We start from the raw sequence: 144,179 nt of genomic DNA on the forward strand, positions 1-144,179 counted from the left end.
GGATGCTCCGTTCTCTCAAAAACTCGATTTCTATTTTCTGCACTCTTTGCTCCTTATCTCCGTAACTGTTGGACCTGTCTTTGCCAAAAACTAATCAGCTCTTCTCCTTATTAATAGGAATCGAATGTTTTTTAAACCATTCAAATCGGTTGATCCGTACGCCCGAAAACGTGGACGAAAATTTGTATCCATACATACATACACACACACACACACGCACACACACACACACACACACACACATCCATTTTTTCTGAGGTATGCCAAAACGTTCAGAAACCTTCAAAACGTCGAGAAATGTAAAAATTTTCAATTCCGATTTTCGGCCCATTACAATAACTTACCCTACGGGAAGTTAAAAATGTGGTTTACCAAAGAGCACTTCAATGAAACGGATAATTTGCGGATTCACTTTCATTTACTTAGAGAAGTTCAATTGAAAAACACTTCATTTTTGTAATCGAAATAAATTCATTACTGTTGTATAATAAAATCAAATTTTTCCTTTTCAAATATAAAACAAACAAAAAATTTCTTCATCTTTCTCACGAAACCATCTGGTGGCGAAACGGAGTTTGTCGGGTTTGCTAGTATATATATAAAGTTATGGTATTTATATATAAATACTTACAGAAACTAGTGGGGTGGGTGGCATCGTGCCTTAAGGCAAATTGCTGGAACTTCCCATACCGTAACGAAATGTTCGAGGAATACTGAATGTTTTCAAATAGATTATTATAAATATTGTAACATTGTCTAATATTTATAAGAATTATATAAACTGAATTGCAGAGTTGAAATTATTTGTTTAAAGTATATTAGAACTATAGTCAGAATTAAAAATAAAATCTGAATTATTTTCGATATACAAAAAATTAAAAAAAAAAAAAAAAAAAATTGAGACTTTTTTTTTCCAAAATCAATTATTTTGTTAAGACAAGCAGAAAGTTCTTTGAATCAATTGAATCGGACGCTTAGTTCTCTCAAAAACTGCCATTTTTTGTACATTTAGCTCCGTATCTTCGAAATGGCTGGGCCTGCCTTTGCGAAAAACTAATAACCACTTCTCCCAATCATTACTAATTGAATGTTTTTAGATCATTCAAATCGGATGCTCCGTTCTCTCAAAAACTCGATTTCTATTTTCTGCACTCTTTGCTCTTTATCTCCGTAACTGCTGGACCTGCATTTGCCAAAAACTAATCAGCACATTTCCTTATCAATAGGAATCGAATGTTTTTTGAACCATTGAAATCGGTTGATCCGTACGCCCGAAAACGTGGGCGAAAAATTGTATCCATACATACATACACACACACACACATCCATTTTTTCTGAAGTATGCCAAAATGTTCACAAAAACGTCGAGAAATGTAAAAATTTTCAATTCCGATTTTCGGCCCAATACAATAACTTACCCTACGGGAAGTTAATTAATTATACAAAAATACACTACACTATCACACTGTGATAAACTAAGCTATTATTAACTGGAACATTTAAACTAATTATTTTTTGACAATATGTATATATATATATATATATATATATATATATATATATATATTGAATTGAGTAAAACAGCCAATGCGTCGAACATAGAATAGTTTATTTTAATTTTTTTATACGTTTTGAGACTAGATGTGTCTAGTCATTCACCTAAAAGAAATTTACAATATAAGGAAAAGAATTAAAATCAATACATTAGACAAATTAATTAAAAGAACCAAGTTATACACCAGACGTCTAAGCGCCGTGTAGGAATAGGGATGTAAACAAAATTTATACTTATTGTTAAAATCTCTATAAAATATCTGATAAAATTCGATGTGCATATGTCTAATGACCATTTTTGACCGCCAAATGGCATTTTTTACCCCTTTTTTTTACTAGACCTCTGAAACCGCTAGACCTGCCACCATAAGTTCTTCATGTTGTTAATACAAGTAAAATGTTTTTTGAATTATTCAAATCAGACGCTCCGTTCACTTAAAAACTGAGTTACCGTTTTTGGCACTTTTTGCCCCATATCTTAGGAACGGCTAGACCTGCCTTCGCCAAAAACTAATCAGCACGTCTCCTTATCAATACGAATCGAATGTTTTTTGAATTATTCAAATCGCTTCATCCGTGTTCCCGAAGTCGTCGACGAAAATTTGTATCCGAACACACACACACACGCACACACATACATCCATTTTTTCTAAGGTATGCCAAAATATTCAGAAATCTCTGAAACGTAAAGATATATAAAAATTTTCATTTTCGATTTTTTTTCGATTACTATAACTTGCCCTACGGGAAGTTAATGAACAGAACTTAATCAATTGGATTTAAAATGAAGGACATTTTCTAATATTTATAAGAATTATATAAACCGAATTGCAAAGTTAAAACTATTTATTTTAAGTATATAAGCTTCAGAACTTTTGCTAGAATTAAAATTAATTTTGAATATGAAATTATTTTCGATATTTCAAAAAAATATTTTTTGAAAATTAAAATAAAAAAAAAATGATACTAGTTAGTATTGGTATTTTGCCTTGAGATAAGTTACATGAACTTCCCGATTTGTGTAAATAATCGACTTAATCAATAAAAAATAAATTAATTTATGAGTGATTAAGAGTGGATTTATTATACATAATTGAAAACGAATGAACACGTTAACTCGGAATATATTTTCTAAAAGCAAATTTTCAAAAATCAACCATTTTTATAGTTTTTTTATATTTATTTTTGCTAATTTTAGCAATCAGATTACAATACAATCTATAAGTTAAAAGTTATGGTATTGAAATTCAAAATCAAGAACAAAAAAAATAGAACAAAAAGAATTAAAGAAAAGAAATAGAATAAATAAATGAATAAATAATAATTAAAACAATAGTATTAATAATAAAAATAATAATCGATAAAAAATAATAATTAAAAATAACTTGTTTAAAATTTTCCTGTGCAAAACAGAGAAAATTATGTTGTGGACGGTAGATCACTGGGCCATTTTCTTTTCAAGCGTTTTAATTTTTCGGCTGTCTGTACTATTTGCATTTCCAGATTGACGTGTGCATCAAATTTGTTTTGAAAGATTAATTTTCTGTTTTTGATAACTTTCGCTACTGTAGGAATTTTTAAGTCTTTATGGATCATGTGGTTGGTCATAAACCACGGACCCTGCAGATCATTCTCAGAATTTTGTTTTCGACACTCTGGATTATTTGAGTGTTACTCTTAGCCCCATAGCTCTATCCCATGAGTTCATATTGGAATTATTATCGCTTTGTATAATAGAAGTTTATTTTCTAGAGACAATTTGGATGATCTTCATTAGCCCGTTTATTTCCTTTAGTTTCAAATCTATTTGTTTTTCTTTTCATTAAAATATGCGTTTTCCAATTTAGTTTACTGTCTATATGTATTCCTAGGTATTTTACGGATTCCTAGTTTGGTATAATTGTCTTATTCAAATACAAGGCAGGTCTTGTGTGGATTCTCAGTGAAATGATGAGGTGTTGAGATTTCTTAACGTTAGTTTTTATGTTTCATTTATCAAGCCATAGTTCTATTTTCACCAGGTAATTTTGAAGTATAGAAGTAGCTGTTGTCACATCTTTATGACCTGAGATAATAGCAATGTCATCAGCATATGTGCTTATTGTTAATGTCGAATCGAGTGGCGTATCACTTTTGAATAGCAGATATAGTATTGGACTGAGAGCACTACTTTGCGAAACACCGGAATGAATTGGTTTTGGAGAGGAGAGTTCTTCATTTTCTTTAATTTGAAAAGTTGTATTAGATAAGTATGATTCCAAAATCGTGAAATATTTGGGAAATGTTTTCTTTAATTTGTATAATAATCTCATATGTCAAACTTTGTCGAAGGCCTGGCTGATGTCAAGAAAAACTGCTACACAAAATTCTTTTTTATTCAGGGCTGTGAGGGCTGAGTTGGTTATTCTGTTGCATTGCTGAATTGTTGAGTGATGTCTTCTAAAACCAAATTGGTGGTTAGATATCCAGGATTCTTCGGGATGATCTTCTAATAGTCTTTGTAAAATTAGTTTTTTGAATACTTTTGATAGGGATAGAAGAAGGCTTATCTTATATATAAAATTCTTCTGTAAGTTTATATGAATGGTTAATCCTCCTAAACTATAATTCGAATTTTCATCAATCTGAAGTTTGTTCGGGAAATTTTCTAGAATTTTTAGATTCATAGAAATATAGTTAGATTGTAGAAATAAATGGAAAAATTACATAAAACCGCTTATCATGGTTTGCCCTTGAAAATATAAGCATGATTTGACATTAAAACAAATGAAGACTGTCATTTGCCAAACATTTCCATTCACTTATAGGCTAAGGCAATATTAAAATATAATATATTTATGATTATTAATAAGAAAAATGTAATGACTACATTATTATTGCCAAAAAGCAGCTGGGATGTGCTAAAAATGAAAATAATATAAGATTTGCGCCTGTCAGTAATCCCACTTAAAACTTATAATTCACTTTGACTGATTATTATTTTTTAACTTTTAAATGCTGTCGTGTTTTGCCTTACTTTACTAAATCACGATACAAAAATAATTTACTTATTCAAACAATTATTTAGAAGTTTCATTATGTCAAAAATTCATATGTTTGGCATTGGATACGAAATATTTACTCTCAAGACAATGGAGCATTTTCGTCTTAATATTTTTAATGTGCTCCAATTTGCATGAAATTTTGGAATTAGGTTCATCTTACTCTCAAGTTTAAAAGTAAAAATAATTTAGAATCATTTGCCACTTCCCGGGGGAATGACATCCCTTTTCAGTGGTGCAATTGTATCTCTTTCAAACTAACGTCGGATATCGATAAAAGAACTAATTAGAAGAGAAAAATGTTTAATAATGTTTTTCAAAAAAGAAATTACTTTTCAAGTTACTGGCTACTGAGAATTTGTTGTTTTTTGCGTTTTTCATCGTTTTTTGCAAATATTTCTAAAAATATACATTTAAACGAAAATCAATTATTGAACAAAATTATATCGGTTTTATAGTACTCAAAATAAGCTTTAAAATGAGTACTTCTGCGTGTAAAATGAGTGAGCTATCATGCAGATAAAAGACGCATACCATAGTTTTTTCATTTAAAGCAATTAGTTTTTGAGTGCCATTTCCACCAAAATTAAAAATAATCGTATTCCCTCTAGAATCAACTTGGTTTAAGATATCTTGACGGATTCTAGAAAATACCATAACTTTAGTGCAAACGATTTCCAAAAAGCTCCTGATTTCATGAAAAAAATTTAAAATTTAAAAAAATAAGATACGTATAAAGGTATATAAATGAAATTTCAAGGTCTTTTACTGACCAATTATTGCTTTTTATTATTTTTCTGTTACACAAATATTGATAGTGTCCAACCAGATTGTCTTTCGAGTCCTTCAATCCTTTGCCATTTCAAAATAAGAGAAGTTACGGTAAAATTTATGATAGAGAAAGTTGTAGCTCATTTAATTTTCTTTAAAATAGTGTATTGCAAGTACTGATCAAATCAAAATTAAAATAGTTATAATTCAATTAATCCGGTGGGTGGTGACGAAGTGCAAATTGTTTTCACTTCTGAACTTAAGATAAAGATTAGCCTATTTTCGACACACGCTTTTTTCCTCTCCATTTTCTGCAATAATTTTGTTGATTGTAGGTTGAATAGAGCACATGTGAACAGGATTTGATAAATTAATTCACTTCAAATATAAACTAAAAGCCAGTTAAAATATGGTACAAAATTATAAAAATTGTAGGCAACATTATTGAAGTAATTATTTTGGGTAGAAAAATCCAAGGTGATATTGTACCTTTACCGCGCATGCTATATATTAATTTTTTCTGAATTTGTTATACTTTTTACAAGATTTCAATTTTCAACAAACAAAAATCAGTCATTTATACATCCACATCTACAGGTATGACTAAAAATACTATATAACCCTTAAATGCAATAATAATAATAATAATGCAAATAAAATAAATTGAGCTGTTGGAAATAAATTTGTTCTATAAATGGCAGTTTATAATTTTTAATATACAATTTTATTGAACATTTTTTAATATTTGTTAAATGGATAATTCAAGTGTTAACTGTGGGAATTGAGAATAATCATTTTATTTGAAACAGTTCTACATTCAACATCACTCATATATTGGTGTAAATAGTAATTCGAAAACCAATAATGATTATTTTTAACTGAACGGTGTGAATATTAGTATAGGATATTAAAAAAAAACGTAGACGTGGTTACAGGACAACGTCTGTCGGGTCATCGAGTAGGTCTATAAGATTTTACGTCAGATGAATATTTGTTTGGGTTTGGAATCATTATGATTTTTGTATTCTTTCAAACAGATGGCCAGTAGTTAAATTGAAGAATGGAGTTGAAAATGGTTGTGATAATTAAGAAACATTTTGGTGGAAGTTCTTTTAGCATTTTAGGAGAGACTTGATTGTTACCGGGGGCTGATTTTAATTTGATAATTTAGATTTTGTTTTTGATTTCACTTCGGTTAAAAGGTCTTATGGCAGGTGTTTGGTGATTTCCTTGAAGGTTATTCAATATTTCAATATCGGCTGACAAGTTTTGTTTTTTGAAAACTTCAATCAAGTATTCTACAAATGCTTTGCACTTTTCAGCGTCACTTTTTACCCAAGTTATGTGGTTCTGAGAGCAAACCTTGAGAGGCGATTTTGACTTATTTCAAATGGCGATAATTTTCTTTAATTTATTGCTAATTTGGTTAAAACTACTTTTGTTCTCCGGCCAATGAGTTTGTTGCCATCTCCGCCTGGCCTTCCTCTTTGCAGCTATTAATCTTTTTATGTCGGATGGTATTACTTGATTATCTTTTTGTGGTGGATTACTTGGTGTTGCTTCAACGCATGCATCAATGAAAGTTTTATTCAAAAACAAAACTTGACTGTCAATTTTATCAGCGAGTTTGGGGCATTGAATTAGCTTAATTTTTGTATTCATAATGTTTCTGTATTTGTTCCAGTCAGTAAATTTATAGAACAAGCTGCAATGACGATAAACAGGAATCGGACTTGAAAAAAGAATTAGGGAATGGTCGGAAGATAAATCAAATGTTCAATAATGAATTGCGAAGTTGGAATACCTTTTACTATGAAGAAATCAAGCTAATCTGGAATTATGTTAACAACGGTTGGCCAGTATGTTGGTTCACTAGTAGTTATATGTGAAGCATTTATTTGATTTATTGATGTTAGTAGTTCTTTTTCTTTGGCAGTGGTTAGTCTAGATCCCAATGATGTGTGTTTGCAGTTAAAATCGCCTCCGACAATGAATTTATTGCCTAAACTGTTGAAAAATGAAGTATAATCAGCGGATAAAATTTTATGTCTTGGCGGGCAGTAAATAGTGCTAGTGTTATACTATAATGTTTGGTTTGCACTGAGATTAATTAAGCTTGCATAGTCTCTGATTGAACAGTGGGCAGGGCGTGGTGTTTAATATTGTTTTTTTATAAGGATTGCTGCTCCTTCATGACATTTCCCATCTGGGTGATTTGCAGAATACGTTACGTAATTGTGTATGTTGACATATGATTTTTCATGGAACTGAGTTTCGGAAATTAGTAGAATATCGACTAGATTGAGTTTCAGAAATATTTCCAGTTCGTATTTACGTTGAATGACGCCGTTTGCGTTCCATTGACATATTTTAATTGCTTCTACCATTATTTAAGTTGTTTACTAAAATGGCTAGCATATTTAGAATAGCTGAATTTCGTTGGTACATTTGTTGGAACATAATTTTGAACGCGGTTAAGAATTCATTTATTGGAGTGGAAGAATCTGGTGATGAGTTTTGAAAGGAACGATTATTTTTAGTGGCATCGGCGTAGGATGCCTTGTTAAGATTTGAACGATTGCCAATTGTAGGAAATGTTTGTTTTTTATTTGTTTCGGTAGCATGTTGAGTGTAAGTCGGATTTGAGTAAACCGCATTTCGGTTTGTTTACTAAAATGGACCTTTTGTTTATACTTCTGAGCGTATAAATTTTGATATACGGGACAACCTTTGTAACTCGAAACATGGTCTTGATCACATAAGGTACATTTGGCTGGGGGGCAAATGACCGCATTGGCTTGTTGGCAACGACCGCATTGTACTATTCGTTTGTGAATTCTAGGTGGTTCAATTTTTATAATTGAGTTTTTAAATTTAGTTATGTTAAATACATACTAGTTATTATCAGCTGGTTCTAAGTCAATGTAGAACACGTTAAGTGATTCCTTATCAAATTTACTTTTAATATTAGTTATGTTTCTTACTACGTGTCCTGATTTGAGCAGTTCTGATTTGATTTCTTCGATGGGTGTTGAATGGTGGATATATCTGTGAAACTCGGCTTTCATGGTTATTAGTAGCTTCACTAGATGTCTATATGAGTCAGAATTTGAACACTGGATTTTAATTGAATTATCAAGCATGCATTTATAGTAATATTGTTTTTTGTTTAACACTTTTTTATGTCGTTGAACATGTCGTTAATATTGGAAACGCTTGAAACAAAGATCGGCGAAGGTTTGACAGTTTTTTCGGGTTCATTCGACGTGTTTTCCAATACACTGAATCTATTCCTTAGTTTTATGGGAGTTCTAGGATCTTGTGTTTTTTCGATTTTGATGCTATTTGCCAAGGAATATTGTTTTCTTCCATTGTATTTTGGTTTCCTCTGTATTCAAATTAGTTGACATTGTGGTAGATTGGATTTTGTTCTTTAATTGGCCTTCATCGAATTCGCAGTTTGAACTTGACATATTATTATTTTCTTGAAGTGTTTTCATAAATGGAAACTATAATATCACTTAACGTACCCCCATATGTGGATACAATTAAAAAATATTTATATTGTGATTACTTTTGTGGATTAATTTCACTTTTCACGGTCAATCCATGCGATCGAAAACGTCGAAGAAAAATTGCGGGCACCCAAAACACACACACATAACCATTTTTTCTAAGGTATGCCAAAATGTTCAGAAACCTTCAAAACGTGAAGATATGCAAAAAATTCAGATTTAGATTTTTTGACGATTAAAATAACTTACCCTACGGGGAATTTAAAACTAAAACAATTGAGTTGTAAAAAATTATAAAGAGTAAAAAGTACTCATAATTTGTTAATCTTAGTGTTAAAACAGAAAATTCAATAACCATGGATTATTCATCAGGATATGGTAATGCACTACAGTCACTACACTATGTAATATAAACATTAAACTTGTAATTAAACACTTCATTATTTAAATTAGTATTTTACAAAATACTAATTTAAAAAATCACACATAGTGTGCAATATATGTATTATATGTAAACTGGTTGAAGACATAATAAAAAATGATTCTTCAAAAAAAAAATACCAAGTGTGGTACTTCTTGCATATCCTTTGCACACATTTTTTATTGTTTTGTAAGAAATATGGAAGTACTATTTACAAAGAACATTTGTGTAATACAGCATGTTGAGTTTATTGCGTTTATTTATTGTTTTATAAAAGTTCTTAACTTTTTTTTAATAAACTTAATAAATTATTTTGTGAAAATACTGGTACGATTACATATATCATGTACGTAGTTGGCTTTTAAATTTTTGAAATCGGCCAGGCCATTTTTGAGAAAACGTCGACGAAAGGTCAAAATCGGTTCACACATTCCAAATTTGGTCTCGTTTGGTTTAGAGTAATTTACAAATCACTTAGATTTTAATATTTGCACTGCCAATTTTCTATTCTATTTATAATGAAAAACTGTTTATTGTTAAAAAAAGAGGTGCAACTGAAGACAAAGCTGATGGCATAGTTGTTGTGAATCCTGATGAAATGGAAGCAAACAAAACGAATTTAGTGCCAGGTTTAGCCCTCCAAAAGCTTCGAAATGAATTGCAATTTCGTATGGCTCAAAGACGTTCAGAAGAATTTAATAAACGACTAAAACAACAGAAAGTAGAAAAGACAGGCTATGAATCAGGTTAGCTTAAGTTTATTAAAGTTATAAATACCACAACAATCCATTATTTTGGAAAAACTTTGAACATGGCTTTAATCTAATAATTGTAATTGATTGCAAGGTATTTTATTCTGGATCAACAAAATCTGATTTGAATCAACTCGAATAAAGCCTATATATGGATAAATATAAGCTGAGACAAAAACCCATTGATATATTTATTTAATAGATGTGATTAAAATTTACAATAAGAATGATTGAGTTTAGTCAATATACTCTACAAAGTATAGATTGTAAACAAATTTAAAAAAATTATTTAATTTTGAGTTAAAATATATTTGCAAATTAATTTGCAACAATAGATAATCATATAAAACTCAAGCATATAAAATAATACATATTTGTAATGTTGGTTCTATTGATCTCGTAATTTATTGTTTTTTTTATATTTATTAAATTTTATGCTCATATATTTTGTTTTTTTTTCGGCATAATGTGAGTTAATTCGAATCAAGTAAAATGTGATTTGTATCAGGTTTGATTTGAATGATTCGAATCACTTGATTTGAGTTGGCACATTACTATATATTTTATACCATCTTACAATTGTATGAGTATTTTCTATTCTATGAGTGTATAGATAATCATTCACTTTTTGTTAATTGTTGTTCACCTGTTAAAATATGCTAAATTTCTAATACATACTATTTGTTTTTTTTTTTTATAGACATTCTGGATGATAAATTACATGAGAATGAAGATGAATTGGAATTAGAACTAAGTTCTTCAGAAGATGAAATTGAATCAGAAGTGGAAAAAACAACACCGAAAAGGTTTATATCATTTTTTATCTTAATTATTTCATACGTCACATAGAGTGAGTTGTCAGAAAAGATAAGGTCAGCCGAGAGTATTTAACACTTGCACATTGAATTACCATATATTTATAGAGGTTGTACACACATGCCCACTTAAAAAAAAATTGCTATGAAGTTTATATTTTTACTCAATTATTAGTATAGTACTGAAACTTTTGAGTGATTCTATATATATTTATATATCTTCAGGATTTTTTTGTTAGACGCTGATACATAATGAATTGAATAAAACATTCAAAGTGTCGAATGTAGAAATGTTTATTTTAAAATTTCATACGTTTTGAGACTAGATGTGTCTCATCATTCAGCTAAAAGAAATTTACAATATAAGGAAAAGTTTTAGAATTAAAAATATAACAATTAGACAAATTAGATTATACATACCAGATCAGGATAAAACACATATTACTATCACAACAAACATAACAATCATACATGTCACTTCTGTAGGAAAACAAAAACAATTTGAAAAAGAACAGAAAAAGGTAGACGTAATAACGAATTTTAAAACACATGATGTGTTTAAACAATGTCGTGTGAGTCATACATACCACTTGTCATTGTCGTACGTTGCTCGTGTTTGTTGCGAGTTATGCGTGGAGACACTTGTGTTTTAAAATAAGTATATCAAATATATATATATATATTATATAATATATATCTTTGAAGTATTTTGCAGCCCAATCGTCGAATTAAAAAAAGATTAAAATAGAAGTTTTATTCTCTTAAATGTTGAATGATAACCCTGATATTTTAGTCACTAAAGCTGATAAAAAAAACCTTACAGTTGTGATTGACAGGTCTGATTATATTTCAATAACTTATGATTTACTGAATAGAAAAACACACAAACTTATCAGTAATTTTGTTTCTAACAAACAAATCTCCAAATCTTTAGGTTTTTCTCTTACAGTTTTCCATCCTAGCTTCCCAAAACTTTACTGTCTTTCTAAGGTTCACAAATCAAATTTGCCCTTTAGACCTATCGTTTCTGACATAAATTCTTATTTAAGCAAACTCTCAGAATATATTAAAAGTATCCTTTCAAAAGTTTCGTTTCCAATTCTTTTAATTTAGCTAAAATTTTAAACAATTTTAAAATCCCCACCAACTTTTCTTTTGCCACTTTTGATGTCATCATAATATTCCTTGGGATCTTGCTTTACAGGCAGTCACTTGGAATGACATCCAACCACACACATCTTGATTTGGTTTAAAACTATTTTAAATTTCATTTTAAATAATTTTTTTTCGCAGATTTTTGGTTTGCCCATGGGTTCTAGTATTAGTCCTCCTGTGGCTGATTATTACAAATTTTAGAAAACTTTATTTTGACAAATCTTCCCATTTAACCTTATTTTTGCTATAGATATGTTGATTACATTCTCTTGTGTTTAGATAAGGATTATTTATCACACACTTTAAATTCCTTTAATTCGTTTAATAAGCATATGCAGTTCACTTGTAAACTTGAGGTTAGTAACTCTATTAGTTTCCTATACTTAAAAATTATCAGAAACAATAAGGTCATCTTCACTGACTAGTTCCAAAAGCCATCTTGGTCAAAGTGATATTTAAATTATTAACTTCCCGTAGGGTAAGTTATTGTAATGGGCCGAAAATCGGTGTGTGTGTGTGTGTGTGTGTATCTATGTATGGATACAAATTTTCGCCCACGTTTTCGGGCGTACGGATCAACCGATTTGAATGGTTTAAAAAACATTCGATTCCTATTGATAAGGAGATGTGCTGATTAGTTTTTGGCAAAGGCAGGTCCAGCAGTTACGGAGATGAGGAGCAAAGAGTGCAGAAAATAGAAATCGAGTTTTTGAGAGAACGGAGCATCCGATTTGAATGATCTAAAAAACATTCAATTAGTAATGATTGGGAGAAGGGGTTATTAGTTTTTCGCAAAGGCAGGCCCAGCCATTTCGGAGATACAGAGCTAAATGTACAAAAAATGGCAGTTTTTGAGAGAACTAAGCGTCTGATTCAATTGATTCAAAGAACTTTCTGCTTGTCTTAACAAAATAATTGATTTTGTAAAAAAAAATTTGTTCCTTTTTTTTTTTTTTTTTTTTGTATATCGAAAATAATTCAGATTTTATTTTTAATTCTGACTATAGTTCTACTTTAAACAACTCTGCAATTCAGACTACTACTATACTTTAAACAAATAATTTCAACTCTGCAATTCAGTTTATATAATTCTTATAAATATTAGACAATGTTACAATATTTATAATAATCTATTTGAAAACATTCAATATTCCTCGAACATTTCGTTACGGTACGGGAAGTTCCAGCAATTTGCCTTAAGGCACGATGCCACCCACCCCACTAGTTTTTCCTATCATTCTCGATCTATCAAAAGTTAAGTTATTATTTCTTTAATAGACAGAGCCATTTTGTTAAGTAAGGACATTTTTTGGGAAAAAACCTAACTTTAATTCGTTCTGTTCTGAATAATATTTCAGTTTCGTCATATTTAGTTAATAACTAATTGGTATTGGTATTTTGCCTTGAGGCAAGTTACATGAACTTCCTGAAATGTGTAAATTATCGACTTAATCAATAAAAAATAAATTAATTTATGAGTGATTAAAAGTATTTCGAGTGGATTTATTACACATATTTGAAAACGAACAAACACGTTAACTCGGAGTACTTTTATAATTTTATTTTTTATAATTGAACCATTTTCCGTAGGACTTTAATGAATAAGTATGTTATTGTTATACTAAGTAAATCATCTAATTAACTTCCCGTAGGGTAAGTTATTGCAATCGTCCAAAAATCGAAATTGAAAATTTTTACATTTCTCGACGTTTTGAAGGTTTCTGAACATTTTGGCATACCTCAGAAAGAAAGGATGTGTGTGTGTGTGTATGTGCATGTATGTATGGATACAATTTTTCGTCCACGTTTTCGGGCGCACGGATCAACCGATTTGAATGGTTCAAAAAACATTCGATTCCTATTGATAGGGAGATGTGCTGATTAGTTTTTGGCATAGGCAGGTCCAGCCGTTTTGGAGATACAGAGCAAAGAGTGCAGAAAATAGAAATCGAGTTTTTGAGAAATCGGAGCATCCGGTTTGAATGATCCAAAAAACATTCAATTTGCAATCGTTAGGAGGTTATTAGTTTTTGGCAAGGGCAGGTCCAGCGGTTTCGGATATACAGAGCTAAATGTGCAAAAATTGCAGTTTTTGAGAGAACTAAGCGTCCGATTTGAATTATTCATAGATCTTTCTGCTTGTTTTAACAAAATAATTGATTTTGGAAAAAAAAATTTTTTTTGTATATAGAAAATAATTCTGATTTTAATTGTAATTTTGACTTAAGTTCTAATATACTTTAAACAAATATTTTTAACTTTTCAATTCAGTTTATATAATTCTTATAAATGTCACAGTATTTATTTATAACTAGATGACCCGACAGACGTTGTCCTGTACCCATGTCTACAATTTTTTAATATAATATACAAATATTTACCGTTTACCTAAAAATAATTTTTTTTAATTTACTTTTTGCGCAAAAATGTATATACATTTACAATATGAGCGATGTTAAATGTAGAGCTGCTTAAATAAAATGATGAGTCTTAATTTCCACACTATATTGGAAATTGAAGTCTTTTAAATAGTATAACATAACCATAACCACTACATAATACTGACATTTCATCTTGGATTAAATTAATTTAATTTTTGATTATTTAAGATATCCAAAATTGCATCTTAAAATTCTCCTAATCGATATCGTGAGGGCCGAATTCATCTTTACTTTCCCATTTGTTGTTATAAAGTAAAAATTTTACGAATTTTAAAAATATTGTGGAAAGATTAGTCATACATCGCATTAAAAGTAGGACCGGCGCTGATTAATACTTAATTTCATATTTCAAGTAAAATAATTTGTCATATCCTGTTCATATGTATTGTGTATCATTCAATATGCCATACATATACAATATTTTATATTATTTTAAATTCTGGCACATCTCAGCTGCTTTTTGGCAATAATAATATAGACATTTCATTTTTCTCATTCATGATCATAAATTTATTATAAATATCCCAATATTTTCTAGGTTCATATGTAAATTGAAAATTTTGGCAGATAGTTTTCATTTGTTTTCAATGCAAACAATAACATGTCGTTTTTTACAATTTTTTCCATTTATTTATATGTACAATATTGCACATAAATCACAGTACACTATAATCAAATACATCCTAGAAAATTTCCTGAACAAACTTCTGTAAGATTTATCAAAATCCGCATAATCGTTTAGAAGCAGTATACAATGAGTGCTTGCAATTTAATATGAACTTTATATAATAGCAATAAAGCTCAAATTGATTCTACGTTTTAGTTAGAAAACGTTTGCATGAAAAAAATAAAAGGGCTGTTTTTAGGGGTTTCCCGACGATTATTCGATTTTTTTTCGCCGTAAGAACCATCCTTGGACATCAATGAACATTTTAAAAAAAGAATTGGCCAAATTGGTTCAGGCGTTGTTGAGTTATGCGCTTACCAACACATTTTGCGATCCATTTTTATATATAAGATAATTTATTTGAAAACATTTAATATTCCTCGAACATTTCGTTACGGTACGGGAAATTTCAGCAATTTGCCTTAAGGCACCATGCCATAAACACCACTAGTTTATATTTTAACAAACGTCAAAAAAACTACTCATTTTCAAACGTTGATGAATTTTTAAAATTAAACTACTTATATCGTAAGGCCGTAATATTTCAGTAAGTTCTATAAGACCATGATATATATCGCCAAAGAAAGTTCTATGGAAATCGGCCTAAATTTTTTTTCAACAGTTAATTACAAGAAAACGGCTCGGTAGATTTTCACCTAAAACTAATCAATATCATTCCAAATTAATATCTTTCGAACAGTTTTTGATTTTTTACAATCGATTCGGAGCTTGAATGCGGACGAAAAGTTTAACACTTTTTTCCAAATTACAAAGAAACGGCTCGTCCGATCATCGCACAAAACTGAGAAACGATAATTCTCATCGAGATACATTAAGTGGTTTTTAAATTTTTGAAATCGGTTTAGGCGTTTTGGAGCAAACGTCGACCAAAGGTCTAATTGTCAAAATTGACAAAAAAGCGATACTAATTTTTGCAAACTTTGACGAATTTTTAAAGCTAAACGAGTAGTCGTAGGGCCGTAATATTTTAGTATGATCTAGAAGACTATGGTATATATACCTTATACCAAGGGCGAGCAACCTTTTCAACCCACGGGCCAATTTAAATTTTAAAACTTCATGGCGGGCCGCACGTAATTTAATATATATATATACTAGCTGACCCGGCAAACGTTTTGCCACAGGAAATATTTTAAGAAAATCATTAGTATAAAAAATGGCTAACTAATTCTGAATGTATAAATATATAGTATATAAATGAAAGGGGCAGCTAACACAAATTACATTGATAATTTAACCAACGCAACGCTAAAATACTAACATACATATTTGAATTATGTTAACCTTGAAAAAAATCCATTTTTTAAAAAAACAGTTTTATCTTCAGATTTTAATACTACATTTCAAAATTTTTATTGCTAAAATTGCCCCTTCTGCAGGGCATTCAAGGGATAAGCCTGCAAATCAGTTAGTTTTATCGGAGGTAACCATTTTGTTGCCAATATATAAGAATTGTTTTTAAAATGTTGCAGCGGATAGAGCGGATAAATTTACGCTTTTCTATAAGCTCAGAAAAATCTTGATCGAATTTCAAATAAAAACGTACACAAAAAGGATTGTTAATTGATCGATTATCGAGCTAAAATGACTATTATGAAATAAGAGAGTGAAATTTGGAGCTATATGTAGTTTTCCATTCCGCATTAAAAAAATTAATAAAGAACAAATATTAAAAAAAATGTTACGGTTGTACAACCCATGAAAAAATTAATTTTTGCTTTTGCTGCTTTCATGCTTTTTCTTTTTGAATAAAATTAGAGATTTTTCATAAACTCAAAAGGTTGAACTAATATTAAGTCAAAAAGATTCATTGACTGAGCACGAAAATAATATTATTGCAACAAAATTAATTAATTGCAACAAGAATAGAACAAATATACAAATTTGAAAAAAGTATATATTTTATATAATTACGAGTGTATATTATAAGTGTATATAAATAATACAAAATGAAAATAAATAATAGTTAAACAGAAAAACTAATTTACTTTAAAACTTTAATGAGCAATTTGGCACCGCTTTTTTTATAAGCTGATCAATATCAACCGTTTTTTTTTAATATTGTTCTTCATTTTAATTTTTTTAGTGCGGAAAGTAGCAACATGTATGCTGCTTTGATATGTTACACTCAATTTTGATCGGTAATTTTAGTTTAATTTTAATTTAATTTTTAATAAATTTTTCTAAATGAAATAATTATTTTCCATCGACTTTTCTTTTGTAGATCTGTGTATGTTCGCACGCATACGTACTTCCAAAAAAAAGAATTTATCGTAATTGTCTTTGCGTTTATTTCAAAAGCAAAAAATTCTCAGAGCTGACATGAGTGTTATAAAAAAAATCGATGTTTAATGAAAAAATACATTTTTTAAATCTGTATTATTTTGCATGCTGATCACTTTCTGTGATGGTTTTTATAAAGTGTACCTACATCGATGTTAAATGGCAAAGAAAACACCTGTCTTGCTAGCTTTGAAGATTTGGAATCACAATTTGGAAAAATTTGTTCACATTTCCTTTTTCAAAATATGGAAAGTGAAACACAAGATTCTGCAGAATATATTATTCTTCATTACCAAAATGACGAAAGTTCTATAATCATCGCCATATACACGCTCTAAATTGTTCACTAATTCTTTAAATTTACGGTGATTTAACCCTCGCGAATTTATAAAACATACTTATTTAACCATTTTAAATATGGAAATGCGTTATTGCTATGTTCTCGGAAAGTTCTCAATTTTTCTTGCAATATTGTTAAACTAATATTTAAATTAATATTTATTTTATCGGAAAATACTATTTCTGCGAACAACAGTTTTCACCAGTCCTTGACTGACAACAAAATTAGCCTTTACAGTCGTATTTGATAAAATATCTAGAAAAATAATCTGTAGTTGAGAAACGCTTGGCGGGCCGCAGAAAAACATCCGGCGGGCCGCGGGTTGCTTCCTTGCTATATACCATCAAAAAAATAATAATAAAAATCGACGAAAAATTTTGTTAACACGTTATTACAAGAAAACGGCCCGGCCGATCTTTACCAAGAACTAATCAGCACGATTCCCAACCAATATATTTCGAACGGTTTTTGAATTCTCAAAATCGATTCAGAATTTCGGGCTAAGTGTACGAAAAACTTTTTACATTTCTGCTATTTATAAAGAAACGGCCTTGCCGATTGTTGCACAGAACTGACAAACAATAGTCCTCATCGAGATCCATCGGAATTTTTGAAATCGGTCTAGCCGTTTTTGAGAAAACGTCGATTTACGATAAACTGTTCACACACACGCACACACACACATACTTTTTCCAAATTTGGTCTCATTCGATTCAGAAACGTCGAGAAAACATAAAATTAGCGAATCGGATTTTTTGAGGAAAACATAAACTTCTCCTTCTGGAAGTTAAAAAGAGATTAGAGTTTTTACATAACAATTTGAACAGTTCTTCATACCTTAACAATTCTTTTTTCAAAATCAAATTCGTCCTCTTTAGATAAATATAAAGGTGTTATTTATTTACCTTCCTTAAGGGGGTTGTTCTTTTTTTATTTTTCTTTGTTTCGGTTTTGAGATTTTTTGATATTATGAAAGATAAAACCCTTAGAATCATTTAAAAAAAAAATCATCTCAATATCTATTTTTTTGACGAAGTTATAGATATATATATCTCTATATGTATGATCCTCTGAAAGCGTTTTTTTATCGCTCCGCGAGCTATTGTATGCCAGATTCCTCTTTTTCATTATAATACCTCATGCACATGACCTTTTTAATGTGTCAGCATCTTTGAACACCATGGTGTATTTAGTACATTAAATTAAATGGTGTATTCAGTACATTATATTAAGAACTTTAAATACGTTTTTCTCAAATTGACTTTTTTCAATGCGGTGCCACAAATTAAACAAAAACTACAAGTCGGATCGACTTGCATTTTTTTTTAATTTGTTCACCACTGCAATACCGAGTCCCCCTACCTCAAACAACTTGATAACATTACGCAAAAAAATTTTGCGAAGCTTCTCGTCCCAAAAAAGGCCTTTTTTGACACTTTTTTTTAAATAGCTGCCATTTTTTTCCTTGCTTTTTTTCTTTTATTTTGGTAGGGGGACTGGAAACAAACTTCTTCTTCAACGTAATTTCTTTTTTTTTGTTTCGGGCGATGCGCAACGGATTTATCTGTGGCACCGCAAAAGAGATCGTTTTTGCAAGACCGAGTTTGGCGCTTCCTGGTTAAAAAATGACGGCGCAAAAAGAAAAGAAAAAATCACGTAATATTTTATGATTTTGTAATTTTTGTTTAAAAAAAACCGCATGTCTCTATGATAAATACATTTCGAGAAAAAACAAAAACAAATACCTTGCATTTTTTGTAACGAAAAAAGAACAACCCCCTTAAGCAATTTCCCTATTTTTCAAAAAAGTTATTTGCCGCTGAAGATATTCTTTTAATTTTCATTTTCGACGACACGTTCAGTTGCCTTTTTTTAACTTCCCGTAGGTAGATAGAAAAATGATCATTAGACATATGCACATAAAATTATCAGATATTTTATAGAAATTTTAACAATAAGTATAAATTTTGTTTTCATTCCTATGGGTCCGTATCAATGTTTATACGTTAGACGGCGACGCGGCGCTTACGCGCTTTGATATTTTGTCTCTATGCAGTTAAAGCAGTACGATTGCTTTGAAAAAAAGTTCAGAACTTCCAATATGTTTCAAAATAAAGAAAACATTTTTTCTCAAAAAGTCTTTTTTCTAAAAATTTTTTTTTTTTTCAAAAATTTATAGTTTCTCAAAAATCGAAATCAAGAATGTTAATCTTTTTTAAAAAAAAAAAAATTGGTATGGAAAGTTTCAGCAATTTGCATTAAGGCACGATGCCATGGGCCTATTAAATCAAAAACTCCTGCTGATAGGGTTACTGATTCGATTTACAGGTTGGACTGCAATATATACACAAGAGGGTTAATCAACATAACTTATATATAAAAATGGAGCTCTCTTTCAAATGTCCGAATAAAACTCGAAAACGGCTGAATCGATTTGGCCAGTATTAGTCTTGAAAAATTCGTGCCAATCCAGAGAAAGTCCAAAAGGTGAGAAATTATTTCAAATCCGCGTAGAAACTTTTTATTTTTAATTTGAAAATTTTTGTAGAAGCGCAATCTAAATAAAACAATGGACGGTTGCTATTCCGTGAAATGTCAAACGTTTTTGACAGATGATGTTCAATTACGTTCAATAGGATATTTTACGTGAATATTATTTAATTATGATTAAATTGTAGTAAGCAGCTTTATTTGTAGTTTTATTTATATATAAAAACGTTAGTAAACGGGTCGCAAGTGTTACTAGAGTAGATACTCAAAATATCAACTTTTTTTAACTGTTAATATGAAAATGCACTTTTTGGCATATTTTTTTCAAACATGGTGCTCTGAAAGATCACATTTGTATAATTATATACTCATTGGTATTTATAAAACATTTTCTAGGTTATATTATTTTTTATTTATGTTATTCAAATTCAAAACCTAAATTTGGTATTGATTAAAGGGACATTTTGCCGAATAACATTTTCCCAGTTATAATTTCGTAGAATTTATCGAGGAATAGATAGTAATATATGAAGGTCCGGGGTTAAAAAGGTCCACCACCGAAGTGTCAAAAACCACAAAAGTTAAGCATATTGTTAACAACAATATTTGAAAGTAGAGGAAAAAAGATGTATAGCCAGCTGCAAACTTGATTTGAAACAATAATCTTTGAAATGGGGGAGATAAACGGTAATCTTTGAAAATCCATAATAAAAGTATTTTCTTCCGTTGGTAGTTTTAGTATTAGTTAAAAATGTAATTATTTTGTAAAATACCTTTAAAATTATAATAAGGCTTTAAACCTTTTGCCACCTGCCCGTTCAAAAAAGCACATTTCTACAATGATGAAGTAGAGGTCAGTTTACTGAACGTAGTCAGATAATTGTTCGTTTGATATGTCTTATTTGTTGTGATATAATTGTTATGGTTTTCACAATATAGTTTATATTTGCTCAAAGTCAAATTGGACCTTTGTGTCTCGCCCTGCTCTACATATATACTTTTTAAACTTGAAACTTTTCAAAAAGCAGGTCAAAGAAGAAATACTTAATTCATTTTTTATCTCTCCTCGCAAAAATTTGAAAATTTTGTATAAGCTCAGTAGTATTATTTACAATTATATACAAAATCCAGAATCCAAAAAGAATCTGAAAATCTTGAAACGTAATTAATAAGCCGAAAGACCAAAAAAGACTCGGATTGGATTATACGATGTTTTCTATAGAAAGTGTATAAAAGTTGCAGTTTCATTGTATCGACAAAATATAGACAAACTAATGGGGTTTATTTATTATATTTTTATAATACCTAATTATATACAGCATTCAAACAACACATCCTTATGCACTTAAAGTATTAATATTTTTGATTCTCTAGAAATGGTTTAGAATATACCCTATTTAGCAAAACAACGTTTGCCGGGTCAGCTAGTATATATATAATTCTAGAAACCCAAATCAATTCAAAACTATGCTATCAGAACATATGTTTAACCTGAACCATACTTTCAACATGTCCAATCCTACCATCTTATATATTGAAAAAAATTGTGACGTCAGAAAGATAATTGAGTCTACTTATATGCCTTAATACTTCTTGTATCAGCAAACGTAATTCCTCTCGTCTTTTACGTGACAGTTGCAAAATCATTATAAATTTCACGAAAAGTAATTCTTTACAGTGTTAGAATCATTCGTGACAGTTGCAAAATCATTATAAATTTCACGAAAAGTAATTCTTTACAGTGTTAGAATCATTCGCTCTTTATATCCCTTCTCTGTTTCTCATTCTTCTTTCGTTTCTTATACCCCGCATCCACTCACTCTGCTGCACATACCTTGAACCTTGAATTCAGTTGCGTTACTATGTACATCGAGCGAGCAACACGCAATATAGGAAGGCAATATGCGCTCCTTTAATTTCTCTTTTTATTAATTATTATTAGTGATGATGTTCTTTTGCACAATTTTAGTGTTTAATAAATTTTATATTTTTTTGTGTTTTTTCTGTTTTGGTATGTATATAACTCTTTTTTAACTTCCCGAAGGAGAAGTTTGTTTTCATCAAAAGATCCGATTCGCTAATTTTATGTTTTCTAGACGTTTCAAGCCATTCTGAATCGAATGAGACCAAATTTAGAAAAAGTATGTGTGTGTGTGTATGTGAACAGATTTTCTGCCATAAATCAACGTTCAAAAAGGCTGGACTTGGTTTGCCGTAAAGGCTGGACCGATTTCAAAAATGTAAAAGCCATTCGATGCACCTCGATGAGGACTAGCGTGTATCAGTTTTGTGCGGCGATCGGCCAAGCCTTTATAAATAGCAGAGAAGTGAAAAAAATAATGTCCACGTTTTAGCCCGCAATTCTGAATCGATTTCGAAAATTCAAAAACCGTTCGAAAGATATTGGTTGGGAATCGTGCTGATTAGTTTTTGGTACAGATAGGCCGTGTTAAAAAAAAATCGACGATTTTTATGAATTTTTTATGAAGATCATACTAAAATATTACGGATCTATGACAACTCGTTTAACTTTAAAAATTCGTCAAAGTTTGCAAAAATTAGAATCGTTTTTTGGCATTTGTCAAAATTAGACCTTTAATTGACGTTTGCTCAAAAACGCCTGAAGAAATTTAAAAGCCATTTGATGTATCTCAATGGAGGACTATCGTTTGTCGGTTTTGTGCGACGATCTGCCGAGCCGTTTTCTTGTAATTAACTGTTGACACAAAAATTCAAGCAGATTTTTATGGAACTTTTTTTGGCGATATATATCATGATCTTATAGAGCTTACAGAAATATTACGGCCTTACAAGTAGTTTAATTTTAAAAATCATTCAAGTTTGAGAAAATGAGTAGTTTTTTTGACGTTTGCTAAAATTAAAATTAGACGATTTACTTGGTATAACAATAGAGTACTTCGTCTTAATGAACATACTAAACCATTAAAGTCCTACGGAAACTGGTTCAATTATAAAAAATTGATTTGAAAAATTTGCTTTTAGAAAATACTCCGAGTTAACTCGGAATACTTTTGATCACTCATAAATTAATTTATTTATCATGGATTTAGTCGATTATTTACTCATATCGGGCAGTTCATGTAACTTGCCTCAATGCAAAATACCAATACCAGCTATTTATATTTTTATATTTAAGTAATTGAATATATTTTAACTACTGTTATTTATGTAATATGCTTTTTAGATAATTGAATGATGACACACATTAAGTGCCGAAACTTTTAATAGAATAAGAAGAAATTTGATCTTTTTTTAATTCGACTATTAAATTAAATAAAGATTGGGCTCCAAAATACTTCAAATATGTATCAACGTCGACAAAACTATCATGAACTTCTGTCAACGTTTTCAACTGCTACGCTTTTTTTAAATTTAAGCCATTCGATCAAACTAGATAAAAAGAGGACTCTTTTTGTAGTGTTTCATGACAATCGGCTGAGCAATTGCTTTATAATTACCTGACAAGTGCACAAACTTTATCTACCGTTTCTTAAAATTCTAGACCGATTTTAAACATTTAACAACTGTTCAAAAGATATAAGACTGAATTTGATAAAAATCTTCGTAATTATTTGTTGAAAAAAATTTAAAGGGTTTTTATTGAACATGTTATGAGTTCATGGTATTACCGAACTAAGTATAGTGATACTTGGTCTAAATTTTTGCATATGCTTCCACATAGATTCTGATTAAATTATATTAAACGCGCGGCGCAGTTTGAAACTTTTATGTTTTTTATAATTCAACCGATCATCGTAGGCCAATAATATTTTAGTATGTTATTTCAGACTACGATATCTATCGCCATACAAAGTTCGAACGAAATTGACAAAAAAAAAAATCGACGTTTAATTACGAAGAAGCTGCCCGTTCAATCCGTACCAAAAATTAATCAACGCAATTCCCAATCAATATCTTTCGAATAGTTTTTGAGTTTCTAAAATCGGTTTAACATTGTACGCTAAAATATGGACGAAAATTTTTACACTTTACAAAGAAACGGCTTGGTTTATCATCACACAAAATTAATCAACGTAAGTCCTCTTCGAGTTACATAGAATGGTCGATTCAGCTGTTTTTAAGTAAACGTCGGCGAAAGGTTAAAAATGGGCTCACATACACACACACATACTTTTTCCAAATTTGGTCTCATTCGATTCAGAATGACTTGAAACGTCGAGACAACTTAAAATTAGCAAATCGGATCTTTTCGCAAAAACAAACTTTTTCTTCGGGAAGTTAAAAACTAACGAACAAGTGCTATTTTTTTTCAAGACAATTACGAAGACAATTGAATCGAATTTTAAACAACGCTTAAAAGCAAAAAAAATCATATGGATCGAAAAATAAGATTTAATATAACACCCAATAGCACCATAGGTAAAAATAGTATATCATATAATCAAATAAAGTTCCTACAAAAAGTTCGCAATGCTGAAAAAAATTGATTTAAAAAAAAATCTGTTTATAGTATTCTTAAATAGTATTGATTATTTTAAAGTCATATTTAAGTTACTTAGAATAACAAAAAATTGCCGTTCCGTTTTTTTTTAATTAAAAAAATGGTCACCTTAATGTTATTTATTTCTTCCATAATTCTGAAAAGTTTGTATATTTGCACATTTTTGCTGCCATCTCATTTTATAAATGAATAATAGAATTTTTAAAATTCAAATTTAATTATTGTATTCAACTTATTGTATACTGTGGATTTTTCATTGTGGATATATAGGAGATACTAGTAGAGGATCTAGCAGATGTTGCAGAAAGCCAGGAAGAGGAAGAGGAAGAGAAAATTGAAACTAGTGGTAAAGAACAAAATGAGGAAGAACTTGAATATGATGAAGATGCACATGTATCAGAAGCTGACGATGAAAATAGTGAAAGTGAAAATTCTAGTGATAGTGAAAGTGAAAATAATGAAAACTGTATGAATAAAAATGATGACACTTCAAAGAAAATTCGGAAAAGAATACAGGTTATGAATAGTTCAGATTCAGAAGTTGAAAATGAGGTGGAAGAAGATTCAAAGAAAAGGGAGAGCATAGATTTGTTCCAAACACAAAACGGTAAATATGAGAAGTACAACCATTTTTTTTACTTACTAGTACTGTTTATAGTAGCAGTTTAATTAATATTATTATTTAAAGTTTGGCCTTTCATTATTATTAAATTTCTTAAGCAACGCGCAATATACATTTATTTGCTTCCCGAAGGAGAAGTTTGTTTCCGAAAAAAATACGATTTGCTAATTTTATGTTTTCATAGCGTTTTAAGTCATTCTGAATCAAATGAGACCAAATTTGGAAAAAGTATGTGTGTGTGTATGAAAGCCAATTCTTGATCTTTCATAGACGTTTTCTCGAAAACTGCTGAAGTGATTTGAAAAATTTAAAAGCCATTCGATGTAACTCGATAAAAAATTGATAGCGTTCATCAGTGTTGGCTGAGCCAATTCCTTGTAGTTAGAAGGAGTGTGTAAAAATTTTCGCCCACATTTTAATTCAGAATTTTTAATCGTTTTTAAAAATGCAAGCATTCAAAACACATTGATTGGGAGTCGCTTGGATAAAAGATCGATAGGGCCGTGCTTTCGTAATCAAACGTAGAACAATTTTTGTCGATTCTCATGAAACTCTGTATAAAGTTAGATTTTGTAGCTTAAAATATCATTCTAAAATATTATAGGCTTACGATAAGCCGTCAAATTATGAAAATTAGAATTTCGCCGTGGCTTGATTCTAATCAGAATCTATGTAGGTAGCTACTGATTATAGTTGTATCCTACTCTTAAATATAATACATTTTTAGAACACGAAATAGATGAAATGAAATATTCTTAAAAAGTTAATTTAGTTTTTATAATTACAGATATTATAAAGAATGGTTGAAAGATATCAATTGGAATTCGTATATTGATCATTTTTTTAGTAAAGCGAAAATGTTTTTTTTTTTGCAATAAATAGTTGAATATTTTATCTGAATAGCTGAATCTTATTTTATATTGATTAAGTTGATTATGTATTCTTATCAGGAAGTTTGTCCAACTTGCCTTAAGGCAAAATTTTATTTACAACTATTTAGTTGCTTTAATTTCAACAATAAAAAGTGTTATGTCATTATAGATATATGGTTAGAAATAACGTTTTCATATGTTTTTTTTAAGAATTATCTATATCTGAAAGATACAAATTAATGTTTATTTATTATATATTATAACATACAAATAGTTCTATAAATTAATATAATCGTTTTAATTATACTATTTCAGAGGATGAAATAATTCCTCTACATCAGACAAAGCTTGCAGAGCCACAAACCACTCCTCAATATAAATGCCATAATAGTTCTAAAGATTCCGAGTTGAAATTATCATCTCCAACTTGGTTAACAGAAAATACTCAAATGACACCAATTCCACAGGTAAAATGGCTATATATATTTTGATAATTTATTACTTAATCAAATACTGTGTATTTCGTTTTAACTACCTTAAGTGCAACATATATTTTAAATTTATTTTAAATGAATTTTGTAATTTATTTTTTGGGATATTACAATATTTATTATATATTAATTTTAATTTATAAATATATGGTGAATTCAATTGCAAAAATCTGTTTGTACAAACTGTAATGTTTTACAGATTATTAGCGACACCCAATGTTCAATCGCATCAGCAGATAATCAGGCACAAAATTCTTCAGCAGTAAAAAGATTATTTTTAGAATCTACTGAAAGTACGCAGCATAATAATCCTTTTCTCTCAACCCAAAATGAACTTGCTAGTCTAAAATGTGCTGAAGATGAGTTACTCGAGCTGTGTTCTGGACAATTTCCTACTCAAGTTTCTGTAAGCACATTTAACTTGACTTAACTAATTACAGTATTTGTATAGTAATAATATCAATATTATTTATGAATTATCTGCTTATCACAATTATATTTTTAGTGAATTATATTTGAAAGCTTTACTTGCTTACAGATAGAAATAAATTTACCTGATCTTTAAAAATAGAATCTAAGAATTGATTTATGGAAATAGAATTAAATACATTTCTAATTCTAATGTAAATACTTAGATCCGATTTTAACTCTATCGAGAGTTAAACAAACAGTTATTCCCAACTATTAAAGTTTATTGCACAAATATTTGGATAAAATTATAGCCATATGAAAAATAAAATAAGAAATTATAATGCATTGAGAGTTGCATTTCTCACTGTATTAGATCTTATAAAAATACTATTTTTTGATTATAATAAAATATGAAATAAGTCTAATGGATTGAACCGTGAACAAATATCTGTAGTTAAATAATATATTGTAGAGTAAACAAAATGAAAATAATGATACCGAGGAACCACAAAGTAACATAAAGCTTTGTTTATCTGATGAGAATTCTATATCAGATGTTCTGAATACTGTTGAAAATAATGAAGTGATCGGTGAGAAGAAACTTAAAAGAAAAAAAAAGAAAATAACAACTAAGCCGTTACAATTTTCAGGTACCATATAGACTTAATACTTATTTAGATAAAAAAAAAAAACTTTTGTCAATGAATTGTTTTTATTAGATGATGAAGAAAGTGATGAAGAAAATGATGAAGAAAATGATTTTGAGGATGAAGAAATTGAAGACGTGATGCAAGAAGAGGCAGAAAAAATCTATGAATATGATTCAGAAGAAAATGAAGTGAGTTGTTCGATTTAATATAGTAGACTTAATAATTGAAACAAATAGAATAATCACTTTATATAGTAAATAATATTAAAATAATATAATATATTTATACTTTGAAATACAATTTTGATAAGTTAGGCCATGTATAAACTATAATTATTTTCTTTGTGTTTGTGTTATTTTATTGAAATTAGTATAAAATATTAATAACTAAAAAAAAATATTTTCTATTTTTTGGTAGTTGAATTTTATTAATAATTATTTATGCACTTAACAATATACTAAAGAAAATATATTAAAATTTATAATTAGTTGTGTTTTAAATTATAATCAAGGTTGAGATAATAGCAGACAAGAAAAAACAACAAAAATATGTTGAACGTGAATTTTTTGAAAATGAAGCTGAACTATCAGATTCAGAATGGGGTTCAGCGGATGAAGATGAAAGGGGTCTTGATATTTATGATAAAGAATTGGGTGATGAAGATCATATTGATACCATAAAAGTTCGAGGAGAATTGGAAAGGATACATATGTGAGTTTCATTATTAGTCATTATTTGAGTCCAAATTTAGATTAAAAAAACTATTTTAATTCAAATTAAACTAAAACTATTTTAAGATCAATTAAATTGTTTATTTTTAATTATTAAATTGTTCGAAAATAAATTATATATTTTATTCCAAATGTAAAATGGGCCACTGTTCTATGAATATTTGTTCCAAATTGGAACTTCATGATTTTGATAAATATCTGCCGGATTTTTTTTTTTAAAATGAATTCTTTGCTTTTTTGTCATTACGATGTAAATTGATTTAGCAGATTAACCATATTAAAATTAAAAATTATTGATGATTATCAATTTAATTCCAGAAAAAACTAGTTGGTATTGGTATTTTGCCTAGAAGTAAGTTACATGAACTTCCCGATATATGTAAATAATCGACATAGTCAATAAAAAATAAATTTATGGTTCATTAAAAGTATTGCGAGTGGATTTGTTACACATAATTGAAAACGCACGAACACGTTAACTCGGAGTATTTTCTAAGAGCAAATTTTAACTAGTGGTGTGTATGGAATCGTGCCTTAAGGCAAATTGTTGGAACTTCCTGTACCGAAACGAAATGTTCAAGGCATATTAAATGTTTTCAAATAGATTATTATAAATAAATACTGTAACATTGTCTAATATTTATAGGAGTTATGTAAACTGAATTACAATGTGGAAAATATTTGTTTAAAGTATATTAGAACTTAAGTTAGAATTACAATTAAAATCTGAATTATTTTTGATATACAAAAAAAAAACAATTTTTGAGAAAAAAATTGAAACAATTTTTTTTTTCAAAAGCAATTATTTTGTTAAAACAAGCAGAAAGTTCTATGAATCATTCAAACCGGACGCTTAGTTCTCTCAAAAACTGTTATTTTTTGCACATTTAGCTCTGTATCTCCGAAATCGCTTGACCTGCCTTTGCCAAAAACTAATCACCACCTCTCCTCGTCATTACGAACTGAATGTTTTTTGGATGATTCAAATCCGAAACTCGGAAAAACTCTCAAAACCTCGATATCTATTTTCTGCATTCTTTGCTCCGTATCTCCAAAACGGCTGGACCTGTCTTTGCCAAAAACTAATCAGCACATCTCCCTGTCAATAGAAATCGAATGTTTTTTTAACATTCAAATCGGTTGATTCAAACGTGGACGAAAAATTGTATCCATACATACATTACATACACACACACACACATTCATTTTTTCTGAGGTATGCCAAATGTTCAGAAACCTTCAAAACGGGAAGAAATGTAAAAATTTCTAATTTCGATTTTTGATCGATTACAATAACTTACCCTATGGGAAGTTAAAAGAATCAACAATTTTTATAATTGAACCAGTTTTTGTAGAACTTTAATGGTTTAGTATGTTCATTAAGACCAAGTACTCTTTCGTTATACCAAGTAAATCGTCTAATTTTAATTTTAACAAACGTCAAAAAACTACTCATTTTATCCAAATTTGATGATTTTTTAAATTGAAACTACTTGTCGTAAGGCCGTAATATTTTAGTAAGTTCTATAAGACGACGATATATATCGCCAAAAAAAGTTTCATAACAGTTTTTGATTTTTGAAAATCGACTCGGTAGTATGAGCTTAAATGTGGACGAAAAGTTTAACACTTTTTTCCAAATTGCCAAGAAACGGCTTGGCAGATCGTCGCACAAAACTGACAAACGATAATCCTCATCGAGATACATCAAATAGTTTTTAAATTTCTGAAATCGGTTCAGGCGTTTTTGAGCAAACGTCGATGAAAGGTCTAATTTTGACAAGTGCTTAAAAAACGATACTAATTTTTGAAAACTTTGACGAATTATTAAAGTTAAACGAGTTGTCGTAGGGCCGTAATATTTTAGTATGATCTTTAAGACTATTGTATCTACCGTCAAAAAAATAATAATAAAAATCGTGGAAAAAAAATTAACACTTCATTACAAGAAAAGGTCCCGGCCGATCTCTACCAAAAACTAATCAGCACGATTCCCAATCAATATCTTTTGAACAGTTCTCTGAATTTTCAAAATCGATTCAGAATTGCGGGCTAAAACGTGGACGAAAAAAATTTTACTTTTCTGCTATTTATAAAGAAATGGCTTGGCCGATCGTCGCACAAAACTGATAAACAATAGTCCTTATCGAGATTCATCAAATGGCTTTTAATTTATTGAAATCGGTCCAGACGACACACACACATACATTTTCCAAATTTGGTCTCATTCGATTCAGAATGGCTTGAAACGTCGAGAAAACATAAAATGCGAATCGGATTTTTTTTATGAAAACGTAAACTTCTTTGGGAAGTTAATTAGCGAATCGGATTTTTTAATGAAAACATAAACTTCTTATGTTAAAAGTTAAAAGTTGAAAATTAATTGTTTAATTTTTTCAATTTGTGTTTTAAAATTTATGCAATAATAATATTTATTAACTTCCCGTAGGGTAGTTATAGTAATGGGCCAAAAATAAAAAATGAAAATTGTTGCATATCTTCACGTCTCAGAGGTTTTTGAATATTTTGGCATTCCTCGGAAAAAATGGATGTGTGTGTGTGTGTGTGTTTTGTAGGTCCGCATTTTTTCATTCACATTTTTGGGCGCACGTGTCATCCGATTTGAATGGTTCAAAAAACATTCGATCCTATTGAAAGGGAGATGTCCTGATTAGTTTTTGGAAAAGGCAGGTCCAGCCTTTACGATCATACAGAGCAAAGAGTGCAGAAAATAAAATTCGAGATTTTGAGAATTCGTAATGATGTGGAGAAAAGTGGTGATTAGATTTTGGCAAAGGCAGGTCCAGGCGTTTCAAAGATATGAAGCTAAATGTAAAAAAAAATCAGTTTTTGAGAAAACTAAGCATCCGATTTGAATGATTCAAGAAACTTTCTACTTGTGTTGATGAAACAATTGCTTTTGGAAAAAAAATTTGTATATTAAACATAATTTAGATTTTAATTTTAATTCTTGCTAAAGTTCTAAAGCTCACTTATATACTATAAATAAATAATTTTAACTTAGCAATTCAGTTTATATAGTTCTTATAAATATTAGACAATGTTACAGTATTTATTTATAATAATGTATTTGAAAATATTAAATATTTCTTGATCATTTCGTTACGGTACGGGAAGTTCCAGCAATTTGCCTTAAGACACGACGCCATACCCCATACACCACTAGTTTATTTATTTTTTTGATAAATTGTGTTTACTTTTATTAAATATTTGACATTAGGCGTCAAGTTTTGGACGAGGATAAACGGGATGTACGAATTTTGCAAGAAATGTTGTTAGAAGATGGTGAGAATCATGGAGATGCTACTAGAGAAAGAAAGTTCAGGTGGAAAAACGCAGGTGAGATTCATGGTTTCAAGTTCTAATAATAACTTTAGTATGAATATTATAAACATTTTGTACTTATTTGCAGGTGAAGGTTTTAGCCTAGATGAAAAAACTGAGGACCAAAAAACTGATGAACAAGTTAGTGAAGATGAAGATCAAACCGAATGGCGGAAAAATAGGTTTGAACGGGAAAAAGTATTACGTGAAAAACAGGTTAGCCAGCTATAATAATATCTGTGTATAATATATATATATATATATATATATATAAATATATATATATTTTGATGAGTTATTTAGAATCGGGCAGTAACACCAAGTAAAAAAAAAAACTAAAGTAGTTTTGAAATACTTTATTTATCCATACGTTTCGGTCTTCATCGAGACCGTCATTCATTGGAAAAACTAATAGATTTTATATGATGTAGGAGGAAAATATAATAATATAAAGCTATAGAACTTATATATAAATACTTACAGAAATTAATTATACAAAAATACCAAATTCCAATCCCACGATCCTACATTTCGAAAATAATTTATTTAAAAGAAGGTTTAGCGAAGGATGCCTAATATCTTTACACAACGACAGGGCCATAAATAATAGATTGGACAACAATTCGCTTTGCAATGACTATAAAATAATCCTTGACCATTTCCAAAACACCACCATATCTGAATGAAGCGTGTATTTTATTATTTTATTATTTTACAAAAAACATATGTTTTTAGTATTAAAATTAGTTTGTAAATAATTTAATAATTAAATTATTTACAAACTAATTTAAATAATTCATTTTCACCTTCTTGTTCAAAATCAATAGCTTCTTCTTCCTCCAAATACAAAGGAACTATTTGTTTACCTTTTTCAAGCAATTTTTCGTATTTTTTAAAAAAGTTATTTTCTTCAGAAGGATTCCGTTTAGTTTTTAGTTTTGATAATACTTTTAATTGCCTTTTTTCGGTTCTTAAGTCTGGAACCCCGTCTGATAGGGTCACCGATTCTGTTTACAGGTTGGATTGCAATGATTGCAATATGTGTTATATTGGGAAAAGTTCCCAGTATATTTATAAGAGAGTTAATCAACATATTTATAATTCAAAAAATCCAAACCAGTTCAAAACGATGTTTTCAGATCATATGCTCAATCTCAATCACACTTTTAACACTTCACTTCCTATTATTTACAAACTAATTTTAATAATTCATTTTCACCTTCTTGTTCAAATTCAATAGCTTCTTCTTCCTCCCAATACAAAGGAACTATTTGTTTACCTTTTTTAAGCAATTTTTCGTATTTTTTAAAAAAGTTATTTTCTTCAGAAGGATTCCGTTTAGTTTTTAGTTTTGATAATACTTTTAATTGCCTTTTTTCGGTTCTTAAGTCTGGAACCCCGTCTGATAGGGTCACCGATTCTGTTTACAGGTTGGATTGCAATGATTGCAATATGTGTTATATTGGGAAAAGTTCCCAGTATATTTATAAGAGAGTTAATCAACATATTTATAATTCAAAAAATCCAAACCAGTTCAAAACGATGTTTTCAGATCATATGCTCAATCTCAATCACACTTTTAACACTTCACTTCCTATTATTTACAAACTAATTTTAATAATTCATTTTCACCTTCTTGTTCAAATTCAATAGCTTCTTCTTCCTCCCAATACAAAGGAACTATTTGTTTACCTTTTTTAAGCAATTTTTCGTTTTTTTTAAAAAAGTTATTTTCTTCAGAAGGATTCCGTTTAGTTTTTAGCTTTGATAATACTTTTAATTGCCTTTTTCGGTTCTTAAGTCTGGAACCCCGTCTGATAGGGTCACCGATTCTGTTTACAGGTTGGATTGCAATGATTGCAATATGTGTTATATTGGGGAAAGTTCTCAGTATATATATAAGAGAGTTAATCAACATATTTATAATTCAAAAAATCCAAACCAGTTCAAAACGATGTTTTCAGATCATATGCTCAATCTCAATCACACTTTTAACACTTCACATCCTGTTATTCTTTATATCGACAAAAATAGTGACCTTAGAAAATTTGCTGAATCCTTTTTTATTTCATTAAATTCCTCTTGTGTTAATAAACGCAATTCATCCCACCTTTTATATGATAGCTACCAGCTAACTATTGATTTTATTTAAAAAAAAAACAAAAAATTAATTTGCTATCTCCTTTATATTATTTTTTACAATTTTGCTTTTTTTCTTGTTCGAACTTTTACATGTTTTGCATTTTCCTTTTGATTAAAGTCCATTTCAACCACTCCGTTGCATTTGTCCTTCGATACATTCCCCTTCCATTCCTATCAACATGCCTAGTGAAAGATTACAGTCGAGTCTTTTGCTCGGTATGGGCGTGTTTCATGCGTCATAATGTTAGATTTCAAAACTTTTAGTCAAATTAGTTTTCAAATCTTTTAGTTATTCATAATTTTTTCCAAAAAAAATGTTTTTTTCTAATATGTTATAAGTTTAATTTTTTTAAAATAAATTTTTTGAGTGTTTTTGTCCTGTGGTCTGTATAATGTTTCTCTATGTTATAATTAATCTATATTGGTATTATATTAGTAAATAAAATTTTCAAATTGTTGTAGTTGCTGAATGATGACATATATATATATATATATATATATATATATATATATATATATATATATGATAGTTTTGTCGACGTTGATACATATTTGTAATATTTTTGCAGCCCAACCGTCGAATTAAAAAAAGAAGGATTAAATAACAAAATTATTTATTCCATTAAACGTTTCGACACTTGATGTGTGTCATCATTCAGTAATCTAAAAAAACATATAACATAAATACAAAGTTGATGATAAATATAAATATATAAACGGAGTAAATTATCGTAAACTATCAAAACGATGCTTTCTGAACATATGATAAACCTGAACCACATTTTTAACATGTCAAATCCCTCAATCCTTTACATTGAAAAAACTGTGACCTTAGAAAGATAGTTGAGTCTTTACTTATATCCCTTAGTACGTCTTGTGTAAACAAACATAATTCCTCTCATCTCTTACATGACAGTTACAAAGTAATCATTAATTTCATGAAAAGTAATTCAATACAGTTTTAGAATCTTTCGTTGGGGTTTTTCGAATTATTGTCGTGTTGTTTGAGTCTTTTTATTAAATTTTGATTAACAACTCATATCCACCGCACCTCATCAACTCCGTCACCTCTAACAGACTTAAAACCCTCAACAGTATGCATTCTTCTTTTTCCCCAGAAAAAAATTCTAAAGACAATAACTATATAGGCAACGTTTGTTTACCTTACGTAAAAGAACTTTTTCCAGTGTGGAAAAAACTTTTTCATAAGGTAGACATCAGACTAACTTGCAACATAGATCTAAATCTTAAATCCCTCTACACAAACCTGAAATCTCCCACTAGTATAGAACGTACGTCCAACATTGTCTACAAAATAAATTGCAATGATTGCCCTTCTACTTACATAGGTGAAACCGGACAAAATTTAATAAAAAGACTCAAACAACACGACAATAATTCGAAAACCCCCAACCAAAACCAAACTATGATAACAGAACACAAAAAATTTCAAACACTCCTTTAACTTTTATAATGCCAGTATTCTCTACCATGAACGGAACACCATTCAGAGACGTTTTGCAGAATCTTGTTTCATATCAGTATGTGATCACGCGGTAAACAAGAGTTCTGGTACCTCCTTACTCTGCGATAACTACCAAGTAATACTAAATAATGTTTCCAAATTTATCTCCTCTGAACAAAACTAATTCTGACCATACTAACCTTGCCAACATTTCCTAGTTTAACTTCGACCTTGAAACCCGAGCTTTACCTACCCATGCATAGCAAATTTTAAATTAAAAAATTTTTATTTTAGATATTTGAGTTATTAGTATAACTACCTAGTAATACTAAATAACATTTTCTCCTAATTCTAACCATACAAACCTAGCCTAACATTACTAGTTTCAACTTCGACCATTTTCTACCTACCCACTCATAACAATCCTTGAATGACCCTTAAAAATCTTTCAAAACACGTGTTGGCGTTCATACATGCCTCGGTACTCGCAAAGTACAGAAGTCGTGGCAGAAATTACATAATTCTACTTACATTTTTGTTCAAATAAAACTATCATTTTTCTGTTTACATCATACAAAAAATTATAAAAAATGCATGGTGTTGACAAGTTAGTTGTATAAATGTTAGTGCCAATATCTAGTGTTGTATACACTTCTCTAGATGTAACCAACCAACGTAATGTAAGTCCACTTGTATTTTATATGTATAATATTATCCATCTTCATAAATATTTTGTTTGCTTTACATATGTACGAGTTTACATATGTGTATGTTTATATATATATATATATATATACGTATTTGTATGTATATATGTATATATATATATATATATATATATATATATATATATATATATATTACTAGCCGACCCGGCAAACGTTGTTTTGCTTAGTAAGGTATATTCTAAACAATTTCTAGAGAATCAAAAATATTAATACTTTAAGTGTATAAAGATGTGTTGTTTGAATGCTATATACAATGAGGTATTATAAAAACAATAAATCCCATTAGTTCGTCTATAATCTGTCAATACAATCAAACTGGAAGTTTTATGCACTTTCAATAGAAAATATGGCATAATCCAATCCAAGTCTTTTTTGGTCTTTCTACTTATTAATTACATTTCAAGTTTTTCAGATTTTTTTTGGATTCTGGATTTTATGTATAATTCTTAATAATACTACTGACCTTATAAAAAATTTCAAATTTCTGCGAGAAGAAATAGAAAATAAATTAAGTATTTCTTCTTTGACCTGCTTTTTGAAAAGTTTCAAGTAAGAATCGATGAATCAAATTAATTCAATAAAAAGTATATATGTAGAGCAGGGCGAGTCACAAAGGTCAAATTAGACTTTGAGCAAATATAAGTTTTATTATGGAAATCAAACCAATTATATAACAACAAATGACACATTTCAAATAAACAATTATCTGACTACGTTCAGTAAAAGTGCCAACTACTTCATCATTGTAGAAATGTGCTTTTTGATGTTTTTCAAAAAATTTTATCTAGACCTTTTTACCTTATAACGGGGTAACTTGGAACGGCCAGATGGCAAACAGGTCTAATGTCATATTTTAATTTCAAAGGTTTTTTACAAAATAATTACATTTTTAACTAATTGCTAAAAAACTACCAACGGAAGAAAACACTTTTACTATGGATTTTAAAAAATTACCATTTATCTCCCAATACCAAAGTCATAAGAATCAAGGTTATAGCTGGTTATAGCTGGTTATCTTTTTCCCTTTACTTTCAAATAGTGTTGTTAAACAATGCTTAGCTTTATTGACCTTCATATATTACTACCCATTCTTCGATAAATTCAGGAAGTTATCTGGGAATAAGTTATTCGACAAAATGTACCTTTGATCGATTTCAAATTTAGGTTCTGATTTTAAATTACATAAATGAAAAAAAATTCTAGAAAATGTTTTAAAAATACTAATGAGTATATAATTATACAAATGAGTTCTTTCAGAGCATCGTGTTTGAGAAAAATATGATTTGTCAGCCATGCTGAGTTTTATAGTTCACTTCACTGTTTATATGAATGGGCAATGAAACTATCATTACATTATAATTATTAATTATTTATTTAAAAGAAATAATTTTATTAATAATTGTTTACAAATATCAAATTATCATCCATACGTGATTACATAGCTGTCATTTGCTTATTGTTATTCCAAGTCAAACGGGATAAAAAGTATCCTATGTCCTTCTCCTGACTCTAAACTACCAACTACTTCCAATTTTCAGCTAAATCGGTTCAGCCTTCTTCAGTATTATAAGTGGAGTAATTAACACGACTTTATATATATATATATATATATATATATATATATATAAATAAAACCAAGAACTAATATTCTATCACGATAGTTAACATAAGGTAGTCGAGTAATTACAATTAGACCTTTTTATTGTCGAATCAAAGCACATTTGCTGATAATATATATGCCAATTAGTTGTAAACACCTGAAACATTTTATAAGATATATATAAAGAAATTATAAATTAACAACAATTAATATATAACTATTTATATTTTTATTACAAATTTTGAGGTTATGTTAAGAAACTATATTTCAAAATATTATTTTTTTAATTTATTTGTGGATGATTATACTTATTGCTGATATTTAGAATACAAAAACCTCAAATACTCTATTTAAATACGTATAAACAAATATACATAAATACCAAAGTATATAAATAATTACATTCCCATTGCCAATACATAAATTTCTCCATCGTCTGTTTGGATCGCTTGCTATTATTAAGAATTCATTTACTTGCCACTTCGTAATAATTTTCCGTGGTTATTAAAAAATTTCTATTATTCAAGTAATAATTTTCCAAAAGTGGTGTAAAAAATGCATATTAATATATTTGTATCAAAACAGAAACACCGAATGACAATTGACAATCGAATGTAAATGTCATGGATGAAATCATTGATAGTATCATAGATTGAATAAACTACATGGATAGTTTATAAATAATTAATTTTGAATTAGAATGAAATAAAGGGATAAAAAGTATCCTATGTCCTTCTCCTGGCTCTAAACTACCTCCCTGCCAATTTTCATCTAAATCGGTTCAGCCGTTCGTGAGTTATAAGTGTTATCACATACAGCGATCCTCATTTATATATATATATATAGATTTATTTACATGTATGTTTGTATGTATATACATATATATATATATATGTGTATACATGTATTTGTATATGTGTATATAAATATGTATGTATGTATATGTATATATATGTGAGCATTTATGTACATATGTATATATGTATGTATTGTGTGTGTATATGTATATATATTTTTTTTTTTTTTTATATAGAGAAGGAAAAAATCTTTCAAAGACACCGTGTGTTTAAAAGATGATGGACGGTAGTGTGGGATTTCCACCCCATAAAAAACCTCCTCTCCTCATTTCCCCGCATATGATCACGAGGAGGACTGGGTCGGAACCGCGTTAGCATTACTTCAACCCAGTCCGTGTTGCATCACGTGACGTTAGCTCCTAAGTTTATTGGTCCCTCTCGGCGATTTTTGCTGTCAAGAGGCGCCGTGCATAAGCTGCTACCTCGGCCCAGTTTTCCTTGCTTTGCAGCATGGTATTTACAATGTTCTGGGGATTAAGGGCCCTTCCCAGGGACAATTCGGTGTCAGCCCTGAAGTTCTTCCAGCGCGTGCACTTAAAAAAGGTGTGCTCAGCATCGTCGGCTTTTTCCGGACAGTATTTGCACGTCGGTGATGTGTGCAAACCGAACCTGAAGAGATATGCATTGAACGAGCCATGACCCGTCATCATCTGAGTTAGAAAGAAATCTGTTTCGCCATGTTTCCTGGCGAGCCAGGCCTCGATATTAGGGATCAGACGTGCTGTCCATCTACCACGATCAGACGCCTGCCACCTTACTTTCCATTCCTTCAGGGTGTCCTTTCTCACCATTGCCCTCGCTTCGCTGGCATTGAGGCCTCCTTTTGTGAGGGTATACAACCTGGCCCTTTCGATCGCCAAAAGGTCTATAGGCGGAGCTCCAGCTATAACAAGCACTGCGTCTTCGGAAACTGTGCGATAGTCACAAGCCACTCTAAGTGCTCCTCGCCGCTGTACTGCTGCCAGTTTCTTACGATACGTCTTCTGTTGTAATGTATGCGCCCAGATTTCCGCTCCGTAAAGCAGGACTGAGTGAACCACCTCCAGGAGAGCTCTCCTCTTTTTGGCACGTGGGCCGATAGTATTGGCCATGATTCTCGATAGACTAGACACAGTCTTGCTAGCCCTTGTACACGTGCGTTCCAAGTGTTCACGGAATGTCAGCTTTGCATCTAACTGAACGCCCAAATAGTGTTAGTCCGTCGATGATTGTACTAAACGGTTCTGGGAACCATTTTTGGCGTGTTAGGACTACCATCTCCGTTTTCTCTTTGGCTAGCTTCAGATGGTGCTGGTCCAACCAGGCCTACCATCTCCGTTTTCTCTTTGGCTAGCTTCAGATGGTGCTGGTCCAACCAGGCCGCGACGGCTTCGATGGTGAAATCGACCAGTACCTCGGCCTCTTCAACGCTGTCTGCCACAATAGTAGCTGCGACATCATCCGCAAATCCTGTGAGATGCACCTGCGGGGGTAAGGGAATTTCGAACAGCTCGTCACAGTCAGCGTTCCACAGATCAGGTCCCATAACCGAACCCTGTGGTGCACCAGCTGTTATCTTGCGGCTCACTGTTCCCTCAGTGGTTTCAACGATGAGTACTCGATCGTCCAGGTAGCTGTCCACCATTGTCAAGATGTCATCTTTCACCCGGAATCTCTTCTCCAGCGCCTCCAGTATATCCTTCCACGATGCGCTGTTGAAAGCATATGTATATATGTATGTATTGTGTGTGTATATGTATATATGTATGTGTATATATGTTTATATATATATATATATATATATATGTATGTATATGTATATGTATATATATATATATATATATATATATATATATATGTATGTATGTATATATATATATATGTATATATGTATATATGTGTGTATGTATATGTGTATATATACATGTTTATGCGTATATGTATATGTATACGTGTATAGCTATAGTTACATAGATAGGTATGAGTATATGTATGTTTCATACATGTACATGTACGTCGTTGTGAATATGCATGCACGTTGCATACATGTATATGCGTATATTTATATATGTATAGTCGTACATGTATATGTGTACATAAATAGGTACATATTGTTGTATTTGTATATGTATATGTGTATATATGTATATATACATGTTTATGCGTATATATATGTGTATACGTGTATAGCTATAGTTACATAGATAGGTATGAGTATATGTATGTTTCATACATGTACATGTACGTCGTTGTGAATATGCATGCACGTTGCATACATGTATATGCGTATATTTATATATGTATAGTCGTACATGTATATGTGTACATAAATAGGTACATATTGTTGTATTTGTATATGTATATGTGTATTATATGTTTGCATGTGTGTGTATATGTATATATATATGTATATATATATATATATATATATATGTATATGTGTATATATGTGTATGTATATATATGTATATATGCGTAGGTTTATATGAGTGTACTTATATATTTTTGCCTATATTTTTTAATTATTTATTTAATTCTAGTCTCTTACCTTTCCTATCTTTTATATTTTGTTTGTTGTTAAGTGTTGCTGTTTGTTAATTTTTCTCTTATTGTATAGGTACTATACCAATCCACATATATTATAATTACCTAGGTATACTAATTTTCATACTGTTTTTAGATCCACTGATGATGACATTAAATTGAATGTCGAAACGTTTGGAATATATATATATATATATATAGTTTTTTCGACGTTGAAACATATTTCAAAGTAACTAGCAGACCATTCGTCGAAATAAAAAGGTATAAAGTATTAAAAACTTTTATTTATACGTTTCGACACCAGATGCGTGTCATCATTCAGCAACTACAATAAATTTGAAAAATTTTACTAATAATAACAACCAATATAAATTAATTATAAACATAGAGAAACATTATACATACCACCAGGTGGTAAAAATGACTTGAAATTTGAATCTGATGGATCAACATGGATCAATACTATTGATCAGAATTTTCTTAAATAAAAAAATTAGAAAAAAACTAAAAATTAAAGTTTATATTAACTTTATAAAATGTATTATAAGCAATCAAGTGATAATTTTACTTATAAATATATTTCATTCAAGTTGATTGTGAAGGTATTAGTATCTTATTTTCAATTAGCCAAATCCTCTTTGGCCAACACAAACAAATTTTTCGGTTATCCCACATGTGAGCATACCACATATAATTGACTGTGAGAAAAACATTGATTTTATAAATCAAATTCACAAACGGACATTGTTTGTCTCTGAGCTTTGTTGATAGTCATAGAAAATGCCAATCTTATCAGAATTTGTAACTTCTTAAATGGTGGCCTAAAATCTGAGGGTATCATAAGAATCCGTTGTAGAAGAATCACTTCTCATTTAAAACTTCCATGCAGCACATGCCTTCTGTTCCATTTCTATAGTTCATTGCCTGACAATATTGGCGTGTGACAATTTTGCTGCGCTAATGTGCCTGACATCGGTTGTAAATTGAGAAATAAAAGTGACTTGATTCAATTGTATTGGAGGTGGGCGCTCCTGTTTTTGTTGAAAAATATATGTTAATGTAAACCAGATGATCTGTAAACCAGATGAAATTGCAGCTATTCAACATGTGTCCAAAATATTTCAATATTTCTTGACGAGATGCAATGGTGAAGATTAAGGGCTATTTGATGGTCGTGCTTAGGGTTTATACAAAAACCGATATTTCAGAAAAGCGGTTTTCGAATTTAAATTTTACTAAAAAAACGGTTTTGACCGGTTTTCGAATTTTATAAAAAAAATTTTTTTTTGCTGTATATTATCCGAATATCCTGTAATTTATCCGCAAATTTAGTGTAATTTAGAGCAGTATTTGGCTGAATTTATTTATTGTTCAATTTTATAGATAGTAAACAAAATTATTTTAATTTTAATTAGTAGAACTAAAAAATAATAGTTTATCTTGATTAAATAACTTTGAAAATAATTATTCGTTATTCATGCATCATTTTCACATATAAGAATGAAAATATTTTTATGATAGTGAAAGGAAAGTTTTCGAATAAATAAAAATAATACATTTTGAAATAAAAAACATTCGAAAAACTCCGTTTCGCCACCAGATGGTTTCGTGAGAAAGATGAAGAAATTTTTTGTTTGTTGTATATTTGAAAAGGAAAAATTTGATTTTATTGCACAACAGTAATGAATTTATTTTGATTACAAAAATGGAGTGTTTTTTAGTTGAACTTCTCTAAGTAAATGAAAGTGAATCCGCCAATTATCCGTTTCATTGAAGTGCTCTTTGGTAAACCACATTTTTTGTTTTTTGGTCTGACGTTAACACAAACAAAGCGGATGGTTTTCCAACTCGTGAACAGGGAACGTATAACTGCCCATGTGAAAAACAATGATTTTCTAAATAATCTATTTGAAATTTATCCCGCAAACACTAAGCGATTGGCCTTGCGACTTGTTATTGCGAACGCAAGGCTAACTGCAAATTGCAATTGTTTGAAGTCAAACGGAAAACCAGTCGGAATTATTGGTATGTCACCAAATCGCCAGCAATTTTTGATTGAATGGTGAAATTCAGTGCGTGTACATCATTATTCTTTGCGGCAAGAATTGCTAGTTGACTTAACCAAGCATAATTCTGATAATTCTCACTAATGTCATTACTCGAAATTTTAATTACTGTGCGGGAAATTCCAGCAATTTGCATTAGGGCACGATGCCATGCACCACTAATTTTCTTAGCTATAAACCTTGCGGAGCCCGAGATCTTTCCATCGAATGCAAAATTATCGAAATCGGTTCGTGCGTTCTGGAGTTATTTCGTCAGGAAGGAAAACCCGACTTATTTTTATATATATACTAGCTGACCCGGCAAACGTTGTTTTGCTAAATAAGGTATATTCTAAACCATTTCTAGAGAATCAAAAATATTAATACTTTAAGTGCATAAGGATGTGTTGTTTGAATGCTATAAACCGCATTAGTTTGTCTATATTTTATCAATACAATCAAACTGGAAGTTTTATACACTTTCTATAGAAAACATGGTATAATCCAATCCAAGTCCTTCTTGGTCTTTCAACATATTGATTACGTTTCAAGTTTGTCAGATTCTTTTTTGATTCAGGATTTTGTGTATAATTGTAAATAATACTACTGAGCTAATACAAAATTTTCAAATTTCTGCGAGGAGAGATAGAAAATGAATTAGGTATTTCTTCTTTAACCAGCTTTTTGAAAAGTTTCAAGTAACATTCGATGAATTGAAGTAAATTTAATAAAAAGTATAGAGCAGAGCAGGGCGAGGCACAAAGGTCCAATTTGACTTTGAGCATATATAAACTATATTATGAAAAGCAAATCAATCATATCACAAATAACACATTTCAAACGAACAATTATCTGACTTTACGTTCAGTAAAACTGCCAGCTACTTCATCATTGTAGAAATGTGCTTTTTTTGCTGTCTTTCAAAAAATTGTTATCTAGACCTTTTTACCCCATTTACCCTAACTTGGAACGGCCAGGTGGCAAACAGGTTGAATGTCTTATTTTAATTTTAAAGGTATTTTACAAAATAATTACACTTTTAAAAAAACTTCCAACGGAAGAAAATACTTTTATTATGAATTTTCAAAGATTACAGTTTATCTTCAGATAGAAAAGTCATAAGAATCAAGGTTATAGCTGGTTATGTATCTTTTTCCCTCTACTTTCAAATATTGTTGTTAAACAATGCTTAACTCTACTGGTTTTTGATAAATGCTGGTAGACCTTTTTAACCCCGGACCTTCATATATTACTATCTAATCTTCGATAAATTCTACGAAATTATTAAAGGGAAAATGTTATTCAGCAAAATGTCCCCTTGATCAATACCAAATTTAGGTTTTGAATTTAAATAACTTAAATAAAAAATAATATAACCTAGAAAATGTTTCATAAATACTAATGAGTATATAATTATACAAATGAGATCTATCAGAGCATCGTGTTTGAGAAAAAAAATGCCAAAAAGTGCATTTTCATATTAACATTTCAAGAAAGTTGATATTTAGTTTCTAGTAACACTTGCGGCCCGTTTACTAACGTTTTTGTATATAAATAAAACTACAAACAAAACTACTTACCACAATTTAATCATAATTAAATAATATTCACGTAAAACATCCTATTAAATGTAATTGAATATCATCTGTCAAAATCGTTTGATATTTCACGTGTTAGCCGTGAAATTGTTTTATTCAAGGTACGCTTCTACAAAAATTTTCAAATTAAAAATGTAAAGTTTCTACGCGGATTTGAAATATTATCTCACCTTTTGGACAATCTCTGGATTGGCACGAATTTTTCAAGACTAAGACTGACCAAATCGATTCAGCCGTTTTCGAGTTTTATTCGGACATTTGAAAGACAGCTCCATTTTTATATATAAGAAGATATAGAAGATATGAGATGCATATTGATACATACTTGTTAATATCAATTTTAGTTTTAAAAACAATTAAGCTGAACTCGGGTATTGTCTGTTCCGAGCAATTTTAATTAATCAATTTTAAACATTCTAATTGTTTTTTTATTTAATAAAATATGATTTTAAAAAACTGAAAACGTCTATAGAATTGCTACTTAGACGTATCTTTTGTTTACTCACAAAATTTCCTGAAATAAAAAATACTCTCATACTTGCGACCAAATTATGCTTAATTGTTTTTAAAGCCTTAATAATAATTCTAAGTTTTTCGTTCTTAATTTGTGGCTTCTAGAGTTTAAAACTCTTTTTTTAAGTTTGAGTAGAGGAAGTTACTTCTTCAAGAAGAAGTCACACTGATTTAAATTAATATATACCCTGGTATAAAAATCGAAATTAATATATACAAAACCATTCTGGGAACCATTGCAGACTGATAAGATATCAAATGCTATTGAACCGATATGATTTCCAAAATCAAAACGCTTTCTTCTTAATTTATTTGGATATATTTGTCATTTCCATTTACACAGTGAAAACCGACTTTTTTTTTTACTAAAAAACCGGTTTTCGAATACCATAATTTTCGCCAAAAAAACGGTTTTTAAAACCGGTTTTTGAAAATCGACAAACCCAAGTCGTGCTATTCCTAGCTGCATCATGTCCTGGAATTCCTGCTTAGCAATTTTTAACATTTCTGTGCTCAATCTGTAGTGTCCTCTACTGTTACTACGAACACGCGAATTGCTTCTTGATCGCAAGCGTCGACGACCTCTACCTTGTTGATTACTTAACAGCATTGTCATAGTTTTCGTTAAGTCTTCAATACTTTGTGACAATAATGCAATGTCGTTTGTAGGTTGTTTAATCTCGGTTACCACAGGTGCGCCGGTGACTTTGCCAGTGCTGTCGGCTATAGCGCCTAAATCCTCAACACTCATTGATTAATGTGCTTTCAAGATCTGTTGAGTGAAAGTAGGCAATCTTTGAAGCCAAAGCATTTTTAGAAATTTTTGATCAATTGTTGTGCCGACTAACGACTTTAGTTGTTAGATGTTCTTTTTGTTGCAGGAGTCGTCTAATTTGTTGGTCTTCCGAAAGCCATACCCGTCTAATTACTTCTCTTTTTAACTTTGTGTATGGGTCGACTGGCGGTGGATTCATTAAGATGTTTTCAACCTCTCTAGCTAATCGTTCGTCCTAATGATAATATGTGTTTATATTTGCTTTCCTCACTTTTTATCCGGTTTTTATTAAAATAGGCTTCGACCATAGCAAACCATAATTGCGTTTTGTTGTACCAAATTGCGGAATTTGTTTCGCTATACCTAGTGTTACTGTCGCTTCACTTTCACTGGTAGGGCCTGGCGTGGCAAAAAAATTACTCTTGAAACACTTCACACAAGAGGTCTGTACACTAAACTTAAAATAATAACAGTGTTTGTAGCCGTTATCAGATCACGTCGGGTGTCACCAATAAAGCGGTTGTTAGATTAAAAGCTGTTTGATACGGTTCACTATTATTTATTGTGGTGAAATATAGATACAATATTTATATTGTATTTGTATTTGTATATCCCTGTTGGCTACCACTGGTACAAGAGACCTTTTCTATTGGTCTGTTCTCTTTTATACCGGGCGGAGACGGCCTTCTTGATGCGTGCGCTTCACACTGCACTCTGGGCCGTACAAAATGCAGGGCTGCACTTGGGCGTCGCCGCATATATATATATATATATATATATATATATATATATATATATATAGATATTATGGAACGATTGAATATACAATATAATAATTTGTTTTTACAACATAGCTGCATAAGTATCAAATGTACTAGCCTGATATTATGTAACAGATTTTTTTTATTTTTATATTTTTTAGAAAATTTTCAGTTTAAAAAATATCTAACTAATTCTGAATGTACAAGTACATGGTATATAAGTGAAAAGGGCAGCTAATACAAATTTAATTGATGATTCACTGCAAAGCATACCAAATATAAGAGTTCCTGGGGCATATTAACAGTAATTGCAAAAGCGACCCTGATCAAAAACTGATCTCGTTTGATTGAATTAGCATATTTTAATATTCAAGATTTTGATCTCTTATTACTGCATTTTGATTGAATTACATTTCATTTGAATGTGAATTACGTTGTCGTGCTTAGCGAATAAAGCTAGATTTATCTTCTGATTTTAATATTAAATTTCCACTTTTTTTGCTCCTTCTGCAAAACATTTAAAAACTATTATGTACTTCTTGTGCACGTCAGTAAATTTTTGTATGGTACGATAATTCTGCAATTCTAGTTTTATCGTTGGTAACCATTTCATCGCCTTTTTTGTGGTTCAATAGGGGCATTTCTATAAGCTGAAGAAAATCTGAATTGGAATTCGGTAAAAAACATGCATTGTATGAAAGCGAGATAAAAAATTATTCAATTACTAAGGGGTTTGTGGTAGGAGGGTGAAAATTTAGGATTGCATTTATTCTTTAGTTACAAATTATGAAAAAAGTTAGTTGTAATGGCATTTTGCCTTAACGGAAGGATGAAAGATGAAAAATCTGCTCACATACACTCTTACACACACACAGGGCCCGGTCCTGGGGTCCTCTGCGCCCGCATGCAAGATTTGTCCTAGCGCCCCCCTCGCGCCCTCAATAATTTCAACTGTTTTATAAGTTTTTCATTAAAATTATATTAACATTTACTTTATTTTTTTAATTAATTTTTAATCATACTGGATTTTTGTACATACACTTTAGTACACAAAAAATTACATATAATCTAGAAACGTATAAAATACATTTATTTTAAATTTAGAAAATCGAGGCGATTCGCGAGTTGATCATAATTAAATATTTTTAAATTCTCAATTATTTCTAACGTAGATGTAATATTAATATTTGGGATTTTAAAACATTTAACTTATTTATTATGCGATTTATTCTATAAAGCAAATCACGCCAAAAGAGCAAAAAAGAAAAACCTCATACTTCATGTTTTAAATTAAATTAAATTTTAATTTATTTTTTCATTATTTACAACATCTAAAATTGAATTGTAAACTTCTCCTTATTGGTATCGTAAGGGCCGAATTGTATTCAGCTTTACTTTCCCATCATACAGGGTATCAGATTGTTGTTTTAAAGTTAAACTTTTTAAAGTGTTGTCCAAAGATTAGTAAAGAATGCAAAGAAATTACATATTCCCTTAACTGTATTGAAACAAACAAATTATATTTGTATCTGTATTATTTCCGCATAGTTAATAATTAAATTGTGTAAAAAAAAGCTTAAAGATTTTTGTTCTTAAGTACATTTTGCTTTCATTTTTAATATTTGCTCCATAAACTTAACCACGCATGTCTTCAACATTCAAAGTTCATCAGATATGAAATGTTTGCAAAAACAAAAGGTAAAATACAATTTTTCGGAATAAACAAGCCATTTTTTGAGCACTAATTCCCCATATACCATTTTCTCTATTATAATTAGTATATATTTCTTTAACAAGTTCCATTTCAACTAAATCAGCTCGCAATTTTACTTCAATAACGCCCAATGATTAATTTAAACTTTTGTAGGATGGCTCTTAAGGGATTGAACATTAAATATTTTCTTTTTCGATTCCACGTTAACTTCAAACGAAGAAAACAATTTAAAAGTGCATTAAACGATAAGCAGAACAATAATTTACAAATTTGCAGAGTTATTATTTGGTTAATTGTTTCTATTGATATCACATTGCAAACTGAATATGCTCATTGTGACTCATAGTTAAGTTGGATTGTTTATTATGATCTATTAAGTATTCTAGATTTTATATTAAAAAAAATACATTATAAATTTCATTTCCGAACCTCGTTTTGGCGCCCCCTAAGGCGTGCGCCCGCATTTTTTGCATGCATTGCATTCAAGGCAGGACCGGCCCTGCACACACACATACTTTATCCAAATTTGGTCTGATTCGAATCAGAAGGTCTTGAAACGTCGTCTTGATAGTTAACAAAAGAAAAAAAAAACAAAAAGTAAAAAATAAGTTTTAATTCTCCGTCGGTTGGAGTGGTCTGGCCAGACTTCAATTTAAAAAAAAAAATACTTTTAGTAATCCTATCGACTTGAAATTTTTTGACTTTTCCTAAAATTTCATTAGCTGTCAATCAAAGAAAAAATTAGGACGAAAGAATGCACAGAAGGATAATTATAAGGATATTACCTTTTTTATACTTCGAACGGTCGGAGTGGTCTGCCTAAACCACCCATACATTTTGTATGAAATATACGCTTTTTGATATATGTAAACCAGTATTTTGTCTTTTTTCTCGTATTATCTATTCAAGCGTTTTATATATTCTTTGCTATGTGCTGTAACATGAATGTTACAACACATACGAGAGTTTCTTGAAAATCTATCAAACTTATTGGTTATTGCAAACATTGAAAATCGGATGAATAATGCGCACATTATCAACAATTTTTCTACCCGTACTGCGTTCGAAAATTTTTTTGGCAAACCTGTAGTGAAATTATATTTTGACTTTGATTTTTACAGCTCATTTCAAAGGCGACGCACCTTGATTTAAAACGGCTTCCCACACAATATTATTCATGACTAGCAAACGTTGTTCTAAGTTAGGTATTTCTAAGCAACTTCTAAAGAATAAAAAACGAATACTTTATTTTAGGAGTGTAAGGATGTATAGTTTGAATGGTACAGACAATGAGGTATTATAAACACAATAAACTCCCAAGTCTACTTGTATAATAATAAATTATATAATTCATAATAACAATATTCGTTTGACCATATTTTGTTAATACAATCAAACTGGAAGTTTTATACACTTTTTATAAAAATATGGTATAATTCGATCCAAGTTTTTTTTAATCTTTAGCCGTGGTCAATGTTCAGTTGGTAATTTTTGCCCCACACAGATGTAAGTTTTCAAAGTGGTTATATAAAGAAAACTGTTGAATCTCACTCAAAATTAACATTACATTTTATAAAACAATTAAATAGTTAAAATTTATATTAAGGTCTCGTGAACTAAATCACAGTGCTCACAACCCAAAAAACTAACAACAAAAGGAAATACTTTCGTTATGGATTTTCAAAGATTACCGTTTATCTCCTGATAGCAAAGTCATAAGAATCAAGGTTATCCATCTTTTCCCCTCTACTTTCAAATATTGTTGTTGAACAATGCTAAACTATACTGGTTTTTGAGATATTGGTGGTGGATCATATTAACACCAGATCTTCATATATTACTATCCATTCTTCGATAAATTCATAGAAAATTTTTCCAGTTTATTCTTCAAAATTAGTGGAAAATAACCATTAGTGAATTATATTTTACATTGCATTATCCAATGATTGTTGAAGTTCTTCATCTTTTTCAATTTGTAGAGTGATTTAATAAAACATGAATGATACCTGACTGTGTCTAAAATGCATGGATTTTGACATATCTTTTGAAAGGAATTCCTTCAGAATTGTACTTATTTTTCTACTATACTTGTTCTAGTACCCGAACTGTCTATACATTTAATTGAATGCGAGCATTATAATCAATTTCCAAAATATTTTATTCCAGAGAACTTGTAATTATGTGCATTGACATTTTTGCAGATGTGTGTTATATTACAAACCGAATCTTCTTATTTAAGTAGTTGTCTGTCATATCTGGGAATAAGTTATTCGACAAAATGTCTCCTTTGATCGATTCCAAATTTAGGTTTTTAATTTAAATAATCTAAATAAAATAATTATATAATACTAGCAAACCCAACGAACTTTGTTTCGCCACCAGATGGTTTCGTGAGAAAGATGAAGAAATTTTTTGTTTGTTTTATATTTGAAAAGGAAAAATTTGATTTTATTATACAACAGTAATGAATTTATTTCGATTAAAAAATGAAGTGTTTTTTAGTTGAACTTCTCTAAGTAAATAAAAGTGAATCCGCAAATTATCCGTTTCATTGAAGTGCTATTGGTAAACCACATTTTCTGTTTTTTGGTCTGACGTTAACACAAACAAAGCGGATGGTTTTCCAACTCGTGAACAGGCAACGTATAACTTTAGACCTCTCCAACGAATGCAAAATTGTCGAAATCGGTTTGTGCGTCAGGAAGTAAAACCCGACTTATTTCTATATATACGTAGATAACCTATTTGAAATTATTTAAAACAATTGTTGATTATTTTTATTACTCGAATTTTTTATTACGGTGCATGAAGTTCAGACAATTTGCATTAGGGCACGATGCCATGCACCACTAATTTTCTATAAACCTTGCGGAGCCCGAGACCTTTCCAACGAATGCAAAATTGTCGAAATCGGTTTGTGCGTTCTGGAGTTATTTCGTCAGGAAGGAAAACCCGACTTATTTTTATATATATAAAGGAGATAGATTTTTTTTTCAAAATTTTTATTTGAACAGCGATCAGAACTTATGGGTTCTATGAGCTGTTGTGATCAATATCTTACAAACTACGTTTGTTTTATTACAGATGGCAACCCAAACAGTTGTCACATCTCTGTATGATAATTTTTTAACTTCCCGAAGGAGAAGTTTATGTTTTCATAAAAAAATCCGATTCTCTAATTTTATGTTTTCTCGACGTTTCAAGCCATTCTGAATCCAATGAGACCAAATTTGGAAAAAGTATGTGTGTGTGTGTGTGTGTGCGTGTGAACAGATTTTTTGCCGTAAATCGACGTTTTCTCGAAAACGGCTGGGCCGACTTCAAAAATTTAAAAGCCATTCGATGTGTCTCGACGAGAACTATTGTTTGTCAGTTTTGTGCGACGATCGGCCAAGCCGTTTCTTCATAAATCGCAGAAAAGTGAAAAAATTTTCGTCTACGTTTTAGCCCGCAATTCTGAATCGATTTTGAAAATTCAAAAACCGTTTGATAGATATTGGTTGGGAATCGTGCTGATTAGTTTTTGGTAGAGATCGGCCGGGCCGTTTTCTTGTAATAAAGTTTTTTTAAAAAAAAAATCGACGATTTTTATGATTATTTTTTTGACGGTAGATACCATAGTCTTCTAGATCATACTAAAATATTACGGCCGTACGACAACTGGTTCAGATTTAAAAATTCGTCAAAGTTTGCAAAAATTGGTATCGTTTTTTGGCATTTGTCAAAATTAGACTTCTGATCGACGTTTTCTCAAAAACGCCTTAACCGATTTTAGAAATTTAAAAGCCATTTGATGTATTTCGGTGAGGACTATCGTTTGTCAGTTTTGTGCGACGATCTGCCAAGCCGTTTCTTTGCAATTTGAAAAAAAGTGTAAAACTTTTCGTCCATATTTAAGCTCATCCTACCGAACCGATTTTAAAATACAAAAACTGTTCGAAAGATATTAGTTGGGAATGGTACTGATTAATTTTAGGTGAAAATCTGCCGAGCCGTTTTCTTGTAATTAACTGTTAAAAAAAGTGTTAAATTTTCGTCCACATTTAAGCTCATCCTACCGAACCGATTTTAAAAAATCAAAAACTGTTCGAAAGATATTAGTTGGAAATGGTACTGATTAATTTTAGGTGAAAATCTACCGAACTTTTCTTGTAATGAACTGTTGAAAAAAAATTTAAGCCGATTTTCATGGAACTTTTTTTGGCGATATACATCATGGTCTTATAGAACTTACTGTAATATTACGGCATTACGACAAGTAGTTTAATTTTAAAAATTCGTCAAACTTTGCTAAAATTATTATCGTTTTTTTTAAAGTAGGATTGATGAAGTATATTATTTACACTTTTTTTTTTTATTAAGTCAATTATTTACACATATCGGGAAGTTCATGTAACTTGCCTCAAGGCTAAATACCAAACCAACTAGTTTCAAAATTTAATTATTATTGAAAATATATATTTTAAATGTTAATAAGAATGCTTATTTTGATTTTATACGAGGTTTTTATTTAATTCTCAAATGTTTGCTCACTACCTTTTTAAATTTTTTTTTCGCACAGAGACAAGAGCTTGAAATAAAACTATTATTATTGAGGGGCTTGCTTATGAATAAATAAAAATAAATAAATAAATTTATTAAATAAAATAGATTTCATTTTAAACGCTGTGCTGAGAATGTACTTATTGGTTTAATGTGAATAATGTGTTACCAAAACATTTTATGAATTATATTATTACTGCATTTAGGTTATTCAAATTAAGATCCTAAATTTGGAATTCATCGAAGGGGACACCATAGACATTTTTGTCTAATCACTTATTGCAAGTTATAATAGACAGCGATATGAATAAGAAAATTGGATTATAACACAGATAGTAATTTTGGAAATCATATTCATAAAAATCTCAATTATGTGTATATACAAATACAAGATCTTCGGAAACAAGGTTGTTTGAAAATTGCTTATAAAGCTCACACTATGACATGTGACATCCACATAAGTACAGTTTAAACAGATATGGAAGTGTTCATATCAAATATATACAGTACAATCTATTTACAATACAAATTCTTCATTACAATACTAGAATGAATTTTGTAGTTATATGGTTCATGGCATTTATATTTTTAGGGTTTGACAAATGTCACAGTTCACAGAAGGCAACAAATATCACAGAAGAATGAAAAGTATCAGCAGTACAAACTTGCATTATATTACATGATTTCCTCATCCAAATAGGCCTTCTAATGCATAGAATGAAGTTTTTCTAGCATTTCAATTTGCAATGAAAAAATTAAAATAGTTAAACATATTCCACATGATAATAATAAAATTTTTACAGATTTTTTCTTATGTTGTTCAGATACAAATGCTGGTATTGATCGGGTATTTTTCAATTACTTTCCGAGCATACTATATACAAGTCATAGTAATAACAAATATGCCTCTAATTTGGATAGATGGTTACAAAAAAGTAAAATCAAAATAAACACATTGAAATTTATCACAATATGTACTCATGTTGAAGATGTACAGGGTGCGATATACATCATGGTCTTATAGAACTTACTGTAATATTACGGCATTACGACAAGTAGTTTAATTTTAAAAATTCGTCAAACTTTGCTAAAATTATTATCGTTTTTTTAAAAGTAGGATTGACGAAGTATATTATTTACACTTTTTTTTTTGATTAAGTCAATTATTTAGACCTGCGGTATTTCAAAGTTGAATAACTCTGTCGGTAATTATCAGATTTTGACAAATGAGCATGATTCTGAAACGTCATTTAGTGCCATTTTAGACATGAGTCAATACACACCGAAAGAACGCGCTGAAATCGTAACGCTTTACATTGAAAACAATCGTTCAGTTGTGAAAACAGTGCGTGCATATCGTAAGAAATATGGGAGACATTCAGCACCTGCAGAAAACACAATTCGTAGTTTGGCGAAAAATTTTTTCGAGTATGGCTCTGTAGCAACTCGCCAGCGTCCCATTCGGCCGCGTCCGAAACGTTCCGGTGAAATTATTGAAGCGGTCAAAGATAGTGTTGCTGATAACCCAAATGTGTCTGGAACGACTCTAAGAAGAATTCTGAAGCAAGATCTTCTTCTTTTTCATACAAAGTCCAAATTACTCAAAGATTATTGCCAACGGACAAGCCGCGTCGCTTGGAATATGGGAATGCTGTCGCAAGAATGATCGATGCTGAGCCTGATTTTTGGGACAAAATTTTGATGACGGATGAAGCTCATTTCACCCTCTCCGGCGGAGTCAATAAACAAAACTGTCGGATTTGGGGAACAGAAAACCCACACGTGATTCATGAAACACCACTGCACGATCAAAAAATTACTGTTTGGGCTGGAGTGTGCTCCAAAACCATCATCGGACCATTTTTTTTCAAAGTTGGAGAAACCATCGACGGCGCACGTTATCGTTGGATGTTGGCGCACTTTGTGTGTCCGCAAATGCGTGAAAAAGGCCTCACTAACTTTTATTTTCAACAAGACGGCGCACCTTGCCACACAGCAGTTGCTACGATGCAGTTTTTGCAGCGCAAGTTCCCGGGACACGTTGTGTCGAAAAATGGTGATTTGGAGTGTGCGCCTCGTACTCCAGATTTAACCGTACCTGACTTTTTTCTTTGGGGCTATTTAGGATTTACGCCAGCAAGCCGAAGACAATCGACGAATTAAAAGGTAACATACAGGCCGAAATAGCTGCTATAATGCCTGAAATGCTGGCCAATGTTATGCAGAATGCGCGAAAAAGAGCTGCTTCTTGTGTATCAAATGAAGGTGGTCATTTAATCGACGTTGTATTCTAAACCTGGTTTGAAATAAATGGCATGAAATGTCCTAAATAAATATTGTTCATTTGTCAAAATTTGATAATTACCGACAGACTTATTCAACTTTGAAATACCGCAGGTTTAAATGGCGCACCCTGTACATATGTTCAATCAAATTCATAAAGAAGAATAATCCATTTTATATTGCTATATAACAATCCGGGGTAAAACTTTAAAATGGCTGTACGGATTGGGCCAGTCTGAGTTGAATAATTTTATATTCATTAGTATTTATAAATCATTTTCTAGATTATATCATTATTTTATTTAGATTATTTTAATTAAAAACCTAAATTTGGAATCGATCAAAGGGGACATTTTGTCGAATAACTTATTCTCAGATATAACAGACCACTACTTAAATAAGAAGATTTCGTTGATAATATAACTTTGGAGCACATACCTGTTAAAATGTCAATGCACAAAATTACAAGTTCTCTGGAATAAAATATTTTGAAAATTGATTATAATGCTCGCATCGCTTTCAATTAAATGTATCGAAAGTATAGCAGAAAAATGATTCACTACAATTTTGAAGGAGTTCCTTCCAAACGATATGTCAAAATCCATGCACTTTAGACACAGTCAGGTATCGTTCATGTTTTAATTAATCACTCTACAAATTGAAAAAGATGAACAAACTTCAACAATCATTGGATAATGCAATATAAAATATAATTCACTAATGGTTATTTTCCACTAATTCTGAAGAATAAACTGGAAAAATTTTCTATGAATTTTTGGTAGTAATAATATTATTACTGCCTCGGAAACTCTCGCAAAAACTACTTTCTCCGTGCAAAATATATTATATATTTCACAAATATTTTGCAATACTATGTTCAACAAAAACAAAAAAACAAGTTAGTGTATATATGATAGTGCAAAATTATGTGCCATGCGCTAGCTACTGATGTAAGACCATATTTATATCCACTGATGATGACATAAATTTCTATGTCAAAACGTTTGGAAAAATTAAAGATTAACTTCTAAATCTTTGCCTTTTATTTGATGTATGCCCTTGAAGAACTTACTCATATTTCTCAACATTAAAACTAACTTCCTTAACATATATATATATATATATATATATATATATATATATATATATCTTCTATATATATAAAAATAAGTCGGGTTTTCCTTCCTCACGAAATAACTCCAGAACGCACAAACCGATTTCGACAATTTTGCATTCGTTGGAAAGGTCTCGGGTTCGGCAAACAAAGCGGATGGTTTTCCAACTCGTGAACAGGCATCGTATAACTGCCCATGTAAAAAACAATAATGTTCTAAATAACCTATTTGAAATTTCCAACTTGTTAATTGTCATTGCGAACTGGAAATTGCAATCGTTTGAAGTCAAACGGAAGACCAGTCAGGGAATCATTGGTATGTCACCAAATCGCCAGCAATTTTTGATTGAATGGTGAAATTCAGTGCGTGTACATCATTATACTTTGCGGCAAGAATTGTTCGTTGACTTAACCAAGCATAATTCTGATAATTCTCACTAATGTCATTACTCGAATTTTTAATTACGGTGCGTGAAGTTCCAGCAATTTGCATTAAGGCACGATGCCATGCACCACTAATTTTCTTAGCTGTAAACTTTGCGGAGCTCGAGACCTTTCCAACAAATGCACTACTAATTTTCTTAGCTATAAACCTTGCGGAGCTCGAGACCTTTCCAACGAATGCAAAATTGTCGAAATCGGTTCGTGCGTTCTGGAGTTATTTCATCAGGAAGGAAAACCCGGCTTGTTTTTATGTATATAGAAGATAATCTATTTGAAATTATTTAAAACAATTGTTGATTATTTTCATTTCTCGAATTTCTAATTACGGTGCGTGAAGTTCCTGCAATTTGCATTAAGGCACGATGCCAGGCTTGCGGAGCTCGAGACCTTTCCAACGAATGCAAAATTGTCGAAATCGGTTCGCGCGTTCTGGAGTTATTTCGGCAGGAAGGAAAACCTGACTTATTTTTATATATATAGAGGATAATAATAGATAAAAAATAATTAATAAATAAAATATTATACTCGCACTTGCGCATCCGAGGCTTGTCCAGGAATATACATTTCTGTAAAAATTCGAAATTGCGAGGCCAAAATTTTTTCAGGAAACTTATAGTTGCAATAAACACAGTAATGCTATTTCCATACAAAACTTTGATTGTATTGCGCTCTATCTAAAAGACTAAATATATTTTGATGAGTTATTTAGAATCGGGCAGTAACACAAAGTAAAAAAAACTAAAGTAGTTTTGAAATACTTCATTTATCCATACGTTTCGGTCTTCATCGAGACCGTCATTCAGTGGAAAAACTAAAAGATTTTATATGATGTAGGAGGAAAATAATATAAAGTTATAGAACTTATATATAAATACTTACAGAAATTAGTTATACAAAATTACACTGCACTATTACACTGTGATAAACCAAGCTATTAATAACTGGAACATTTAAACTAATTATTTTTTTTTTGACAATTTTTTTTTACATTCTAGTGGGTACAGATTGACCAACGTCAAAAAACTGAATGAATTGTGTTTAAAAATTTTGCGAAAGTGTAAAAAGACTGACAAACATATGTTTTTTGTAAAATAAAATACACGCTTCATTCAGATATGGTGGTGTTTTGGAAATGATCAAGGATTATTTTATAGTCATTGCAAAGCGAATTGTTGTCCAATCTTTATTTATGGCCCTGTCGTTGTGTAAAGATATTAGGCATCCTTCGCTAAACCTTCTTTTAAATAAATTATTTTCGAAATGTAGGATCGAGGGATTGGAAAAATCAATGTTATGTTTGAGCTGATTAATGTGATCCGTTAATTGTGTTTTATTCTGGTTCTTATTTTTAGAGTTGTTTTTGTGTTGTAATGTTCTTTTGTGCAAGTTCTGACTGGTTTCACCTATGTAGACGCAATTATAATACAATCTAGGCAATTAAGCTTATAAACTAGATTACTTAAGATTCTTGGGTTAAATTTTGATTTTAATTTTGTAAAAAGAGTTGAAAAAGTGTTTTCAACTTAATAAAGGGTATGGGCGTGTTTCCATACAGAATTGGCCCCACCCTGGTATTTAAATAATTTTGATGCCATTTTATGGTGTTTTCGAGAAAATCCGATATACCAAATTTCAAATCCGTAGCTCATCATTTGGCCGAGATATCATTGAAAATGTGTGAAAGTGGCCCCTTTTTTCAAAGTCGTTTTTTGTCGCAACTGTGAGAGATATCGACAAAACAATAACGCCAATCTGTTCACCTCGGTATGTACTACATTATTAATAACAAATATTGTTAAATAATTAATTTTTAGTGTATGAGAAAGTGAAAATAATTTTTTGTTTTGAATTTTCGGGTAGTGCGGTTGTTTGGACGAATTTTTTTAGAAAGGCTATTGAATTTTCTTTTAGTGTGCAAAATTTTGTTTTATTTCATGTTGTAGAACACATTCAAAAATAGAAAAAACCAGAGCAAGTACACACTCGCGCTCATATAACACCCGTTTAAGTCGTCTATGATTTGCAACGACTAGCAACAACACTGCTCGCCGCGCGTCCTGATAAATTCTGCATATAAGTGTGGAACATTTCTTTATAAAACATTTTTAATAAAACACCAGATATATACATTTTTATTTTGAATAATTATATATTTATATGTATGCGTATAATAATAATTATATTTATATATAATTAAATATATATCATTTATATATTGCACAAGTATACCATATGATTGAAATTTTATACAATTAACACTAAATAAATAAAAAATAGGTTGATAAAATATATATATAATAATAGTATGTCGGTATATGATTTCTATTCAAGCTACAGCAATATATAGAATGGCTAGTTTACCAAGTTAGCCAAAAAACACACAAAATATAACCAAATGCAGACAGCATAAAATTGATATAATTTGGAGTTTTAATTGAGATAATTTTGGAGTTTTATTTAAATTATTAAATGAATAATTTTTTTTTAAATTTTTGTGTGTTGTTTGGAGAACACTACATGTTTGTACCTGTCGATTTTGTAGTTTTCTTATATTTTAGTGGCAATTTAATTTGAATAGTGTATAATTTAGTTATTACCATAATATAATTAATAATGCCGTGAAATTTCAAATATCCTTTTCCATGAAGATACACAATTGTATAGTAGTTCAACAGTTAATATGAGTATTTATGGGTAGAGATATTTTATTCAATATATTTTTATATAATATTTAATTTTTAAAAAAACTTCAAGATATTATTTAATATATTTATGACTGACTTGGTATACTTGCCATTCTATATATTGCTGTAGCGTGAATAGAAATCATATACCGACATACTATTATTATGTATATATTTTATCAACCTATTTTTTATTTATTTAGTGATAATTGAATAAAATATCAATCATATAGTATACTTGTGCAATATATAAATAATATATATTATATATATAAATATAATTATTATTATATACATGCATATAAAGATATAATTATTCAAAATAATGTATATATCTTGTGTTTTAATTAAAATGTTTTACAAAGGAATGTTCCATACTTATATGCAGAATTTATTAAGACGCGCGGCGAGCAATGCTGTTGCTAGTCATTGCAAATCAGAGACGACTTGAACGGGTGTTATATGAGCGCGAGCGTGTTCTTGCTCTGTTTTTTTCTACTTTTGAATATGTTCTACCACATGAAATAAAACAAAATTTTGGACACTAAACGAAAATTAAATACCCTTTCTAATGATGCTAATTAAAAATTAGTCCCACTACCCAAAAATTCAAAACAAAAAAATATTTTCACTTTTTCCTGCACTAAAAAATAATTATTTAACAATATTTGTTATTAAAAATATAGTAGACATCGATATAAATATAATCCCGTTATTTGTTTTTTGATATCTTTTACCGTTGCGACAAAAAACGACTTTGAAAAAAGGGGCCACTTTCACACATTTTCAATGATATCTCGGCCAAATAATGAGCTACGGATTTGAAATTTGGTATATCGCATTTTCTCGAAAATTTCTATAAAATGGCATCAAAATTATTTAAATACCAGGGTGGGGCCAATTCTGTATGGAAACACGCCCATACCCTTTGAACACCTTAATTATTCATCACAAGATCATAAGTTAACTAGTTTTAGTTTAAGACTCAATAGAAAATTGTATTAAAATTATTCTTAATTTGAAAACAACAGTCGAGCGAATAACGAATTGGTTGTCAAAAGTAGTTGAAATCGAAATTTTAAATAACTTCTTTTATTTTGAAAACCTCAGAAATAATAAACTTTCATCAAAACTTAAAAATTCTTATAAAAACAAATATGAAACCTTATATCAACAAAAATTAGAAAAAATAAAAATCACATTAGACGATAGCACCATAAATAAATGGTTAAAGAATTTTTCAAACGTTGACATCCCTGAAAGGTTGCGGTTCCTATCAATTCTCATAAATTCAATTTCATTAAAATTATCAGTAACCTAGAAAATTGTTTACAACAAATTAAAGAATCTAAATATCAAAATTTAACCAGATCCATCTTTTGCAAAAAACTCATCTCATTTACAAAATCCTCATCCTCAACCTTTCCGCCCTATTGTATCAGACATTAACTCACCACTTTATAAATTATCAAGATATATAAACAATTCCATAACTCCTATCACCAAACAATCCCCATTCCACATAAAAAAATTTTTCGAGTTTGTCGGAAAACTTAAACAAATTACAGTTCCAAATGATAACGTTTTAATTAGTTTAGACGTAGTATCATTGTTTACAAACATTCCTTTAGGTTTAGACCTTATCCTTGAAGCCATAACTAAAAAATGGCATGATATATCCTTCCACACTACAATTTCCTTATACTGGTTTCGAGAAACAATAAAATTTTTAATTTCCAACGCATATTTTGAGTTCAATAGTAAATTCTATTTCCAAGCTGAAATAGCCCCTCAACACATAGAATCCACAATTTTAAATTCCTACAACAAACACATTCTTTACTACCGATATGTTGATGACATCATAACATGCATCCCAAACAGTGACACAACAACTCTTATAAATTCTTTTAATGCCTACAAGCAACACCTACAATTCACTTCTGAATCAGAAAATAATAAATCTATCAGTTTTTAGATGTCCAACTCTTTCGCGAAAATAATAATATAATAACTGATTGATATCACAAACCAACATACTCAGGCCGTTATCTTAATTACCACTCTTACCACCCCCTCTCTACCAAAATAGGCACAATCATAAACTTAATAGAACACGCATTATTATTATCACACAGTAAATTTTTAAGAAAGAATTTCTCCTTTCATTTCACAAATCCTAACCAAAAACTCCTACCCGCAACACCTCATCCAATCCATAACAAAAAATAGAATCCTATATCTTCAAAACCGTCACAATAATTTTATCGATAACCCAAACCTTGAAAACTACGTCGGAACTATAAGTTTACCTTTCTTTACCGTGGAGAAAACTTTTCAATAAAAATAATATTAGAGTAGTTCGTACTTCAGAAAACACTTTTACAACTCTTTTTACAAAATTAAAATCAAAATTTAACCCAAGAATCTTAAGTAATCTAGTTTATAAGCTTAATTGCCTAGATTGTAATTGCGTCTACATAGGTGAAACCAGTCAAAACTTGCACAAAAGGACATCACAACACAAAAACAACTCTAAAAATAAGAACCAGAATAAAACACAATTAACGGATCACATTAATCAGCTCAAACATAACATTGATTTTTCCAATCCCACGATCCTACATTTCGAAAATAATTTATAAAAGAAGGTTTAGCGAAGGATGCCTAATATTTTTACACAACGACAGGGCCATAAATAAAAGATTGGACAACAATTCGCTTTGCAATGACTATAAAATAATCCTTGACCCTCTCCAAAACACCACCATATCTGAATGAAGCGTGTATTTTATTATTTTATTATTTTACAAAAAACATATGTTTGTCAGTCTTTTTACACTTTCGCAAAATTTGTAAACACAATTCATTCAGTTTTTAGACGTTAGTCAATCTGTACACACTAGAATGTAACCAAAAAATTGTCAAAAAAAAAAAATTAGTTTAAATGTTCCAGTTATTAATAGCTTGGTTTATCACAGTGTAATAGTGTAGTGTAATTTTGTCTAATTAGTTTCTGTAAGTATTTATATATAAGTTCTATAACTTTATATTATTTTCCTCCTACATCATATAAAATCTTTTAGTTTTTCCACTGAATGACGGTCTCGATGAAGACCCAAACGTATGGATAAATTAAGTATTTCAAAACTACTTTAGTTTTTTTTTTACTTGGTGTTACTGCCCGATTCTAAATAACTCATCAAAATATATATCAACACCAAACTCACATACTTCAAAAAAAAAAAAAAAAAAAAAATATATATATATATATATATATATTTATTTATTTATTCATAAGCAAGCCGTAATCAATAATAATAGATATTATTTCAGGCTCTTGTCAAGCTTATTCATAGTTAATAATAAAAGGATACTAATTTTATAATAATCATCACAAATTTCGCTTCTGAAAAAAAAGAGCTTGAAAAAAGCATTCGAACATTAAATACAATGTTCATCATCAAGTTCATCATATTAAAGTCTATTTGACCACCAGTCAAGTTCAAAATTCTTGCACAAGGTTGAAAGTTATACTCATTTAAAACCTTAAAAAATTTAAATTAATGAAATAGCAATCAAAAAATGAAAAAAAAAATGGTTGTACAGGCGATCAAATGGTCAGACTACATAGATAAAGGATAAGGAGAATGCAAGAAAATAGTTATTGAAATCTAATTGAGAAAATTCAGTATTGTCATAAAAAGTTAATTCTTTAGAAAGTTTAACTAGGGAAGCATGAAATTTTTTGCTGTCTAAATTTCGGATGTTGAGTGGAAGTTTATTTATAAGCTGAATACCTAAACCGTCGATTGTATTGAAAGATCTGGCTAATTTATATGTGCGCGCCTTAATTAGTTTGTGTCTAGTGTTGTAGTTTGAGGAGGACGAAGCCATATCAAAAAGTTTCGAATTGTTTTTGATGAAAGTAATGTTACCAGCAGAAAAATGCATGGGACAGTTAGAATATTGTGTTTTTTAAATATGGGTCTGCAAGAAGCTTTACCGGGCAAGGAAAAAATTATTCGAATAGCTCTTTTCTGAAGCTTAAATATTTTAATTAGTTCGGATGAAAAACCCCAGAATTGAATGCCGTATGAAACGTGAGAATAAAAGTTGCTATAATAAACTGAAAGTAAGCAATTTAAACCAAGTTTGGGTTTTAGGGTGCGCAACATGAAACATGTTCTAGATAAAGTTGGTGATAGTGAGATAGAGATATGATCAGACCACTTTAAATTATTATTAATATGGATACCAAGAAACTTTGATACTTGCGAAAAATTATATGCTGAATTATTGATGGTTAAAGAAGTAATATTATTGGATAAACGATTTTTTGTACAAAAAGATATGATTTGGGTCTTATCATTATTGAGGACTAGATTATTTTCACAAAACCATTTCGTTATTTCTGACACAACCACGCTTAATTTATGTTGTAATTCATTAAGAGATTTGGCCTTGATGATAACGCTGGTATCATCCGCAAAAAGAATAAAATCACAAAGATTTGAACAATGAGGTAAATCATTAATATATATGAGAAATAAGAGAGGCCCTAAAATTGATCCTTGGGGCACGCCCAATGTATTTGTCAATTTATCCGAAAATATTTGCTCCTGATCGATATTTAAGTAAACGCTTTGTGTTCGATTAGACAGGTAAGATTCAAATAGTTTGAGCGAACGTCCGCGAATATCACAATTTTCTAATTTGTCAAGAAGTCTTTGATGAGAAATACTATCAAAAGCTTTGGACAGATCGCATAATATCGCAGTACAATATGTGGCTTCTTCGAAGGAGTCAATGATGTTATGAACTAGATTATAAATTGAGTGGGAAGTAGAATGGTTCTTTCGGAAACCATGCTGATTCTTGAACAAAATATTATATTTATTGAGAAAAGACGTTAATCTAGTATGCAAGATTTTTTCAATTATTTTATCTAGAGAGTTCAAGAGGGAAATGGGACGGTAATTATTTATATCATCTTTATTATTTTTCTTATGAAGTGGAAAAATCTTTGAATGCTTGAGGTGGGATGGAAATATTCTTTCATCGAAGCATTTATTTAAACATAACATAAATTTATCTATGAAAAAGGGATAGAATTCTTTAAGAATAAGACTAAGTATCTGATCCGGACCCGCTGAACTAGTAACTTTTATCGATAAAAAGGATAAAGAACGAATGTAGAATTATTTTGCGCGGATAAAGATTTAGTCGAACTAGTGGTGATCGAGTTGATTGCGCTTGTTAATTTAGACGCTTCGATGACAAAAAAATGATTAAATTTATTAGATATGACTACCTTATCAATAATTTTGTCGCCGTTAATTGTAAGACAATCAATCTGTGAAGATTTAGTTTTCGTGTTGATTTCCAAGTTAATTAAGTACCAAATTGTTTTCTGTTTGTTTGCTGAATTAAAAATCAAGTTTTCGTTGAATTTGATCTTTGCTAAATTGATTCGATCATTTAAAGTTGCCCTATATTTTGAAAAATAAATTATAAAACCCATGTTATCATTATGTACTGATAATCTCTCAAGGAATGCTAATCTCTTAAGTGAAATCCTCAACCCTTTAGTTAGCCAAGGAGTTGAAGTAATATTTTTTGGGCAAACGGTTTTCTTAATGAGAGGAAAAGCTTGATTGAAGTTGAATAAAAATGTAGAAATAAAATTGTCGAACATTGTATTTGAGTCTTTGGACTTGTTAAGCAAGGTCCATGATTCCTTTTCCAAAAGACATTTGAAAATCAACTTATTTGATTCATCAAAATAACGTTTGTGTAAGATAAAGGTAGATTTAGAAGTTGAAAAATTACAAAAATTTAATATTATGCCTCGATGGTCTGAAAGAGTGTTATTTATAACATGCGAATCAAAGTCTTTTAAATTTTTGAAGAAATTATCAATGCAAGAAGAAGATTGATGCGAAAAACGAGTAGGTTCATGTATAGTACGAGTTAAACCAAAAGACTGCATATTCAAATTGAATTCAATGGATTGTCTTCGATTGCTTATCAAAGTGTATATTAAAATCGCCGCAAACAATGATTTTGGAATATTTATCAAAAAGGTTATGAATCAATTCGTACTTCAGCGAGATGAACATATCAACATTCTGGTCAGGTGATCGATAAACGCATATAAGACACACGACGTCATTTGAGAGATTAATTTCAACAGCACAATATTCAAAAAGTTTTTCTACTTGAAGAGTATTAGTATAAACGGGTATAGAATGAATGAAATCACTTACAAAAATGCACACACCTCCGTGGCCATATTGAGTTCGACAGAAATGAGATGATAAATTATAACCTTTAATTTTAATTAATTCAATATCCGACTTATTTAACCAGTATTCAGCAAAACATAATATTTGGGGTTTATATATATATATATATATATATATATATATATATATATTTATTTATTTATAAAATATGATAAAATTCGTAAGTTTGAGTTAAAAATTTGCTTGTTACAGATGCAGATAGAAGAAATTAGTGATTCATCAACATTGTTAACTGACACATTATTATCAGAAACATTATCTGAGAAAAAAACTAAATTGACTGTGAGAAAACCAATCCTTGAACAAGTTGTCACAGTTGGAAAAGAAGAGTGTTTTTTCTCCATGGGCAGTGCTTTAAAGGTAGGAAATAATTGTTAATTACTGTTTCTTATATTAAGATTCTCAGGATCATCTATCCATTAAATTGTACATAATTTTTTATATAGTTTTATATATAAATATATGCATTATATATATATATATATATATATATATATATATATACACTAGATGACCCGGCAGACGTTGTCCTGCAGCCACATCCACATTTTTTTTAATACCCTATACTAATATTTACGGTTCAGTTAAAAATAATAATTATTGTTTTTCGAATTACTATTTACACCAAATATTGAGTGATGTTAAATGTAGAACTGCTTCAAATAAAATGATGATTTTCAATTCCCACAGTTAACACTTTAATTATCCCTTTAACAAATATTAAAATATGTTCAATAAAATTGTATATTAAAAACTATACACTGCAATTTATATTTTTTTTAATATCCTATACTAATATTTACCGTTCAGTTAAAAATAATAAATATTGTTTTTCGAATTACTATTTACACCATATGTTGAGTGATTTTAAATGTAGAACTGCTTCAAATAAAATGATGATTCTCTATTCCCATAGTTAACACTTCAATTATCCCTTTAACAAATATTAAAATATGTTCAATAAAATTGTATATTGAAAACTATACACTGCAATTTATATAACAAAATATTTCCAATAGCTCTATTTATTTTAATGACAAAGTTTATTCAATATTTTTAGTCATACCTGTAGATGTGGATGTATAAATGAATGATTTTTTTGTTTATTCACGACTAAAACATTGATTTAGTAAAAAGAGCCCTGGCATGAAGGATATGGGCCGGAGGCTGCAATATTCTGAGAAATGCAAAACGATATACCCGGCGCAAAGGCATCGTGCATTGAATCTGTTAAACCGTCAGAATATATTCTGACCATATATATATATACTAGATGACCCGACAGACGTTGTCCTGTACCCACATCTACGTTTTTTAATATTCTACGCTAATATTTACCGTTCAGTAAAAATAATAATTATTGTTTTTCGAATTACTATTTATACCAATATATGAGTGATGTTAAATGTATCACTGCTTCGAATAAAATGATGATTCTCAATTCCCATAGTTAACACTTTAACAAATATTAAAATATGTTCAATAAAATTGTATTCCAAAAATTATACACTGCAATTTATTTCTAATAGCTCAATTTATTTTGATGCCAAAGGTTATACAATATTTTTAATCATACCTGTAGATGTGGATGTATAAATTAATAATTTTTTGTTTATTCACGACTAAAACATTGATTTTCAAATTTATTGCACAAAAAATCATCGTCTGCCTTTGGTATTTATGGTCATAGCATAAAATACACGGGTTGAAAACTCAAGTCTTTTAAAGGGTATAACAAATTCAGAAAGAAATAATATATAGCATTCCGGTTTCAATAATGTTGTCTGTAATTTTTATAATTTCGTACTATGCTTTAACTGGCTTTTCGTAATTTTTATATCTAAATTATATTTTCCTGACTAATAATTCAATATACATTATTACTTAAGTTCATATTTGAAGTGAATTAATTTGTCAAATTCTGTTTACGTGTGCTCTATTCAACCTACGATCAACAAAATTATTGCAGTAAATGGAGAAGAAAAAAGAGTGTTTTTTTACTGTGCTCCAATTTGCTTGATATTTTGAAATAGGCTAATCTTAATCTTAAGTTTAGAAGTGAAATCAATCTGCACTCCGTCACCACCCTCCGCATTAATTGGATTATAACTCTTTTAATACTGATTTTATCAGAACTTGCAATATACTATTTTAAAGGTAATTAAATGAGCTACAACTTTCTCTATCATAAATTTACAACATTGTATGAGTCTTTACACGCAGAAGCACTCATTTTAAAGCTTATTTTGAGCACTATAAAACCCCATTTTTATATCTAGCCTAACATTGTTTCTAGAACACTTTATAAAACACCGATTTATTAACTTCCCGTAGGGTAAGTTATTGTAATGGGCCGAAAATCGGAATTGAAAATTTTTACATTTCTCGACGTTTTGAAGGTTTCTGAACGTTTTGGCATACTTCAGAAAAAATGGATGTGTGTGTGTATGTATGTATGGATACAAATTTTCGCCCACGTTTTCGGGCGTACGGATCAACCGATTTGAATGGTTTAAAAAACATTCGATTCCTATTGATTAGGAGATATGCTGATTAGTTTTTGGCAAAGGCAGGTCCAGCAGTTACGGAGATAAGGAGCAAAGAGTGCAGAAAATAGAAATCGAGTTTTTGAGAGAACGGAGCATCCGATTTGAATGATCTAAAAAACATTCAATTAGTAATGATTGGGAGAAGGGGTTATTAGTTTTTCGCAAAGGCAGGCCCAGCCATTTCGGAGATACAGAGCTAAATGTACAAAAAATGGCAGTTTTTGAGAGAACTAAGCGTCCGATTCAATTGATTCAAAGAACTTTCTGCTTGTCTTAACAAAATAATTGATTTTGGAAAAAAAAAATTTTGTCCCATTTTTTTTTTTTTTTTTTTAATTTTTTGTATATCGAAAATAATTCAGATTTTATTTTTAATTCTGACAATAGTTCTAATATACTTTAAACAAATAATTTCAACTCTGCAATTCAGTTGATATAATTCTTATAAATGTTAGACAATGTTACAATATTTATAATAATCTATTTGAAAACATTCAATATTCTTCGAACATTTCGTTACGGTACGGGAAGTTCCAGCACTTTACCTTAAGGCACGATGCCACCCACCCCACTAGTTAAAATTTCAATTGATATAATTTTGTTCATTACATTATTTTCGTTAAAAGGTATATTTTTAAAGATATTAGCAACAAACGGCGAAAAACGCAAAAACGGAAAGAATTTTCAGTAGCCAGTAACTTGAAAAATATTTGCTTTTTTGAAAAGCATTATTAAACATTTTTCTCTTTTAATTAGTTTTTTTATCGATATCTGACGTTATTTTGAAAAAAGTAAAATTATACCACTGAGAAGAAATGTCACTCTCCCGGGAAGTGGCAAAGGAGAGTAAGATGAACCTAATTCGAAAATTTCAAGCAAATTGGAGAACAGTAAAAATATTCAGACCCAAAACGCTCCATTGATTTGAGTAAATATTCCGTATCCAATGCCAAACATATGAATTTCTGACACAATGAAACTTCTAAATAATTTTTTGAATAAGCAAATTATTTTTGTATTGTGATTCAGTAAAATAACGCAAAACACGACTGCATTAGATAAAAAGAGTGCGCGTAAGGTTCACACGCGATTGAAGTAAAACTTATTTGCTACTGTACAAGATGGCATTCAAGTAAAAATAAATACATCAAATAACAATTTTGAATATATTTATTAGTAACTAGATGACCCAACAGACGTTGTCCTGTACCCATGCCTACAATTTTTTAATACAATATACTAATATTTACCATTTACCTAAAAATAATATATTTTTTTAAATTACTCTTTACGCCAATATGCATATACTTTTATAATATGAGCGATGTTAAATGTAGAACTGCTTTTAATAAAATGATGAGTCTCAATTCCCACACTATATTGGAAATTGAAGTCTTTTAAACGGTATAACATAACCATAACCATAGCATACTGGTACTTTATGCTGGATTAAATTAATTTAATTTTTTATTATTTAAGATATCCAAAATTGCATCTTAAACTTCTCGTAATCGATATCGTGAGGGCCGAATAGTATGTATTCATCTTCACTTTCCCATTTGTTGTTATAAAGTGAAATTTTTACGAATTTTAAAAAGATTGTAGAAAAATTAGTAAAAGATGCAAAGAAATTATAAATTGAAAAAAAAACTATATTGAAAATTTAATATCCGAATCTTGTGTTGGCGCCCTAAGGCGTGCGTTCGTATTTTTTGCATGGATCGCATTAAAGGTAGAACTGGCCCTGATTAATACTTAATTTCATATTTTAAGTGAATTATATTTGTCATATCCTGTTCATGTGTATCATTCAATCTGCCATACATATACTGTATTTTATATTATTTTAATTTCTGGCACATCTCAGCTGCTTTTTGGCAATAATAATGTAGACATTTCATTTTTCTTATTCATAATCATAAATTTATTAAACATATTCTAATATTGTCTAGGTTCATAAGTAAATTGAAATTTTTGGCAAATGATAGTTTTCACTTGTTTTCAATGCAAACAATGACATATCGTTGTTCACAATTTTTTCCATTTATTTCTACAATATTGCACATACATCCCAGTACTTTATAATCACATACATTAGAAAATTTCTTTAACAAACTTCAGAAAGATTTATCAAGATCCGAATAATCATTTAGAAGGAGTATACAGTGAGTGCTTGTAATTTAATATGATCTTTATATAATAGCAATATAGCTCAAATTAATTCTACATTTTAGTTAGAAAACGTTTGTACGAGAAAAGAAAAGGGCAGTTTTAAGAGTTTTCCCTGCAATTATTCGATTTTTTTCTCGCAAAGAACCATCCTTAGACTTTAACGAACATTTTAAAAAAAGAATTGGGCAAATTGGTTCAGGCGTTGTTGAGTTATGCGCTTACCAACAAATTTTGCTATTCATTTTTATATATAAGATATGGTAACACTCGTGATGCACACATTTATTAGTGTCAACCATTATACACATTTATATAATGATAAATTATAAATTATATATTTATAATTTTGTGTACTGCAAGGATCACACTTGGGATATTATTCAATATTTTTATTAATGACATAGGCACTGACTTCAATTCTGATTACCTTTTATACGCAGATGACCTCAAAATCTATAAAACTATAAATTGTGATGATGATAGATTATCGTTACAACAAGACATTGCGCAATTGAACAGCTGGTGTATAAGTAATAAGTAATGTATAAAGTTAAATGCTAAAAAATGCGCAGTAATGATACTATCTCGATCCCACAATTCAATTCAACAAGATTACTATTTAGAAAACCAAAAAATAAATTCAGTGACTTCCATAAAAGACCTTGGAGTTATTTTTCACACCAAAATAAACTTCCCACAGCATATTAACAAAATTTCTCTTCAAGCCCTAAGAACACTTAGCTTCATCATCAGGAGTGTTCGAGATTTCCACAGCATAGACACACTATACATTCTGTACTCCACACTCGTCAGGCCTATTCTAGAATATAACTCCATAGTTTGGACACCTCACACTGAATTATCAAGCAACAAACTTAATAGAGTTCAAAGGAAATTTGAAAAATACCTTAAACACTTTGCGAAATCGAAAAGAATTAGTGCACATGAAAGCGAAAATTTTTTACTGAAATGCGAGGACAATAACCTAACCAAACGACAGCAAATTACAGATCTTATTTTTTTTCATAAGACAGTAAATGGCTCAATTGATTCCCCTGAGATTCTAGAAGAAATTAATTTGATATGCCCGAGACAAGGATTAAGAACAAACCGTATTGTGCAGACTTCAAAAACGACGAAAAACTATATATTGAACAGTCCAATGAACAGAGTAGCAATGGTGGTCAATGAACAGTGCTCAAAACTAAACTTTTTTAATTCATCACATAATACATTTATCAACATTGTCAAAAGAAATAATACTTATTAGAATTTGTTAGCATTACTAGTGTGTTTGAGTCTACATATAAGTGCATGTGCGGACGTATGTATGTACGAGTGTATGTATAGGTGCCCGTATGTGTGTTTGTATGTGTTTGTAAAAATAGCATAGTTTAACAGTATTATGTTACATTACAATATAATTAACTGTATATAGCCGATTGGCGTATAATAAATAAATAAATAAATAAACTAGTGGGGTGGGTGGCATCGTGCCTTAAGGCAAATTGCTGGAACTTCCCGTACCGTAACGAAATATTCGAGGAATATTGAATGTTTTCAAATAGATTATTATAAATATTGTAACATTGTCTAACATTTATAAGAATTATATCAACTGAATTGCAGAGTTGAAATTATTTGTTTAAAGTATATTAGAACTATTAGTCAGAATTAAAAATAAAATCTGAATTATTTTCGATATACAAAAAATTAAAAAAAAAAAAAAAAAAATGGGACAAAATTTTTTTTTTCCAAAATCAATTATTTTGTTAAGACAAGCAGAAAGTTCTTTGAATCAATTGAATCGGACGCTTAGTTCTCTCAAAAACTGCCATTTTTTGTACATTTAGCTCTGTATCTCCGAAATGGCTGGGCCTGTCTTTGCGAAAAACTAATAACCCCTTCTCCCAATCATTACTAATTGAATGTTTTTTAGATCATTCAAATCGGATGCTCCGTTCTCTCAAAAACTCGATTTCTATTTTCTGCACTCTTTGCTCCTTATCTCCGTAACTGCTGGACCTGCCTTTGCCAAAAACTAATCAGCACATCTCCTAATCAATAGGAATCGAATGTTTTTTAAACCATTCAAATCGGTTGATCCGTACGCCCGAAAACGTGGGCGAAAATTTGTATCCATACATACACACACACACACACACACACATCCATTTTTTCTGAAGTATGCCAAAACGTTCAGAAACCTTCAAAACGTCGAGAAATGTAAAAATTTTCAATTCCGATTTTCGGCCCATTACAATAACTTATCCTACGGGAAGTTAATAAATAATAGCACTAAAAATATGTATAATATTTAAAAACAACTAGTGGGGCACATGGCAACGTGCCTTAAGGCAAATTGCTGGAACTTCCCGCACCAAAAATTATTTTTTTTTTAAGATTAATATTTTTGAAAAAAATTACTTTGAAAAAAATTGATTTTTGAGAAACTATAAATTTTTGAAAAAAAAAATATTTTTTTGGAAACAAGCCTTTTTGAAAAAAAAATGTTTTCTTTGTTCAGATCAGTTGTTCATCTTGTAAATACAAATAAAATATTTTTTGAATTATTAAAACCGGACACTCCGTTCTCTTAAAAACTGAGTTACTGTTTGTGCCACCTGCCTATGCCAAAAACTAATCAGCACGTCTCCTTATCAACAGCAATCGAATGTATTTTGAATAATTGAAATCGGTTGAACCGTGTTCCGTAAATCGTCGACGAAAATTTGTATGCGCACACAAACACACATACATACTGTGAACGCTCGGCGCAATGTTTATTACAAAAGTCAATTAAACTAGTGGGGTGTATGGCATCGTGCCTTAAGGCAAATTGCTGGAACTTCCAGTACCATAACTACCAGTTCGAGGAATATTGAATGTTTTCCAATAGATTATTGTAAATTTTGTAGCATTGTCTAATATTTATAAGAATTATATAAACTGAATTGCAAAGTTGAAATTATTTGTTTAAAGTATATTAGAACTTTAGTCAGAATTAAAAATAAAATCTGAAATATTTTCGATATACAAAAAAATTTTTTTGAAGAAAAAAATTTGAAACAAAAAATTTTTTTTCCAAATTTTTTTTGTTGAAACAAGCAGAAAGTTCTTTGAATCATTTAAATTGGACGCTTAGTTCTCTCAAAAACTGCCATTTTTTGCACATTCAGCTCTGTATCTTTGGAATGGCTGGGCCTGTCTTTGCCAAAAACTAATAACCACTTCTACAAATCATTACTAATTGAATGTTTTTTAGATCATTCAAATACTCGATTTCTATTTTCTGCACTCTTTGTTCTTTATCTCCGTAACTGCTGGACCTGCCTTTGCCAAAAACTAACCAGATCCCTATCAATACGAATCGAATGTTTTTTTAACCATTCAAATCGGTTGATCCGTTGATCCCGAGAATGTGGACACACATTCATTTTTTCTGAAGTATGCCAAAATGTTCAAAAACCTTCAAAACGTCCAGAAATGCAAAAATTTTCGATTTCGATTTTTGGACGATTACAATAACTTACCCTACGGGAAGTTAAAAATCACTACACACGGACACTTTACCACCCCGAAGCACCAGATATAATTTATTATTAGAATGGCTATATCAGACCTTTAAAAGTAGTATAGTATTATTTTTAAAATAGTATAGTATTTATTTGTTTGATGTTCACGGATCAAGTTTTTGGCACAGAATGAGGATGAATTTCTTAAAAACTATCTTAGTACCTAGAGTAGGGTAGGAAATTATTTTATTATGTCAGGTAGAGGGGATGGATTAATAAAATTTGTGAGGCTCGAACATGTCGCCACGTTTTGCAAAAAATTACATGATTTTTCAACATTGCTTCAAGTAGTTATGGTGTTATGGTAAAGTTACAATAAAAATGTGATTATAAAAATAATGACGAAAATAATGATTAAGATTAATTAGTTATATTAGTATGTAAAAATGATTGATTTTATTATCTCTTAAATTCTAATATTGATTAAAGTCTTGTGATTGTTTATGAATTCACTTAAGATTTTTTACTGTATTACATTACATATTACATAAAAAATTCGTTCGAGCATGTCAAACATCTGAATAACATTTCCATTCCCTATAATTATAAACTAATTAGCCTAGACGTTATATCCTTACTTACAAATGTCCCACTAGATTTAATACTAGATGCCATCACAATCAGATGGAGTGAAATCAGCCTTCACACCACATTATTCCTACATTGGTTTAGAGAAGTCATCAAATTCATTGTCTCTAACATCTATTTTGAATTTAACGGATCTTTTTATTACTAAATTTTAGGCACCCCAATTGGATCGCCCGCATCTTTCTCATTAGTAGAAATTTCCTTGCAACTAATAGAAAACAAAATATTCAAAAATTATAATAAACAAATCTTTTATTTCCGCTATGTAGACGATATTATTACTTGTATTCCGGATGAAGACATTAGCATCGTTACAGATAATTTTAACAATTTTAATAAAAAACTACAGTTTACTGTGGAATTAGAGACAATGAATTTGATCAGCTTTCTAGACATCAGACTAATACGTACAAATGACCACCGACTAAATACTAACTGGTACCAGAAACCAACTAGCTCCGGACGATACATAAATTACTACTCATACCACCCTCTTAAAATGAAAATAGCAACAATAATAAATTTAACAGACCACGCCATACTACTATCTGATAAAAATTTCTGGGACACCAACATTGACCTGGTAATAAGCACACTAAAAAATAACTCTTACCCTACAAACATAATTAACTCAGTCATAAATAGCAGACGCAAGTACATTTTCAACAAACAAAACGACCTCACCGACCATAAAAACCGTTTAGACTTGGAGTCATATACTGGTGTCATTTGCCTACCGTACGTTAAAGATTTATATGTTTCGCGGAAAAAACTGTTTCAACAATGTGTCATTTTGTTGGTATGTAATTGCAAATAATACAAACCTTAGTTCAATTTTTATACAAATTAAATCTAAGTTTAATTTTGACCGCCGGTATATCAGATTAATTGCTCTAATTGCGAACTTTTTTATATCCGAAAAACTAGCCAAAACCTGAGTAAACGTCTTCATCAACATAAAAATAACTCAAAAATTCCTAAACAATATAAAACGATGTTAACTGATCATATTAAATTAAATCATAATACAGATTTTTTCAACCCTAAAATTTTACATTTTGAAGAGAACGTAATCAACAGAAGATTCGCTGAGGGTTTGTTTTTACAATTACGTAACGACAAAGTCATAAACAAACGTTTTGACAATACGGCCCTGAACGAGACTAACACGTGGTTCCTTAATAGCGTTTCGAAATTTGTTTAAAAATATCAAGATTCCATCGCTTTTTAAATTTCGCGTAAAATTTGAACACATGCTAAAAACTCAAACTCCGAACAGTAAATACATAGTTTTGACAACTTGTTAAGTTATCATGTTTATTAGTGTGTTTTACCATCTGTGATATTAAAAAATATATATTTTATCAATGTGCACATACTCATACCAAATATTAATAATAATTTCATATGTTATATTAGGATACAAAATTGTAAGTGTTTTATTATTATTATTATTAACTTCCCGAAGGAGAAGTTTGTTTTCATCAAAAAATCCGATTCGCTAATTTTATGTTTTCATAAAAAAATCCGATTCGCTAATTTTATGTTTTCTCGACGTTTCAAGCCATTCTGAATCGAATGAGACCAAATTTGGAAAAAAAGTATGTGTGTGTGTATGTGTGTGTGTGCGTGCATGTGAACAGATTTTTTGCCGTAAATCGACGTTTTCTCGAAAACGGCTGGACCGATTTCAAAAATTTAAAAGCCATTCGATGTATCTCGATTGTTGTCCGACGATCGGCTGAGACGTTTCTTTATAAATAGCAGAAAAGTGAAAAATTTTTCGTCCACGTTTTAGCCCGCAATTCTGAATCGATTTTGAAAATTCAAAAACCGTTCGAAAGATATTGGTTGGGAATCGTGCTGATTAGTTTTTGGTGAAGATCGGCCGAGCCGTTTTTTTGTAATTAACTCTTGAAAAAAAATTTAGGCCGATTTTTATGGAACTTTTTTTAGCGATATATATCATGGTCTTATAGGAATACTGCAATATTACGGCCTTACGACAAGTAGTTGAATTTTAAAAATTCATCAAAGTTTGAGAAAATGAGTAGTTTTTCTGACGTTAGCTAAAATGAAAATTAGACGATTTACTTGGTATAACGATACAGTATTTGATCTTAATGAACATACTAAACCATTAAAGTCCTACGGAAACTGGTTCAATTATAAAAATTATTAATTTGTGAAAATTTGCTTTAAGAGAATACTCCGAGTTAACGTATTCGTTCGTTCCTTTTTAAATTATGTGTAATAAATCCACTCGAAATACTTTTAATCACTTATAAATTAATCTATTTCTTATTGATTAAGTCGATTATTTACACATATCGGGAAGTTCATGTAACTTGCGTCAAGGCTAAATACCAATACCAACTAGTTATTGTTGTTTTTCTATGAAATTTCTTTCATATTATTTATTTAGTTTTAATTTTTATAGTTAAATTGATTACCACTGAATGAAGGCTAAGATGCTGAAACGTATGGATTTTAAATAAATAATTTTTTAAAAAACTCTCATACTATTTTTATTGATGTAACGCCCGACTTTTTAACTCAAATTAAACATATATATATATATATATATATATATATATATATATATATATATGATTCTGAATTTGATGTTGACATATGTATTAACAAAGTCTAATAATCGGGCATAACATCAATAAAAAACATGAATTTTTTTCAAAAATTTATTTTAAATCCATACGTTTCGGCTATAATCCTAGCCTTCATTCAGTGGAAACTAAAAATAAAATTAAAAACTAAAACAATTGAATTGGAGTGAAAAGAAAAAAATAAAATAGTAATTAGTACTTACAATTAGTTGATCTTATTGTTAAATTGGAAAATTTTAATAATCCATGGTATTAGGATATGGTAATGCACAATTACACAATAATTGTGTAATTTCAAGTTAATGTTTATAATACATAGTGTAGTGCATTACCATATCCTAATACCATGGATTATTAAAATTTTCCAATTTAACAATAAGATCAACTAATTGTAAGTACTCATTACTATTTTATTTTTTTCTTTTCACTCCAATTCAATTGTTTTAGTTTTTAATTTTATTTTTAGTTTCCACTGAATGAAGGCTAGGATTATAGCCGAAACGTATGGATTTAAAATAAATTTTTGAAAAAAATTCATGTTTTTTATTGATGTTATGCCCGATTATTAGACTTTGTTATATATATATATATATATATATATATATATATATACATATATACATATATCTTATATATAAAATTCTCCCGTAACTATGTATGAATGATTAATCCTCCTAAACTGTAATTCGGATTTTCATGAATCTTCCTGAAGTTTGTTCGGGAAATTTTCTAGAATTTTTAGATTCATAGAAATATAGTTAGATTGTAGAAATAAATGGAAAAAATTACAAAAAACCGCTTATCATTGTTTGCCCTTGAAAATATTTAACGCATGGTTTGACATTAAAACAAATGAAGACTGTCATTTGCCAAACATTTGCATTCACTTATAGGCTATTCCAACGTGGGCGAAAATTTGTATCCATACATACACACACACACACACACACATCCATTTTTTCTGAAGTATGCCAAAACGTTCAGAAACCTTCAAAACGTCGAGAAATGTAAAAATTTTCAATTCCGATTTTCGGCCCATTACAATAACTTATCCTACGGGAAGTTAATAAATAATAGCACTAAAAATATGTATAATATTTAAAAACAACTAGTGGGGCACATGGCAACGTGCCTTAAGGCAAATTGCTGGAACTTCCCGCACCAAAAATTATTTTTTTTTCAAGATTAATATTTTTGAAAAAAATTACTTTGAAAAAAATTGATTTTTGAGAAACTATAAATTTTTGAAAAAAAAAATATTTTTTTGGAAACAAGCCTTTTTGAAAAAAAAATGTTTTCTTTGTTCAGATCAGTTGTTCATCTTGTAAATACAAATAAAATATTTTTTGAATTATTAAAACCGGACACTCCGTTCTCTTAAAAACTGAGTTACTGTTTGTGCCACCTGCCTATGCCAAAAACTAATCAGCACGTCTCCTTATCAACAGCAATCGAATGTATTTTGAATAATTGAAATCGGTTGAACCGTGTTCCGTAAATCGTCGACGAAAATTTGTATGCGCACACAAACACACATACATACTGTGAACGCTCGGCGCAATGTTTATTACAAAAGTCAATTAAACTAGTGGGGTGTATGGCATCGTGCCTTAAGGCAAATTGCTGGAACTTCCAGTACCATAACGAAATGTTCGAGGAATATTGAATGTTTTCCAATAGATTATTATAAATTTTGTAGCATTGTCTAATATTTATAAGAATTATATAAACTGAATTGCAAAGTTGAAATTATTTGTTTAAAGTATATTAGAACTTTAGTCAGAATTAAAAATAAAATCTGAAATATTTTCGATATACAAAAAAAAATTTTTGAAAAAAAAAATTTGAAACAAAAAATTTTTTTTCTAAATTTTTTTTGTTGAAACAAGCAGAAAGTTCTTTGAATCATTTAAATTGGACGCTTAGTTCTCTCAAAAACTGCCATTTTTTGCACATTCAGCTCTGTATCTTTGGAATGGCTGGGCCTGTCTTTGCCAAAAACTAATAACCACTTCTACAAATCATTACTAATTGAATGTTTTTTAGATCATTCAAATACTCGATTTCTATTTTCTGCACTCTTTGTTCTTTATCTCCGTAACTGCTGGACCTGCCTTTGCCAAAAACTAACCAGATCCCTATCAATACGAATCGAATGTTTTTTTAACCATTCAAATCGGTTGATCCGTTGATCCCAAATATGTGGACACACATTCATTTTTTCTGAAGTATGCCAAAATGTTCAAAAACCTTCAAAACGTCCAGAAAAGCAAAAATTTTCGATTTCGATTTTTGGACGATTACAATAACTTACCCTACGGGAAGGTACACACGGACACTTTACCACCCCGAAGCACCAGATATAATTTATTATTAGAATGGCTATATCAGACCTTTAAAAATAGTATAGTATTATTTTTAAAATAGTATAGTATTTATTTGTTTGATGTTCACGGTTCAAGTTTTTCGCACAGAATGAGGATGAATTTCTTAAAAACTATCTTAGTACCTAGAGTAGGGTAGGAAATTATTTTATTATGTCAGGTAGAGGGAGATGGATTAATAAAATTTGTGAGGCTCGAACATGTCGCCACGTTTTGCAAAAAATTACATGATTTTTCAACATTGCTTCAAGTAGTTATGGTGTTATGGTAAAGTTACAATAAAAATGTGATTATAAAAATAATGACGAAAATAATGATTAAGATTAATTAGTTATATTAGTATGTAAAAATGATTGATTTTATTATCTCTTAAATTTTAGTATTGATTAAAGTCTTGTGATTGTTTATGAATTCACTTAAGATTTTTTACTGTATTACATTACATATTACATAAAAATTCGTTCGAGCATGTCAAACATCTGAATAACATTTCCATTCCCTATAATTATAAACTAATTAGCCTAGACGTTATATCCTTACTTACAAATGTCCCACTAGACTTAATACTAGATGCCATCACAATCAGATGGAGTGAAATCAGCCTTCACACCACATTATTCCTACATTGGTTTAGAGAAGTCATCAAATTCATTGTCTCTAACATCTATTTTGAATTTAACGGATCTTTTTATTACTAAATTTTAGGCACCCCAATTGGATCGCCCGCATCTTTCTCATTAGTAGAAATTTCCTTGCAACTAATAGAAAACAAAATATTCAAAAATTATAATAAACAAATCTTTTATTTCCGCTATGTAGACGATATTATTACTTGTATTCCGGATGAAGACATTAGCATCGTTACTGATAATTTTAACAATTTTAATAAAAAACTACAGTTTACTGTGGAATTAGAGACAATGAATTTGATCAGCTTTCTAGACATCAGACTAATACGTACAAATGACCACCGACTAATTACTAACTGGTACCAGAAACCAACTAGCTCCGGACGATACATAAATTACTACTCATACCACCCTCTTAAAATGAAAATAGCAACAATAATAAATTTAACAGACCACGCCTTACTACTATCTGATAAAAATTTCTGGGACACCAACATTGACCTGGTAATAAGCACACTAAAAAATAACTCTTACCCTACAAACATAATTAACTCAGTCATAAATAACAGACGCAAGTACATTTTCAACAAACAAAACGACCTCACCGACCATAAAAACCGTTTAGACTTGGAGTCATATACTGGTGTCATTTGCCTACCGTACGTTAAAAATTTATATGTTTCGCGGAAAAAAACTGTTTCAACAATGTGTCATTTTGTTGGTATGTAATTGCGATACAAACCTTAGTTCAATTTTTATACAAATTAAATCTAAGTTTAATTTTGACCGCCGGTATATCAGATTAATTGCTCTAATTGCGAACTTTTTTATATCCGAAAAACTAGCCAAAACCTGAGTAAACGTCTTCATCAACATAAAAATAACTCAAAAATTCCTAAACAATATAAAACGATGTTAACTGATCATATTAAATTAAATCATAATACAGATTTTTTCAACCCTAAAATTTTACATTTTGAAGAGAACGTAATCAACAGAAGATTCGCTGAGGGTTTGTTTTTACAATTACGTAACGACAAAGTCATAAACAAACGTTTTGACAATACGGCCCTGAACGAGACTAACACGTGGTTCCTTAATAGCGTTTCGAAATTTCTTTAAAAATAACAAGATTCCATCGCTTTTTAAATTTCGCGTAAAATTTGAACACATGCTAAAAACTCAAACTCCGAACAGTAAATAAATACATAGTTTTGACAACTTGTTAAGTTATCATGTTTATTAGTGTGTTTTACCATCTGTGATGTTAAAAAATATATATTTTATCAATGTGCACATACTCATACCAAGGATTAATAATGGTTTCATATGTTATATTAGGATACAAAATTGTAAGTGTTTTATTATTATTATTATTAACTTCCTGAAGGAGAAGTTTGTTTTCATCAAAAAATCCGATTCGCTAATTTTATGTTTTCATAAAAAAATCCGATTCGCTAATTTTATGTTTTCTCGACGTTTCAAGCCATTCTGAATCGAATGAGACCAAATTTGGAAAAAAGTATGTGTGTGTGTATGTGTGTGTGTGTGTGTGCGTGCATGTGAACAGATTTTTTGCCGTAAATCGACGTTTTCTTAAAAACGGCTGGACCGATTTCAAAAATTTAAAAGCCATTCGATGTATCTCGATTGTTGTCCGACGATCGGCTGAGACGTTTCTTTATAAATAGCAGAAAAGTGAAAAATTTTTCGTCCACGTTTTAGCCCGCAATTCTGAATCGATTTCGAAAATTCAAAAACCGTTCGAAAGATATTGGTTGGGAATCGTGCTGATTAGTTTTTGGTGAAGATCGGCCGAGCCGTTTTTCTGTAATTAACTCTTGAAAAAAAATTTAGGCCGATTTTTATGGAACTTTTTTTAGCGATATATATCATGGTCTTATAGGACTTACTGCAATATTACGGCTTTACGACAAGTAGTTGAATTTTAAAAATTCATCAAAGTTTGAGAAAATGAGTAGTTTTTCTGACGTTAGCTAAAATGAAAATCAGACGATTTACTTGGTATAACGATACAGTACTTGATCTTAATGAACATACTAAACCATTAAAGTCCTACGGAAACTGGTTCAATTATAAAAATTATTAATTTGTGAAAATTTGCTTTAAGAGAATACTCCGAGTTAACGTATTCGTTCGTTCATTTTCAATTATGTGTAATAAATCCACTCGAAATACTTTTAATCACTTATAAGTTAATCTATTTCTTATTGATTAAGTCGATTATTTACACATATCGGGAAGTTCATGTAACTTGCGTCAAGGCTAAATACCAATACCAACTAGTTATTGTTGTTTTTCTATGAAATTTCTTTCATATTATTTATTTAGATTTAATTTTTATAGTTAAATTGATTACCACTGAATGAAGGCTAAGATGCTGAAACGTATGGATTTTAAATAAATATTTTTTTAAAAAACTCTCATACTATTTTTATTGATGTAACGCCCGACTTTTTAACTCAAATTAAACATATATATATATATATATATATATATATATATATATATATATATGTTATCTTATATATAAAATTCTCCTTTAACTATGTATGAATGATTAATCCTCCTAAACTGTAATTCGGATTTTCATGAATCTTCCTGAAGTTTGTTCGGGAAATTTTCTAGAATTTTTAGATTCATAGAAATATAGTTAGATTGTAGAAATAAATGGAAAAAATTACAAAAAACCGCTTATCATTGTTTGCCCTTGAAAATATTTAACGCATGGTTTGACATTAAAACAAATGAAGACTGTCATTTGCCAAACATTTGCATTCACTTATAGGCTAAGACAATATCAAAATATAATATATTTATGATTATGAATAAGAAAAACGTAATGACTACATTATTATCGCCAAAAAGCAGCTGAAATGTGCCAAAAATTAAAATAATATAAGATTTACAGTCAACATGCGTCTAGCAGGTGATGCAGTCTGCGCATGCGTCTGTCAGTGATCGCACATCAAACTTAGCCTATATATCACTTTGACTGATTATTATTTTTTAACTTTTAAATACAGTCGCGTTTTGCCTTACTTTACTAAATCACGATACAAAAATAATATACTTATTCAAATAATTATTTAGAAGTTTCATTGTGTCAAAAATTCATATGCTTGGCATTGGATCAAGACAATGGAGCATTTTGGGTCTGAATATTTTTAATGTGCTCCAATTTGCATGAAATTTTGGAATTAGGTTCATCTTACTCTCAAGTTTAAAAGTAAAAATAACTTAGAATCATTTGCCACTTCCCGGGGGGATGATATCCCTTTTCAGTGGTGTATCTCTTTCAAACTAACGTCGGATATCAATAAAAGAACTAATTAGAAGAGAAAAATGTTTGATAATATTTTTCACAAAAGAAATTACTTTTCAAGTTACTGGCTACTGAAAATTTTTGAAAGTTTTTTGCGTTTTTCATCGTTTTTTGCAAATATTTCTAAAAATATACATTTAAACGAAAATCATCTAATGAACAAAATTATATCAATTAAAATCCTAATAAATCGGTGTTCTAGAAATTGTTTTGGGAACAATGTTAGGCTAGAAAGAAAATGGGGTTTTATAGTACTCAAAATGAGCTTTAAAATGAGTACTTCTGAGTGTAAATTGAGTGAGCTATCATGCAGATAAAAGATGCATTCAATATTTTTTTCATTTAAAGCAAATAGTTTTTGAGTGCCATTTCCACCAAATTTAAAAATAATCGTATTCTCTCTGGAATCAACTTGGTTTAAGAGATCTTGACGGATTCCAGAAAATACCATAACTTTAGTGCAAACGATTTTCAAAAAGCTCATGATTTCATGAAAAAAAATCTATTTGAAAAAATAAAAGATACGTATAAAGGTATATAAATGAAAATTCAAGGTCTTTTACTGACCAATTATTGCTTTTTATTATTTTTTTGTTACAAAAATATTGATAGTCTCCAACCAGAGTGTCTTTCGAGTCCTTCAATCCTTTGCCATTTCAAAATAAGAGAAGTTACGGTAAAATTTATGATAGAGAAAGTTATAGCTCATTTAATTACCTTTAAAATAGTGAATTGCAAGTACTGATAAAATCAGAATTAAGAGAGTTATAATCCAATTAATGTGGTGAGTGGTGACGAAGTGCAAATTGTTTTCACTTTTGAACTTAAGATAAAGATTAGCCTATTTCCGACACATGCTATTTTCCTCTCCATTTACTGCAATAATTTTGTTGATCGTAGGTTGAATAGAGCACATGTGAACAGGATTTGATAAATTAATTCACTTCAAATATAAACTTAATAATGTATATTGAATTATTAGTGAAAAAATTTAATTTAGATCGTAAATTACTAACAGCCGATTTCCAATCAAATTTCCAAAATATCACGCAAATTGGACCACAGTAAAAAAAATTCGCTGGGCACACGCTTTTTTCCTCTCCCCAATTTTGTTGATCGTAGGTTGAATAGAGCACATGTGAACACGTTTGGACAAATTAATTCACTTCAAATATGAACTTGAGTAATAATGTATATTGAATTATTAGTGAGAAAAATGTAATTTAGATATTAAAATTACTAAAAGCCAGTTAAAATATGGTACCTAGTTATAAAAATTATAGGCAACATTATTGAAGCAATTATTTTGGGTAGAAAAATCCAAGGTCATATTGTACCTTCACCGCGAATGCTATACATTAGTTCTTTCACTTACAATTTTCAACACGTGTATCTAAAGCTATGACCATAAATACATCACAAAGGCAGACGATGATTTTTTTTGTGATAAATTTGGAAATTCAATGTTTTAGTCGTTAATAAACAAAAAATCATTTATTTATACATCTACATCTACAGGTATGACTAAAAATATTAGATAACCTTCGGCATTAATTGTAGTGTATATTTCTAATATACTATTTTATTGAACATAGTTCAATATTTGTTTGTTTGATGGTTTTATGTGACTGATAATTTTATTTAAAGCAGTTGTACATTTAGATCACCCATATGTAGCCCAGTCATTTGGTGCAAAAAAAAGCTGTTACCTAAAGAGTTTTCCGGATGTTTTGAAAATTGGTGATTTAATAGATTTTGATGTGATCTTTACGAATTTCAACTTTGCCAACTCGAATTTTTGACGCTGCCGCCGCCATATTGGAAAAATTGCGTCAAAAATCAGTTTTTCAACGATATCTCCTTTCTGACTTATGCTACATTAAAATAACTATATACAAAATTAAACTAGACAAAATTCTCTATAATTCATTCAATAACGTTTTTTTCTGTAACATCAATAGTTTTAGCGTACGTGCGCCGCAAAGTTTTTGCTGCTCGCGCTACCATCGGATATATGGCCGCTCTTTGCACTTGAACGCATTCTCTCTAATAAATAAATAATTTCAATGTTGAATTAAGCTTTTCTGCTTAGGTCTGGCCTAAAATTAGCATAAATTAATTATTTTTGTTTTTCATTTTTATTTTTGCTGATGATTGAACATTTTAAATCATACAATTTAATGCATTTTTCTATTTTTTTTGGCAATATTTATGTAAATTTCGCATTATTAATTAATCTTTGGCGATAATCGTTCCAATAACTCGATTGCAACGAATAGATTACTGCGTATTGTACATAAGATCATATTATCTTCGAATAACAATACACAACGTCAATTATCTGCGTTTCTACATCTACATTTCTATAATATGTTCAGAATCAATTGAAGGATTTTTTCTAGACGTCAGTATATTTTTATCGTTCCGTATACCAGTGTTATTTTCATTTTTGGCTACTAATAACATGAATAGTTTTATTTGTGAAACTCCATTGCGATAGAGTGAAGTGATTGAAGTGAAGGAAAGAGGATTGGACACTTTTCGTAAATCGGATTCGGAGCTCAAAGAAAGGACAATAAAGGTAAACACATCGTAGTATCAAATATGCGGAGTGATTCCGGCGATCAACAAAAACTGCTTCGGTAGACATAATTTTTGATGAAACAATGATCCCGGCTGTGCCACAAAATAAATTTCTGGCCAACGATTTAAACAAGAAACGTCTCATTGAAATGTTGAATTAAAATTTGAAGCTGCAAACTTTATGATCAAACAAGCCACCGAAGATGCGGATACATTAATAATTAATGCTGCAATTAACATTTCCACTATGTTTGATTCTGTAATAGTTATTGGCAAAAATGTTGATCTTCTTATCCTGTTGACGGCTATATCAACGCGTTCAAATATATATTTACTAAAACCGGGAAGAAAAAAAATTTTGCAACAATTATATTCTACAATTAGCCTAATAGAAGAAACATTTGCAGATCATGTATTGCTTTTGCACGCCTTTAGTGGCTGCGATACAACTTCAGCAATTTTTAATCAAGGTAAAATAAAATATATAAATACACTATGTAAGAATCAAGATCTAAATGAAGTTATCCATATATTTGAAAATCCAAAAGCTGATCCAGAGATATTGCCACAGCTGGAGAACGCGTCCTTCTTAAATTGTACGGTTGTAGTGATGAGAATGTCATAAAACATATATCTTTAAACCTCTTTAGATATGCTGTATTTTACAAAATTGGCATACAAAATTAAGTTTAATATTGAACATATCACCAAATTCAGCAGTGGTATGGGAATGAGGTAAATGCAGAACAATAGGGATAAAAAAAAAGCAAAAATGGCCTGATTCCTGTGATTTCAAGGAAGTCGCAGGCAGCCTTTTCGAAAAACTTTGCAATGACGATAATCAAATCGCGGATAATATGGATGATAGTGCAACCCCTGACGTTTCAATCGTCGAAGATGATTAAATAATAACGTATGACCCATCGAGAACATCAAACTGGAGGTAAAAAGTTAATTAAGTAAATTATAAAAAAATCTAGTTTAATTTAGTATAAAACAATTCTTACAATTTAAAATTTGCATTGAATTGTATGATTCAAATGTTCAATCATCAGCAAAAATAAAAATGAAAAACAAAAATAATTAATTTATGCTAATTTTAGGCCAGACCTAAGCAGAAAAGCTTAATTCAACATTGAAATTATTTATTTATTAGAGAGAATGCGTTCAAGTGCAAAGAGCGGCCATATATCCGATGGTAGCGCGAGCAGCAAAAACTTTGCGGGGCACGTACGCTAAAACTATTGATGTTACAGAAAAAAACGTTATTGAATAAATTATAGAAAATTTTGTCTAGTTTAATTTTGTATATAGTTATTTTAATGTAGCATAAGTCAGAAAGGAGATATCGTTGAAAAACTGATTTTTGACGCAATTTTCCCAATATGGCGGCGGCAGCGGCAAAAATTCGAGGTGGCAAAGTTGAAATTCGTAAAGATCACATCAAAATCTATTAAATCACCAATTTTCAAAACATCCGGAAAACTCTTTAGGTAAAACTACTGAATGACTGAACTAATGGGTGTATATACATTTCGGTATAGACTGTAGTGTAAAAAACATAATAATTTTTAAGTGATTGGTAAATATCGGTATAGGTTATTAAAAAAATTGAACTTTTGAATTGTAGACATGGGTACAGGACATCTGTCGGGTCATCTAGTATATATATATAATGCATAATTTTCATTTCAATTTTAATATCCATGTCTAAATGACTAGAAAATAACTTGCTTTGACAAATTTTAAATTATTATAAAAGTAGTGAATATCAAACTGCAGTAGAATAATCAGTCCAATTTATTTTCTATTCATATTTCTTCTTTTATTTAATTATTACACTTACCAGTCAAATCGTGGATCATTTTTAAAAAGAGATGAAGCAACACTATCCCGACTGTCAGCTCTTACAAAAATAAATGTGGATGATCCAGATGGTTCAAGAAATTTAGGAAGTTCAGGAAAGGGAAACTTTGTGTTTGCTACTTTAAGCCCCGCACCAGAAAAGTTGTCAATAGAGGAAAAGGTATATTTAGAATTTATTGTTTTACAAATATTGTTTTTTTTTACTATAATGCTAGTTGCTCTGCCAATTTCGTTATTTATTACCAATTTTTTAGTTCTTAGTTTTTTAGGAAATCTGGCAAACAAAAAAAAAACAATTGCACATTTGAATTATATATACATAAAAAATATAAGAACATAATAAGTAAAAAAATATATATTGGAAATTGTTAAAAATAGTCAGGGTGTAGTTGGAATTTTATATATCGCATTTTTTACAATACAAATTAATTTGTTTTGTGATCTTACTTTAAGTTTCTAGAAGATTTCCTTAATAATAGATTTATCTTTTATTGCAGACTAAAAAACGTGCTCCTACTGAAGATTTGAGCAGCATCAGTAAAAAAGTGAAAAAAACTACAGTAAACAAGAAATTATTGTTGGATTTTTTAGAATAATATTTAAAATGGCATAGATTTGTTTTTCTTATCCATCCAATCATTATAATTGGTACTATTATGAATGATTTTGTTGATAACTATACCTATTTGATTTTGTTAAACTAATGTTGCTCATTTTAATAAGTGAGATCATTTTAACCTTTAATATAACTATTTTATTCAAATTAAAATGTACATTTTATATATGTAATCATATTTATAAATTGTATGTTTCTAATAGTAAAAATATATATCTATTTTTAAAAAGGTTTCACAATTTAACTGTAATATGTAATAAGGTTGTACATTTATTCTAATTATATCTGCACTTATAAATTGCACTCTACTTTATGCAATTTGAGTGATCGCTTGCAAAGGGGCATTTTGACATTTACTGCCTGCTCTGGATAATTAAAATTAAATTAATTTTGAATGAAATATTTTTATTCCACATTGCATTATATAAGATATATATGTATTGAAAAAGATCAAAAAAAGTAGAATAACAAATCTTTATTAACTTCTCGTAGTGCAAGTTATTGTAATCGTCCAAACAGCTAAATTGAATTTTTTTACATTTCTTCACGTTTTGATATATTTCCGAACATTTTGGCATACTTCAGAAAAAATGGATGTGTATGTGTGTGCGTGTGTGTGTGTTTGTATGTATGGATACAATTTTTCGTCCACGTTTTCGGGCCACGGATCAACCGATTTGAATGGTTAAAAAAACATTCGATTCCTATTGATAGGGAGATGTGCTGATTAGTTTTTGGCAAAGGCAGATCCAGCCGTTTTGGAGATACGAGCAAAAGTGCAGAAAATATAAATTGAGTTCGTAATGACAGGGAGAAGTGGTGATTAGATTTTGGCAAAGGCAGGTCCAGCCGTTTCGGAGATACTGAGCTAAATGTGTAAAAAATGGCAGTTTTTGAGAGAACTAAGCATCCGATTTGAATGATTCAAAAAACTTATTTCAGAATAAAATTACGAATAAACTGGTATATATATGGTTAGGTGAGTTCATATAATTTTCTCTAGATTTTCCGATTTTTCCGAATTTTCACGACGGCAACTCGCCTGTAGGCCACACCGTGCAAAATTCGAAGTTGTGATATATGGAAAAAGAACTAAGAATATTGAGACCTTTCTAATGATGTATAATACTTTATATGTTTTCTATAGAGAAATATCGAATCGTGAGGAGTGTTGCTTCAATCTAACCGCACTTTGCATTTTGACAAGTTAACAACTACACAGATTGCTCTATACTATCTAAACGGTAAAAGATACAAAACAACTTTGTTCGTACGAAAGATGCAGAATAAAATTACGAATAAAATGGTATATAAATGGTTAGGTGTGTTCATATAATTTTCTCTAGATTTTCCGATTTTCCCGAATTTTCACGACGGCAACTCGCCTGTAGGCCACACCGTGCAAAATTCGAAGTTGTGATATATGGAAAAAGAACTAAGAATTTTGAGACCTTTCTAATGATGTATAATACTTTATATGTTTTCTTTAGAGAAATATCGAATCGTGAGGAGTGTTGCTTCAACCTAACCGCACTTTGCATTTTGACAAGTTAACAACTACACAGATTGCTCTATACTATCTAAACCATAAAAGATACGAAAAAACTTTGTTCGTACGAAAGATGCAGAATAAAATTACGAATAAAATGATGTATAACTCGATATATGTCATAATATATTTAAAAATGTTTTAAATTTTTCGCTGACTTTAAATTCATTTGCGGGTTATGCTTTTTTTACAATATTGTTTCAAATGATGTAATAAGTTAAATTAGCGAGGTGCCTCAATATGCAAAAAATTGGCCCTCCCTAATATATATATATATATATATATATATATATATATTATATATTTATATATTATATATATATATATATATATATATATATATTGGTAGCGAAATATATTGTGTGAATGTTTGAATGGATGTTTGAATATGGCGCGGATCATGACTGTCCGTGCGGTTGGTTGGTAAGACTTGAGTTGTGTGTGCAGTTGGCTATAGTGACTGTACGAGCAGAGTGAATGTATGCGAGTCGGAAACAGAGAGTTGAACAGAGTGAATGCGTAGAGACGGACTGGAGAGATATTGAATAAAAGTTAAAGATTACTGACAAATAATTAAATATAGAGAATAGACAATAGTTTCAGAAGTGGGATTTGACTGTGATAATTACCGATAATTACGGAGATAATTAGTGTGTGATTTTTAGTTGAAGTTATTATTGGAATAGGTGATTCCAATAATTACAAGTGCGGGTATTATTAATCAGGTGGATTGATAATTACGAGGGTTGCGATAGTAAGCAGGTGTGCGACGCTATCAGACCAAGTGTGGTGTTTTGTGTTTGTTTCGGCAAAAAGTATAAAAGTTAGTTTAGCACGTGGCTGACTAAGGTGAACAGTATGGTGAAAATATGGCAAGCAAGGCGTGCTAGCGATATTATTTAGTTAAGGTGCAGTAACAGTTATGTGGAGAAATGCAGGATTGTGGAGAAATTTAAAGATTTAAAATAAAATGGCTACAGGAGTTAATAATGAAAGCATGGCGCCAGAAGCTCTGAGCCTGCTCTCATTGACCGATCTGATAAATTTAATCAAGTCTATGAATAGTAATAAAGTGGAGGATATAACTAGCAGTGAGTTGTTGGCGATGCTGCCAGAATTTGGAGGTTCGGCGGAACAATGTGTGAACTCACGGTTCAAGCGTATTGAAGCCGTACGCGATACGTACGACGTGACTAAGAGGAAGATGGCGGTATTAATGATATCTAAATTGACAGGTGCTGCAAAGCAGAATACGCCACTTATACCTACGACGAAATTAAGAGGGCGATGACCATAGATAAATAAGCATAAATAGATCGTTATCTTGGGCCATTTGACGTTACACTCATTTTAATTTACGAAAAGATCACTACATGGCAGCACATGTACATACAGTATGTAAATTAACCCCTGGTATTACTTCTACATTTGTACATAAAATCAATACAGCCCAAAAATCTGAAAAAAAATTAATTATTTGAAATAAGAACAAAACATACGAAATACAAAATGTATTTTCAAATATATCACAGACATATTTTTGAAAAATTATAAACTAAACAGAAATAACTGACTACTATTAATTAAAGTATATTACAGATATTATTTTAAAGTACTTATTCTATTATTATTCTAGAAATAACTTATTCATATTAATTACTTAATGACTAATAATAATATATTAAAAACTTAAAAACTAAGAAGTAAAAAGCGCAGGAGTATTGATGATGGAATGACAAATTTAGAAGGAATGACAAGTAATGCAATAATTTAAAAGGATAAAAAGAACAGCACATTTTTAAAAAGGAATGAATACTTTCCAAACAAAATAATCCTAAAAACAATATATATATATATATATATATATATATATATATATATATATATATATATATTGATATCCAAATTGAGATAAAACTAAATTCCTAGGATTAAAATTCATTTACAAGACATTCTTGTTTGTTATCTCTCCATTTAATAGTTATTTTGCTATCTAATCAATCATTAATAAAGTTATATTTGACGAAATCTTTGAACAGTTTCTGTATAAGTGTTTTTTAAACGTAAGTAACCAAAACCCTGAACTACTTTTAATTTATACCAATTGTAGCTCAAACCTATCTATCGTTTTAATCCAGTTTTTATTGCAAGGAGGTTTAGTTAAAACTATAACTAAACCCTTGCGCTTTATAAACTGTCTGGTAAAATTTTGTAGCATTGTCTAATATTTATAAGAATTATATAAACTGAATTGCACAGTTGAAATTATTTGTTTAAAGTATATTAGAACTTTAGTCAGAATTAAAAATAAAATCTGAAATATTTTCGATATACAAAAAAATTTTCTGAAGAGAAAAATTTGAAAAAAAAATTTTTTTTCCCAAATTTTTTTTGTTGAAACAAGCAGAAAGTTCTTTGAATCATTTAAATTGGACGCTTAGTTCTCTCAAAAACTGCCATTTTTTGCACATTCAGCTCTGTATCTTTGGAATGGCTGGGCCTGTCTTTGCCAAAAACTAATAACCACTTCTACAAATCATTACTAATTGAATGTTTTTTAGATCATTCAAATACTCGATTTCTATTTTCTGCACTCTTTGTTCTTTATCTCCGTAACTGCTGGACCTGCCTTTGCCAAAAACTAATCAGATCCCTATCAATACGAATCGAATGTTTTTTTAACCATTCAAATCGGTTGATCCGTTGATTCCGAGAATGTGGACACACATTCATTTTTTCTGAAGTATGCCAAAATGTTCAAAAACTTTCAAAACGTCCAGAAATGCAAAAATTTTCGATTTCGATTTTTGGACGATTACAATAACTTACCCTACGGGAAGTTAAAAATCACTACACACGGACACTTTACCACCCCGAAGCACCAGATATAATTTATTATTAGAATGGCTATATCAGACCTTTAAAAATAGTATAGTATTTATTTGTTTGATGTTCACGGTTCAAGTTTTTCGCACAGATTGAGGATGAATTTCTTAAAAACTATCTTAGTACCTAGAGTAGGGTAGGAAATTATTTTATTATGTCAGATAGAGGGAGATGGATTAATAAAATTTGTGAGGCTCGAACATGTCGCCACGTTTTGCAAAAAATTACATGATTTTTCAACATTGCTTCAAGTAGTTATGGTGTTATGGTAAAGTTACAATAAAAATGTGATTATAAAAATAATGATGAAAATAATGATTAAGATTAATTAGTTATATTAGTATGTAAAAATGATTGATTTTATTATCTCTTAAATTCTAGTATTGATTAGAGTCTTGTGATTGTTTATGAATTCACTTAAGATTTTTTACTGTATTACATTACATATTACATAAAAAATTCGTTCGAGCATGTCAAACATCTGAATAACATTTCCATTCCCTATAATTATAAACTAATTAGCCTAGACGTTATATCCTTACTTACAAATGTCCCACTAGATTTAATACTAGATGCCATCACAATCAGATGGAGTGAAATCAGCCTTCACACCACATTATTCATACATTGGTTTAGAGAAGTCATCAAATTCATTCGCTCTAACACCTATTTTGAATTTAACGGATCCTTTTATTACTAAATTTTAGGCACCCCAATTGGATCGCCCGCATCTCTCTCATTAGTAGAAATTTCCTTGCAACTAATAGAAAACAAAATATCCAAAATTATAATAAACAAATCTTTTATTTCCGCTATGTAGACGATATTATTACTTGTATTCCGGATGAAGACATTAGCATCGTTACTGATAATTTTAACAATATTAATAAAAAACTACAGTTTACTGTGGAATTAGAGACAATGAATTTGATCAGCTTTCTAGACATCAGACTAATACGTACAAATGACCACTGACTAATTACTAACTGGTACCAGAAACCAACTAGCTCCGGACGATACATAAATTACTACTCATACCACCCTCTTAAAATGAAAATAGCAACAATAATAAATTTAACAGACCACGTCATACTACTATCTGATAAAAATTTCTGGGACACCAACATTGACCTGGTAATAAGCACACTAAAAATAACTCTTACCCTACAAACATAATTAACTCAGTCATAAATAACAGACGCAAGTACATTTTCAACAAACAAAACGACCTCACCGACCATAAAAACCGTTTAGACTTGGAGTCATATACTGGTGTCATTTGCCTACCGTACGTTAAAGATTTATATGTTTCGCGGAAAAAACTGTTTCAACAATGTGTCATTTTGTTGGTATGTAATTGCGATACAAATCTTAGTTCAATTTTTATACAAATTAAATCTAAGTTTAATTTTGACCGCCGGTATATCAGATTAATTGCACTAATTGCGAACTTTTTTATATCCGAAAAACTAGCCAAAACCTGAGTAAACGTCTTCATCAACATAAAAATAACTCAAAAATTCCTAAACAATATAAAACGATGTTAACTGATCATATTAAATTAAATCATAATACAGATTTTTTCAATCCTAAAATTTTACATTTTGAAGAGAACGTAATCAACAGAAGATTCGCTGAGGGTTTGTTTTTACAATTACGTAACGACAAAGTCATAAACAAACGTTTTGACAATACGGCCCTGAATGAGACTAACACGTGGTTCCTTAATAGCGTTTCGAAATTTCTTTAAAAATAACAAGATTCCATCGCTTTTTAAATTTCGCGTAAGATTTGAACACATGCTAAAAACTCAAACTCCGAACAGTAAATACATAGTTTTGACAACTTGTTAAGTTATCATGGTTATTAGTGTGTTTTACCATCTGTGATGTTAAAAAATATATATTTTATCAATGTGCACATACTCATACCAAGGATTAATAATGGTTTCATATGTTATATTAGGATACAAAATTGTAAGTGTTTTATTATTATTATTATTAACTTCCCGAAGGAGAAGTTTGTTTTCACCAAAAAATCCGATTCGCTAATTTTATGTTTTCATAAAAAAATCCGATTCGCTAATTTTATGTTTTCTCGACGTTTCAAGCCATTCTGAATCGAATGAGACCAAATTTGGAAAAAGTATGTGTGTGTGTATGTGTGTGTGTGTGTGTGTGCGTGCATGTGAACAGATTTTTTGCCGTAAATCGACGTTTTCTCGAAAACGGCTGGACCGTTTTCAAAAATTTAAAAGCCATTTGATGTATCTCGATTGTTGTCCGACGATCGGCTGAGACGTTTCTTTATAAATAGCAGAAAAGTGAAAATTTTTTGGTCCACGTTTTAGCCCGTAATTCTGAATCGATTTTGAAAATTCAAAAACCGTTCGAAAGATATTGGTTGGGAATCGTGCTGATTAGTTTTTGGTGAAGATCGGCCGAGCCGTTTTTTTGTAATTAACTCTTGAAAAAAAAATTAAGCCGATTTTTATGGAACTTTTTTTAGCGATATATATCATGGTCTTATAGGACTTACTGCAATATTACGGCCTTACGACAAGTAGTTGAATTTTAAAAATTCATCAAAGTTTGAGAAAATGAGTAGTTTTTCTGACGTTAGCTAAAATGAAAATTAGACGATTTACTTGGTATAACGATAGAGTACTTGATCTTAATGAACATACTAAACCATTAAAGTCCTACGGAAACTGGTTCAATTATAAAAATTATTAATTTGTGAAAATTTGCTTTAAGAGAATACTCCGAGTTAACGTATTCGTTCGTTCATTTTCAATTATGTGTAATAAATCCACTCGAAATACTTTTAATCACTTATAAATTAATCTATTTCTTATTGATTAAGTCGATTATTTACACATATCGGGAAGTTCATGTAACTTGCCTCAAGGCTAAATACCAATACCAACTAGTTATTGTTGTTTTTCTATGAAATTTCTTTCATATTATTTATTTAGTTTTAATTTTTATACTTAAATTGATTACCACTGAATGAAGGCTAAGATGCTGAAACGTATGGATTTTAAATAAATAATTTTTTAAAAAACTCTCATACTATTTTTATTGATGTAACGCCCGACTTTTTAACTCAAATTAAACATATATATATATATATATATATATATATATATATATATATATATATGAGTGAGTTCTTGAGGGCGATACATCAAACAAAGAAAAGCCAAAGATTTATAAAATAATCTTTATTTCCAAACGTTTCGACATTCAATTTAATGTCATCATCAGTGGATCTAAAAACAGTATGAAAATTAGTATATCTAGGTAATTATAATATATGTGGATTGGTAAAGTAACTATACAATAAGAGAAAAATTAACAACCAGCAACACTTAACAACAAACCAAATATAAAAGATAGGAAAGGTAGTAGAGACTAGAATTAAATAAATAATTAAAAAGTATAGGCAAAAATATTTGTATGTATGTGCATATGTATATGTGTATACATGTAATTGTATATACGTATATATGTATGTATGTATATGTATATATATATATGTATATAATATAGAATTTTATGATATGAGTGGAACGAATATTAATTGTTTAATATGAACAAAACAGCACTCAGATTTGTTTAACACAACTTTATTTTATGATTACAGACGTTTCGAGACCATGGTGTGTCTCATCTTCAGTGTAATTTCAAAAACAGTTACTTATATACTACACATTCTTTAATAATTTATTTAAATTTCATTTAATTTTTGGTATACAAAAAACACCAACTATTCCTTGCAATGCTTGACACAGTACTAAAGAAACATACTCGTATAACACTTACAGAAATATTCTAAACAAATTTGAAGTACTTATATAGATGGAGACAGAGAGGGTATCATTATAATGTAAACAAAAGGAGTGCTATCGCATACAAAATCGATAAAAATGAAAAAACAAATTAATTTATTGAAAAGAATAAGATAAATGAAAAAATTTATAAATTATTAATGATGTTTATATAAGTGTCATGTAAAATATTTGTGTCGGTTCTTAGATTTATGCTATTGTTAGTCCGAACTATTAACATTGATTCTGCCATGCTCCGTTTAAAAAATAGATAACAAAAAATTTAAAAGTACACTTGTGGATCATGCTAATATCAACAACCATAAGTTTGATTTTGACAATCCCCAAATTTTATTCCATGAGAAAGACTTATTTAAACGGAGCATGGCAGAATCAATGTTAATAGTTCGGACTAACAATAGCATAAATCTAAGAACCGACACAAATATTTTACATGACACTTATATAAACATCATTAATAATTTATAAATTTTTTCATTTATCTTATTCTTTTCAATAAATTAATTTGTTTTTTCATTTTTATCGATTTTGTATGCGATAGCACTCCTTTTGTTTACATTATAATGATACCCTCTCTGTCTCCATCTATATAAGTACTTCAAATTTGTTTAGAATATTTCTGTAAGTGTTATACGAGTATGTTTCTTTAGTACTGTGTCAAGCATTGCAAGGAATAGTTGGTGTTTTTTGTATACCAAAAATTAAATGAAATTTAAATAAATTATTAAAGAATGTGTAGTATATAAGTAACTGTTTTTGAAATTACACTGAAGATGAGACACACCATGGTCTCGAAACGTCTGTAATCATAAAATAAAGTTGTGTTAAACAAATCTGAGTGCTGTTTTGTTCATATTAAACAATTAATATATGTATATGTATATGTATATATATGTATATATATATATATATATATATATATTTGTGAGCATTTATGTACATATGTATATATATGTATTGTGTGTATATATATATATGTGTGTATATATATATATATATATGTGCTATCGCATCGCATATATATGTATATATATATATATATATATATATGTGTGTATATATGTATATATACATGTTTATGCGTATATATATGTGTATACGTGTATAGCTATAGTTACATAGATAGGTATGAGTATATGTATGGTTCATACATGTACATGTACGTCGTTGTGAATATGCATGCACGTTGCATATATGTATATACGTATATTTATATATGTATAGTCGTACATGTATATGTGTACATATATAGGTATATATTGTTGTATCTGTATATGTATATGTGTATTATATGTTTACATGTGTGTGTATATGGATATATGCATGTATATATATATGTATGTATATATGTGTGTATATGTGTACGTATATATATGTATATATGCGTAGGTTTATATGAGTGTACTTAAATATTTTTGCCTATACTTTTTAATTATTTATTTAATTCTAGTCTCTACTACCTTTCCTATCTTTTATATTTGGTTTGTTGTTAAGTGTTGCTGGTTGTTAATTTTTCTCTTATTGTATAGTTACTTTACCAATCCACATATATTATAATTACCTAGATATACTAATTTTAATACTGTTTTTAGATCCACTGATGATGACATTAAATTGAATGTCGAAACGTTTGGAAATAAAGATTATTTTATAAATCTTTGGCTTTTCTTTGTTTGATGTATCGCCCTCAAGAACTCACTCATATATTTCAACATCAAAATTAACTACTAAATCATATTACATCCTGGGCTGGAAATAGGATTTTTCTACACTTTTTCTCTGTTAACGGGAATTACTCACTCAAAACAAGACCCTTTCTCATCTTCTCAAGACGCAACTACTTATCAAATCAAGACTCTTATCTCCCTTATACTCATATATTAATTCATCGTTATTGTTTCTTATGTAATATTTAGCATCCTAATTTTGGCTACTGTACAGCCGCGTTTTTATATTTAAGTTTTTGTTTTTTATTTATTTTTAAGTTAGGCCATTTTTTCATCTTTATTTTTATCAATTGTTTGTATGTTCACAGTTATTGTTAGTTTTAACTTAAGATTGTTCTACTTTGTACGCTCTAACATTCATACCACTTGCTTGTTATTCTGTCACCAATTTTTTACTTTCTTTAAATTTTTTTTAGCTACCCTTTTCCTTTAACGAGCATTATGAAACCCACACAGGCTACTTGTAATAAAAAAAATTTTTTACAAGAGAATTGTATCACCAATGACATCCTCCCTAATCCTTCCTTTTATAATTTCATCAATAAACATTATGGTTCTTACATCCTTTCAGAATTTAAGGTATTAGCTAAACTAAACTTCAAACTTTCTACCAATATCAATAAACAGATCTTTCTTATCAGATGCAGGAAAGAAGGTATCATACCTAATTTTTATCGCCTAAATTTTACAAAATTTTCTCATCTGAACAATTTTCTTAACAACAAGTTTTCTAAACTTAGTTTACATATTCTCTCACTAGAAATCAAAAATTGCATTTGTAACACCAATAACCTGAGACGTGCTATTGATAAAATCTATTCTTGGTTATCGTATTCTGTTGAAACCGAGATCCTGGAGAGCTTCTCTGAATTTGAATCCATTCGTATTAAAAATAACTACAACAAATCCAAAACCTCATATATTAAAAAATTCAATAAATTACACGAATCAAAAATGAATTCGTCAAAAATCATCCTGAACGAATCTCTTACCAATAAATGGCTAAAAAATCTATCTAATATCCATATACCTGATAGACTACTCTATATTTTTGCACTAGGCCCAAATTTTGCTATTCCTAACAACTGTCACAACTTTAATTTTATCAAAGTACTCAGCAGATTAGAGTCAAGCTTACAGAATATAAAAAATCCCGAAATTAAAACTAACTTAGTCTCTAACAAACGAATTACTCCACAAATCTCACTGACAATTAAAAACCTTCATCCTTACAACCCCAAACTCTACGGACTTCCTAAAATACATAAACACAACGTTCCTCTCAGACCTATCGTGGCTTACCTGAACTCACCTCTTTCAAAATTCTCCAAATACCTTAGCAACATACTCTCTTCAGTCACAGTCAAGTCTCGTTTCTTTACAAAAAACTCCTTTGAACTTGTCAACAATCTCCGCGATTCCGTTATTCCTGATAACTCCTTATTGGTTAGTCTTGACGTAGTATCCCTATTCACAAACGTCCCCCTACAATTAATTTTAGATGCCATCACTGCTAGATGGGACGAAATCTCATGTCATACAACATTATCTCTGCATTGGTTTCTCGAGTCCATAAAATTCATAGTTTCGAATACTTATTTCGAATTCAACGACCATTTTTACCTTCAAATATTTGGCACACCTATGGGTTCTCCTATATCCCCGTCACTCGCAGAAATTGCTTTACAACACTTGGAGTTGAAAGTTTTTAATTCCTACAATCTAGACCTTCATTTTTATTAAAGATATGTTGATGACATCCTTACTTGTGTTCCTGTTAAAAATTTCGAACTCTTACTTCATAGTTTTAACTCATTTAATGAGCATCTCTCCTTTACGTTTGAAAAAGAACAAGAAAATTCTATCAGCTTTTTAGACGTAAAAATTATAAAAACCGCAGACAATCGAATTATCACTAATTGGTTCCAAAAACCTACTTGGTCGGGTAGGTATTTAAATTATCATTCTTACCACCCTTCTAGCATGAAGATAGGCACTATTATTAATTTAGTCGACCATGCCATCCTACTCTCAGACAAACAATTTTGGCCCTCTAACTTATCCCTCATCCGCACAACTTTAATTAACAACTCATATCCACCGCACCTCATCAACTCCGTTACCTCCAACAGACTAAAAACCCTCAACAGTATGCATTCTTCTTTTTCCCCAGAAAAAAATTCTAAAGACAATAACTATATAGGCAACGTTTGTTTACCTTACGTAAAAGAACTTTTTCCAGTGTGGAAAAAACTTTTTCATAAGGTAGACATCAGACTAACCTGCAACATAGATCTAACTCTTAAATCCCTCTACTCAAACCTGAAATCTCCCACTAGTATAGAACGTACTTCCAACATTGTCTACAAAATAAATTGCAATGATTGCCCTTCTACTTACATAGGTGAAACCGGACAAAATTTAATAAAAAGACTCGAACAACACGACAATAATTCGAAAAACCCCAACCAAAACCAAACTATGATAACAGAACACATAAAAAATTTCAAACACTCCTTTAACTTTTATAATGCCAGTATTCTCTACCATGAACGGAACACCATTCAGAGACGTTTTGCAGAATCTTGTTTCATATCAATATGTGATCACGTGGTGAACAAAAGATCGGATTCCTCCTTACTCTGCGATAACTACCAAGTAATACTAAATAATGTTTCCAAATTTATTTCCTCTGAACAAAACTAATTGACCTTACTAACCTTGCCAACACTTCCTAGTTTAATTTCGGCCTTGATACCCGAGCTTTACCTACCCATACATAGCAAATTTTGAATAAACTTTAAAATTTTTTTATTTTAGATTTTTGAGTTATTAGTATAACTACTTAGTAATACTAAATAACATTTCCAATTTTTTTCTCCTAATTCTAACCATACAAACCTAGCCTAACATTACTAGTTTCAACTTCCGACTATTTTCTACCTACCCGCCCATAACAATCCTGGAATGACCCTTAAAAATCTCTCAAAACATGTGGTGGCTTTTATACATGCCTCGGTACTAGCAAAGTACAGAAGTCGTGGCAGAAATTACATAATTCTACTTACATTATTGTTCAATAAAACTATCATTTTTCTGTTTACATCATACAAAAAAAAAAAAAAAATTATATAAAAAATGCATAGTGCTGACAAGTTAGTTGTATAAATGTTAGTACCAATCTCTAGTGCTGTGTACACTTCTCTATATGTAACCAACCAACGTAATGTAAGTCCACTTGTATTTTATATGTATTATCCATCTTCATAAATAATTTGTTTGCTTTACATATACGAGGTCTGTTCAAAAAGTACCCGGAATTTTCGTTTTTTCGAAAAAATATTTATTTATTCGTCTACATTAATGTGGTCCCCTTCAAAGTAGTCCCCCCCAGATATAATACACTTATGCCAGCGTTTTTTCCAATTTTCGAAGCACCCTTGATATTCACTTTTTGATATGTCCTTGAGCACTCTCAGCGATTCGGCCTTCATTTCTTCAATCGAGGAAAACCGCCGTCCTTTCATGGGTCTCTTCAACTTTGGGAATAGGAAAAAGTCACACGGAGCCATATCTGGTGAATATGGAGGTTGGGGCATGACTACGGTATTGTTTTTGGCCAAAAAATTACGAACAAGCAACGACGAGTGATCAGGTGCGTTATCGTGGTGCAACAGCCATGAATTGTTTTTCCATAAATCGGAGCGTTTTTTTCGGATTGCTTCACGCAAACGTCGCATCACTTCAAGGTAATACTCCTTATTAACCGTACGACCTTGTGGTAAGAACTCTTGATGCACTATGCCGTTATAATCAAAGAAAACAGTAAGCAAAACCTTGACATTCGATCGAACTTGACGTGCTTTTTTCGGTCTTGGCTCACCTGGGCTCTTCCATTGGGACGATTGGGCTTTGGTTTCGACATTATAACCGTACACCCATGTTTCATCACCAGTTATGACCCTTTCAAGCAAACTTGGATCGTTGTTGACGTCATTTAACAGCTCTTGAGCGATGTTCATGCGATTGCTTTTTTGGTCAAAATTTAGCAGTTTTGGAATGAATTTTGCTGCCACTCGTTTCATGCCCAAAACATTTGAAAAAATGTTATGACATGAGCCAATTGATATGCCAACTTCATCAGCAACTTCTCTAATTGTGATTCGGCGATCATTCATAACCATTTTTTCCACTTCTTTCACATTTTCATCGTTTGTTGACGTGCTGGGTCGACCGGAGCGTTCGTCATCTTCAACGTCTTCGCGGCCATCTTGGAAACGCTTATACCACTCGTAAACACTTGTTTTTTTCATAGCAGACTCACCATAGGCTTTTTGTAACATTTCACACACTTTGTTACACTTTATTTCATTTTTTACGCAAAATTTAATACAAATTCTTTGACTTTTCAATTCTTCCATTGTAAAAATCGCCGAGCTCAGAAAAACACGTCGAACCTTAGCGACTACCACAGACAAAGTAAACAGTGAATATAGCTGAAAATTTCATCATACTTTAGGGGCATGTATACCAACACAATAAAAAAAAAATTTTGACAATCAGACACTCCAGACCCGCGAAATTTAAAAATTCCGGGTACTTTTTGAACACACCGAAAAAAAGTACCCGGAATTTTCGTTTTTTCAAAAAAATATTTATTTATTCGTCTACATTAATGTGGTCCCCTTCAAAGTAGTCCCCCCCCAGATATAATACACTTATGCCAGCGTTTTTTCCAATTTTCGAAGCACCCTTGATATTCACTTTTTGATATGTCCTTGAGCACTCTCAGCGATTTTCTTCAATCGAGGAAAACCGCCGTCCTTTCATGGGTCTCTTCAACTTTGGGAATGGGAAAAAGTCACACGGAGCCATATCTGGTGAATTTTTGCACTTTGCAACACTTTATTTCATTTTTTACGCAAAATTTAATACAAATTCTTTGACTTTTCAATTCTTCCATTGTAAAAATCGCCGAGCTCAGAAAAACACGTCGAACCTTAGCGACTACCACAGACAAAGTAAACAGTGAATATAGCTGAAAATTTCATCATACTTTAGGGGCATGTATACCAACACAATAAAAAAAAAATTTTGACAATCAGACACTCCAGACCCGCGAAATTTAATTATTAGTAATTCCGGGTACTTTTTGAACAGACCTCGTATATATAAACATACAATATATGTAAACTCGTATATATATATATATATATATATATATATATGTATTTGTATGTATGTATGTATATATATGTATATTACTTATTTACATGTATGTTTGTATGTATGTGCATATGTATATGTGTATACATGTAATTGAATATACGTATATATGTATGTATGTATATGTATATATATATGTATATGCATATGTATATATATGTATATATATATATATATTTGTGAGCATGTATGTACATATGTATATATATGTATTGTGTGTATATATATATATATATGTGTATATATATATATATATGTATATATATATGTGTGTATATATGTATATATACATGTTTATGCGTATATATATGTGTATACGTGTATAGCTATAGTTACATAGATAGGTATGAGTATATGTATGGTTCATACATGTACATGTACGTTGTTGTGAATATGCATGCACGTTGCATATATGTATATACGTATATTTATATATGCATAGTCGTACATGTATATGTGTACATATATAGGTATATATTGTTGTATCTGTATATGTATATGTGTATTATATGTTTACATGTGTGTGTATATGGATATATGCATGTATATATATATATATATATATATATATATATATATATATATATATATATGTGTGTATATGTGTACGTATATATATGTATATATGCGTAGGTTTATATGAGTGTACTTAAATATTTTTGCCTATACTTTTTAATTATTTATTTAATTCTAGTCTCTACTACCTTTCCTATCTTTTATATTTGGTTTGTTGTTAAGTGTTGCTGGTTGTTAATTTTTCTCTTATTGTATAGTTACTTTACCAATCCACATATATTATAATTACCTAGATATACTAATTTTCATACTGTTTTTAGATCCACTGATGATGACATTAAATTGAATGTCGAAACGTTTGGAAATAAAGATTATTTTATAAATCTTTGGCTTTTCTTTGTTTGATGTATCGCCCTCAAGAACTCACTCATATATTTCAACATCAAAATTAAGTACTAAATCATATATATATATATATATATATATATATATATATATATATATATATCTTATATATGATATTCTCCTGTAACTATGTATGAATGATTAATCCTCCTAAACTGTAATTCGGATTTTCATGAATCTTCCTGAAGTTTGTTCGGGAAATTTTCTAGAATTTTTAGATTCATAGAAATATAGTTAGATTGTAGAAATAAATGGAAAAAATTACAAAAAAACGCTTATCATTGTTTGCCCTTGAAAATATTTAACGCATGGTTTGACATTAAAACAAATGAAGACTGTCATTTGCCAAACATTTGCATTCACTTATAGGCTAAGACAATATCAAAATATAATATATTTATGATTATGAATAAGGAAAACGTAATGACTACATTATTATCGCCAAAAAGCAGCTGAAATGTGCCAAAAATTAAAATAATATAAGATTTACAGTCAACATGCGTCTAGCAGGTGATGTAGTCTGCGCATGCGTCTGTCAGTGATCGCACATCAAACTTAGCCTATATATCACTTTGACTGATTATTATTTTTTAACTTTTAAATGCAGTCGTGTTTTGCTAAGTCACGATACAAAAATAATTTACTTATTCAAATAATTATTTAGAAGTTTCATTGTGTCAAAAATTCATATGTTTTGCATTGGATGCGAAATATTTACTCAAGACAATGGAGCATTTTGGGTCTGAATATTTTTAATGTGCTCCAATTTGCATGAAATTTTGGAATTAGGTTCATCTTACTCTCAAGTTTAAAAGTAAAAGTAACTTAGAATAATTTGCCACTTCCCGGGGGGATGATATCCCTTTTCAGTGGTGTATCTCTTTCAAACTAACGTCGGATATCGATAAAAGAACTAATTAGAAGAGAAAAATGTTTGATAATATTTTTCACAAAAGAAATTACTTTTCAAGTTACTGGCTACTGAAAATTTTTGAAAGTTTTTTGCGTTTTTCATCGTTTTTTGCAAATATTTCTAAAAATATACATTTAAACGAAAATCATCTAATGAACAAAATTATATCAATTAAAATCCTAATAAATCGGTGTTTTATAAATTGTTTTAGGAACAATGTTAGGCTAGAAAGAAAATGGGGTTTTATAGTACTCAAAATGAGCTTTAAAATGAGTACTTCTGAGTGTAAATTGAGTGAGCTATCATGCAGATAAAAGATGCATTCAATATTTTTTTCATTTAAAGCAAATAGTTTTTGAGTGCCATTTCCACCAAATTTAAAAATAATCGTATTCTCTCTGGAATCAACTTGGTTTAAGAGATCTCGACGGATTCCAGAAAATACCATAACTTTAGTGCAAACGATTTTCAAAAAGCTCATGATTTCATGAAAAAAAAATCTATTTGAAAAAATAAAAGATACGTATAAAGGTATATAAATAAAAATTCAAGGTCTTTTACTGACCAATTATTGCTTTTTATTATTTTTCTGTTACACAAATATTGATAGTGTTTAACCAGAGTGTCTTTCGAGTCCTTCAATCCTTTGCCATTTCAAAATAAGAGAAGTTACGGTAAAATTTATGATAGAGAAAGTTGTAGCTCATTTAATTACCTTTAAAATAGTGAATTGCAAGTACTGATAAAATCAGAATTAAAAGAGTTATAATCCAATTAATGTGGTGAGTGGTGACGAAGTGCAAATTGTTTTCACTTTTGAACTTAAGATAAAGATTAGCCTATTTCCGACACATGCTATTTTCCTCTCCATTTACTGCAATAATTTTGTTGATCGTAGGTTGAATAGAGCACATGTGAACAGGATTTGATAAATTAATTCACTTCAAATATAAACTTAATAATGTATATTGAATTATTAGTGAAAAAATTTAATTTAGATCGTAAATTACTAACAGCCGATTTCCAATCAAATATCCAAAATATCACGCAAATTGGACCACAGTAAAAAAAATTCGCAGGGCACACGCTTTTTTCCTCTCCCCAATTTTGTTGATCGTAGGTTGAATAGAGCACATGTGAACACGTTTGGACAAATTAATTCACTTCAAATATGAACTTGAGTAATAATGTATATTGAATTATTAGTGAGAAAAATGTAATTTAGATATTAAAATTACTAAAAGCCAGTTACAATATGGTACCTAGTTATAAAAATTATAGGCAACATTATTGAAGCAATTATTTTGGGTAGAAAAATCCAAGGTCATATTGTACCTTCACCGCGAATGCTATACATTAGTTCTTTCACTTACAATTTTCAACACGTGTATCAAAAGCTATGACCATAAATACATCACAAAGGCAGACGATGATTTTTTTTGTGATAAATTTGGAAATTCAATGTTTTAGTCGTTAATAAACAAAAAATCATTTATTTATACATCTACATCTACAGGTATGACTAAAAATATTAGATAACCTTCGGCATTAATTGTAGTGTATATTTCTAATATACTATTTTATTGAACATAGTTCAATATTTGTTTGTTTGATGGTTTTATGTGACTGATAATTTTATTTTAAGCAGTTGTACATTTAAGATCACCCATATGGGTGTATATACATTTCGGTATAGACTGTAGTATAAAAAACATAATAATTTTTAAGTGATTGGTAAATATCGGTATAGGTTATTAAAAAAATTGAACTTTTGAATTGTAGACATGGGTACAGGACATCTGTCGGGTCATCTAGTATATATATATAATGCATAATTTTCATTTCAATTTTAATATCCATGTCTAAATGACTAGAAAATAACTTGCTTTGACAAATTTTAAATTATTATAAAAGTAGTGAATATCAAACTGCAGTAGAATAATCAGTCCAATTTATTTTCTATTCATATTTCTTCTTTTATTTAATTATTACACTTACCAGTCAAATCGTGGATCATTTTTAAAAAGAGATGAAGCAACACTATCCCGACTGTCAGCTCTTACAAAAATAAATGTGGATGATCCAGATGGTTCAAGAAATTTAGGAAGTTCAGGAAAAGGAAACTTTGTGTTTGCTACTTTAAGCCCCGCACCAGAAAAGTTGTCAATAGAGGAAAAGGTATATTTAGAATTTATTTCTTACAAATATTGTTTTTCTTTTACTATAATGCTAGTTGCTCTGCCAATTTCGTTATTTATTACCAATTTTTTAGTTCTTAGTTTTTTAGGAAATCTGGCAAACAAAAAAAAAAAACAATTGCACATTTGAATTATATATACATAAAAAATATAAGAACATAATAAGTAAAAAAATATATATTGGAAATTGTTAAAAATAGTCAGGGTGTAGTTGGAATTTTATATATCGCATTTTTTACAATACAAATTAATTTGTTTTGTGATCTTACATTAAGTTTCTAGAAGATTTCCTTAATAATAGATTTACCTTTTATTGCAGACTAAAAAACGTGCTCCTACTGAAGATTTGAGCAACATCAGTAAAAAAGTGAAAAAAACTACAGTAAACAAGAAATTATTGTTGGATTTTTTAGAATAATATTTAAAATGGCATAGATTTGTTTTTCTTATCCATCCAATCATTATAATTGGTACTATTATGAATGATTTTGTTGATAACTATACCTATTTCATTTTGTTAAATTAATGTTGATCATTTTAATAAGTGAGATCATTTTAACCTTTAATATAACTATTTTATTCAAATTAAAATGTACATTATATATATATATATATATATATATATATATATGTGTAATCATATTTATAAATTGTATGTTTCTAATAGTAAAAATATATATCTAATATTTTTTAAAGGGTTTCACAATTTAACTGTAATATGTAATAAGGTTGTACATTTATTCGTGTATATATATAACATTTTAATAGTATTTTCATGATACATATTCATTATATGCATAATACATCATTATATACATACCTGATAATTAGATGCCGGAAAGACATGCATTTTTTTATTATATTTGGGGTTATAACAATTTGGCACATAACACTTTATCATTTTAACTTAATAATAAATGAAAAAAGTATTCACCAAAACATAATTATATATAAACAATCACAGAAAAACAAATATAACACATCTCAACTACAATACGCGATGACAACTTGACAACTTATAGAAAATGGCCTATCAAATCAATGTAGATCAAGCCAGCTGCTAGATCAATGAAATTGGAAATCGTAGCGCCATCCTTCGAAATATTCAAATACCAATCCATTTCAAAACACGGTAATCTACATTTGTTTGGAGATTACCGGCCATGGCGATGACAGCTTTCTTTTAGAACAGCGAAGATCGCATGACGAGGATGAGAAAGTTCGAGGCCCGGAGATGGCGGAGGCAGGAACCCTTTAGTTCCTGCTTCCATGAGAAGATGGCGCTGGGCAACAGGGCGGATGTTACCAAAAATGATATGTTGGCATACATGATCGATGGGTTTGACAACCCTCTACTTCAGGCCCAGGCAAAAATGAATCGTTTCCAGGATTTCGAGCTAACGCCAGCGCAACGGGCCGTTAGTTTGGTGCAGCCGGAAAGAATACAGTCAGCAGGGTTTCCTAGGATGGAACCGCAAGGCGTGTATCCTACGGTGAAATGTTTTAATTGTGGAGGTATGGGGCACTTAGCTTCAAAATGCGTCAAGCCTAAAAATGACGGAAGAGGCGCGTGTTATACAAGCCACGCTAGGCCACGCGTAGAAAGATTGTTGGCGAAATAACAGTAGTGAGGAGCAAACGGTGCAGCCTGCGCAACAGGTGCCCGACAGTACGACGATGTTGCTCAATCATGCAGATTTAAATATTGATATAGGGTAAAAGGTGACTAGTGAGCGAAAAGAGAATGATAATAATGTATTGGTGATTGATATTAGTGAGAGAAATAGTGATAAGGAGGTTGATGTAGGAAACATTTTAGAAATGGAGTCGCAGCAAAGGATTGGAGAGAATTACGACTATGAGCTGGAACATCGGAGTGCGGCTAGGATGCAACATGTCGATACACTCAGTCGATGTCATAAAATATTGGTGAAGAAAGAAAACTCTTTTGAGCGAGTGTTGGCTCTGAAGCAAAACACAGTCGAGGAGATAAAAGCCATAAGGCGTGAGCTAGAGCAAAAGGGGGATAATGTAATTAGGATTGAGCATGAGCAGTTACGGCATGCTGGAGTAGATCGTACAATAAATGGATTAAAGACGAGTTACTGGTTCAGTAGAATGACAGACAGAATGTTATCGCGAGAGTCGAAGTTTGTGAAGTTGTTTGCTTGCCAAAGTACATCAAGCAAGGAGGTAATTAAGCATATGAAGACATTGAGTGTAAATAAATTAAAGTTGAATATTCGAAACTGTAGTTTTGTTTCGGTCTATTTAAGGTGTTATGTGGATAAGGATGGTATTAGACCTAGTGTAGTGATAAATTATCCAGTTCCAAAGACATTTAGACAGTTACGATTATTTTTAGGATTAGTCAGTTATTTTAGTAAGCGTAGAAAGAAACTTTAAGAAATTTAGGTGAAGCGTTGGAGTGAGTTTGACGACAATTTGTGGAGTGAATAATGATATTATAATATAGTATATTATAATAATTATATATTATAATATATATATATATACACCTTAGTCTGTTTTACACGGAGATTGGTTCCAGAAGAAGCCGTGTAAAAAAAAACGTGTAAAAAAAGGCATTGATCTTATACAAAAATGGGTAATTTGTTCCTAATCTCTAAAACCTATTAAAATTGGTGAAAAACAAGAATTTTTAAGAACAAGAATTAAATTAGTGCTATTCACATTTGCTTTGACCAGAAATATTGTTTGTACGCGCTAAAGTGGAATTCACTTAAATCTTTAAGCTAGTGTTCGCAAACTATCGATACTATCGATGGTTTCAGACTTTTTTCTTTCATAAATTCTTTTTTGTGATATGAACATACTTCGCAAAAATTAAATTTGACAAAAAAAAATTAAGTACATAAAATTTCAAATCGTGCTAAATGGAATAAAATCGTGTAAAAAATTAAAAATATTCAATTTTCAAACCGTGTTATATCAAAACCGTGTACAAAAAGACCGTGTAAAAACAGACTTAGGTGTATATATATATATATATATATATATATATTATAATATTGTATGTCTGTCATTTGAATATAACGGCCAAGAGTGTCCATCCTGAGGTGTGTGTGCTCTATGGTATGTCATATGGTGTTGCAGAGTGTTGAATAATCCGGCGTGGTATTAACTAGGAATGATTTTAAATATATTTGTGAAGAAGTAAAAGGTGTTTTATTAATTAAATAATACTAGAGTAAATCTAGTTTAAAATATCCCTAGTAGAAATGTATCGTGGCCAGAGGGGTAAAATATCGTGGCGCAATATTCGAATCTTGTCTTTAGATGGATCGGACAATATTTGTTTTCAAAATTATGGAAAATTTGGAAAATTCATCGGAAAAGGGTTTTATATGGTTTATTACAAATAATAAACATGTTTTCCATCTGATTTACGCCTCTAATTTTATATTTACACGAATTATACATAATTTTTAAATGTGGGCGAAATCCAAGTTTTTTGTGGCCGACCAAGATTTGTTTCTTCAGTATTATCGAATTTGGGAAATACATGGTATTTATAAGGCTCACAAAAAAAATTAACTGTAAATAATTAATTAGCACCAAAATCATGATTATGGCTTTTAAAAAGTCATATGCTCGATCGCAATTAATAGTTTGATACATTTTTCTTATAAATTCAATATAAATTATAAATGTGGGTTTCATGCATTTTTTTCTGGGCGACCAAGATTCATTTTTTCAGTATTATCGAACTTGGGAAATACATGGTATTTATAAGGGTCACAAAAAAAATTAACTGTAAATAATTAATTAGCGCCAAAATCATGATTAAAGCTTTTAAAAAGTCATATGCTCGATCGCAATTAATAGTTTGATACATTTTTTTTATAAATTCAATAAAAATTTTAAATGTGGGTTTCATGCATTTTTTTCTGGGCGACCAAGATTCATTTCTTCAGTTTTATCGAACTTGGGAAATACATGGTATTTATAAAGGTCACGAAAAAAATTAACTTTAAATAATTAATTAGCACCAAAATCATGATTAAGGCTTTTAAAAAGTCATGTGCTCGATCGCAATTAATAGTTTGATACATTTTTCTTATAAATTGAATATAAATTTTAAATGTGGGTTTCATGCATTTTTTTCTGGGCGACCAAGATTCATTTCTTCAGTATTATCGAACTTGGGAAATACATGGTATTTATAAGGGTCACGAAAAAAATTAACTTTAAATAATTAATTAGCGCCAAAATCATGATTAAAGCTTTTAAAAAATCATATGCTTGATCGTAATTAATAGTTTGATATGAATTTTATATAAATTCAATATAAATTGTAAATATTATATTCACATTCATTTTTCTTTATTATCGAACTTGGGAAATAATTGGCATTTACATTGGCCAAAAACATTAATGGTGACTTTTAAAACATATTCTTGATCAGAATTAATTAATTAATAGCTAAATTAATTAAATCCATTATTAAACGTGAAGATACGCAAAAATTTTCATTTTCGATTTTCGTCCCATTACTATAACTACTCTACGGGAAGTTAAAAAAAGCAATGAATAATTTAACTATATTATATATTAATTAAATATAAATATTTATTTATTAACTATATTTAACGACATTGTAAGTATGATATCATTCAGTAAACAAAACAAAAATAAAATTATACAAGATTATAGTAGTACAAAAGTACCAGAATATATAAAAAATTTAAATAATGTCAGCACGTACCACACCGAGAAAAAAAATACAAATTTAAACAAAATGTTTGATGAAAAAAAATCAAAACTTTGAATAAAATAAAAGTTAAATAATAAAATTTTGTGGTTAGTCACATGACTTACTTAAATTTGTTTTTTCCTGGTTTGGTATGTATTAATATTATTAAAATCTGTTATATCTACAGTAATATATCGATCTATATTTGAAAATTTAGACGTTTTATATTTATTCATATAGAATAATAAGATTCTGAAATTGCATCATATACATTTATGTATGAACATCTGGTTTTTGAGACTTCTCAATAGTGTCTCTTCTTCCTTTCATATAACCGATATTTGTATAAGGCTATCTCGCTTAGAAATTTTGACTGTGTCGCTTCGTGTCCTTTGGCGTTCGCGTTTCGTAAAAGGACCCTACACATTGTACCTGAGTTGTGGCCGAAATTATTTTATACGTAATTTATGAACTAATATTATGTCATTGCAATTTTGTTTTAATTTCATATTTTTACATTTTTATAATAGCAATTATTATTTATATTACGATACTAGTTTATTATTTATATTAATGTTATTTAAGAGTAAAAGTTTAATTAATTTAAAGGCAAAAGAAGATTTCTTTCAATTTATTATTGTGTACATAGAAAAAGAGTATGATTGTAAAAAATGTTTCTTGGTTGGTTCTTGAAGAAGGAAAGAATCCAAAAGCCCTAAACGTAGAATAAAATAAGTAAAATATTAATTATATTTTGTGAAGATAAAATTTATGTAATATAATTCAGAAAAAAAAGATTTAATAATAAATCTAAACATTTAAAATGTTATATATATGAACATATTTAATATAATAGTAATTAATAGCGTTTTTATTAATGTTGCTTTGAATATTTTCTAAGTAACATTTCACAGATTATGTAATTTACTAACTATCTCATATTGAAATGAATGAAAAAGAAGTTATGTATAAACTTTAATGACTACTACACTGAATAAACTAATAACGACAAATTAATGAGCGTATACTTTGTAACATAAAATGATACAAAAACATAAAAAGCATAAAACATTTAGAACCGCCCTTTGATTAACAATGCTATTACTACTACATGGAACTAAGCACACGCACACCATCAAACAATGCATAAAGGAAGCAGAGTCTCGCATTGTCGCATTTTTCAGTAGAGTCAAATTTGTTTGGCTGTGCATTTAGCAATTCTTGTTGAATTTAGAATTTATTATATTATTAAAAAATATTCATAATATATAGTAAGTCTGGAAAAAACTTAGTGCGTGAATTTTTAGTGAATAATAAAATGATCTATGATATCAAATAATAATTGGCTAAGAACATATTTTGTGAACAGTTTATAATTAAAATCAAGCGGTTAATTGACACAATTTTGAGTTTTATGGTTAAAGTACGTAAGTATATTTATTACTTATATTATATAAATCAACATACATATTTAGTAAACAATGATGTGTTTTATATATTCTAGATTGACTAAATTGAAATGGATGTAAAATCAGCTGTAATATAAAAACTATCACATAGCAAAAATGGATTTGATAAAAGGTAATAAAAATATTAACAAACTTATTAAATGCAAACTTTTCAATAATTTATTAACGCTTTTGAATATTTGATATTCGTATTTCCATCAACAGTTTTTTGTTTTAATTTAAAATTATAATTGTACTGTTTTAAATTAATGTTAAAATTTTATATTTACTGTATTTTTAATTATTTCAGATTTAACTGTGATCGAGTTCTAGAAAATATAGTTTTCAATAAACTACAATGCCAGAAATGTTTTTTTTATTAAAAGCTAAGAAATTGAATTTATTATGAGTTTATAAAATCAATATATTCCAGAAATTAATATTATTATTAAATTAATATATTTTATCTTATTTCAGGTGTAATCGTGATCGAATGCAAGAAAATGTTAAAACATGTGTGAAAATATCCAAATAATATAAGAATTTCCATCACTAATTAAAATACTTATAAATAGACAATTAAGGCGATAGGATTAACAAAAATGAGATTATGATTTACCATTAAGATCCTCCAAATTATTATAATGACTGAAAATATTTTGATTGTTCTATATCTTATTATTATAAAATAATGTGTAAATTGTCAATAAAATTATTAACATTCAATACATCAACTATTTAAAAATGTATGTATTCATTTAGAATAAATAAACTTTTATTATCAATGGGTTAAATACTGTTTTTCTATATAAATTAAATAATATTTTTAAATGTGGGTTAAATAATAATTTAGAATTTGGGGTAAATATTGTTTATTTATATTAATCTTATATTGGTTTTCAATATTGGGCTTATATTAGTTTTGAATGGGATTTTAATATTGTTTATCAATATTGGTTTTATATGGAGCCTATATTGGTTTTAATATTGCATTTATATGGGAAAATGTTAACAGAATAATATTATAGCAATATTGGTAAACAATATAGAGCCCATATAAAGTACAATATTGCGCCACGATTCGTTTCTACTAGGGATATTGAAAATTTAGATCAAAATATGTTTCCAATTGAAAATAAGTCCATCTCGGGCTCTGCGGTGTAAAATGGAAATGGGAAAAACTCTCACACTACTTCTTCCCTGAATTGAGTTGGAGTTTAACTCAGCTCACGGATCTGCCCTAGGGAAGCACTACCCATTATTATAATATATATATATATATATCTTCGTTTTTATAAAAAACTAAACTAAATAAAAAATGTAATAATGGTTCCAATAATTTTTGTCCTTGTTTGTATACTTTAATATTTATGAATTTAGCGTATAAAATCTTTTTTTCCGTCATGTAGACTGTCAAATATCATATATAGACCTTCTGCCACTATGTTAACCGCGCGATAATCATCTGTCATTGGTATTTTTCGATAGTAATATTATATTTTTTTAAATTTTCGATGCGGCAGTCGTCGTAAAATGGTTTCTAAATTAGCGAAAAAAGGTACCTTTATCGGCTGCGCAGTAGCTGTGTCCGCAACTTTGGGCTTAGTCAGTCCCCATCTCATGGAGGATAGGTGTAGAGGACTTAATGTACAAAAACTCAGGCGTCTCAGTGGATCTATCAACTCTGAGATGTTGTCATCTACACGAAATTTACACAACTGCCAACATTTAGTTGGTATCAGCGGTGGGATCCGAAATTTTTTTTTGAAAAAAATTAATTTTGCTATCAACATTTATTTGGTGGCATCGGTTCTCAAACTTAAAAAAAAATTTTTTTTTAAGTAGGAGCGTATTTTAATAATGTGTTAATAATAATAAATAAATAAATTGTGACATTTATTATTGGGGCCAGCGGTGATCCCTGGATAATTCTAGTTTGAAAATTATTGCCTGGTACGACACTATTTTGGTATCTAATTAACCAAAATTTTAATCACAGTCAAAAACGGGCATTTTCTATTTTGAAGTGGAGCGATCGTATCTACAACTACGTTACCTGTACGACACAATTTTGGCATCTCAAAACCAAAATTTTAACCACGCGTCTCAAAACCTGGTGGTCAACACGGGGGGGGAGGTGTCAAGATATTTCCACGTCAAATTACGCAGAAGTTTAGAGGAAGAAATCTGCATCCAAAGATTGCCTTACCGCATTGCAGTACGATTAGTGAATCTTCAATTCAACCACGCAACTCAGCCACACACACGGAAACGAGCAGAAAAAAAACGAGCAAAAAAACGAGCAGAGCAAAAATCGAGAGAAAAAATAAACCTAAATTGCAGTAGGACCAAAAAAACACACGCACGGAAACGAACAGAAAAAATCGAGAGGAAAAATAAACCTGAATTGCAGCAGGACCAGGATAACGCACACACGGAAACGAGCAGGAAAAGACGAATAGAAGAAAACTAAACCTAAATTTCAATAGGACTACGATAATACAAGTTAGTAAAACATTACGTTTAAGATTTTTAATTTTTTTCCAAATATTGTATTTTTTTCGCTTTTCTTATACTAATTTTTTTTTGTACACAAATAAATATAAAAATGAATGATAATAATGAAACGACGCGTATCGATGAAACTAACATAGTGATGGATCAAACAATGCTAATTAACGATAATACTTGATATAAATATTCAAATCGCGCTTACATTAATACCTAATTTTAACGGAGATTCGACAACTTTGCCAGCTTTTATATTAACATGTGATACTTTAGCAGAAAATTTGACAGAAAGTGAAGCGAAAAAATTACTTAACATTATTAGATTAAAATTATCACCAGAATTATTAGCTAGAATACCATTTGTAAAATTTGATTCTTGGAACGATTTAAAATATTACTTAACGCAACAATATGCGACTAAAAGATCAATACCTAGCTTAATCACAGAACTAAATAGTTTGAGGCAGAGGCATAATAAATCCGTAAAAAAATTCGGTGATAAAATAGAAGAAATGTTAAGACAGATTTACTTTTGTAACATAACCATGATAGGACAAGAAGCAACGGAAATTATTCAAATAACGTACACGCAAATTGGAATAAAATTTTTGAAAACGGATTAAAATAACCATTTAGAAACTTAAATTAGAGTAAAAGTTAAATGTTGCAGATTTAATGATATTACAGATGCTATAAATTTTGCTATTGAAAAAGAAACGACAAATCAAACTTTCTCAAATACTAGTTTTTCAGAAAATAGACCGAAATACTCAATTTATAATCAAAACACATTTTCACAAAATTTTAAAACAACATGTTTTATATGTAAAAAACCGGGACATAAAGCTTCAACGTGTTATTACAGAAACAGTGATCAATATTTTAATAGAGAAAATTATAATCATACAAATGAAAAATTTTGTAATTTTTGTAAACAATATGGACACTCGATAACTGAGTGTAACAATCCGAATTGTAGTGTATCTAAAACTAATTTTTCAAATTCTCGTAATAATAACATGACGCAAGCACAAGAAACATGTAATTTTTCTAACAAACTACATACAAAAAATACGATAAACTCAACGAACGCCCATACACAGAGCACTATAAATACAAACTATGGCAATAATGATTAAATTACTCATTCACAATCCCAAATTCCAATACCTTCTTCCTCATCATCAAAATACGATCCCGTTACAGTACAACAACTAAGTTCAAAAATTATGAGTTCATTTTTAATCAACAGAACTGAAAATCATGAAATAATTCAATTAATGACAACAAATACGAAAAATGAATTGTCAAGACTTTTAATAGACCCAGGAAACGACATTTCATTAATACAATTTGATAAATTAGATTTAGATTTATTAATATGTCAACATTTGCAAAAAGAAATTTCGGGAATCACAAACGATAGAATCAAAATTTTAGGCGCAGTTTATTTAGAATTTATTATAAATGATAATAAAATAACATTTCCATTTCAAGTAGTTAGAAACTTATGGACAAAAGACATAGGAATTATAGGAAAAGATTTTTTGACACATTTTGATGCACAGATAAATTTCAAAATGAAAAAAGAGTTTCGATATACGAGAAGTACAAGACAAAAATAATATAATAGAAACAAATGACTAAAACTTTTTGCTTTCAACAATATTAATTGATGATACAAACAGCTTTCAACAAAATTTAAATACTATAAATAAAACCACTATCATCAATAATAATATAATATACAGAACAGATAGATAAACTTTTATGCGACTTATATATTTCACAAATGCACGGACGACATTTAGGCATAAGAAAAACATGCAACAAGAATAAAAAATTATATAAATGGCCAAAAATGAAGCAACATATTAAAGATTATATAAGTAAATGTACGAAATGTCAAGCAGATAAAGCAAATAAGAAAGTTAAAAAACCTACGGTAATTAAAAATAAACATCCTCCTCAAAACACAAAATCCAAAAATTACTATTACAAGAATGCAGAGCAACGGACATCCGCTCGAAAATCATCACGCACGTATTTAGTTTCAAAAATTTAAATAAATTTTTCTGTTACCAAAAAAAAAGATTTCATTTTCTCGCTAGACCAATGTTTCGTAAAAAAGTCTACAAATGCTTCTTTAAAATTCGAATTTTTTAATTATTTAGCAAAATCCGATGGTCGCACTTGTTCTGGTCCAGAGATAATGGTCCAGAGAAAATGGTCCAGAGATTATATAATTAATCAAAGATGCTTCGTTTCGTAGCCATCTCTCACTATCTTTTATGAATGGGTATAAATATGGGTCGAAAATGATGTCAATTTTTTGGGCAGAATATTTTGTTATCATTCTCAGACTTGGATGTACTGATTTTCGAACGGATGTCCGTTGCTTTGCATTCTTGTAATAGTAAATTCTGGATTTTGTGTTTTTAGGAGGATGTTTATTTTTAATTACCGTAGGTTTTTTAACATTCTTATTTGCTTTATCTGCTTGACATATCGTACATTTACTTATATAATCTTTAATATGTTGCTTCATTTTTGGCTATTTATATAATTTTTTATTCTTGTTGCATGTTTTTCTCATGCCTAAATGTCGTCCATGCATTTGTGAAATATGTAAGTCGCATAAAAGTTTATCTATCTGTTCTGTATATTATATTATTATTGATGATAGTGGTTTTATTTATAGTATTTAAATTTTGTTGAAAGCTGTTTGTATCATCAATTAATATTGTTAAAAGCAAAAAGTTTTGGTCATTTGTTTGTATTATATTATTTTGGTCTTGTAGTTCTCGTATATCGAAACTCTTTTTTCATTTGAAATTTATCTGTACATCAAAATGTGTCAAGAAATCTTTTCCTATAATTTCTATGTCTTTTGTCGATAAGTTTCTAACTACTTGAAATGGGAATGTTATTTTATTATCATTTATAATAAATTCTAAATAAACTGCGGCTAAAATTTTGATTCTATCGTTTGTGATTCCCGAAATTTCTTTTTGCAAATGTTGACATATTAATAAATCTAAATTTAATTGATCAAATTGTATTAATGAAATGTCGTTTCCTGGGTCTATTAAAAGTCTTGACAATTCATTTTTCGTATTTGTTGTCATTAATTGAATTATTTCATGATTTTCAGTTTTGTTGATTAAAAATGAACTCATAATTTTTGAACTTAGTTGTTGTACTGTAACGGGATGGTATTCTGATGATGAGGAAGAAGGTATTGGAATTTGAGATTGTGAATGAGTAATTTGATCATTATTGCCATAGTTTGTATTTATAGTGCTTTGTGTATATGCGTTCGTTGAGTTTATCGTATTTTTTGTATGTGTGCAAGAAAAATTACATGTTTCTTGTGCTTGCGTCATGTTATTATTACGAGAATTTGAAAAATTAGTTTTAGATACATTACAATTCGGATTGTTACACTCAGTTATCAAGTGTTCATATTGTTTACAAAAATTACAATTTTTTTCATTTGTATGATTATAATTTTCTCTATTAAAATATTGTTCACTGTTTGAATAACACGTTGAAGCATAATGTCCCGGTTTTTTACATATAAAACATGTTGGTTTAAAATTTTGTGAAAATGTGTTTTGATTATAATTTGAGTATTTCGGTCTATTTTCTGAAAAACTAGTATTTGAGAAAGTTTGATTTGTCGTTTCTTCTTCAATAGCAAAATTTATAGCATCTGTAATATCATTGAATCTGCAACATTTAACTTTTACTCTAATTGAAGTTTCTAAATGGTTCTTTTAATCCGTTTTCAAAAATTTTATTCCAATTTACGTGTACGTTATTTGAATAATTTCCGCTGCTTCTTGTCCTATCATAGTTATATTACAAAAGTAAATCTGTCTTAACATTTCTTCTATTTTATCACCGAATTTTTTTACCGATTCATTATGCTTCTGTCTCAAATTATTTAGTTCTGCGATTAAGCTAGGTATTGATCTTCTAGTCGCATATTGTTGCGTTAAGTAATATTTTAAATCGTTCCAAGAATCAAATTTTACAAATGGTATTCTAGCTAATAATTCTGGTGATAATTTTAATCTAATAATGTTAAGTAATTTTTTCGCTTTACTTTCCGTCAAATTTTCTGCTAAAGTATCACATGTTAATATAAAAGCTGGCAAAGTTGTCGAATCTCCGTTAAAATTAGGTATTAATGTAAGCGCGATTTGAATATTTAATTTAAGTATTATCGTTAATTAGCTTTGTTTTTTGGTTTAATAAAACACCTTCCTGATAAAGGTAAGAGATTTTTAACTATATTATTTAATGTCATAATACGGCTGAAGTATTTTCCTTCATCGTGGAAATTGGCAAAAATAATCTTAATTCTCAAGCCTGGAAAAAATCCTACTGATGCAGTTTCCTACCGGCCCATTAGTCTTCTGTCTTGCCTCTCAAAAATTTTTGAAAAAGTTATTCACAAAAGAATAATTAATATTTTAGAAGATAATAATTTTATGCCAAAACATCAATTTGGGTTCATTAGACAACACTCAACAATAGAACAAATACATAGAGTTGTGGCTTCCATTTATTAAGCCTTTCACTTAAACAAATATTGTTCAGCCCTTTTTCTTGACATCAGGCAGGCGTTTGATAAAGTTTGGCATAACGTCTTGTTGTACAAATTAAAGAAGAATTTATCATACAACTATTATCTCCTCTTAAAATTATATCTGTGTGATAGAAGTTTCTTCATTAGTTTTAATGATGCTTCATCTAATGTTAAAAATATTTTTTCTGAGTTCCCTAAGGTAGTGTTCTTGGTCCGCTGCTTTACATTATATATACCGCTGATATACCTACAAATGCAGAAACCATGATTGCTACCTTTGCAGATGATACGGGAATTCTAGCTCAACATGACAACCAATTGCTTGTCTCGGAAATTCTACAAAAACATGTAGATGAAGTAGAAAAGTGGATGAAACTATGGAGAATAAAAGTGAATAACTCTAAATCAGTTCACGTTACTTTTACCTTACGATAAGGTTCATGCCCCCCTGTTAGATTGAATGGTGATTTGGTTTCTGTATCCAATGTTGTTAAATGTCTGGGAATGCATTTAAATAGAAGATTAACCTGGCATGAACATATTCTAAAGAAGCGTCAGCAGCTTGAATTAACACGTAGGCAACTTAATTGGTTAATGGGCTGGAAATCACATGTCACAATAGAAAATAAACTCCTAATATACAAGGCAATTATTAAACCAATATGGTCCTACGACCTACAACTATGGGGTGCGGCCAGTAAATCAAACATAACTATTCTACAAAGGTTCCAAAATAAAATTTTGAAAGAAATCGTGAACGCTCCAAAATACGTTCCTTTATTATAGAAGAAGAAATTAGTCTTTACTGCACCAGATACAAAGCCCGTCTAAGTCGTCATCCAAACGTATTAGCGTTAGATATGCTCAAGCCTTTACCACCAAAGCGTCTCAAAAAAAGAATCTGCAATGATTTACTACAAAATATAACATAACATCCATGAAGGCGCTATATATCGATAGCGATCCTTCTCACGCAGTCAAATAATATATAACTGTAACAAATGTAGCTAAATGTACTTTGTATAGCTTGCTATGAAAAATAAACCTACAAATGCAGAAAAATAGCTTTGTTTGATCCATCACTATGTTAGTTTCATCAATACGCGTCGTTTCGTTACTATCATTCATTTTTATATTTATTTGTGTACACAAAAATTTAGTATAAGAAAGGCGAAAAAAATACAATATTTGTAAAAAAATAAAAATCTTAAACGTAATGTTTTACTAACTTGTATTATCGTAGTCCTATTGAAATTTAGGTTTATTTTTCTTCTATTCGTCTTTTCCCGCTCGTTTCCGTGTGTGCGTTATCCTGGTCCTGCTGCAATTCAGGTTTATTTTTCCTCTCGATTTTTTCTGTTCGTTTCCGTGCATGTGTTTTTTTCTGGTCCTACTGCAATTCAGATTTATTTTTTCTCTCGATTTTCGTTTCCGTGTGTGTGGCTGAGTTGTGTGGTTGAATTGAAGATTCACTAATCGTACTGCAATGCCGTAAGGCAATCTTTGGATGCAGATTTCTTCCTCTGAACTTCTGCGTAATTTGACGTGAAAATATCTTGACACCAAAAAATAAAGGAATGGAAAAATCTCTCACTCAAATCCTATCTGATGGAACCTAATAGATTCGACAACTCTATTTGGCAACCTATTAAACGAAAGGGCAAACCACCTCAAATAAATTATCCTTTAAAAATATCACATCAAAACAGCTTTAAATGGGCAAAGAGTACAAACGAAAAAGCGGAAGCATTTGCTGATAACCTGAGAATCACTTTCAGTGCTCAAAACATAAGTCCAAATTTAGAAATAGAACATCTACTACAATCAAATATCCAATCATCCTCAATAAGACATTTTTCACCCAATGATGTTTTTGAAGAAATTAAGAATTTAAAAAAAGTCTGCTCTAGGATTAGATAAACTAACGCCAAGAATGCTAAAAGAGTTGCCCATGAAAACAGTTTTACTTTTAACTAATATCTATAATTCTATATTACAATTTAATTACTGGCATACTGCTTGGATGATAGCCGAAATTATTATGATAGCAAAATCAAACAAGGACCCTCACTTTACTTCTTCATATCGACCAATCAGCCTTTTGCCAATTTTTTCTAAACTAATGGAAAAACTTCCACATCGCAGATTGCTCGAAGATTATCCCCATACAAGCTGGCTACCGAACCATCAGTTCGGCTTTAGAAGAGAACATTCCACTACACTACAGTGCAACAGGATCGTGTCTTACAGCCTGGAAGCCTTAAAAAAAAAGGAACACTGTGTGTCTGTATTTTTAGATGTTAGCAAGGCGTTTGACAAGGTGTGGCATTCCATACTTTTATACAAAATCTTTTTAACATTTCCTTCTTACTTCAAAATCCTAAAATCATTCTTACATAACAGAAAATTTCGTGTCAAAATAAAAGGAGAGATCTCTGCCATCAGAAATATAGAATGCGGTGTACCACAGGGCAGTGTGCTAAGCCCATATTATACCTCCTGTATACGCATGATATGCCTACTGATGAGTTAGTAACTATCAGCACATTTGCTGATGACATAGCTTTAATATCAAAACATAAAGATATTTTATTAGCCAATTTACAGGTCCAAAAATACTTACTAACACTTCAAGAATGGTTCGCAAAATGAGAATATTATTATTATTATTAATCCCAACATCTCATTATTTCCTTAAAACATCATAACAATCCAACTCTTCATTTAAATAACAAAATAATACCTTCCTCCAATAGTGTGAAATACCTCGGACTACATATTGACTCAAAACTAAATTGGAAAACCCACATTAAATGTAAGAAAAAACAAATTCAAATAAAAATCAAGGAGCTGTATTGGATTATAGGAAGAAAATCAAACCTTTCCCTCGAGAACAAAGTACTCATTTACAAAACCATAATTATTCCTATTTGGACTTACGGTATGGAACTGTGGGGATGCGCATGCAATTCAAACATCAAAATTATACAAACATGCCAAAATAAAATTTTAAGAATCCTCACTGACGCACTGTGGTATATATCCACGAAGACCTGAATATTCCAACCGTTGCAGAATACATAAAATCAAGAAGCATATCCCACATCAACAAATTAGAACTCCACACAAATCTCATCATCAAATCTCTGCCCAATCCAACAAAAAGACTGAAGAAGAAATGGCCCGATGACCTTCCTCATCTATCATCATAGAAGCATTTACCACTCGACAGAGTAGTTAATGCTCCGTTCCAGCCATAGTTGATGTTAAGATTATTATTTCAATATTTTGTAATTTTATTTTGTTAATATTCTGTTTATTATTTATATTTATATTTTTGTATTTAGGTTTAATTTTTTGTTTTTTATATACTAAACAATTTTGTATTATAAAACTTGAATAAAGTTTTGATTGACAAAAAAACATATTAACACATCATAAAAATACGCTCTTACTTAAAAAAAAATTACAATTTTTTTTTAAAAGTTTGAGAACCGATGCCACCAAATAAATGTTGATAGCAAAATTAATTTTTTTTCAATAAAAAATTTTGGATTCCACCGCTGATACCAAATCAATGTTGGCAGTTGTGTAAATTTCGTGTAGATGACAACATCTCAGAGTTGATAAATCCACTGAGACGCCTGAGTTTTTGTACATAAAGTCCTCTACACCTATCCTCCATGAGGTGGGGACTGACTAAGCCCAAAGTGGCGGACACAGCTACTGCGCAGCCGATAGAGGTACCTTTTTTCGCTAATTTAGAAACCATTTTACGACGACTGCCGCTTCGAAAATTTCAAAAAATATAATATTACTATCTTAAAATACCAATGACAGATGATTATCGCGCGGTTAACATAGTGGCAGAAGGTCTATATATGATATTTGACAGTCTACATGACGAAAAAAAAGATTTTATACGCTAAATTCATAAATATTAAAGTATACAAACAAAGACAAAAATTATTGGAATCATTATTACATTTTTTTATTTAGTTTAGTTTTTTATAAAAATGAAGATATAATAATTAAATGGCAGAGTCTTGGATTTGTGTATATTTTGTAGAGTTTCGAACAAGAATCTAAAAAGTAATAAAAAACAAAAAAAAAGTTTTTTAATAAACTATTTCTTTATTTATTTATTTATTTACTGTCGACGTTTCGGAACTAGATACGTTCCATCTTTAGGACATCTGTCAAGAAACATGATCTTGATGAGATTTAAGCAAGCAATATGTTTAAGAAAAGAAAATGGATTTTTTAATTAATAAATTAGTTGAAAAAATAATAATGTACAGAAATATGATAATATGATCAAAATGAAAATGATAAAAATAAATGAGTGGATTATATAACAGGATATTAAAAATGATAATTTTTTTTTTGAAAGTTATGGAAAATTTTAAGAAAAGGTTAATGACAAAATTGAATTAATGAATGTTTGAATATACGTTAGCACTTTTTCACTAAAAAAGATTATAACAAAAATTGAATTCATGAGTTATTTTTCAGCTGAATAGGTAAATTTTGTAAATCAAAATTACTATAAGTTCTGTCTTTTTTAAAAATTATTATTTGAAAACCAAACAATATTATTCTCTCGATGTTATGAGATCGGCTTGTAATAAACTGATTCTGAGTCACACGCACACTTGTGACCCCTTGAGAACTGTAAGGATGTGTGTGTGTGTGTTTTTATATGTTTGGATGTGAATACTTAAATTATTGATCTTAAATGGAAGTCGATATTAATTGTTTGTCAAAAAGTGTAAAAAATTGAAATAAGAATCATGTAATAGGTTGTGATCTGATCTAATGTTGACACTATTAGAAACGTTCATAAGAATAACACAACTTTCCGCGAATAATCTTCTAAAGATGCAACCTTCATGATATAAGATCTTTGGAGTGAAGTTAAACGCGTAGGCATTTTCAATAGAGTTCTGTACTAGGGTACTTTTGAAAAAATTTTGTTTATGGTGGACCACACTTAGTTCATGTTGTATTATGCTTTTGTGCACATACTGTGATGTTTGTCCAATATATTGGAAAGCACAGTCGTTACAAGAAACAGAAAACATAACATTAGTATTGAAATTGGATGGGGTAGGAGATTTAATGTTCGTAAAAAAATTTTTGAGGGAGTGTAAGGATGAGCCTGATACTAAAATGTTTTTATCTAACAGAATTTTGGCAAAATAATAATATAACTCTTCGACGTATTGAATGCTGCAGTAAATAAGATTGGTGTTTTTGATGTTGGTAGTGGTATTGGGAGAATTAATGTGTGTTTTTAAAAAAGTTCTTCTTTTTTGAATAACCGAATGAATAAGATTTTTTGGGTAACCATTTTCAATTAGAGTTTTTCTTACCAGGGATAAATTTTGTGGATGGAAAGTTTGGTGAGACAACAAAATAGCATGGTCTGTAAGGTGAGGTAAGGTAAGTAATAATTGTGTTTATTTTATAGTTTCTGGGACAGTATGAGGAAAAGTGTAAGTATCTACCCGACCATGTAGTTTTTCTATACCAATTTGTTTGAATAATGTTGTTAGTATTGTAAACGGATACATCCAAGAAATTAAGTCTGTTGTTATTTTGCAGTTCATGTGTGAAAGTTATATTATTGTTAAAGTTATTGAAAAGATACAGTATTGTGTTAATATTAATTTTGTTAATGATAAAAAAGTATCATCTACATATCTAATATAAAAGTTAATTTGAAATTTTAAAGTTGAGAAAACGGAAATTTCTAGGGTCTGTAAAACTAAGTCTATAATTTCGGGAGATAAAGGGCATCCCATAGATGCGCCTTCAATTTGAGAATAAAAGTTGTCTTGGCAATGGAAATATTGGTAATTTTTTAACTTCCCGAAGAAGAAGTTTATGTTTTCATCAAAAAATCCGACTCGCTAATTTTATGTTTTCTCGACGTTTCAAGCCATTCTGAATCGAATGAGACCAAATTTGGAAAAAGTATGTGTGTGTGTGTGAACAGATTTTTTGCCGTAAATCGATTTCAAAAATTTAAAAGTCATTCGATGTATCTCGATTAGGACTAGCGTTTCTCAGTCTTGTGCGACGATCGGCCGGGCCGTTTTTTTGTAAATCGCAGAAAAGTGAAAAATTTTTCGTCCACGTTTTAGCCCGCAATTCTGAATCGATTTTGAAAATTCAAAAAACCGTTCGATAGATATTGATTGGGAATCGTGCTGATTAGTTTTTGGTAAAGATTGGCCGGGCCGTTTTCTTGTAATAAAGTTTGTTAAAAAAAAATTTCGACGATTTTTATGATTTTTTTTTGACGATAGATACCATAGTCTTGTAGTCGTCTAATTTTGAAAAATCCTCAAAATTTGAAAAAATTAGTATCGTTTCTTTGACATTTGACAAAATTAAACCTTTGATCGACGTTTTCTCAAAGACGTCTAAACCGATTTCATAAATTTAAAAGCCATTTGATGTATCTCAATGAGGACTATAATTTGTCAGTTTTGTGAGATGATCTGCCGAGCCGTTTCTTTGTAATTTGAAAAAAAAGTGTTAAACTTTTCGCCCACATTTATGCTCAAACTACCGAATCGATTTTAAAAAATTAGAAACTGTTTGAAAGATAATAAAATCTACCGACCCGTTTTCTTGTAATTAAAAATTTAAGCCTGAACTTACTGAAATATTACGGCCTTACGACAAGTAGTTTAATTTTAAAAATTTATCAAAGATTAAGAAAATGAGTAGTTTTTTTGACGTTTTTTTAAATTAAAATTAGACGATTCTTGGTTTTAATGAACATAGTAAACCATTGAAATCCCATGAAAACTGGTTCAATTATAAAAATTTGTGACTTTAGAGAATTTGCTATTAGAAAATACTCCGAGTCAAAGTGTTCGTTCGTTTTCAATCATGTGTAATAAATCCACTCGGAATACTTCTAATCACTCATAAATTAAATTATTTTTTATTGATTAAGTCGATTATTTACACATATCAGGAAGTTCATGTAACTTGCCTCAAAGCTAAATACCAAACCAACTAGTTAGAATAGAGTTGATAATATGAGTGAAGACTGTTTTGGGAAAGTCAGTGAAGTTACAAATTGTGTGCCAACGTTTATCGATTGAGTTTAGAATTAATTCATGTCCCACACATGTAAAAAGGTTGACCACATAGATTTATTCTCGTTATTCGAGAAAAAACAAAAAAAAACTTTATTTCTCAAAAATTACAATTTATTATATAAAATACTTCAAATTTATAATATTATAATATAATGAATAATAATTAAATAACTGAACTGGTGTATGTACTGGTATAAATTATGTATAGTAATGCTCCTCGAGCATAGAGATCTCGGATCTTTTATAGGTAAAAATATATCTATCAGCAAGATGGTTCGTGTAATTAGATGTAAGCAGTGTCAGCGGGATGGAACCCGTAACTCCCTCGGTCCTGGATGAAAAACCTCGGGGTGCAGGTTGGTGGTTGTGGTTGGTTGTGGCTCTCTTGTTCTTGGGGTGTCTCTATTTCCAGAGTGATTTGTAATTTCTTTTTGTTGTGTCTTTTTCTGGAATACTTGAATAGAATATAAGTAATAATAATAGTTATGAATATTATATACATGATAATTGACACGATGCTGTTGTTGTTAATTCCAGTCTTCTTTGCATAGAGTTTATGAATTTGTTCTTGATCTTCTTTAATTTTAGATAGCTCATTTACTTGAATTGACTCGATTGCAATTGGTTCGGATGATTTTGAAATGTTGTAGTTTAAATTGAATCTTGGTAAAATAATTGCTTTTCCTTCTATTGAAGATTCCATATTATAGTAATTTTTATTGTCGATACTGAATTTGCATTGATGAGGTAGTTTCAAAATAAAATTTTCTTTAATAAATTTTGTTTCTTCTTGATGATTGCAAGACATATCGATTCTTGATTGTGTGTTTATTAAAAAAATATAGTGTACATCATTTATTTGCTCTATGATATTGTGTGAAATGTTATCCTGAACCTCATTACATGTTTCGATGTGAGTGTTGTCTAGTTGTAATAATTTTATTATGCATTCTTCATTATTTGATAGGATATGTTTAATATTGCAGAAATATATTTTTGAAACTGCTCTGCAATCTGCATCATCAAATTGATAGTTATTAATGCCAATTGTAAGGAAAGGTTTAGGTAGAATAATGATTCTATTTTCGGTATTTAGAATTGGAAACAATTTATAATGTTTATAAGTTTCGGGTAGAGTGATAGGAAATTTGATAAGAAAAACAATTTTTTCATCCGTATAATAATATTGAATTTTTATTAAACTGTAATATTTGTGAAGATTACTATTGCTTATGGAAAATGGTAGTGAATCTCTACTGTATAAATGCTTTATAGTATTAATCATAAAATTCAGATTATCTAATTTTATTATTGAATTATGAATTAAATTCATTTTAGCTAAATCTATTGATATTTCTAAGTCACTTAAAATATTTGTCAATATAACTAAACTATAATTAATTTCTTCTAAACTATCCTTAGCTATAAAATATTCATTATGACTAAAACTACCGAATTTTAGGTAATCATTGATATCATTCAATTTCTTATTTAACATTTCATCATTTTCTCTAATATTAATAATTGTTTCGTTAAAATATTCAATTAACCTATTATTTAGTGTCATTTGTTTATTCAATGTTTTTGCACAATTTTCATCGTTAGTTTCTAATATACGTATAGCGTCATCGTACTTTTTGGCATCTTGGCAAAATTTTATCACTATTTACTACTGGTACCAGGTGCAACATCATTAGCTGAAACAATTGTTCACGTGGGATTTGCTGATTATTAGTTTTAGGTCGTTTGAGTTCTTGTTTGTGTATCATAATATTCTTGAGAGTAAGAATTGTATTTCCTACATCTTTCTGTACTTGTATCTGTTTGTAACGTGAAGCGGTTTTGTCTCGCGGGTTTAACTTTAAATATGCACGTGTGTTTTCGTCGTATTGCAATGGATCATGTCTTGTTTCGTTATGTTTCGATATTGTTTTGTCTTTGTTGCTATAATTCTTTTCAACAATTTTCTCATACATTAACTTTGTTCATTGTTTGTGGTCTTCTAAATAATTTGTAAGAATTTCTGTTCCTAAGTCTATGTCAAAAGGAGATCTCGTAGAGAGATGACATGAAATAATGTCAAATGGTTTTATTTTTGTCACTGAATGTATAAAACTATTATAACCATTAATAGCATAAGGGATTATGTCAATGATACTAAGATTATTATTTTTGCATTTTATTTTAGATCAGGACCATTGTTCCATAATTAAAGTTTCAGGAACACCAAAATGAGAAATAAATAACATTAGAACTCTATTATATTTTGCGTTATATTGGAAGCAATAGGATATGCTTGCGCATATTTAGAAAATGTATCGATGATAGTGACAAGTTTTTGTTTACTAATTGTAAGAATGTCTAATTGTAGAATTTGAAATGGTTTCGAAGCTGTAGGGGAAATAGAAAATTTTTGTTTTGGTGGATGTCTGTCATATTTTTCAGTAGAACATAATGTACAATTATTAATATAAGTACTAATATCATTACAAATTGTTGGCCAATAATAATTTTATCTAATACGTGATTCGTTTTCATGATGGTTAAAACAATCTTCGTAAATTGTATTTACTATTAATTTTTGTTTATTTACATCAATGATATCTTCTTTAAAATCTTTACATATAACTAATTTAAATGTTGAATAAGTAAAAGTAAAAGTTAGAATGTTTGTATTGTCAGCAATATATACTATACCCTATCGTTGACATACAACGCAAAAGACTTATTACTAGTACTAAATTATTTAAAATACTTTTATTAATTTATTCTTTACATTGTAGTAACAATTGCTATTACCTACTCTATTTTATTAATTAAACATTTTGTTTGAGTTAATTGGATACCATATGCATTGATACCAATTTCTTTCAATTTGCGATAATAAAACATTCAATTGATTTTTATATATGATAAAAATATAATTAATAAAATTTATGTTAAAATGATATTAAATATTTTTGTAGCTTAAGTTTGAGTTCAAAATTGACAAGTATTCTTATGAGTCCATTATCATAATAAATTATGTTTCATAACAATATTGAATATTCAAGATTCAAAATATAATATCAAAATATAATAATACATAAATGAAATGGATGAATAGCAACGTAATCATGTTAATTGACTTTGTTATCTAATTCATTACGCAATATTGAAAATTATTCAATTTATTTGTATTAATTTACGTAATATAATAAAATATAATATTTTTAAATTTATTTGAAGTACTATTAAAATTAACTAAAATTTGTCAATTTTTTATTGTATCGTGAAACCTTAGGCGTGATTCGAGAGTCATCTATTTATTCCTACCGGTGAAAATTCAATGAATCATTTTTTCCTATACTTATAATTTCTGAAATTTGAAATCGTATTATGTGATTTATTTGGAGAAACAACATTCGATGAAAATAATGTATTACACTTAGGCATTATTCGGTCTGACTTGTGCTTTACTTTGCGACGATAAATGTTTGGGTATCTATAAAATTTGGTGTGGACAGATATAGTGGTATTTTTCTCTTAAAAATTTGTATGGTCTGTCTGTATTAAATTTTCAATATGTGAAAAATCTACATGTAAATCAGGTTTGCTTGTGGAAAAATTATAAGATTCTGTTTCTAAAGGTTTAGTAAATGTTAGGTTAATTTCGTTTTCTGTTAGTTTATGAATTTCAACTATGGCTTCATTATTTTTTGCTAATGTTATGGTATCTGGAATGAAACAATTAGGAAAATTTTGCCTTGTAATTAGAATTTTACCTTCTTTGATGTTAACTGGGACTTTACATTTTTGAATGCATCTTTCTGGTATATATTGATTAAAAAGTATTTTTGCCAGACTTTTTAAATAATGCAAGTTTAAATTAGTATTAGGTAACACTAACAACCCATTATTTAAATCTATTAATGCCCTCAATTTTTTAAGATTATCAATTCCTAATAACCTATTGAAGGTTTCATGAAATTTAAAAAGATGGAATGACAGGTTTTCATTACTTTTGAATTCTTTAAAACTTGTAATATTACATGCAAAATTTTTTTTATGTGTTGCTAATGCAGTTTTTATTGTGCAAGGGTCGGAGTAAATAAAATTTTTGAAATATTTGTTAGCGATTTCTGGACAAATTAAAGATTTTGTGGAGCCTGAATCAATAAGAAATTTCATATTTGGATTTTGGATTTGTATGTATGGGAGGGAATTGTTCTGAAAGCCGTGAAATTCGATTATGTCTGATTCGGTTCTTGGTCGGTTGTTTGAAAATCCATCTGTAGCTGGTCGGGGTACGATTCTTGTTCAGTGTCCATATTTTCTAGATTGTAGAGTCGGTTTTGCGGTCTATTAGTTCGTCTGCTGTTTCCAGTGTTAATAGTAGAAACGCCACACATAGGTGTCCAGTCAGATTTTTTCGTTGTATTATTTGTCTGATTTGGGAATTGGAAATTTTGTTGAAAATTGTTGGGTTGGTGGGCCATTTGATTGGATTGAAAACTGTTCGTTGGTTGGAAATTGTTTGATTGAAAGTTATTTGATGGGAAGTTGTTTGGTTGGAAATTATTTTATTGGAAATTGTTAGGTTGGACGTATGTGGGTTGGGGTATTTGTGGATTGTTGAAACGTGATTGGAAATGATGCTGTTTCATGTAGTTTGTATTATAATTTGGATTGAAGTTTCTTGGAAATGCAAGACTATCTCGAGTGCTTTAGTAATTTGGTGATTTATTATTTCTTCTATTAATTTGCTTAAAATGGTCTGTATCATTTCTAACATGGCTAATGTTATCGTCTTCTTCTATTATATTTATAGCTTCTTCTAATAATGAAACTCCACGACCTCTTAGAAGCGAACTATACGGTTGTTTTACGTGCGCGATAAAAACTACTAATGCACTTTTCTGAAAGTTGTTGCATAAATACTGAGCAATATCTTTATTCGTTACATGTAGACAAATATAATTTGTGTAAATACTAATTAAATTTTCAAACTTTGCATTAAATTGGTAAACCGATTCGTTTGGAAGTTGTCGCATATTATGAAGGTCGAATGCCAAAGAAATATCATTTCGTTGATCTGAAAATTTAGAAACTAGCACGCTAATAATATTGTCAATTTCTCTAGCATTTGCAATTTCGATTACTATTTTTGGCCTATCGTAAAGTTTCGAATGAACCGCGCTTCTGATAATTTCATTCTGAATGCACGTTGGATTACTATTGTCGTAATATCTATTCTTGATTTCTTTGACTCTTAAAATAAATGAATTTAATTCTGCGGGGTTTCCGCTAAATTTTGGAATAGTCTCAATTAATGCGGTGTCAAATTTTGGTATATTTTGTAACAAAATATTTGCTAAATAATCTGTTGAATTGTCTATTAAATCAGTACTATTTTCCATAAACTAACTCTCACACATGGAATTATGTTTCAATGGAAAGTAAAATTACTTTAATTAATGAATTCTTCAATTAATTACTTAAAAAGAGAGAAAAAAATTGTAAATGTAAAAATTGCTTTCTTATCTTCAGCGATTGAATGATAAGGGAGGATTGGCAATTTTACTATCAAAAATAAAAATTTTCACTCACCAGTTCAGAATTCTTCGGCGAATATCCTCTTCGCACTTTTCACACAATACTTTTCACTTTTAATACATATAATTAATATATTTTACTTTTTGCACACTGTTAAAATTTTTTACTTGCAATCACTTTATTTTTCGAATTGAATGGAAATCCTGCAATAGACCTTTCCAAATCAATTCAACTAATTCTAATATTTGTGGTTCTAAATTCTAAATGATAGAAATCAATGGATATCTGCGTTAGACGATCCCGAATTCTATCCTACCGACTGCGCCAGTTTTATTCTCGTTATTCGAAAAAAAACAAAAAAAACTTTATTTCTTAAAAATTACAATTAATTATATAAAATACTTCAATTTATAATATTATAATATAATGAATAATAATTAAATAACTGAACTGGTGTATGTACTGGTATAAATTATGTATAGTAATCCTCCTCGAGCATAGAGATCTCGGATCTTTTATAGGTAAAAATATGCTCTATCAGCAAGATGGTTCGTGTAATTAGATGTAAGCAGTGTCAGCGGGATGGAACCCGTAACTACATCTAAGCTTAAAAATAAGTGATTTTCAGGAATGTTGCGGTTATTAATTAAATTCACAAATTCGTAAGAATTCCTAACATAATAGGGAGAATTGAGTTTTTGAAGGAGAAATGAGAATTTTATTAATAACCGCAACATCCCTGAAAATCACTTTTTTCTAAGCTTAGATGTGGTCAACCTTTTTACATGAATTGACCACATGAATTAATTCTAAACTCAATCGATAAACGTTGGCACACAATTTGTAACTTTACTGACTTTCCCAAAACAGTCTTCACTCATATTATCAACACTATACAAAATTACTCATATTTCCATTGCCAAGACAACTTTTATTCTCAAATTAAAGGCGCATCTATGGGATGTCCCTTATCTCCCGGAATTAAAGACTTAGTTTTACAGACCCTAGAAATTTCCGTTTTCCGTTTAAATTAGATATGTAGATGTTACTTTTTTATCATTAACAAAAATCATATAAACACAATATTGGATCTTTTCAATAACTTTAACAATAATATAACTTTCACACATGAACTAAAAATAACAACAGACTTAATTTCTTGGATGTATCCGTTTACAATACTAACAACATTATTCGAACAAATTGGTATAGAAAAACTACATGGTCGGGTAGATACTTACACTTTTTCTCATACTGTCCCAGAAAATTATAAAATAAAAACAATTATTTCCCCTACAGACCATGCTATTTTGTTATCTCACCAAACTTTCCATCCACAAAATTTATCTCTGGTAAGAAAAACTTTAATTGAAAATGGTTACCCAAAAAATCTTATTCATTCGGTTATTCAAAAAAGACGAACTATTTTAAAAACACACATTAATGCTCCCAATACCACTACCAACATTAAAAACAGCATTCTTATTTACTGCATCATTCCATACGTTGAAGAGTTATATTATTATTTTGCCAAAATTCTGTTAGATGAAAACATTTTAGTATCAGGCTCATCCTTACACTTCTTCAAAAATTTTTTTACGAACATTAAATCTCCTACCCCATCCAATTTCAATAGTAACGTAGTATATTCTGTTTCTTGTAACGACGGTGCTTTTCAATATATTGGACAAACCTCACAATATGTACACAAAAGAATGAGACAACATGAACTAAGTGTGGTCCACCATAAAAAAAAAAATTTCAAACGTACCCTAGTACAGCATTCTATTGAAAATGCCCACTCGTTTAACTTTACTCCAATGATCTTATATCATAAAAGTTGCATCTTTAGGAGATTATTTGCGGAAAGTTGTCTTATTCTTATGAAGGTTTCTAATAGTGTCAACATTAGATCAGATCACAGCCTATTACATGATTTTTATTTAAATTTTTTACACTTTTTGACAAAAAATTAATATCGACTTCCATTTAAGATCAATAATTGAAGTATTTACATCCAAACATATAAAAACACACACACACACATTCTTACAATTCTCAAGTGGTCACAAGTGTGCGTGTGACTCAGAATCAGTTTATTACAAACAGCCGATCTCATAACATCGAGAGAATAATATTTTTTGGTTTTCAAATAATAATTTTTAAAAAAGACAGAACTTATAGTAATTTTGCTTTACAAAATTTACATATTTGGCTGAAAAATAACTCATAAATTCAATTTTTGTTAAAATCTGTTTTAGTGAAAAAGTGCTAACGTATATTCAAACATACAGGTAATTAATTCAATTTTGTCATTAACCTTTTCTTAAAATTTTCCATAACTTTTAAAAAAAATTTTACATTTTTAATATCCTGTTATATAATCCACTCATTTATTTTTATCATTTTCATTTTAATCATATTATCATATTTCTGTACATTATTTTTTCAACTAATTTATTAAATAAAAAATCCATTCAAATCCATCGTGTGTATATATGAGGTATAATAGTGGCCCTAAAACACTCCCTTGTGGTACCCCCGACTTGATGTTACATAATTCTGATGTTTCAGTTCCAACTCTAGTTCTGAATAATCTGTTTGTTAAGTAACTTTTCAAAAGTAAAAATATCTTGTACGGCAAAAAAAATTTTATTTTGATGAGTAGGCCCTCGTGCCATACTTTATTAAATGCATGTTTGATATCGATAAAGATTGCTAAACAATATTCCTTTCTTTCTATTGCCTTTTGGATGCTATTTACTATCCTATGGCATTGTTGTATTGTAAAGTGCTGGGTTCTAAACCCGAATTGATGATCAGGTATTATATTTAAATACTCTTTTATTCTTACTAATATTAGTTTTTCCAACAACTTTGATAGAATTGGCATGAACTGATTGGTCTGTAAGATGTGACATTTGAAGCTGGTTTTCCTGGTTTTCAAATCATTATAACCTTTAAAATTTTAAAATATTTTGGCCAATATCCCAACCTAAATATTGCATTATAAATATCTGTCGGCAGAACAATTGCTTTTCTTGACAATTCTTTCAAGACCCTTCCTTTTATGCTATCTATCCCTGCACTCTTCTTATTGTTTATAAGTTTAATAAACTCTTTTATTTCTTTTGGTGTTACTTTTTTATAATTGTAGAATCATCATGAATTGCTTTTAGAGCATTCCTTACATCGTTGTCGATAGTGTCATCATTTGGAGTGAACGCATCTGATAAATAAATTGCAAACAAATTTGCCTTTTCTTTGTCACTTTTGGCCCATTCGAGTAATGATGGTGATTCCATTCTTATTGGGGCGTTAAAATGGATTGGTTTCTTCAAAGATTTTATAGGTTTCCATATCGAATAATCGTATCTATTAAGATTAGTAATGTACTCCGCCACACTGTTGTTCCGCAAGACTTTCAACTTTTGTTTTAGTTCATTCGATAAATTGTTGAATATAGTTTTATCTCTTGGATTACGTGATCTTTGCCATATTTTCCTTGCTCGTCTTTTTTTCCTTAATAATATTTTAATTTCCATTGGGATATTAGACGTTGTATTGCTATGTTGCACACGGAGTGGAGTTGCATTTTGTACAGATTTTTTCAGAGTATTTATATAAAAATTTAAGTTAATCTCTATATCTGCTTCAGATTTCAATCTGACTTTGAGGTCTAATTTAGAATCGATTTCTTGTCTAAAAGAGTTCCAGTTTGTTTTACTATTAAAAAGACCATTAATTTTTTCACTCTTATTACTGTGGTGCTAATTGTTGCTATAATAGGTGTATGATCTGATGATAAATCTGAATTATCTTCTATGTTTGTCTATAAATCAGAAATTCCATTTATTATATAAAAATCTAGAAGGTCAGGGTGTTTGTTTCTATCCGTAGGCCAATAAGTAGGTTTCCCGATAAGAATGATTAATTTTTGTTCAACAGCAATTGTGCCAACTGCTTACCTTTAGGAGTGGTAAGTCTAGAGCCCCATAATGTATTTTTGCTGTTAAAATCACCATCCATTACAAATCTGTGTCCTAATGTATCAAAGAATTCTCAAAGAATCATCTGTTTTCATCCTGTGACGTGGAGGACAATATACAGAAGAGACAATGATATCATAAGGAAATGTATTAATGCATATTGTAGATGCTTGTAAGTAATTTTCTTGAAAATTTGTTAGTGTGTAGTGTAAAATACCGTTTTTAATAGATATTCCAGATCCAGCGTGTGCAGTATTGTCTGGGTGATTAGTATTATAGAAAGAATGAAAAGGAATCTTGAAATGTAGATTATTTGTTAAATACGTTTCACTGATTAGCATCACATCAATCATATGTTGTTGTAAAAATATTATTAATTTATTTTTATGGTTTAGAACACCATTTGCATTCCATTAAGCAATCCGAAGAAACTTAGCCATTAATTTTTAACTAATTTGGATAACATGTTCATGACTGACCTGTTTTGCTCCATTAGTTGTTTGAACATGTCTTTAAAATCATTAATTAATGTGATAAGAGCAACGGTTACCTGTGACTGTTCGTTTTCGTTATATCGTTGTAACTTTAATACTTCTGAATAGCTTCTATGATCACTGTAAGAATTAGCTAATGGACGTCTGGTTTCGTCTGTTTTTGATGTTTTAACTCTATCCGTGGTTTGTCTTCCTTCTTGAAAGTTGTAATTATGTTGGTTGTAATAATCCTTGTAAAAATGACAACCTTTGTAGTTTGCCGGATGAGCACCACCACATAGAATACATACCATCAAGCTAAAGATAGGAAATCTTGAGATCACGTCAAAACCTCACATCTGTTACCTTGGCGTAATGCTTGATGCTCGTTTGAATTTCAATCAACAGGTGGAACACGTTAGTGCTAAGGCGTCAATAGTTAGGACGAAACTTGCTCGACTGATGCCTAATATTGGAGGTCCTAAACAAACCAGAAGGATATTACTATCGTCAGTTATTACTTCAGTGCTGACATATGGTATCTCCATATGGGGTGATGCTCTTAAATCTCAAAAATCGAGGAGAATGGCAGGGCCCTTATACCGTCTCAGTGCTATAAGAATTGCTTGCGCATTTCGCACAATATCGGCGGAAGCAGTGTGCGTCATTTCAGGAACTGTGCCTCTCTTAGTCTTAGCAGAGGAAAGACGGACAATTTACCATAGAAGACATCAACAACTGTGTACTGAAAAGTTAAGATTAGAAGAACGGCAGAACAGCATTGACCGATGGCAGCGACTGTGGGATGTCGCTGTAAAGGGCAGATGGACGCATCGTCTCATTCCTAACATCAAAGTCTGGCTAAGTCGCAAGCACGGCGAAGTAAACTATTATACTACGCAAATGCTATCGGGGCATGGCTGTTTTCGAGCCTACCTACACCGATTCAAGCACGATAGCTCGCCGGATTGCCCATATTGTTTGGGCGAAATCGAAGATGCTGAGCACGTGTTCTTCGTGTGCCCGCGATTTGGTGCTCTACGGGATGATGTGGAGGAGACATTGAGACGCACAATTACCCCAGGTAATGTTGTTGAAGTGATGCTGACAAGTGAAGCTGCTTGGAACGCCATAGACAGATTTGCGAGAGACGTTTTAATGGACCTGCGTTCTATAGAGAGAGAAAGGGCGAATGGGACTTCGCCCATTTAAAAGATAAGTAAAATGTTTATGATTTATAACATTGTTTATAACAAGTTAAGAATTGTAACATTCTAGATCCTCCCCCCACGAAGTAATGCCTAGCGGCGGTTTCCGTGGGGACCAGAGGCAGGGGCAAAGCGGAGGTTTTAGTCGGTATTATACCAGGGCGGTATCGAGTCCGACATACCCAGACAGAAGACCGGTCTGGGATGCATAAAAGCATTTCCTTCGCTATACAAAAAAAAAAAAAAAAAAAAAAACATAGAATACATGTTGCTGGAGTAGATCTTTCTTTCTTACATACTGAAGTATTATGAGGTCCACCGCATTTAACGCAGGCAAAAGGTCTATTGCAATAATTTTTAGAGTGTCCATACATTTGAAATTTTGTACCTTGAATAACACTTTTGCTTTTACATGGCGGTTCCACCACTATCATATGATTAAGCTATTTTTTTAGTTTATATATTTCGCCATTGTTTTCTGCAGGTTCTAAATCAACAAAAAACACGTTTAAGGGCAATTTGGTTTTGTGTTGTGTTGTTTCACATTAATTATATACCTTACTCTAAAATTAAGTTTCTCTAATTCATTTTTTATTTCATTGGTGTCATATGTATGGTGTATATTTTTTATCACAACTCTATAAGACCGTTCCTGGTTTATCTGATAAGTGTGATATACTACATTTTTCATTTTAAAAAACTTGATTACTGCCCTGTATTGGTCTTCAAGTATTACGTAAGCACTTTAGGGGGGTGGGGGGTTATTGATTTGCTTATTTTGGGTGACATGGGGGCAGGGGGGTCTAGATGATGATTACGTCATCTTTTTTTTTTTTTTAATAATTTTTACAACTGTACTGAAACGGACAACATGTAAAATATTTGACATGAAACTGAGGGCAAAGTTATTTTTAAGTTAAGAAACTGATAGTTGAATTAACTGTTTCATTGAAAGTTGGTAATATGAAGTTTGTTCTTATAAAATCTCAAGTTGACGTTGTCAACTGATTTGATGAATAAAAATAAATGTGATTTGTCACAACGAAAATGAAACTTTTTATATATCTTTACGTTTCAGAGGTTTTTGAACATTTTGGCATTATCCATTAGCAACATTTATCCATTAGAAAAAATGAATGTATGTGTGTGTGTGTATGTATGTGCGGATACAAATTTTCGTCGAAGATTTCGGGAACACGGATCAACCGATTTGAATAATTCAAAAAACATTCGATTCGTATTGATAAGGAGACATGCTGATTAGTTTTTGGCGAAGGCAGGTCTAGCCGTTCCGAAGATACGGGGCAAAAAGTGCCGAAAACGGTAATTCAGTTTTTAAGAGAACGGAGCGTCCGATTTGAATAGTTCAAAAAACATGTATTGACACAAACAAAACTGTATTGACAAGATGAAAAATTGATCAAATTTTCATGAAGGCAGGTCTAGCGGTTTCGGAGATCTAATGAAAAAAGTAAAAAAAAATGCCATTCAGCGGTTAAAAATGACCATTAGACATATGCACATCAAATTATCAAATATTTTATAGAGATTTTAACAATAAGTATAATTTTTTTTACATTTCTATGGGTTCCGTACCAATGCTTATGCGTTAGACGGCGGCGCGGCACTCGCGCGTTGACATTTCGTCTCTATGCAGTTCAAGCAGTACGATTGCTTTGAAAAAAGGTTCAGAATTTCCAAAATATGTCAAAATGAAGAAAACATTTCTTTTTCAAAAAAATTTTTGTTAACAAAAAAAATTTTTTTCTTTCAGAAATTTTTTTTTTTTCAAATAAATTTTTTTTTTCAAAGAAAAGTAATTTTTTGTCAAATTTATAGTTTTTAAAAAATCTAATTTTTTTGAAGTAATTTTTTTTTCAAAAATGTTAATCGTTTTCAAAAAAATAATAATTTTTGGTACGGGAAGTTCCAGCAATTTGCCTTAAGGCACAATGCCCTAATTGCCTTAAGACAGAATTCCACCTACAGCTAGTTTTACTTTTTGTTACTAGATCTCCGAAACCGCTAGACGCACCGTTCTCTTAAAAACTAAGTTACCATTTTTGGCACTTTTTGCCCCATATCTTCGGAATGGCTAGACCTGCCTTCGCCAAAACCTAATCAGCACGTTTCCTTATCAATACGAATCGAATGTTCTTTGAATTATTCAAATCGCTTCATCCGTGTTCTCGAAATCGTCGACGAAAATTTGTATACATTAATTGCAAAATGTTTACGTAAGCATGGGGGGAGGGGGTAAGAGCTTTGCTTACTTTTGATGACAAGGGGGGTGGGGGGTAAATAATTGTAAAAATCTGCTTACGTAATACTTGAACGATCCCTCAGGTAAATTAGTGTTTATTCTAATTATATCATTCGGCATAGATTTAAGTATATAATCATTTCCATCCATGATTTTATTTAAATCACTTCTCATATCCGGGAAGTCTGTAATGTCGTACACAGATATTGGTGGAGGTCTTTGTATTTTAGTGGTAGACGTTGTAATGTTTTTATCCGTTTGATTAACGGTGTTGAAATTTGATGTTTCGAATGTCAAATTTAATATGTCAAATCTATTTGAAGTTTTTTTTTGAATTTTCAAGTGAATTGTTTGATAACGTGCGCCTACGCTTAAAAGTTTTACTTGAATTTACTACTTGCCATGAGACAGACAGCATAGGCGTTGCCCCGGTATCTTCAGTATCAATATTCATCTTAGGATGTTCAGTTACTTGATTGTGTGTTTCCTGTTTCGAATCTGAAGAAGCTGCTGTACCCCCAATCATGGGGGCACATAAACTTTAGTTTAACCTTTCAGTAAATTAATCTTATTATTAGAGCATTAATTACTTAATTTATGGTAATTTTTTAATTTATTAAAAACTCGGTTGTGTCAAAAAGGGGTATAAATATGGGTCGAAAATGATGTCAATTCTTTGAGCAGAATATTTTGTAATCATTCGCAGACTTGGATATACTTCCGAATGTTTTGGGTACTTGTTTCATTGAATGTAAGATGAAAAACCGATCAATCAAAAATATATCTGGTTTTAGGGGTGATTCTTCATTAGTATTAAGTTGAAGACATTTTACAAGAACAGATTTATCAGTTTTACAGAAAATACCATCTACATGACATTATGCAAGAGGTATCGGTGTTATTAGATACGATAATACTTTTAAAAGATCAATTTGGTGATCTAAGAAAATTCCCAACAAACATCCAAATAAATCTCGTTGTAACCTGATAACTTGTTCTCCAATTTTTACTGACTTTTTTTTACAAGTAGATTTAAAAAGTTATGTATCGGTGTCTTTTTGATGGCTTTATTAAATCTTGTGGGATCAGAACAGAAGCACATTCAAATTTAAATTTAGTTTGTAGCCCGTCACCAATGTGCTTTTTCCAGAAGCTATATTGAACAGCTGATTTGGCGATAAATTTGGGATAAACGGATTAACATAATGATTAAACCAGGTCATAAATCTAATAATTAATTCACGACTTTTATTGTTTATGTTGTGTGGCCGCAAGTCTGCGGAAACATCTTCCTTTTTCGTAATTTCTAACGTCCGGATGTCATGGCTTCTTGCCCGACGTTGGCGAGCAGAAATGGTTTTAGTTAAATGAGAAATTCCAGTAAGCGTTCTCGCAGCATCTGCATTCATGATCTGTTCTAGTGTTAAATCTGTAGGTTGTTTTGAGAACGGTTTACTGGTACATTTGATTCCAAAAAATCCGTTTTGGAAGTCTTGCTCTAAACCAGGGTGAGTAGTTGACACTTTCTCAAATTGTAATGATATTAAACTGTCAACCTTGCATAATTTTGATGGTTAAATACGAAAAATAAGTTCGTTATTTTTGGCAAAACATCAAGATATAAATTGAAGTCACCAGCACGAGTACTCCTGCTTAATTGTAAATAATAATATATAAGTTAATATAAATCATATAAAATTGGGAAGTTTTGCCGTGATCTCCGTTTAACGTATGCTGTTCGTGAATAGCATAGTCATTATAGAGTACTTGCAAGCTGTCACTATTAATAAAAAATAAACATGTCTGACAAGTTTGTAATCTCTTCAGTTCTACTTCAAGATCTTCTGCGTTCGGAATGTTTTTAGATGGTAGAAAAGATCTGAAATGTAATATTTGAAGTCCTAAAGCCAACATTGGGTGTAATCTTTTACAGCGGTTGTAATGCTTACCTTCAATGAAACCTAAAACCGATCCACTAGCAATTTCAGTGTCAACCATAATGGTTGTCAAATCACAATGATTAATTATTTTTCCAATAGCTTTAAAATAAGTAATCATAATATGAAACGTACCCAAATGAATAAATAATTTTTTAAATGTGTTACATTCTGTTGCTTGTAGCTGTAAAGCAATCTTTGCGATTGC

At 30.0% G+C, this 144,179-nt stretch overlaps 1 protein-coding gene across 1 annotated transcript; it reads left to right on the forward strand.

Moving 5' to 3' along the window:
* The first annotated feature begins 8,560 nt into the window (after positions 1-8,560).
* Positions 8,561-88,914, forward strand: LOC113384853 (claspin-like). The gene is made up of 15 exons (XM_026622620.1): positions 8,561-8,603; positions 9,851-10,048; positions 10,755-10,860; positions 12,275-12,380; positions 25,020-25,356; positions 26,559-26,710; positions 26,934-27,140; positions 27,618-27,795; positions 27,865-27,983; positions 28,307-28,506; positions 31,768-31,886; positions 31,960-32,087; positions 66,160-66,327; positions 88,267-88,443; positions 88,781-88,914. Exons 1-15 carry the CDS (start codon positions 8,561-8,563, stop codon positions 88,877-88,879), a joined length of 2,337 nt encoding a protein of 778 aa, XP_026478405.1. The 3' UTR covers positions 88,880-88,914.
* The last annotated feature ends 55,265 nt before the right edge of the window (positions 88,915-144,179 follow it).

This window comes from Ctenocephalides felis, unplaced genomic scaffold (genome assembly GCF_003426905.1).
Source record: "Ctenocephalides felis isolate EL2017-DRISC unplaced genomic scaffold, ASM342690v1 CF-g0.4_SCAFFOLD_03571, whole genome shotgun sequence".
Lineage (NCBI taxonomy): Eukaryota > Metazoa > Arthropoda > Insecta > Siphonaptera > Pulicidae > Ctenocephalides > Ctenocephalides felis.

What these genes read in the sequence shown, in the direction of transcription:
- LOC113384853 (XM_026622620.1), top strand. Translation starts at nt 8,561, where the DNA reads ATGTCGTTAATATTGGAAACGCTTGAAACAAAGATCGGCGAAG. An exon ending in GAAAAAACAACACCGAAAAG is followed by an intron (nt 10,861 to 12,274) that starts GTTTATATCATT and finishes TTTTTGCTATAG; the next exon opens with ATATGTTGATTACATTCTCT. An exon ending in ATGATTCAGAAGAAAATGAA is followed by an intron (nt 27,984 to 28,306) that starts GTGAGTTGTTCG and finishes ATTATAATCAAG; the next exon opens with GTTGAGATAATAGCAGACAA.